Source organism: Neodiprion lecontei, chromosome 1, assembly GCF_021901455.1.
Source record: "Neodiprion lecontei isolate iyNeoLeco1 chromosome 1, iyNeoLeco1.1, whole genome shotgun sequence".
Taxonomy (NCBI): Eukaryota; Metazoa; Arthropoda; class Insecta; order Hymenoptera; family Diprionidae; genus Neodiprion; species Neodiprion lecontei.
This window is the reverse complement of record NC_060260.1, coordinates 816,567-937,005: the sequence shown is the minus strand read 5'-3', so window position 1 is coordinate 937,005 and position 120,439 is coordinate 816,567. Positions and strand designations below refer to the sequence as shown.

The 120,439-nt window shown below is 44.5% G+C and overlaps 7 protein-coding genes and 1 long non-coding RNA gene across 17 annotated transcripts; 3 read left to right on the top strand and 5 right to left on the bottom strand.

Annotated features, from left to right (window-relative positions):
* Positions 1-3,347: 3,347 nt before the first annotated feature.
* LOC124293972 lies at positions 3,348-7,208 on the top strand. The gene is made up of 3 exons (XR_006903833.1): positions 3,348-3,752; positions 4,187-4,861; positions 5,441-7,208. It is a non-coding gene; the product is annotated as an uncharacterized LOC124293972 (long non-coding RNA).
* Positions 7,209-7,566: 358 nt separating this feature from the next.
* LOC107228062 (60S ribosomal protein L15) lies at positions 7,567-9,637 on the bottom strand. Of its 2 annotated transcripts, none has more exons than XM_015669409.2 (5): positions 9,495-9,637; positions 8,720-8,900; positions 8,351-8,487; positions 8,142-8,252; positions 7,567-7,882 (listed from the first exon to the last, which is right to left on the bottom strand). In XM_015669409.2, the coding sequence occupies exons 1-5, from the start codon at positions 9,612-9,614 to the stop codon at positions 7,688-7,690; spliced, it is 744 nt and encodes a 247-aa protein (XP_015524895.2). In that variant the 5' UTR covers positions 9,615-9,637; the 3' UTR covers positions 7,567-7,687. The 2 variants fall into 2 exon arrangements, with proteins under 2 accessions (XP_015524895.2, XP_046593066.1); XM_046737110.1 differs by lacking the exon at positions 9,495-9,637 and adding an exon at positions 9,385-9,492.
* Positions 9,638-10,336: 699 nt separating this feature from the next.
* LOC107228065 (ras-related protein Rab-11A) lies at positions 10,337-14,000 on the top strand. 2 transcript variants are annotated; one of them, XM_015669414.2, is made up of 5 exons: positions 10,337-10,690; positions 11,955-12,150; positions 12,241-12,515; positions 12,609-12,765; positions 12,954-14,000. In XM_015669414.2, exons 1-4 carry the CDS (start codon positions 10,651-10,653, stop codon positions 12,743-12,745), a joined length of 648 nt encoding a protein of 215 aa, XP_015524900.1. In that variant the 5' UTR covers positions 10,337-10,650; the 3' UTR covers positions 12,746-12,765; positions 12,954-14,000. The 2 variants fall into 2 exon arrangements, with proteins under 2 accessions (XP_015524900.1, XP_015524899.1); XM_015669413.2 differs by having other exon boundaries at positions 10,338-10,690; positions 12,951-14,000.
* On the bottom strand, positions 13,083-16,688 carry LOC107228064 (vacuolar protein sorting-associated protein 72 homolog). Its single transcript, XM_015669412.2, has 6 exons — positions 16,203-16,688; positions 15,874-16,094; positions 15,590-15,772; positions 15,264-15,498; positions 14,910-15,146; positions 13,083-14,812 (listed from the first exon to the last, which is right to left on the bottom strand). Exons 1-6 carry the CDS (start codon positions 16,334-16,336, stop codon positions 14,581-14,583), a joined length of 1,242 nt encoding a protein of 413 aa, XP_015524898.2. The 5' UTR covers positions 16,337-16,688; the 3' UTR covers positions 13,083-14,580.
* Positions 16,689-16,801: 113 nt separating this feature from the next.
* LOC107228060 (exocyst complex component 3) lies at positions 16,802-19,214 on the bottom strand. The gene has a single exon (XM_015669404.2). The coding sequence runs from the start codon at positions 19,107-19,109 to the stop codon at positions 16,839-16,841; it is 2,271 nt and encodes a 756-aa protein (XP_015524890.2). The 5' UTR covers positions 19,110-19,214; the 3' UTR covers positions 16,802-16,838.
* A 123-nt stretch (positions 19,215-19,337) lies between these two features.
* On the top strand, positions 19,338-23,742 carry LOC107228067 (DDB1- and CUL4-associated factor 13). The gene is made up of 7 exons (XM_015669417.2): positions 19,338-19,535; positions 19,681-20,078; positions 22,437-22,605; positions 22,690-22,837; positions 22,922-23,222; positions 23,299-23,462; positions 23,593-23,742. Exons 1-7 carry the CDS (start codon positions 19,466-19,468, stop codon positions 23,678-23,680), a joined length of 1,338 nt encoding a protein of 445 aa, XP_015524903.1. The 5' UTR covers positions 19,338-19,465; the 3' UTR covers positions 23,681-23,742.
* On the bottom strand, positions 20,128-21,915 carry LOC107228068 (deoxyribose-phosphate aldolase). The gene is made up of 5 exons (XM_015669418.2): positions 21,373-21,915; positions 21,095-21,282; positions 20,895-21,036; positions 20,443-20,819; positions 20,128-20,380 (listed from the first exon to the last, which is right to left on the bottom strand). Exons 1-5 carry the CDS (start codon positions 21,629-21,631, stop codon positions 20,147-20,149), a joined length of 1,200 nt encoding a protein of 399 aa, XP_015524904.2. The 5' UTR covers positions 21,632-21,915; the 3' UTR covers positions 20,128-20,146.
* Positions 23,743-23,992: 250 nt separating the features above from the next.
* LOC107228058 (tensin-3) lies at positions 23,993-115,968 on the bottom strand. Of its 8 annotated transcripts, none has more exons than XM_046737018.1 (10): positions 115,903-115,968; positions 109,004-109,084; positions 64,321-64,395; positions 47,404-47,550; positions 28,562-28,708; positions 28,059-28,229; positions 27,478-27,920; positions 26,618-26,854; positions 25,771-25,942; positions 23,993-25,616 (listed from the first exon to the last, which is right to left on the bottom strand). In XM_046737018.1, exons 1-10 carry the CDS (start codon positions 115,939-115,941, stop codon positions 25,407-25,409), a joined length of 1,722 nt encoding a protein of 573 aa, XP_046592974.1. In that variant the 5' UTR covers positions 115,942-115,968; the 3' UTR covers positions 23,993-25,406. The 8 variants fall into 8 exon arrangements, with proteins under 8 accessions (XP_046592974.1, XP_046592970.1, XP_046592981.1 ...); XM_046737014.1 differs by lacking the exon at positions 115,903-115,968 and adding an exon at positions 113,106-113,681; XM_046737025.1 differs by lacking the exon at positions 115,903-115,968 and adding an exon at positions 113,601-113,673.
* Positions 115,969-120,439: the final 4,471 nt, after the last annotated feature.

Genomic DNA, 120,439 nt, shown 5'->3' with positions numbered 1-120,439 from the left:
CCATCTCGTGCCCGGACTGTGTATTTCCTTTCTTAAATTCGTCTATGATATAAAATCTGCGGCGAATCTGAAAAACTACCATGTATTGAATAAAAATATATAAAATATTACAACATGCATACTTATATACGTTACCTGGCGTCCAAATTTTACCGCCACGGTTTTTACAATTACATATTTGTCAGTAAAATAACATCGACGAAATTTTATAACGTAGTTACCGAAGCTTCATCCTCTGTTTTATGACTAAGCAATAACGTTATCTGTACCACGCGTAAAACCCACCTGTTTTTACTTGCGATATTTTAAGTCTCGGTACAGAATTTACATAATCTGCAGAACGTGACGGTTATACAGCTAATATGATACACGGCAGAGCTGAATATGATTTCGAACAACAAATTACCGCGTTTCAATTGCGAGAAAAAAAAAAAAAAAAAACGCCGCCAGCACGTACAAAATGAGTTATTCACATGTAAGAAAGCAATTTCATGGTCCAGACAATAGCCTGATAATTAATGACGTGACGCTTGCAAATCATCAGAATCCTGTCTCATTTGGATTAATGAATATGTAGTTATTGTTACAAAAACAGGCAAATCTGACGTTAATTCTTTGCACGAACATGAATGTCAGGTGCCTCTGCAACAATTATCCGGCTTGCGGTTATATGCAGGCAACATTTTCTAGCTGTGAAAATACACGCAGAGCTGACACGAAACAACGGTCATGGAAATATTTCAATCTTCTCTGTAAAGAGTCACTTTTTTGTTTGAATTGAAGGCTCTTCGGAAAAGTTCTCTCACGATTTTAGGACAAATCTACTCTGTCGAAACTTATTTAAGGACCAAATTAACTTTTTTTTCTTCTCAAAACACCCGAACCCACGTGTCGTAGTAACGAGAATTCTTTTGCCTTCTTGATCCTTTCGCAATTATCGTCGCCCACTCACAGGAATACATTTGTGAAATAACGTTTTGCGCTCGTGTAACTAGAACTGCGATCACGCGTACGATTGTCACGATTATTGACACCACCGAGGCGATAATTGTTTCCACTTCGACTCCGGAGTTGAAAATGTGCCAATATTATACAAACAAGTAACGAGAGGCGTTGTAACATTGATTGAGTTATTTCCCTATTTTTCTACCTACTCATTCCACCGGTAAAAATTTGTTTTCATCCAATCCGCCCGGAGAAGAGCTTCATCATCGTCATCATCGTTATAATTACACAGGCACCTGTACTCATTGCGAAAAGGATCGGTGCTAGCGATGTTTAACTTTTATTTATCACTTGGGCGTATGTTTGTCTTCTTCCAACTTCGCACTACTTGGAATCCCGGCTAATGGTTAAATTCTACACACACTTGAAACGGTGGTAAAAAAATTTCTGCGCAGTTGGTCCGGCATCTTTGGGCGAAGCTTCGAATTGATTGACACGGCGGAGAGGAAGAGAAGAAGAAAAATATCAAATATCAACCGTCATCTATCGTGTGGATTTTGTGATGTAATATCTTGTTTCATATCTCGTCAGGGAACATTTTTAACCGATCATTGGTTTTAAACGCGTTCGGTGAATATGTCAAAAATTATACAACCATACGCGACATCAACCGATGATTATTTTACCTATAGCAATTTCAGGATCGAAGATATCGAGTTTCGATCGGCATTTCGGTTCTTATGTAACGGTGATTCGCGACACGCACTGCAGCTGACGTAAAGGTTCAGGACGATTAATAAGGAAGATACCTTTTTATAAACAAAAATACAACGATGACAAAACGAGGAAAGCTTCCGCGTCCCCGACTAGCCGAACATTTCTTACCAACAAGTAATTCGCACTACCCGAAGAGTCAAAATAGTCGCGTTATCGCTCATGGCGAATCAGATACAAAACAAATATATGAATCAACCATCAACCTTTACCAACGACTTACAAGGTTCGAGCAATTTCACTCGATTACTCAACATCCGATTAGTGAATCGCTCTTCTCGCGTACACATACACTGCACGTTGTACAACTATAGAAATAGACATATGTGTGTGTGTGTGTGTGTGTGTGTGTGTGTATACCCAATACGCGGGAGTTCATGTAGACCATGTAGAAAACCTCCCATATTTACGGCAATCGTTACAGCATCGCGAATCTCATTATTATAAAACGGGCGATATATATTCATAGTTAATTACAAGTGTCGCCGCGAATAATGTCATGTTTTACTATTATTTGCACTTTGTCGATAAGCAGTATGCGAGAAAATCGAATTCTCTACATAACTCGTTAAAATCCACGCTCCCACAAATTACGTATAGAACATGATTGAAAGTTATTTATTTTGTAATTTTTTTTCACAGGTTTTTCGCTCTTGTTTTCTCACTCTTATGCAATTCAATCGTGCCATTCACCGACACAACTTTGGAATATATACACTATACCTATACTGGAATGGCACGGTGACTGTGATTGATTTTATTTCGCATTACCGCGTAAGGTTTGAAAAAAAAAAAAAATATCTCCGCAGCCTTCGCGGCTCAGGTACCTCTTATTTTATGCATAAGCCTGGAAGTTAGTTTACGATATTGTTAATCTATGCTTCAACATTTTTTATGGTTTTACTGTCGATTAGTAGATGCGTTAAAAAACAGAAAAATTAACCGTCTAAATGGGGAGAAAGAAAAAAAGAAATAAAAATACTATTAAAGCGCAAAACGCATTTACTCACCAGACATTAAACGTGAATAATTGAATCTGTGGTTACCTATATCGAATAGAACTAGATAATCTGCCGGCAAGTTCTAGGAACCGTAAAAGTTATACGACACAGGTCGTTAAGCGTACGCGAAAGTGATCGCGCCATGTCATAGGTATCATATTATACAGTTTATACTGGTCGAAGCGTGACCAAATTTAAATCACAATGTCTTGCTTCTTGCTTGGGTCAACGCGTTTGTATACGTGCAGTGTTTGCTTCGTCGTAACATGTGTGTACATACCTATATTTAAGTATAACTCCACGCTTACTTCCTTGTTGTTAAAATCAGCCGTGGAAAGTTGTGAAAATTTTCCTTAACACTTTCCCCGTAGGCTATGGAGTGGCGACGATTTTCGTTAAATAATATTCTCTGACTTTTCCCCGTAAAAATATTCCAAATTCCCTGAACTTTCATCACGAAACTTAGGAATGTTGGGCAGCTTCTATGACCAAAAGGTCCAGAAGTTGGGCGCCATGGATATATGAATTTGGATCTAAATGCACAAAGTATTGTTTCGCTTCAGACAAATAATTAGAAATTGAACAGTATACCATTTCCGAAAGTTAGCTTACAACTGAACTTACCAAGCATGGCTGAAGTTTGAAAACGATTTGTGAAAAAAGTACGTTCTTATCTACGGTCCATTGTAATTTCCTGACTTTTTCTGAATCTTCCCGGTCTGTCGCCACCCTGTAACACTTTTTTCGGATATTCATTTAAACGTACTCGCAATCGAAACGAAACTCTCAAAGATAACGAATACAAAAATCGGTATAAACCTGCACCGAAAGTACAGCTTTAAGAATTTTTGGAGAGCAATTAACGTTTCAGGGTTGCTCAAATACGCCGATAGCCAGGTTTATTATCGCTTTGACATTGGTAAGCATGATTTTTCTATCACGTAATTCACGTGCGTAGTCGACCGGTTGATCGCGAGCAATTTCAAGCAGAGAGAATTTGGTATTCGGATCGTACCGGGTACAGGAGCAACGGTAAGCGTCATTCTGCTATAATAATTTAATAGTCTCGGAAACAACTTCTGAGTACCGGTTCGTTTTTTCTATATCGTTCACCGCGTAGCATTATTCTTCGCAAGCACGATGATACTTATACACTATCCGTAGCACACGTGTAATGGTAGAATCGAGTTGGAACTGCGTAGATCCGCCTGTATATGCTTTGATCGTAATATAATTACAGGGTTCGTACAAAGTCATGGTATTAAATGTGATTTGGCACGCAAGATGAAAAAAAAAAAATGTGCGCGAATACCTATACCACAGTAATATATCACAAGTCCGAAACCCCGGATTATAATTCCCATTGAACGAATCGTCGGACGTTGACTTGGCTCGGATTTTGGCTGTTATTATTATTATTGTTGTTGTTGTTGTTGGCGTTATTGTTGCTGTTTTTATGTTTATAGTTCCGTATGCAAAAGTAATCGAGGGTTGAGTGATTATTTGTTGATAATTCGTCCGCTACTACTGACTTCAGGCCACCGTACGTACAGTGATTATGAACATCCTATTTTGATTTGCCCTAAAAAATAGCAATATGTTTAGGCGCAGAAGGCGGGACGGTAATGAATACGAATTTGATACATCGTTGAATTGGTATTTACAAATTGTTTACAACTTGGCTGACAAAGGTTTAATTTACGTAATCGTGATGATTGACAGGAGAATTTTAACTAATATTCATAGAATACGCGCAATTAACGAATGTAGAAAACAACTTCGAGTAATGTAATTGTAATTCCTTCCGACCGATGTTAGTGGAGGACCAAGACTTCGTAGTCCGTAAATGAAAGCTCTTCGCCGTCGAAGGGGATGTAGAGACAGCCGTGGCTCGCTTGGACCTGGAAAAACAACGCGTCGAATCGGCGAAAGAATGCGAAAAACAGAATCCAGAACCTTGCGAGCAAATACGGACCTTGCCGATGGTCTGAGATCCATTGTGAAGGACGCGTCCGACGTAGAGAGGCTCGCCGTCGGCAGTTTGTCCCGCGACGACACCGTCCGGAGGAATAGATCCGGCACTGCAGAATTCCCAAGCAAACTCGCCTTGGCACAGTACCTGAAGGAAAATACGTTAAGAGGTTGTAACTAGATTCTTTTAAATCTCATTTTCGCGCCGTACGTACATTCAAGTATATACACAGAAAATTTCACGTCGATCCGACAAATATTCTCCAAGTTACGCGCACATTTGCAAAAACGTCCCGGAGCGTTTGAGATTGCTTTTGAAATTTTTAACGAGTTTTCCTCAAAATTGTGTTTTCAAAGTCGGTGAGCGAGATTTCTCGGAAACGGCTGAACCGATCGGTCTCAAATTTTTACACAACCTTTATGAATATATTTAACATATCACATTTTGTAAACAAATCAAGGCGAAAACTTTTATGAAAAATCGAATTTTTCATTTCAGAAGCCGCCGTTTCGTTAAGAATTAATATTTTGCTTATTCCTTCGACTAAAGACAAGATAAATTTTCATATTAACTAAATCTTTTTTGTTTTTTCATTTTCGATGACTCAGTCCGGGGATATCTCGCTCGCCGCAAAACGGCGAAATTTAAAAATCATTACTCGTGCAACTAAAAAATATCGGAATGAGGTTCGACGTTACTCCAATATGGATATAAATTTTTATACTAATAAATTTAAACCTCTCTTCAGGAAAAATCTGGGTATAAGCCCTTAACGTGGTCTATTGTTCGTCGCTTACGCCGAACATCAAGTTGCCGATAGTAAAGGATCAGCGATAAAATGCACCTCGTAGTCGTCCTTAGGATGCTCCTGGCCGTTCCAACAGACAAAGGCTATCCCTTTGTCGGGTATTACTTTTGCAGGAATCATGTCACCCTCGTGAAAAGCCCGCCCTACGTAAATCTCGCTTCCATCTTTATCTCTTCCTCCCCGGATAGCGTTTTCGGGCAAAGGACGTCCTCCAGAACGGCTGACCCATCTGTAGGCTGATGAGTAATGGGTTTCATTCTGATCGTTACTGATATGTGCAGAACAAATAATCGTTCGAGTTCGTTGAAGGGTGATTCATACCATGGTTGTTTATCAGATGCAATCGCGTCGCTTGCACTTTCAATGATATTGGTGAGAGATAAGCACGCACTTACCGATGACTAGCAATCAGAATAAATCGACAGCGCAGAATTTCTTTTCTTGTCTTTGAGATTTATTCGTGATAATAATAATAGTAGTAACATTTATCATCATTTCTCAAAGGATTAGAAGTATTTACAACATACGTTATCTGGGCTGCTCGTGCAGTTTTATCAGTTTATATTCAATGGAACAAAGATCCCTATTAAATATGATGTCGTTTATACATAACATACTAATTAGGGTATAATTGCAGAATAACTCACACATCTAGGGTGTGTACATATACAAGAGTCATATGCCTCGTGAAAATACTGTACCACGATATATCTCGATGTCTTACTAATTCATCATTAGTTTGCGAAAACAGATTACGAATTACAGTCGCAAGCACGTGCATCAATAGTATACTTTAGTGGTACAGATCCACGCGTGAGGATCGTTTCATTTTTACGATTATACCATTGAAGAACGTAAAACGTAGAAACTATTTTTAGGAATATTATGTACTACTACATTTGGCGATAAGAAAAGATTTAGTATTATTTTAACAGTTATTTTTCTAGCATGCACATTTTATCTGGTGAACTTTTTCATTACCTGGCATTGTGACAAATTTCTCTCTTGCTCAATAAAACGCACTTCCGTAATGCTCAATCACACCAGGCAGACTAATTTTTTATCAGAATGAGACACTCGACTCGCCCGCATCTACAGGGAAAACCCTTATCTTATCTTTAGAATCCGTCACACGTTTGAATTTACGTGTATGTATGCATACTTATGTAATATATATACATACACATCTGGGTGCAGTTGATTCTGACCCTCCTAGTTTTAGCTCCTTGGAAATCAAGTTGGCAGCTAATTTGACGCACTGCTGGAAGTGGTCGGAGTTGATTACTGCCAACGTTGTTTCTGATCCACAGAAACTAGGGCGATTAAAATCAACGATACCTGGATATATGTATGCACGTACTTTCTAATCCAGGGTAAAAAGAGCACATTTTCTTCACCACGTGAGGGAAGAGACGAAGATCACGTACTTAAAGAAGAAATACACATGTTCGCCATTGACTGCTATTTTAACGAGCTAAAATGATCTTCAGAAATAAAATATACCGAGAGAGAGTTCAACTTTAGAAATTTTAGGACACAGGTACGTAATATTTTTTCACGCTTCTGGTTTAAAATGTAAGAAGAAAATCTCTTGATTTACCTTCACGTCCATCCATGTAAATTATCGTGTCTTGTGGCTGGTATGGAAGGTGTTCGTTGGAATCATCGCTAGTACAACAATTTTGTCCCATTTTGCCTCGGCTTGATATCTTCCGAAGAAAAATTTCAATTTTGCGACCGAGAGTTTCTAGGCACTATACAATAATAGTTTAACATGGGTGAAGTGTGTATTATCATATTACATAACCAGTAAGATTGCATTTCGATAAGATAACCACGATGTAATGTCGGCTCGTTCTCGTTAAACGCAAAACCCAGCAAGTAAGCGAATCATCGAAATTGATACCACGAACGGGGTTGTATCGAAATTCGATCATTAAGACTCGTATTTAGATCCAGACAGGTTTGAATCCACGTCGATGACATCTAGAATAATCTTAACTTTTCGCTCATACCGAAAATAATCTATCAAGTAGAGGGTAAAAGAGGAAAAATATCGCTGCGACTTTATTGTAAAATGGTGTTTATTCTCGTGACGGCTACCAACACATGCTGAATAACGTGTGTACGATAACGGACCACGACTCGCTCGAAAAAACACCGAAAAATATAACGCCGAGCACGTGCTTAACGCTTTCGGCGCAACGAGAGTGAGTTTCTTCTTAACCAGGCGGCGCGACGCGATCCACCGATCGTCTGCGAATAACGATGACCCTTTCCTAATCCACGTGAACTCCTGCCTACTGAGGTCTTTCCGCGCAGCTCGCGATGCTTTTGTACCGAGTTACAAATCCAGTTTACCTTTGGATCATTGCGGATTGCCTGTGGAGAATAATATGCCGTTAAAAATTAGGAACGCAAAGATATAAATCAAAATATTAACAATGTAATATAAGATAGGCCACCCAGTAATCAGACATCCAAGGAAGCAAAAACATCATCAGTTTCAATGCTAAAATAATGATATCATCATGTCACTGGGGGCAATCATGATATTTTTTTTTTTTGTAGCAAAAAGAAAAAATATCTCTTTTTTGTCTATATCTGAAAACTCTACAATTACCACAATACAAATTTTTACCTTGTGTGCAGGGTCAACGAGAATGATTTCATAGTATTTGTAGGACGAATCTTGAGCTACCCAGTAGCTGTTCAGCACACGCAGTCCACCACAGCGGCGACCAACACGTTCCTGTAAGAAACATGGTGAGTGAGGTCATTATTGCAAGATTGAATTAATTTTTTCTCTCATATTATTGCAGATTTATAAGTTGATATTGTGACTCTTACTTCAGCAATGGACTGCAGTTTACGTGTGGGCTTCAATTGGTTCACCCCGTGACTTTTTGGCTTACCAAAGGTAGCACCTTTGGGTACAGGGCGTTTACGACCTCCACGACGCACACGGATTCTGAAGATGACAAAGCCTGTAAGAATTTGTAAAACGATATTTTACTAATATTCAATATATTTAAAGATTAAACGAGAGTAGATCAAATACCCAGACCAAACAATGTTATTTAAAACTTTTCATCAGACAGTACATATCCCCACGGTTCAGTAAGAGTGGTGCATGTACAGTTCATCACAGAAAATATAAATTTTAAAGACAGAAATATGAATTTTGTTACATTCAAAAATATAAATTTGCGCAAATACCTTGCTTAGCTTTGTAACCCAAGCGGCGGGCTTTGTCGGGACGAGATGGCCTGGGTGCACGATGCATTTTGGTGAGTTGACGATACTGCCAGCATCTAACTCTAAGCAAGAAACGGAGCACATCGCTCTGCTTCTTACGGTACAGCTCTTGCATATACTTGTATGCACCCATCTTGATTCCCTGGTGTAAGAAAAAAACGTTCTCTTGATAACAGTTCAATTGAACATACGAAAATGATGTCAAATAAGCGGATATTTTTCAGAAAAAACAAGGGTAATTTTTCTCAATTCACTCAGGGTCAGAGTGGTGCATGCCCAATCATCATAAAAATATCGGAAACTACAAAGTTGTACTATTTCCGTACCCAGTCGAACGAAACAACCGTGCACGCGTACGACATGCGTTTCACTGTCAACTTTAGACATACTTAATGATTAATTAAATAAAAATAGACTAGCTAGTGATCAGATCAGATCAGCTTTGACGAAGGTAGTAAAAATATTTTATATCAAGCAAAGAGAAACAATTGCTGTTCGCTGCTTGGTACAGAATATATTTGCCGCTAGCTTTGTACGATTAATTGATACACTTGTGCGCTGGATAACCTAAAAGCACAAACGGAGTAAGACTTTTTGGTATTGCCTTGAGAATTGCAAACTATTACCGAGAGATTGAGGGTAAACGTATAATGGTGCAAAATCGAACGATAGAAGTTCACTGGAAGCTGTGATGTCCTGGATAAATTACGATTATTCAACAATATGTCCGACTCACCCCTTGCAATCCGAAACAGAAAAGGAAAGGACTTGAACTCCATCGTGTAGCGAGGTGCGGACGTTGGACGAGACGGCGCCACTTATCGCCGGCGTACTTTGCGCGCGTTCCAAAAACCATCCAAAATAGCCAGGAATATTTCAATTCTCTAGTCAATTAAGCGGTGTATAAATAATTATATTTGACGCGTTATTTAAATTGACATTTAATGAAGATTTTATCAAAGCTTTATATAATCCAAAAGCTCGTTAAATCTACTTTGTACATTATATATTATACGCAGAATAAATTCGTCGATGCAGCTGTGGGTTGAAAATGAAATCACGGTCGGGGGAAAAACGGGAATTCGGGTTTTGAAATCGTACGGACAAAGGAAATCATTTTCAATCTTTTGCCCAAACAGCAAATTGATGGTTCGTTTTAACGGAGCTATAGAATTCTATCGTACAACATTTTATACAGACACGCCTTGGGTTGGAATGTCTCGATAGTTATCAATCCGGAACAGAGCATTTATTATCTGAAGTGTCATCGCTGGACATGTGCCGCGTGATTATTGGACACTGATTACCAAGTATAATAATTCGAAAAAAAAAGTCTATTTGATAGCTAAATTACAGGGAACTTTATGGCGTTTCAATTCCGTTCTCGGATTTCTCTGAATTCAGTTGAGACTGCGGAATAATGTCGATGTAAGCGAGTTGTACAAAAGCAAAAAGCATGCAATATATGCGCGATCTGTCATTTTGACGTTGCTCATCATCGTGTCATCGCAATAACGCAGCGCATGCGTGTTACGGAGTTGTTTCGAGGTCCCGCGCAAGCGCGGGATATCGGTTTGGAGGGGCGTAGAAAGGAGGCCATATTGTACAGTTAAATTGAAAGGGAGAAAATAATTAATTGTATTATTTTAGACTGGGAACCGTCCAGTCACAGTAATTTTTCAAGTAAACACCCGTGCAGCCTGTCTAAATAATATACCGATCGGTAATCGGTGGTCATCGATAAATCGCTCCTAAAACGACGAGGCTTTTGTAAAATAAATACAGACAGCGACGTCGGAATATTTCTTGCGTATCCGTGATCGGAGGTAGAGGAACAAACGTCGTCGTCGTCCGCAACGAAACCAAGGGAGGAGTTCGTTGCTACCGCGGAGATGGGGACTCGAGACGACGAGTACGATTATTTATTCAAAGGTAATTGTACCCGTTTGAATAATCATAAACTCATAATCGCAACTCGATAATCAAGCGACGGAGCCATAACGCGACTATCCTCTGTCGGTTTGCCAACCTCCGACGAACGCGGCTCGGAACTCCATAGGACTCTTCTCATATAGTCATGTTTCACGCGTTGTTGTATTGTTGCTTGATTTAAGTGACATTGGCACATACGTACGTCACTTGCGTTCTTTCCGTCACGAGGAAACTAACCGTTATCGCTTTTCCGACCGCGAACAGATTATTGTTTGCAGGAACCGCGTTAACGGAATATGTTTGCCACCTTATGAAATTATTTATAGTTTACGCTATTCAAAACGCGGAGATACTCTGCGATCTTTCGACAATATCATTGATGGCATTTATTTGTTCCATTCGCACGAAATATCGAACGTTCCCGAATTACTTTGATTATAAGTTCCCGTTTTGCGTACAACGTACAATAAATAATCATGACGTCAGCAAATATCATTTCTTTTTTACTATTCTTTGTAGTCCTCATTTACGTATAACTCGTAATCAAGTAATGTGACTGTGTCACAACATGACTGAGCCTCCCTCTAGTCTGACTAATGCTTGTGCTCGGCTCTATATGAGTTGCTTTGTTAACAATGACCTTTGTCAAACTTTAGAAAATTATTTTTATGATAATTTTTTCACAGAGATGAAAGTTCAGTTTGAAAAATTTTCTGCACATTTATTTTCCAACACGCTGGTACTGAGAATTTTTGTGACGGAACAGGTTATTGTGCATCTTTTTATCTTTGTTTTGTCCATGTCCAACAGTAGTACTATCGCTATCACACTTGATTTGTTCGTCTGCTCGTAACATGTTTACAGGCTTGTCCTGCCTCCTGCTATACAACGAGCGCGACCTGACACCGAAATAATTTTAATAAATGAGTAAAGAATTCTCGTCGTCGACAATCGCCTACTTACATATATTCGATGTAGAACCCATTGAATCTGTTACCGCACATGCACATATCAACTTTAATTTGCATATATTACTCTATTCATGGCACCGTTTGATTGCAACTGAAATCAATTCTTCTTAGATTCTAGAGTCTAAGAGCACATCTGTAATTGATCGAGATCTCAAGAACTTGAGGTCAATTAATTTCCTTTCATAAGTCAGTACCGAAGAATTAGAACAATTCTGATAGGTAACAGAATGCCATTCGAGTACACGGGGGAAATTAATCAAGGTAATTCCAGTGACAATTGTGTTTGATTACAGTTGTCCTAATCGGAGACTCAGGAGTAGGAAAGAGTAACTTGCTCTCACGCTTCACACGTAATGAGTTCAACCTGGAGTCAAAATCGACCATAGGTGTTGAGTTTGCTACGCGCAGTATAGAAGTAGACAGCAAGACTATCAAAGCTCAAATATGGGACACTGCTGGACAAGAACGTTACCGAGCTATTACCTCAGCGTGCGTATATGATTATGGAATATTTGACTATTGTTCCTTGTGATTGGTCTGTTTGTAATTAATTTGTATTACATGTTGGATGTACGACAGGTACTACCGCGGAGCAGTTGGAGCATTATTGGTCTATGACATAGCAAAACATTTGACGTATGAAAATGTGGAGAGATGGTTGCGAGAACTTCGGGATCACGCAGATCAGAACATAGTGATTATGCTGGTGGGCAACAAATCCGACTTGAGGCACTTACGAGCAGTTCCTACCGACGAGGCTAAGGCATTTGCGGAGAAGAATGGCCTCTCTTTTATCGAAACATCCGCTCTGGATTCGACCAATGTTGAACTCGCTTTCCAGAATATCTTAACAGGTAACATGACAAGAATTCAGTTTCAATTTAATACGAAATTTTGAAAACTTATAATCGTCTTACGTTTCCTTATACATTCTTTCAACTCTTCAGAAATCTACAGAATCGTTTCTCAGAAACAAATTAGAGATCCTCCCGAAGGTGACACTATCCGGCCGCAAAACGTAGAGCCAATCGACGTTAAACCGACGATGAATGCTGACGGAATGCGCAAGCAGTGTTGCCAGTGACTCGCCTTACTGCTTTCTATGTGAGTGGCGCTGTGAAATTGATTCTATTATGGTCATTCGTTATTTAATTATTCTTTATCTGATTAATTTCCAACCATTACCTGACACAAACTATTCAAAAGCTTACATTTTACTAATTTAAGGACGTTTTTCTCCTGTTTCCTCTTACTTTCTGGAGCGTTCTGATATCATTCCAATTTTTCAGAAGCGGTTACATGGTGGGCTGGAGGGAGAGAGTGGTGACTGGTGGTAGGTACAGCGGATGCGTGGTAGGACGCGGACTAAGACTATATTTTCGATCTTGTATAGGTGTAGAAGATCTTTTTTTGGTCTGTTGGTTTAAATGGCAGAAAAAGATTCAATTCTCCCGAAAAAGCGACGTACAAGATAAAGAATTCACCGTGGCCGGCACACCATTCTGCCCTCTATTCAAATTTGTCTTATTTACTACTATACATATACATATATATACACATATATATCTACACTATTATACATATATGTATGTATATATATATATATATTACGTTATGATAATTAAATGTTGTATTACCGCTTCTTTGTAATACATATATAATTATTCTTCTCTACGCATAGTGTGATGATCACGAGTACATATACTATAAACAATTTATAAATAATAACACAATTACAATGATAATTGTGCAGAGCAGACGTCGTAATGAAAATACTAAATATCAATAAAGACGAAACGACGAAGATGGGAATGACTCCATGTTGATCACTACTTGCTCTCGCGCGCACGTAGTAGAATTAAAATAAAATGATACGCGCAAGCACTAAACTGTATGCTTTTCGACTTTATTTTTTACAAACAGCTTCGTGTCCAGAAAAACGTGTGAAATATTAATTTAAAAAATGAAAAAACAAAGGTAAAAAAATAATAAACAATTTCACGTAGACATTTAAATTTAATTTAAGATTGCGACCAGGAAGACATTTTGAGCATGTACAGATAAATGATTGATTGGTTTGATACGCGTGTAGACGCGTTGCAGATTGCGAGAACCATCTTTGTCGTAAAATAGAATGACTTGGAACTGAATGAAATAAATCGAAGCAAAGGCAACAGCGAACAACACGTTGTGGAACTTGAAATGTCTAGGCTTCGCGCACTACACGAGAGATTAACAACTCCTAATTACTATACAAAACATGCTTTAGAAGAAATGAAGGAAAAAAATCTTGAGAAAGAAAAAATTAAAAAATTAAACACACTGTTATGAAAACCTTATGATATGCGTAATTTACTAACCTTATTATTAATTACAATTACATACCTAATTTTTTTTTTCTACACATTTAATTTTATTCATATTGAAATAAAGACGTCTCTTTCGTTGTATCAAATAGAAAACGTCTTAGTGCTGATTGTGGTTTCCTGATTAAATCCATGTAGGTAAATGATAAATTTGCATTTTAGCAATAAAGAATATGAAAACAAAAAAACTTTAACTTATTCTACTAGTTAATGTGAAGTGGCAAAGCTTTATTAAAAAAAAAGAAAAAAAAAAAAAACAATAAAAACCATTGAAACTCGTTCCGTTCGTTTAAAAAATAGATATTTTTTAATCCAATCCCAATTCTTAAAATCCCTCGAAGGAAGTCATCTACCCAACAGAGTAGAAGCAATTTCCATATTTTCGAAAGGGAAAGTGGTGTAAATTGCTTCGATTTTTTCGATTTTCATTCTCATTTTCGTATGAAAATACTGAAGCAGGCATTTGATAAAATAATTATCCAGTGTCATGTCAAATGATGTGACAAAAGACTGTTCAATGCTACAAGGAATAGCGATTGACCAGAAGGATCAGCTAAGATGCCTGCGACACTGAAGCGGGTTCCAGACGAATCGTATTTCTGTTATTATTGCGACGATTTTTCTGACGCCATTCAAGCCACCGTACCAATTCAAGGTTTTGAGTAGCATCGTTTGTCTCTGCACGAGATTCCAGCTGTTGATAATACGCCTCTCTTAATATTCTAAACATTTGTATATTTCTGTACGGTAGCTGTGTCACTGGATCCATATACCGTGCAGGAAGTCTAAAATCATTCAGAAAATATAGTGTATTAGTACCTGATTATTTCAAAGTAATCACCTTCAGGAGTAATACATCAATGTCGAAAGGCCGTAACTTACCTTGTAATTGCACAAAGAGATTTTAGTGAGGGGCGAGGAGCAGGTGTACGTTTGAAAGCTTCCGTAAAAAGTCGTTCGTTTTCAAATGTGATGAAAGTTCTTTCGTATTTAGAACCTGTATCTTCATGAATGATTTGACTTTCAGCTTCATTAGGAGCTGAGCTCGATTCTCCCTTCTGTTTAATAGGTGTATCTTTGTTACCGCCGTCAATAGTTTTTTGTTGATCCATTATTTCTCTGAAAAATAATTTTGAAAGTAGTTAGAACTACGGCAGTTATGGACGTTTTTGTTTTTTATTGCGGTCTGCATATTGCAAAAGGCTTTACACAAATAACGACCAATTTAAGTCTCACTGTTTTTCAGACAAGGGAGGTGATAATCCAGGTTCTAGAATATCACTGGTTGTATTAGTGGTATTTTTTTCATCGTCAGCTTCGACGTTAATTTTTTCCTCATCTTTGTCAGCTTGTGTTTCAGACAGCATCAAAACAGGCATAGACAAAGATTGGTAACGTATAATGGGGCCAACATTTGTCTTTCGCACTGTCCTCGTGTTTTTCTTCTCGTTCTCTAACTTTTGGTATTTTTCTGTCAAAACATGTTAAAAGTATGAGTTGAATAACCATCCATCGGCACAGACAATCATGTCTTTTTACTTGCCAGCAGTATTATTCATTACCTAATGATTTTAAATTTACTTCCTCCGTGATGAGGGCTTCCTCCAACAGTTCTTCCTGCGTTGGCTTCCAAACGTCGTACTTTACAGTCTTAACTTTTCTCTTCAGATCCTCATTTCTCTCTTTGAGTCGTCTTTGGGTCGCTGCCGACTTTGCAGCAGTAGAACGACGAATGGATTTTCTCTCTTTAAAACGAAACGGGGATAGTAGTTTGGCATGAGGCTATAAATACTGCTGATCGAATGGCTATGATCACGTTTATCGCCATTGATATTTCCTGATATACCTGAATTGTCAATAGAAGTTCGACGTTGCCTGGGTGTCTTAGTCTTTTTCTCTTTAGGAGTAGAATGTGAGTGTGCTGAGGTAGGTTTAGGCTCTTTGTATGCCTTTGTAACAAGGCGTCGTTTTTTTTTGGGTCCTTCTTGTTCGGGATCGGAAACAGGCTCGTCATTTTCGTCTATACTAAAATCTGAGTCCACTTCATCCTCGCCTTCGTCCTCTTCCCTGAGTATTCAACAACATTACAATGAAGTATTATTCTGTGAGTGAAATACTAATTTTATGGAAATATTAAACAGAATGTTTGTCAATTGAAATTCTCATCTAACTAACATGTAATCGTTATCCTGCTCGACTTCTTCGAACCCTCCGTATGTAGTTTTATAGAAATCATCCTCTTCTTCTTCGTTGAGTAATCTTGCCATTTTATTCCCAGCATTGGAACGTCTCTCTCTCGTCGATGCCATCGTAGAGAAATGTTTTTTGACAGCACGATTGATTCAATAGTTCACTTTCTTATTAATTATTGTTCATTCGAGGAGAAGATCTTTGATTCAGTGATGCCTGTGAGGCTCAAGCCACTATTGACGTGGGTTTTTGAGGTTAGATCACACTTTCGTGTTCTCGCCAAACGCGTGGCTGTGCGCAACTGTCAGACGACTGTTTTTTTTTCAAACTGAAAAACAACGAACCTTCTATATTCGAGTGTAATTTTTTTTTCAGAATAGAATTAAGACGTTTCGAATTGTGACGTCAGCTACAAATGATAACACGTTTGATTGAAGAAAATTTTGCCGACATTGCTGAATGTATACTTATTGGCTGAACATGCAGAGCACAATTTCTGACAGAAATGCCCGTACAGCTAGCTCTGTGGAGTGGGATATAGAAGTGAACCGAAAAACCTTTCCCATTTTTAATAACTAGACAAATTTCTATACAAGACGAAAAATTATTTATTTACAGTACTCAGGGTTTCCAATTTAAGAAACTATCCTGGATGACAATTTGCTTAAATATACTATTAGGCATGGGCTGTGGAGCTGTTCGATTACGTTGAGCTTCGTATATGTACGCTACTTTTTCCCTAGCTGTAGCTCTCGGTATGTCTCCTCGGAGACTCAACAATCGTACGAGATGATCTTCGGTCATGTCAGGGTATTTTTCAACGAGTGAATGTAGATCCAAAGATAAAATTTCAGAATCCTCGCAACGCAGTACTTCGGCCAGTCTTTTTATTACTTCGAAAGGCGAATCAAAGTTGCCCACTTTGGGTGCAATTCTGACGAAAAAATTCTTTATCTTATCAGCCTCTGTCATAATTTTTGATGTGCAAGTGAGACATTCGTCGTACGTCTTTAGCGATATCTTTCGCTGCAGCATAGCTGCTATATATCGTTTAGCTATCAGATTTTGAGCCTCTGTAATGACATATTCAAAATTCTTTACTCTAAGGTGATTATAGTCCTGAAAATAGTCCTCCAAGGTTACGCAGATCGTTTCTACGGGTATCGGCGAGGAGAGCCATTTTGGGGTGAGGAGATCTTGGAAGTGGAGTTCCAAGTCTAGGAACGACTCCTCCAATAAAATGGTCGCCGCCTCATCTCTCAGCTGTTGGTAATTGGCCAGGAGAGCCTCAAACCTGACAGCAGCATCACCGCTGGCATTGGAAACCCAGTAAAGTTGTTTCATTTGCTGAGCGAGTTCAATAAACTGAAGGCAATTGTTTACAATGGTGATCATGTGGTGAGTGAAGTAAGGAACTCTGCTCCGATCCTCGAAATGTTTGCTTTTGAACTCAAGTATGGCCTGACGATACGCCGCACAGTATCTCACAACTTGGTCTATACAAAGGACAAGCGCTCTGGCAGTTAGTTGATTGCTGATCGTTTTCGTTACTTGGAGATTCTGATCCACCATTTGAAATATGATTACCGGTGCTGCCGTGTGGTAATAGGTTTCTTGCGTACTACCTTCTGGCAGTACTCCGCTCCACCAGTCAACCTTTTCAGTTTCCAATGTCTTCTTCATCCATTCTTCATAGTTCTGTTGCATGTTCTTCAAGTATTGATCCTGCAGTTCCTCCAGGACCTCGTTGCTCAGCAAAGGTCCTATATCACTGGTGTCGATGTTCAGCTCCGGGTGTTGCATTAGTTCTACACCTGTATAAGTGTTCATTATCCAGGCAAGCAGAGATACGTATTCGTTACCCTCTAGGCCATTTGCTATTATGTCTTTCAAGTGTTGAGATAGACTGTTATGGTACATCTCTACAAACTTCCTGACTATGTTGTAAGAGGGTGGGAAGCAAGGTCCGCACAGTGTTTTTACCACCCTTAGGTCCTCGAGGATGAGGAGACGTGCCAATTCCAGATACCTTGCCAGCCACATTTTATTGTCTGCTCGTTCATCTACATGAGTTCCCTCGACTCTGTTGGCCACAGATTTCTCCAATACTTCAATTGCCATCTTTTTCCAATTCTTCGGTCTTCCCGGAGGCATGAATCCGCTCTGCTTATGCCTTTGAATTGCAAACTGATCCGCCTTCTCTTCCCGTTCAATTATCCTCAGCGCCGTAACAATGATGGTTGGTTCTTTTCTGACAGTGTTTAAAGTGCGACCAACAACCAATTTAATTTGCTTTTCCATTAACTGCGACAAAGTTTCTACATCTTCAAAGTACGCTTTCAGCATGACTTTATCGGCGAGTGATTGATTGGGCAGCTTGTGCAGTTCGTACAGCAAGTCGTCCCTCGAATTCTCCAAATCCATCAAACTCTGATGGGCGTGTAAAAGTTTTCCTTCGTTTATCCATTGCTTCGTCTTCTCAACGCTTTCTGGAACAGTGAATATGTGTTTCAGGTTCTCTTTAGCGGTGACGTACTGCGAGTGTCGCATGTTCTCATCTTGAACAGCCTGCAGAGTGTTGTTCAGCTCAGGAGCGGAGCCAAATGACTCGCCGATCAGGTCCAGTTCTTGTTTAATCAAGGAGATACTTTCCAGCGACTCTTGAAGCTGATTGAAACCGACTCTCACCCCGTCCAATTGACTTTGCATCGCAGTTTTCAACTTCGTTTCAATCGAAGCTTTTTTCCGACTGATCCTACGCTTGTAATGTTCTACTTTTTCCAGCTGACCAGGACGCTGGAGCATATTTATTATGTGTTTCGTCGCTGTTGCCTTAGCTTCCTCTTCAGATTTTCGAAGGTCCAGCATTTTTTCTCCGCTCTCGTTCGTCATTATTATTTTTAAACCTCAATCACTCTGTTTGTTGATAGTAAGCGTTTGACAGCCGTCAGTTTTTGAGGTTATAACACAGCTGACGCCCCCATGAGCCCCCATCTACACACCAGAGCCATGTTGCATTTAATTTTCTTGATCGGCGAAGTTTTTAGCTAATAAAGCGATATCATTAGTGTGTTCCGTTAGATCCGACCAATCCTAGGTTACTTCATTTTCAAACATAGTTCATACAGATTCATACACATGGCACAGTAGCCCTTAGATTTCATAGTGCGTTTTTCTCACATGTTTTGTAATTATCAATCGACTTACATATTGGATAATTTACGACAGAGGGCTGGTCCTGTACCAAAATGAAAGTCAAGGTGCTCTGCAGAAATCCCGATGAATATCTGAGAGAAACCAAACGAGATATTCATAAAGGTATTGCACGTATTTCTACCTAGTTTTTCTAACCTATAAACCGTATTGTGTACACTGGATTTGCAGCGAAACCGACAAAAAAGAAAATTAATCTTTTTTCTTTCATTTTTTATACATATTTACTAAAATACTTGATTTCTTCTAGTTCCCAGAAACTACGATCCATCCCTGCATCCGTTTGAGGCTGCGAGAGAGTATACAAGGGCTTTAAATGCAGTCAAGCTAGAGAGAGTATTCGCCAAGCCATTCATAGGGAGTTTGGATGGCCACAAAGACAGTGTGTCTTGTCTTTCCAAGCACCCTCTAAAGTTATCGATGCTTTTGAGCGGAGCATTTGATGGAGAGATTAAAGTGTGGAATTTATCGCAACGCGTATGCGAGCGCTCGTTTCTGGCTCACGACGGTATAGTTCGAGGTATTGCATTTTCATCGGATGGGGAAAGCTTTCTGAGTATCGGCGATGACAAAACTATAAAGACCTGGAAGGCAGAAAGTTCAATAACGGGAGAACAGGAGGATCCTATTAACACCATTGTTAGTAAGGTGAGTTCGTATCTGTAAAATCCTCTTAAATTATTAAACAAAATTAACGCAAGTTTTTGAAGATACTTTTATTTGTCTGAATCATCAAAGTTCTCATGCTCGTATAAAGTAGGTACTTTAGCCTCTTTAACTTCATCCAAAGACCTATTAATCTCGCTAGTGATGTCACCTAGCACACTCGAAGCGCCGATTCTGAACAGGCTATTATGGAGCCATACATCGCTCAGTTCTTCCTTGATCAATACCAGCCACTGCAGCGCTTCTCCCCAAGTTTTTATACCTCCAGCTGGTTTAAATCCGACCTGAAAATACGCAAGTGTTACCAAAAGTATTTCGAACGAAATTACTAACTTATTGCCCGTACCTTGTAACCAGTCAAGTTATGGTAGTCCCGAATAGCTCTGCACATGACAATCCCAACAGGTAAGGTAGCATTTACCGTTTCTTTTCCGGTAGAAGTTTTTATAAAATCTGATCCAGCCATCGCTGCGATTATTGATGCTCTATACACATCTTTGAGGTCAAAAAGTTCACCAGTTGCTAAAATAGTCTTCATTTTTGCTTTTCCACAGGCTTGCTTCATTAATTTAATCTCATTGTATAGTTTTTCCCACTGATGAGTTAACGCTAGCGTTCGATTTATGACAATATCTATTTCTGTAGCTCCGTTCGAAACTGCGAGCGAAATTTCATCCATCCGGGTTTGCAACGGATATTGACCGCTTGGGAATCCGGTAGCAACTATGCACATCATTGGACATTTGTAAACTCATCGTTGTTGTTTTTATGTGAAATTTTGAGTCAGACATTTCTTACCGCTAGCCACGTTGACTTTTCCCGTGGCATTAAGGTTTTTCAATGTTTGCACAACATCGGCGACACGCGCAGGATATACACAAACTGCTGCAGTAGACAGAGAGCCTTCCCATTCAAATGGTAATACGATAGGCTTAACAGCCTGAAAATATTGAAATTGTTAGATCACATCCATCCAAACAGTCTGCATTTAATGTCACCTTCTTAGTGAGTCTTTCAACACTTGCAAAAGTGTCATCACCACCCAGTGTCGTCAGATCTATGCATGTTACTGCTTTGATCAGCCATGCTACACGGTTGCATTCGGTAATACTATTCGCCTTTTCAATGATATATCTAACTCTGGTATTTATGGCTGGTACATTTAAATTGATGCGCTTGATCAAGGCTGGAATAGTAAAAAGTTATTAGCTTACTTCAATTTTTACTACTTTGAACAAGTTTCACACCCAGAAAGGAATACAGTTGAATCTCTTACAAGCATCAAATGGTCTGCCAAGGTTCTTTTCTACCATCTTGATGGAGTTGAGTAATTTTAAGATAGAAGAGTAACGGTGCTTGGTAAAGAACTTGGAAAACTGTCTTATCAAAATTAGTGAACTAGAACCACTGTCTTCTACACAGATGCGGGCACTTCTATCAACTCCGATCTTTTTGCCATAGAGCGCGGCGTAACCGTGTTGATAACGCTGCAATTTCGGTAGCCGGAGTGTGCAGGGTGTGCAACAAAGAGGCATATATAAAAGCCAGCCTCCCCCTCACCGGCGCCACCTGGCACATTTTTAGGTCACGGTTTTAGCATCGACATAAAGAATGGACTGCGAGAGCGGGCCAAAAACGTGTCCGCCGAATGGAAAGAGACGGACAGCAGTACGGGCCTATTCGTGTTCTTGTTTCAGCTACGCGGTGGGATATTCAATCAATAGCGGTCTTGGAAAGAGACAGCGATTAACACTGCAATGCTTTATCTCGCTTGCACAGCGGCGGACATATTCTGTGCATTGCTCAGGCAGGGAACGCGCGGTCCATTCTGTATGCCGATGAGTTTTAGAGACTGAGTGCTCAGAATTTTGTAGAAGACCGTGACCTGAACGGACCTGCTATTTATGGAAGGTTATCTGTCAATAGGGGTCTTCACTGGGACCCTCGCGTAGTTGAGGCCACAGTTACTTGTTTTACAGAGGCTGAAAAATTGAGTTATAAAACTTTACTTTTCATAATTAAATAACACTTACTTTAATGAATTTATTTGTCAAGTAGCTCATTTCTCTTCGTAATAGACAGTTTTAAGCATGGGTCAATTGTGGAAAACAAATATATTTTGATTATTGCACAGATATACTGTCGCGAAAATTATTTGACAGTTTTGGCACAAATATATTATTTGATTTTACGCTCGCAAAAAAAATACTAGAACATTGGCGCTATCTACACCGAGTTTGACGAGTATGGAGTTTAGGCGGGATATTCAAACGCAAGTTATGGTGTTGGTAAATAAAAAGAGCTGCTAAATCAACTTGGTGTTTTACTGTCAAATTGCAGACTGTCCTAACGGGCTTGAGTCATCATCGAAAAGACCCTGTGTTTGCAACCTGTGGCGAGGTATGTCAAATCTGGGAAGAGACCAGAAATGAACCTGTGCGGACTTTGAAGTGGGGTGTGGACAGTTTACACGATGTTAAATTCAATCCTATCCAAACGAACTTGTTAGGTAAATGACGTATGATTGTATCCTATTTTTATACTAAGATCTGGGCATATTTATAGTATAATCTCATTATATTTATTATTGCAGTTGCCTGTGCCAGCGACAGAAGCACAATTTTATATGATACGAGGGAATCTGGTCCACTGCGAAAAGTAGTCATGAAGCTAAGAAACAATAAGATATCGTGGAATCCGATGGAGGCTTTTGTTTTTACCTGCGCCAGCGAGGATTATAAGTAAAACTCATTTTTTACATAAAATTTCGAGGCTATAAATCGGGGCATCCCAGTTTTTACAATTTAATTTTTTTTCTCGCTCAGCCTCTACACGTTTGATACGCGAAAATTGAAGTCTCCTGTGAACGTGCACATGGATCACGTTGGTGCAGTTGTAGATGTAGATTACGCCCCGACGGGTAAGGAATTTGTCTCTGGAGGATATGATAAATCGATCCGAATTTTCGATGTGGCTAAAGGTCATTCGCGAGACGTTTATCACACTAAACGTATGCAAAGGCTTACTTGTGTCGGGTGGTCACTAGACGACAAGTACATTTTGTGTGGTAGTGACGAGATGAACATCAGAATTTGGAAGTCTAGGGCTTCCGAAAAGCTTGGAGTGGTTAGTCTTTTTTCTACGTTTTCCTCTCTAGCGTTACTTGCGCTGATTGTTTAATTTTGCACTTTGCGTTCACCAGTTGAAACCAAGAGAGAAAGCAGCCCTCAATTACAGCGCAGCTTTGAAAGACAAGTTTGCCAGTCATCCGCAAGTTCGGAAAATCGCTCGTAAAAGACACGTACCCAAGCACATATATAACGCTCAGGCTGAGCTTCGTACAGTGCGAGAGAAAGTTAAGCGGAAGTAAGTATTTGGCAGTAGTTATTTGTTTTTCAAAAAATGAGATTATAGAGAAAATCGTCAGTTTTTGATATCGCGGATATTATTGCCTCGTTTTGAACGTAAATTAAAGATTTTTGATTTATTTTTCCAGGGAAAGCAACAGACGGGCTCACTCTAAACCGGGCGCAGTGCCATTCGTGTCTGAAAGATCAAGACATGTTGTTCGTGAAGATGAATAAATATGAAAACTATAGTTAATAAAGATTATTTTCTCTCCAATAAATCTACGAAAATTTATCAATACGAAGCGTTTTCACCCGATCGTTTTGCAGCGATACGAGTTTTACTGTGGAATCGTGTGAAAGGATTTTAAAGTCATCTAGATGGACATGTTTCCTCGTTTCTTGCTTGAAATCTTTTGCCGCAGTTTATTCATTTATTTGTAATAAATAATTTTATTGTTCCATCATACAACGAATTTATATAATTATTATTATCCTTACAGTATGACGAACCCCAAGCAATGGTTAACTTTGTTCGTTCAGCTCTTATCTCACAGCAGTTTATTTTTGCTTCTTTTTTTTTTTAACGTTTATTTTAGCACTTTTACTGCGTGTGTTTACTAAAATTTGTATGTACTATTGTATCTATTCTTCTTATAGTCGAGTGCACGTGAATTGATAATAAACTGCCGTAGAACTGGATTGAATAACGTTTCAAAACGTCAAATTCAATCGCCGGGGTTTTAGGATCGAACGCGAATCCGCCTTGTAAACCCGATTGTTCGAAAGTAGGCATTATATATCTTGATATATATATAATAATATATATTATATAGTAGCTCCGTTTTATTTATCTACGCGATTAAAGCGGTATTTACTTTTCGTTTTCATCTTATATTCATATATATAATATATATATGTATATATTTTAAACTTATTTTTAGTGTCTGCCCCCATTTTCTTTCTATACAAGACTAGGTTGCTCTCGCAGCTGCGCGATTAATAATTTTTTTTATCTTCCTTTTTCTCCTTCGTGTGGTGATTTGATATTATCATTACTATTATTATTATTATTATCATTATTATTATTATTATTATTATTATAATTATTATTATTATTATTAAATATGAATCTTGGCATTAGTTTAACAATAATTATTCATATTTTATATATACATATAAACACATTTACATCAACTTGACAACATGCTACCAAGGAGGAGTAGGTTGAGGAGGAGCAGGAGGAGGAGGAGCTGGTGTCTGCAGTATAGTTAATAAAGTGGCCTGGTATAAATCGTATAAATTTTCAACTCTCTCTTAAATCTTCTATCGTTTCGGTAAAGGTAGCCGAATTCGTAAGTACCGAAAATTTAACAGGCGAGCCGTATCTTGAGATTATTATAATATCAAATTCGAGATAGAATCGATAGAATCTTTGTTAGGGATGAAAAATATTTCAAGTAGTGATCATTCTTCAGCAAGGATGCGAATACTTTTGTGGATGAACGTTCTTCCACATCATTTGATAACTTGTAACAGCGTTCTGATTCACCTTTACAAAATTCGGTTGATCTGCATAATAATCATCGGGCCTGCAAGTACGGGTATCAAATATTTCGTGAGTCGAGAAATTTTATCGAAGATTCAGTTCGGGTTTCAAACACTCGGCTCAACACAATAGCCAACTTCTACGATTATCCTCAATTTGAATTCAGAGTATTTGTGGATATAACAAGAGTCGTTGGCGCGTTAATCAATTAACGAACTCTCACGGCATCACTGGGTTTTTATTTTCCAACGTCTTTTCGTACCACTAATTATTGGTCAGCGAACTCGGAGACCAATTAATTTGCGACTTGTAAAAATTTCGCCTTTACTTTTTGGTAGCAAAGGACGATCCGCACATCTGTCACGCATCTGGAATCTGGATCAAGAGAATCGTTACAGTCTCGCGCCTCTCAAATTAGACGTTCAAGTCTGCCATCATCTTCCGGAAGTCTGCCAAAGTGTTGTAATCCGGGTCAGAATCAATGTCCGCGAAATCCTTGTTCGAATCGCTCTTGACGAAGCTCGGATTGTATCGGCTAAGGGACAAGGGGCAGGGCAGAAGTTCGGGCATCACCGAATGATGCGTTATCAATGCCGTTAGCGTCGTGAATTCTTTTGTAAAGCCCTGCGAAAAGGAAACAAGTAATAAAAAACGGTCGTACACACACACACACACACACACACACACACACACACACACACACACACACACAATATAACGACAAAGCGACCTAGTATGCAGGTGTAACGTAGTACATCATCGATCGTTGAACAAGTACCTTGATTTTGTAGCCTTTGTTCGTTCGCATGATTAGGTAATGAGCGATACCGCTCGGTTGAAACTCTCGCGGTACTCTCAGGGACAATGCATAACATCCTGGTTTGCTCGTGCTCTCGCGTACCATGAAAGCGCCTTCCGGTTCTTGGCTGAGAACTTCCAGGGTTATTTCTCTGCAAAGAAAAACTCCGGACTCAAACTTCATTTACGATTCGTGCACATCAGGGGGTTATAGGGGGTTAACATTTCTCAAAATATAATTTCATTTTTGTAATGTACACATATTAAAATGTATACACAGAAAATTTCATGTCGATCCGACAAATATTCTCCATGTTACGCGCACATTTGCAAAAACGCCCCGGAGCGTTTGAAGGTGCTTTTAAAACTTTGAACGCGTTTTTCTTAAAACTGGTTTCAAAGACGGTGAGCAAGATTTCTCAGAAACAACTGAACCGATCAGTCTCAATTCTGGTCATACCAGCTTTAAAAATCATTATTTTTCTTATCTTTTTATTATTTTCACGACTAAAAATGATCAGAATGAAGTATACCCCAATGTGTGTATAAATTAATTTTATATAAATAAATTGAAACGTCTCTCCACGAAAAATCCTTGAAAAATCGCTTTCCCGCGGCCTCCTGACTGCGTATAACTCCTTAATTCTTTCGTACTCTCCACTTGAATAACCAGGAGCGTATCCGGGTCACGTTTCTCTCTTACAAATAATAAAGCAGGTCTTTTTCACAGAGGTTCGGCAGCGCCGGCGAATATCGGGAGAACCCGGTTCCCGTTATGAAACGGCGGAAGTCCACGGACCTCGATAATAATTTACAACTAATCGTACCTCGGAATGCCGGCTTGAAACCACGGAGCCTTCCTGAGCTCGCTCTCCTCTGTACGATTATTCAAGCTGTCCGTCCGTTCAGGCAGCGGCGGAGGCGTCGGGGTCGGCGTCTGGGTGGGCGTCGATCCGTGGGTGCTGCCGTCGGGTGGGACGGAGCTCCCGGAGGTGCTGATCTGCGATCTCCGTTTCGACTTGAACTCCGTTTCGGACACGGAATTCGGCGAGTTGTGACTTATCCTGGAAAAATCGTAATCCGAAATAGGAACCAGGGTTCATTTTCAAATTTCTCTGAGAAAAATTGCCACAATTACACTGCTTGAAAAAAATAAGAAGAAGAAAACAATGTACTTTTGCGCCTGGGTTCAGTTGAGTATTTTTTTATTTGTCACGCATTAAAACAATGAAAAAATATATACACCCCCCTTAAAGTTTACTTTTTTAGGTCTTGGGAGAAGTACCTTGGATTTGTGTACATAATAATGATCATATGATGAGTAATATTAAACAGATGAAAATTACTATTTTTCGAAAAAGTTTGATTTTGCAGAGTGCGTTATCTCAAACTTGAAGAAAATCTATGATTTCAATTATTCATCTGACAAACAACTGAAAAAATATTATTATTGAATAAAAGTGATTTAAATGCGAAACTGAAGTTTGTTTAATCGTGAGTAACAACAAATGATTAAGAAACCAGGTCATTTTTCTTAAATTCCGAAATATCTTTCCGGTTTCTACAAATGCAAACTTTATCTAAGTAAAACTATTTTTTTTTTTTACTAGTTGCGTGGTAGAAAGAAAAATTTGACATCCAAAACCCTGTATAGACCGATGTTATTAACAATTAAATAATACCTAACCTGTTGTTCTCGGCGTTGAAGTTCTTCGCGGTTATCGACGAGTTGATCGTGTTGTCGAGGTTCTCGGCGGCGCAGGTGATCTTGTTGTAGCTTGTCCTGGTTCCCTCCGAGTCGATGATCGCCTCGTTGACGTAGCCTCCGGACCGGGGTCTGTTGCTGGGACTGGTGGGCGTGCTGCCGGCACTTACCAGGGGGCAGCTGTCGTCCTCGCCGTTGGTACCGAGGACGTCGCGTCCCCCGGCGAGGCCCATTGTAAGTCGTTTTATCAGGGGCGGTTTGTCCGTTAATCTCTTGTAGGAGTTGAGCTCGGTTGGCGAGTTGCTCTCGTCGCTGCTCGGCGTGCTCTGCTGCGAGATACTCTTCGGTCCATCCTCGTTCGTTATCGGTCCCAGGACGTTGTTGAAGTTGTGCGACGGTCTCAGTCCGGGGATTGAATTCGGCGTCTGGGGGTGAGGGATGAAATGCAAGGTTTTGGGATTTCGGCATCTGCACTCGAATACTTTTTTTTTTATAGGTATTTCAAAACGTCGCGGGTAACTCGAAAGAAAACCCGCAGACGACACCAAGCAATATAGTCTCACCTTGACGGTAGACAAGCGCAACGTGGGAGAACCGGCGCTACCGAGCTGGACGTTCATCTCCGCTGTCGAGGGTGGAGCACCACCGCCACGTGGCGTCGGTGCCAATACACTCTGGGGCCAGAAAATCGTGCTTTTCTCGTTCGAGTCGCCGCCCCGCGTCGACTGTTTGGTCTAGAAGAGTGAGAGAGAGAGAGAGAGAGAGAGAGAGAGAGGGAGAGAGAAGAGGAGGCGATATTAGCTCTGTAATTGGAGTGACGCGAGTATATAAGAGTTAGGCGTGCAGTCACGTGAAATGGGTCACTTTTTCGCCGCATGTGGTCATCGTATTTTATCAAGCTCAAGCCTTGTCTCGTTAAAATGACGAGAAAACGTTCGAGAGTGACGGCGAACTGCCTGAGTTATGACTTTCAAAACATTCTTCGACTTCGTTGAGCGACAAATCGATTGGATTGAAAATAAAAGGGAGTCAGGGAATGTTGTTATAAGATGTTTATCATCCTCACCAAGTTTATCGTTCGTTCCGGTCGATCCTTGCGACGGGCAGGAGTTGGCTGGGGCGAGATCACCTCCTGGAGGACCGGTTGTCTCTGTAGTTGCGCCGCGTACGCCATACGAAATGCATTTCCGACAATAGTATTCAGTTCCTCGGCCTGAAAACAGCAAAGTTTATTCTGTTATTAGACTAACAAGTTTTAAACGGGACGAAGCGAATTTTATCGACAAACGTCTTTCTCAGTATGCGTGGAGGGACCAATGAAGTACAACTCGAATCAAAGGAAGGCCTTAACGTTGCACCTGCGGACCCTGCAGGGTCTTCTGCAGCGAAAAGCGTACCTACGCTTGCCTGAAAAATCTCTAATTTTAGACACCTGCCTCAACCTTGGCCGGGAAATTTTTGGGCATCGAAAATCAGTGGGAATGCGCGTTACGCCTGAATATATTCCTGAAAAAGAATTTTACACAGCAACAAATGACAACTTTGTCCCGCGTGCAAGCAACGCGAATGAAGTGTCTTAAGAAAAAAAAAACAGCTCAATATATCGCGCGGAAACTATCGAGTAAATATTTATGTGGAAAGATGAGGGAGCCTAATTAGCCTTATTAGCTGCGCCTGCAGGCAAGTCTTACAAGTATAGCAAGCAAACTTCGTACGCAGCTGCAATTTCGAGCTTCTCTTTGGCGAACGTTTCGACGTGAGTCTGAGACGTTCACGTTAACTTTGGGAGCCTTTGCTTCTGCAACGTGTAATTTTATCCGATTGATAACTGCACCAGTTTCCGAATGAATGTAAAAATTAGTTGAAATTATTTTAAGTATATTTTTCTTTCGAATTAGAAAATCAAAAATAAATCTTCTAGTTGTGTAACTTTTTCAAGTGCGATATAATGTGCTAAAATTTCATTCGCATTATACTTTTAGCCACGTTACATCGTTACGTCGTCATCGAGTATTATATAGCAGTGTTTAAACGTAAATTTCTTCGAAAGCTTAAATTACCATAATTTCCTTTCATATTGCATATAAAATTAGTTTCCCCTGTGACTAAGAATACATTTCCATTCGTAATTTAAGAAATGTTAATTTGCGGCCAGTATACGTGCAGCAAAAACGACGACGACGCCGAAGCCTCGTTCGGGATTTGCCACAGGGACTTATCAAAACTTTGCTAGTTTCGTACCAGTGTGCAGAAACTATGAAAAAAAAAAACAGTACATTTCAAACAAACTTCACCTTACGATTAAGGCTGTTCGTCGTTCACGCGAACGCAATGTGTTTAGAAATTCAATCCAAGCCAAGGGCACACGGTGCGAAAGTGTCGGAAATGAAAAAATCTATTATGTACCTCTTTACAGAGATTCTTTCTAATTCAGGATCGAATACCAATTATAGTGGAATACCGTCTGTACTAAATCACGGACTTACAAGGAAGTTATTCTAGGTCGATCTCACCGAATAGATTTCTTTTGTAATACGTTACAGTAGACTAAAAACTAAGCGACATGTACTTGTTTTTATCTGGCGTTAAACGCTTTAAGGGGGTGAAATCATTCCCCAAAGTAAAGCATGTCAAGGGGCAATTTGGCAGTTTCACCCACAAGAATATAATATTTTTTATTTGTCTTTAATATTTGTCTCATAACGTGAAATCAAAAACGTAATTTCCTCAACTGAAAAAAAAAACGCATGCTGCTCAGTTTTTAGTATACTATAAAATATTTAAAAAAAAAAATATCAAATCGTAGAGATCGACTTCCGGAATAGCTTCCTACGTCAGCCACGAGATCCGGTGCCGCACCTCGTGGCTGTTTTGCTGATTACATATCTGTATGTAGGTACGCAGGTTCGCAGGGTACACCTGGCATCCGCAGGTCCATATCACTTCCGTTGTTCCTCCTTGTTACCGCGAGTGGTTTTAAGCTCTTGAAGGGTTGCCGGAAGGAGGAGGCTTGGGTGTTGGCGGTGGGGGAGGGGGTCGGAGGCAAGTATGAATCCACGAGTATGTTTACTCTAGGATGAAGGAAGGGCTTTTCTAAATGCAGACCCGCGAGTGCCTATTACACATTCAGGACGCACATCTACCCACGCGTGCCTTCTCGTACGTTATATCATGTAGGTTTGCGGCATGCGGTAGCTGAAGAAGAAGTTCGCCCCCCCCCACTCCCGATGGTTGAAAAAGACAAACCGACAAAAAGGTCCCCACGTATTACTCTTCCTGCAGCACTGCGTTTCGCGTCTAGACGGCGGTGGCTTTGTATCATGTCGTATGTATGTACAGAACATTCGAGTAAGGCCTGTGACGAGTAAAGAAGAAGGGCGATGGGGAAAAGATGACGTGAATAACATTCGCTGGCAACGAATGAGCCGCGATCCATCGGACTCGGATCGTTTGAACTTAGGTAATCGGGCGTTGCCTGCAATTGCTGATTAATCAATGGGCCCTTCGTGGGTGGCGTTACGCAGGTACGCTCGGAATATAATGGCACTTCCGAAATGGTCGGTGCACAGCGATCGGTATGGGGCGGAGAACATATTAACGTTCCTGACGCGCGCTGAGCTCGAGTCCTGGAATTGCTCGGTCGGATAATTTTACAGCTCGGGAGGTTGAGGTCAACTCAGACACGCGGAGGGATTCAGATATTTCAATTACGACCACGTGCAACGAATCCCGACCCCCCCGTACGCGCCTCTTGTACATCATACCTGCGCGGATAATCGTATAACTATACAGCGCTTCGTTGAGCGTGAGGAAAGCAGGGAAAGATCAGCGGTGTAAAGAGGAAGAGAGGAGGATAAGCAGTTGCAAAATTTTGCGACTAACGACACGGGTCTGCAGCCACAGAACTGTACAGGTTTTCTATACTATTTCTTGTTGATTTTTACTTACCGAAACCGAGCGATTTTTTCTTCAACTCGTCTTTGTAGTTTCATTTAGAGTGAAATTCCCGTTTAATGCGAAATATGGTATCCTATACGTGATTCTAAAAATCTTATGCAAAAGTGATTTCTTACTTCCGTTTAATGTGTGTTAGAGTAAGACTCGAGAATAAATACAAACAGGTAAAGAGAAAGTGGAAAGCGGAAGCGTGTTCGAAGTTGTATCAAAGAGAAGAAGAAAGGGTTTTATAGGCGAAAAGATTGAAAACGGAATGTTAAATACATATTTCATAAAGAAATTGTTTGTTTAATTTTGTAAGAAATATTGTTTGGCTCATTGTAATAAAATCCTTTTTTTTTATGCAAACAGCTTCTATTCTGCAAGAATACTGTACGCGATGGAGAGAAATGGAAGTCATTTTTGAATTCAGCAGACTCGAAAACAAAAGATTCCCCAAAAACATCCCATCCGCTGGATAAAAAAAAAAAAAAATGTTGCCAGCAGACGTGTGCAATTACACACCGACGAGTTCTCAGTACTTGAAATCCCAAGGTGGATTTTCCGTGTATTTCCGCCAACTCCGGTGTTTCCTTACCTCGATTCCGAGGTGTTATTGTTGAATGCACGGGGGATAATTCGCTGTCGAAGTTGATGGGTATACACAATAGGCTTGCACATACGCCAGTGTACTCTGTATACTATCGCGTTAACCTGCTTATACGACCCTCGAGGGTTGAACATGCAGGGCAATATCACCCCTCCCTTGCCTCCGCTGAGCGCTAATTCAACCCGTAACAATATACGTGCGGCTGCGTTGCGCCGTTGCCGATAAACTCTCTAAATATTGTTACGCGGCTAAAGAGCAGGGCACGCGTGTCACGGGGGAGTTGACGATGGGTGGAGGGCATCGGGAAGAGATTTCTACCCCCGGAGGGTCGGAGGCGTCGAAGACTGGTTCGAGCTTCCGCGAACTTTGAGCAGCGTCTGCAGCGGAGCAGACTTTCTCCGGTATATCCGGAGAAAGACATCGACCTGAAGTCGGTCCCAGACGCCGAGGCGGCCGCGTCACGACGACGGCGGGTCGTTTGTCTGTGAAATCTTATACAGCTGAAGATATCAAAGCAATTTTCACCGTCCGCGTTATAACGAGGTAAGGAAAAATTCAACGAGCTTCTACCACCGGCACCCTGCACTCCCACCTCCACATCCGTGATGCAGAGACAGAGAAACCGGGTCAAGTCCCCACATTGTGACCGTACGTCGCGATACGGCGCGTCGTCGTCGTCTCAATTGTACGGGCATCGTCTTGCCGTGTTCCCAAAGAAACGGAGGACGGAATCTAGGGGATGACGTATGCTTTGTAGGGGTGCGACTCACCGGCTCACCCGGTATTTCATCGTTCAATAGAAAATATTCTCTTCGCGTACGCGGTCGAACGCTGTTGTTCAATGTCGCGTAGAAAAGGGCTTCGTCGGATCATTTCAGCTTTTACGGTGATACCAGTCCTTACACTGTGGTTAAAGTGATCATTATATCTTCAAAAGCTTTTCCACCGATTACTGCCAGCTGCGATGGTCATGATGCCTAGATACGAGAGTTCGAAACAAACAGCCGCAATCGTCCAGAGTCTCACTGTATAAAGATAAACTGGTTTGCGATAATTTGAGTCGTCGATATTGGAAATTTTCAATACTGCCAGAAATTAGTTACACATTCGCGCAAATTCTAATCGTCAAAACTGATGTGTTTTGTACGCACTCCTTTCTCATCACCTTCAAATTACTAATTCAATTAGACAAAAGTTGCATCAATTGCAACAAACTTTTGCAGGTATACACGAAAAGTTACGCCGTGCACTCTTCGGACATCGTGCATTAAAACCGACCCTTCCGATACCTGCATCTACACAGAAAACAGGTAAACTCGATGGGGCTGCAGGTGTTGACGTCCCCTGATTGATTTCTCCCATGCATGTCCTCACATGAGACTTTCCCAGCTGCCTTGAAAAGGCTGAGCTGCAGGGTCTGGTAATCAGACCTCTCCTCCCCATCTCTTTTTCCTCCATGCAGGATTGATCCCCGTGTTTTTGGAAGGTGCGACCACGGGAGATTTGAGGATAGCCTCGGAGCACCTGTCCGTCCGCGTAGACTCTCGCTGCACTCGGGTATCCCATTATCTCCGTTTGGGGAGGTTCGGCACCGCGACCAGGTGTTTTTGGCATTGTTCCTGGGCGTCGGGCTGCCGGGGATGGGAGATAAAGAGAGGAGAGGAGATGAGAAGGGAGGAGAGGAGAGGAGGAGAGGAGGACTCGCCGGCCGGCTAGCAGGGTTGGGTTAGGCACGGACCGGCTAAGGTCCTGGAGAGCACGGACGGCGGCCCGGCGGATGCTGAGCTCTGGCGTGACGGGCCACATTCCTCGCATACCACGCGGTCACGGCCATATCTCCCGTTCCTGGGACCCGGCGTCGCGGAGAGGGGAGGAGAGGAGAGGAGAGGAAAGGAGAGGAGGATGAGAGAGGAGAGAGGAGCCTCCGCTGAAAGCGACAGCGTCGTCGAACCCAGAGAGGGGGGGGGGGGGATGTCGTGTACAGGCGCACACCTACAACGTACATCCAATATCTGACCATTACTACAGAGATATGGATGCGTCCGCGTAGCGAGCGGATGTTGGAGAGGAACGAGACGATACGAGTAGAAAGAGGGAGACGGTGATACTGTTTATTACGTCCCGCAGGATGCAATCTCGTGAGGGTAAGCGCGACTTATGTCTGGATCTTATGTCGTAGGCCCGTAGAGAAATTTTTCATTTAACAAGGATTGGTGAGGAACGGCAACGAACGGGCGATGCTGAATCCTATAGTTACTGGACCGATATTAAATGAGGAAAAAAAAACAAAACGAAACGTCAAATTTGTAACAGCGATCGCTGCTGCTGTTGGGTTCAGTGACACACTTTGCAGACTCGCAGAAATTTCACCATCTGAAAGAGAATTGCTATCGTTTTTATTATTACTCGATTTCAGACGAAGATATGCAAATTTGGAACATTTTACTAACTAGACTATTGGGCTTTGCTTATACCCACTACGATGCTCTGGAGAATTATTGTAAAACTAACGAATCAGTAGACAACTGTAGATCACTTTTCAGTTACTAATAATAAAAAATGATTGCACGCAGCTTTTCGTTGTTGGCTGTATAATGGGAGAATTATAATCGACGAAGCTGTGAAACAAGTCGTTAATTCATCAATCGTGATACCGGAATAACTCTTACGTAATGCGAATACGGAGGAATTCCGCCGGCGGTGACAGCGCGCGGAGGAAGATTCGCAGGAGCAGGGAGTGGAGGGGAAGGGAAGCATGAAGCGAAGGAGTGGAAAATCGTTTGAGAGAATATCAGAGCTTTGTAGGTGGTACGTAGCGTCGAGCCGTGCGATATTAGAATTTACGTGCGGTAAATGAGCCGGGGCCTATGGTGCAGTGATCGAAGTGACGCTGTGCTCACGAGTACCGAGCCTGCAGAGTATCGAGCAAAGTCTTCCAGGGGCCCTTTGATCAGTAATTATAGCCGGCGAGTGGCCGGGAGCGGCGCCGTTCACGCCTTTGGGAAATTACGCGACCAACGGAAAACAGGGACGGTTCCCGTGTCCTCGACGACTCCTGGGATTCCGCTTCTTTTTCTTTTTTTTTTTTTGTTCGTCTTTCCGTCTTTCGTACATCACGTTTCCGGAATGACTCCGCAAGATAATTTCCAATCTTCTGTTTCCCTCCGGCTGCGCAACGCGATGCTGCTTACTGCAAATAAAATTCGCTTAATCCAATTTAATTCGTCCTATTTTTACCATGCGCTCGGGGGTTGCGGTGGCTGATTTCTTCCTTATTCCCTTCGTTCGTTTACTTCCTCGCCGAAAGTACACACGCGCTCTCGAAAGTGTTTCGAGGAAAAAAAGAGGAAGAAAAATCCGTTTCTGAATAGACTTATCGGTTTTCTATTTAAATCGCGCACGATAAGACACACCTTTTTCAGGCGTTCTAGACGACTTTGAGATGGAAAAAAACGTCACCCAGACATTTTACCAAAGGTATTGGCAAGTTTGAGATTGCTACTGTAAAATATACCTGCAGCAAAATCGTTTTGAAAGGTTTTATTCGAAAAGTTGAATATATTTTTTCAGCAAACAATTAATTATTCGACGAATTTGAAAATATGAGTTTTTAAGCAGAGATTCTATACTTGTACGATGAGGCACGACATATTATCAGAAACTTGTCTGTCATATCAACGGTGTAGAAATTAATCAATTAAGTATAACTTTTGACAAAAAGTTCTAAAATACGATTTTGTGATCTGGCAAATCTGACCTTTGCATTACAGTTCAAGTTTCAAGTTTCGTTTTCGTCACTTATACTCAAAATGCCCTGATAGAAACAAATTTGCATTCTAGGTCAATAAATTTATGTGGCTATTATTATGTATCAATCGAAAAAACGGTCTTTCCCTCGTTCGTTCAAGCGAAACTCCGTATCGTCAGGCCTTGCCTCCCGAATAAGTAAGTATATTGACAAAACTTGAAGTGAAATATTTTCTCGAAGCGGGGGAATAAAAGCTTTGAGCTTTGACGAGGCGCATGCGGCAAAGCCCGTTGGCAAGGAGTAGAGCCTTCCCTAAAGGCTCGAGGGAAGTTAAATTCCCGGATTCCCCCATTTCTTGCCTATATCGACGCGGGTGGACGAAAATACGTTATTCCCAGCCGAATATAACACATCTTGAGAATGCGTTTCGTGGAAATAAAAGTTTCCTTAACAAGGTCGAAAGTGGAAAGAAGCGTCTGACCGAAAACCTGCAACCGCGCGAGTTTTCGCACCTCGTTATTATTTCCAAGAGGTTGTATTCTCAACGCGGCGGATCCTGATACCGCAGTCCTGACTCCCCCGTGAGAACCGAGTACAGGGATCGCTTGGTATGTATAAGTGTAGCCGAGGAGGAGAGGGAACGAGAGACGAGGGCAACAGTGGCAACCACGTGTGAGTATGTCCATGGCACGACGGTACGAATACGAAGCTCCGAAAACAATGAAAACCCGGCACAGCGTAACCAGCCAAGGCTACAGTTTCATTAGTGAAATTCTGACTGATGAAATTAAACCTGCAACTTGGCCGGAGGTCGACCCGTTATTCTAGCTCGCATGCAGGTCACCCTGAAACAGTTTGCCATGCAGTTAATTAAGGGGGTGCCCTGGTCGACTTCGACGTTCGCGTATATATCTCCAAGTATCAAAGTCCACGTATCTCAATAGTAAAGAAGTACTTAACAGCCCCATTCTATACACAATTTTGAACATAAAGACTCCAACGCATTTTTATTTGGCAGGAATTGTACGAATTTACTACTGCGATTTCCTCAAGTCGCGAGGTGCATCAATTACTTCCCCAGTAGAATTATAACGACCGCACAGCTGACGGACGGTGTTCAAGGCACGACGATCAGCTCGAGACGTGGTGAATACTTTCCACCCCGATCCGAAGGACTGGTTGAAAAATCATGGATATTTTGACAATCGGTGAAGCTCGACAGCGCTTTGGCATTCGAAACCGCTGGATAGTGTCAATTATATCCTCGTACATGCCATAGAATTGGAAGGGTCTTTCGGTAGCAGTAGGGAGTCGGTAAAAAGGACCCTTACTGTAACTCGAGAGCTCGGAGTCACCCATTGTGCGTATGCGCGAGGCACGCACATGTATGCAGGCATAAGGACGACGATGCCCAGGTAGATGCGACCAGTCACATAGAGGATCTCGCAAATTCTTTGGAAGTATATAATTCTCGTTTCGGTACTCGAGAGGCTGCGCGGCTATATATCGCTGTTATATTGAGTCCCGCAAGGGTCCATAATGGCACGTTGAAGGACTCGAGCCCGTGATCCTGCAGGACCAGGTGTAACTTTTGGCTTCGTTTCGGAGTTCATGTTATGCCCTGGGTCCCAGCTCCATTATAGTCGTCAAGTGCCCTGGCAATAATGCGCTTTTGTGCACGAGTGAGAGAGAGATATGTCACATTATCATCGCACACAATGGTACACAACTATGTCGAATATAAATCCCTCCGGTCTCTTTTAACATGTTGTTAGCCAGACATTCTCTCCTCGTTTCGTTTCGATTCGTTTCGTTTCGTTTTAAGAATTCGACCGAGCATCAACCGTGCGGGACCTGTGAACTCACCACAGCGAATCCACGCTGACAAGATTCGATAGAACTGAAAGCTCAACGAACTTTAAAAGGCGATCAATCCATTCTATACTCTCGGCATTCTTTACAGCCCAAGCGAAGTGAGTAGACTCATGGATTAAAGGCTCGGGACTCTTATTATACGTCGGCGTGATAAATTATTAACGTCGCAATTACCTCTAATTGCCGAGATGGCAAACGCTGAACAGAACCAGGTCCCAACTTCCAGCTTGACAAGTTCACGGTTCAACTGCGATAACAATTATCAACCGCGTGCGCGGTTTGTTGTTTCTCAACGCGGTTGGACCGACACACTTATTATCTTTTTATCTCCGGAGCCAACGAGGCGCTTCCAACTGTGGGAACACACTGTCACTCTTCACTCGTCTAATCCAAAACTCCAATTACAAGTCTGAGATAATCATTTGAATCCTGTTGTACAGCACGACATGTGTACACGTATAAATTTCATCAACGATCTTCTCCCCATCGTAGCAATAACGTATGCGTTAAATATATTTTCAAGAGATGCCATGGCACGGTCGTCAGCGGGAAAATGACACCTGGAGTTTCACCAGCACATTTTTGCAAGAAAAATTATTAAACAGTTAGCAAGACAGCGTGGGCCTGATGCTGACTATCCTCAATACGAGCCACATATTGACGATGTTATAGGCACGCCTACGTGACTCCGAGGTACAGTTTTTAACCGAACTTTGTATTCCGATCGGCTAAACCCGTTCAAGTCACACAAGCAGGACTTGCCAGTTGTGTACGTGCGTGCGCAGAGATATACATATGCACAAATACACGAGGTTGCAAACTTCTGGAGAGGAGGAATCTCGGCGGGCATCTACCTCGACCCTCGTTTCTCCCCTCAGCATCTCTTGGGAGTCGTCATTTGCGGAGCTGGTTCGCATCGTTCCGCGTGGTCCGCATAATTGTGCCGTGTACTTGTCCCGAGCAAATTACCTTCGCCTCCTCGCAACGACGTCCGTACGCAAGGAGGTACGGAATACCCCAGTCAGCTAGAAAAACCCTGTATTCCCATCGGCCGTGAGAATTCAACTTGTACAGAATTTACAGTGTTGCGAAAAAACGAACAATTCGCACGAGTCACCGGGAAAACTGAAACGCTGAAAGCATGATGAGCCCTTGGAGATCAAGTGGGTCGGACGATGGCATGTTACTCGACACGTGCTACGCTGTACCGGTTATATTACCTCTACGAAACGCCACGTCACTATTCTGTTAGTGGTACAGCGAATGCCAGACGGTGCACGATTGGATCGAGATTATATTAGAATACCTTCGGTCGTATCAGGACGCGTATTTGCACGAGTGTCGAAATTCTCTGGGGACACTGACGCCCACTTCTCGCCCACTTTTCAGCCGACCGTACCACCATGTGTGCGCTGGTGTACGGCATGATCGCGGACGGATTGCAGAGTATAATTACTCGGCTTTTCAGCTGTGTACAAGAAAACGTTGGGCGCCGCGTGGGCGGGCAACGAGCAGCCCGCTTCGACACGGTGCCAACCAACCAACCAGTGGACCCACGAGCATTGGTCCAGAGTTCTGTGCGAATGGATAACGCAGCAGGGTTTCGTACTTGGCGCGCGAGATATTATGCTAACGTCAGGAGTCGAAAAACGCGTTGAGATTCCATGGTCTGAACCCGTTACGGCGCTTTATGATTGGGACGTTGAAGATGGTAAAACTTACTCTAAGCTTCTGAGTGTGCCCACACTGACGGCAGCAGTATGACATGTAGTCGGGCAAAGCGGGCATAAACTCGAGCTGATCTTGTTGCTGGGCAAACTCATCGACGAGCTTTTGATAATGGACCCTAAATATGGGCCTGGTAGTCGTGGCCGCTTGCGAGTTCCTCCCAAGCCGTCCCATAATCGCTGAAAGTGCGAGACTGTCGAGGGACTTCCTCATGCCACGTTCTCGTCCTGAACTTTGTAACGACCACCAGGGTTCGGAGGGGTCTCGGCAACAAACGACGTGTCCGTCCGGAATCACAACTGCAGACACAGCACCTCACCACACGAGAACCCGAACCACTTTCTAATTATCCTCGAAACGCAAACCTAATTCACTTAGCTACTTGCCCCGGTTGAGATACCAGCGCGATCAGGACTCGGATCGCCGGGCCGTCATCACTGCCGTTTTCACATTTCCGGGACCAAAACTTGGCGCGCGGTTTCCTTCGGGAAGAGGTCTTCGCGGCTCGCGACGACGTCGTTACGATCGCACGGGACGGGGACGTCAACTGTGTGTTGAGGCCGGAGTGTGGAATGTCGGGAGGGGGTACCGAGGGGGCCGGGGATGGGAGGGTGGGGGCCTAGATACGAGGCGGTACACTCGCTCGCCGGCACAGTTGCATCTTCGCCGTCCGGAGGCACCGAGGGGGACTGAAGGTCCGACGGGCTCGGCTCGAAAGGAAGCCCCACCGCCACAGTCGACTACCACTACCATTACCACTACCATTGGCAGTGCCACTACCACTGCCACCTCCTCAGCCTCCTGCATGCCCTGTCTCTCGCTTCTCGTCCCCCCGCCGGCACACCGTGAGGTGCCTACGCCGTTGCTGCAGCCTGCCTTCTTGCTTCAAACGGCGCTTTTGAACACATTCACCGACAGCTGGCATCGCGTACCCTGCTGCACACTGGATACCTGGATGCCCGCATCGCATCGGTTCAATGCCAAGAACTCCCAGGGACGTTTCGCCGTTTCCCCGTGCTTTGACCTCGGTCGCCCATCGAGAAACGCCGCGCATCGCATCTTGATCCTCCAAGGGATACCGCTGATTATCTTTCCAGGAGACGCGAATTTGGCCACCGAACCCTAGCGTCCATTACCAGGCTGATCCGATCGTGATACGTTTCCTCTTTCACTGCAACTGTCAGCTATTTTTCTGTTCAAACAACTGATAGTTTCTGGTAAAAAATTGTCAACCTAATGCTCAAGACAATATGTCGGTTTGTTGATCCTTCTTGCAAACTTACAGTATTGCAGTCTCGCAGAAGAACCTGAGAAGTCGTGGAGTCTTCCGGTCACGCCAATTCGTCAACAACGTCCTCGTTGCAGGTAAATGAAGATGGGCTTCAAAGCTATACAACTTTGGAAAGGCTCCTTAATTGCCTGTTAGCAGACGCCCCGTGGCTTCCAAGACGACGTGGCTCAATCAAATGAAAGTAGCATTCAAGGAATCCATTGCAGTGCTGCAGTTTGCATTGGGGGGATTTGATCCGTCCGAGGTTGTAGAGCTCGGAGATTTTTCCACTTGAAAAAGTTTGAAAATGTTAATGCAAGTGCAGGGAACCAAAAAGTATCAAGTCCGGGCTTCTGGTCAATGATGTTGAGTTCAAGCGTGTAGGATAAATGCACTGTTCAGTGTCCGCAAGCCTGGCGGCTGGTTACTCGCTCCGGCCCGGCTTTGGGAAGATTTGATAATTTTAGAGGCAAGCACACCGTGCGTGGTTTACTTTTTGCATTAGAAAAATGGAGAAGATTCCCTGGACTATCCTGGAGGACGCCGTGTCTATTTACTCTTTACTTACCTCGCGCCCATCATTCTTTGCTCGTATACCCGCCGCTTACCTTCGACAAACAAGTCTTCGAGCAGCTTTAAAATGACTTTTCGACGCTACCGTCTTACGTGCATACACCTCTTCACTCTTCTTACCTTATATATACCTGCATCCTACGCTCTTAGCCCGGGGTTCGCTTGAACAGCAATTTAAAAACCGACGTGTGGTTCGCGCAGCCAGGTTCACGTCTCTGTCGCAATAGGTGTCTGCTATTCCTTTTTTAGCTGTCTACTCCTCCTCCCTTTCACCAATTTCTAGGGGCCCATTTGTCACTGAATCGAGTCAGGCCGAGCGCTTCGCAAAGTTCTTTCAACACCGTCAACATCATCAGAGATGAAAGGTCACCGTGTTACTTATTTTTTTTCATTAGCACAAAAAGATGAGTTTCCATTGGAGGATGTGCGCTTCCAACTTTGTGAAAAGAAATTAAAAACGAGACAATCAGTCTCGTCGGAGGTGGCTGTAATATTTGGTATCATCGCCAGTTGGATATTTGGCACCGATCTGGCGGATTGAATCGTGAAATTAATATCGCGGGTAGGAATATTAAATTTGTTTACTTCTCGCTGTTATTGTTTCGAAGTCGGTGAATGTGGCTAACTTCCAGAGCTGAAACTGCGTAGCCCCGGCTGGTTCGGTTCTGACGAATTATTCGTTCACCGAGAACGATCTAATTCAAGACCGGCGGCAAGATTAATACCGGCTGGAGTTTCAACTAATTACCTGTTTTGTAGGCCGGATTATTTATGGGAATAGTTGAGGATACCAGAAGAAGAATAGTGTAGAAATTGTGAGAGCAGGAGAGAAAGGGGGAGAGAGGTGAGAGGAAGAGGGGCAGGAAAAAAGAGGCTAATTGTATCTCGTTAGTCACCGACGATTCAATTCAAAGTTCCTTCTTCTTCTTCCACCTATTTCTCGGCTAACTACCATAAACTGATTCTGGAAACTGATTCCCCGGCGCAAGATCGTTTGATAGTACCCTAATCAACGTCAAGAAATTCATCAGTTAAATTGCTGATCCAACCCGTATACACCGCCTGCCTGCATCAAAGTTCTCCTAGCATCCCGAAAACATCTGTCGAACAAGCGAAGACGGAACATTACCCTGGAACCCAAGTGAGGAAAAGTGAAAATAATTAACCCAGCCCGTACCTTGAGCATGAATTATGCACGTTTTGGGTCTTGATGTTCCGAATTACCCGACGAGGTGAGGGAAACTCGATAATGCTCCACGTCTTCAGTCGAGGGTTATATAACGCGAGACGTTATACGTGCTGAGCTTTTGACGTGCGGCCGTGAGCCGTAGGAAGGGATCCTCTTCTACCTGACACTCGGTATGTGTGTTTCTCCTCGGTATACGTGAGGTAATCAGATCCTCCGAGAGTGTAGACAGAAAACTCCTAGCCGACCATCGCGTCGCCATGTGGTAACCAAATGCACCCGAGGAGAGTCGACCACTTCCTATCCGGATTCATGTAAGAGATCCCAGACCAGAAGCGTGGATTACTTCTTAAAGGGTAATCGACGGGTTTTGTCTCGCTCGTGTCGTTCCCAGAGTTTGCTACGTGGTCGCTGATCCGGGGATATTTATACAAGCACAGGCGTCTCGTTGGAACCGTGTATAACTTGTTGTCAGCGAAAGAAGAAAAGAAGAGGAGAAAGAGGAAGATGCACGCGTCGTGCCGGCGTGTTCTAATTCCGTCCTATCCGTCCTGCGCCACCTTTTGCCCTCGTGTATTTCGAACCAACTTCAGCTCCAGCTGCACCCGCCGGAGATGTATGCACTTGCACATGGTCGTGTCATGGTCCGATGCCTACCGTCGGGACCACCAGAGAGGCCTTGTCGAGGGATGGTCCGAGCCACGCCTAAGTAGCAGGAAAACCGCGTGGGCGCAATCCTCGTTCGTGACTACTGTATGTTTTCGAATACTGTTATCGTGGAATGACGCCGGTACCTACACAGTTGGAAATCTCTCGAGGATAAATAGCCGGCTGGCAGGGCGTATCGGGGCGTTTCCATCAGCCAACGGACTCGACGAGCGACAACGGGCCACTTGGCCCCGGACCCGAGTATGTAAAAGGTTTACGGGACGTCGTCGTCGTCAGCCAGGGCTGTCGTTTTCAAGACGCGAACGAAATGACTTGAATTCCACACCGTGGCACGAGGACCTTGCGTCGTCGCTTTTAACTTCGGTTACCGCAGGCTGCACTTCCTCCCGACGACGCGCCTCTCGTGCCTGACTCCAAGTGCGACTAGAGCTGATGGCTGCATTGTTTTCCGTCGAGGCCCATCGACCTCGACTGCGACTTGCAAACCGAATAGTCTCCACATTTTTTAGCTGAATCACGAACAGACCTATCGTACCTACCGTATTTTCCGCCGTCGAGCTTGCTTTTATTTCTCACGATTAAAGCTCCGGAGCTCGGTGTCCCCCGAGGAATTCATTAAAACGATCACTCGAATTATTTTTGAACGAATGGAAACGAGGAGATGGCTGAAGTAAACGACGGAATATCTTTCATTCCGATGTGCAAGAAGGTTCATTGACAGAATTCTGTACAATTAGTCTTAGCGAGCAAAGTGACTAATATACCTACATCTAGATAAGACCTTGGAATTCCCCGTGGAATCTCAAGCAAATGGAATGTAGGTAGGGATGGGGTGCCATGGTGCTATTTTTACCAGATTTTCGAGATCTTCGTGACTTTCTTAGAGGCTGCAGGATTCCTTACGATGGAAATTCTTCAAACGAGTCGCTGATATTGCGAGCTTCATTCGCTGCATGAGTCTATATTTTAAACCCGTCGGGTTATTTTCACTTGAATTTTCCTCCGGGTTTAAGAAAATGCTCTTAGGCAACGATTAGAGAACGAACGTCAGCTGCCTTGCACGAGGTTAAAGGATTTACCGATAACGTACACCGTCGGACAGAGGCGAACGCCTGAGAGTGCGGGGGCGGATTGGCAAAACGTAAAGTCCAAAGTTCAGAGTGCAAAGTCTGTTCTTCTCAGCTCGTCTGGTTCCTCGGCGCAGAGCTCCGGGCCTTCTTAAGGTAGGTACCGGGAGCAGAGGGAGCTAGTTTTCAGAAAACAGGAGCATGCTTTTAGATCAGCGGATGCGGCGGGGTACGGAGACCGGGGAAAGACTCGAGAGAAAATCCACCGGTCTCCAGACGCCCGGGGCCGGAAGGGTGTCTTCTTTCGCTTAGACTTCGGAGTTTCGATCAAGACTTAATAGACATCCCAGTTGTCGTTTCTACCTCCATCACCTCCTCCCTCTCCTCCTCCTCTTCCTCCTCTTCCCCCCTCGTTCACACGTCAACCGTATGAATCACGAAAGTAGGAAGCTCGGGAAGAGAGCACGAAGTCCTTTTTCGAGTACGATAATCTTGAACAAGTATCTGGTAAATCTTGCGGCTTCAGTCTCTATACCCGGTATAAATCGGATCAGATGCAGATTTCCGAGGGACTCGAAACCGAAGTAGAAATATCGGAGACGTGACCAGCGCATACTCTCGCATTCGCTACCCTCTTTTTTGGCCCTGATCCTCCACGAGAAGTAGATGGCAACGTCTTGAGCCAAGAGGCGGTCCGTTAGCGTTTCGCGTTTCAACGTAAACTTGTAAGCCGCGAATAACTATGAATTATTCAAAAACACGCCCACCTGAATAATTGATACAGAGAATACAGGTATATAGTTCGATGGGCAAAGTGAACCCGGCTCGATAGCATGCCCTCGAATTTTCCAGATGAAGGAGAAGAAGACGCGTATCGATGCAGCCCCCCTTTTTTCCCTACCTTATTCCAAAACACCCGACATCCTCACGCAGTGATTACCGCGAGCCAGGATAATTCATCCCCTTGACCTGACCTCTTTCACCTTTTATCGAATAAATTTTCCTCCCAACGATTCGGCGGATCTTGGAACACCCCTTCGGGTTTCCGTAATCTAGTACAACGCCTACACCGACCGCTTGGTACAATAGTTCGAGGGAACTCGGGCCCGAGGGACGACCGCCACCACCTATTAAACGCTCAATTACCCAAAGTACTCAAAGTACCCGGCAGGATATGCGTCCCGCCTTCGGCGGAACCCGGCATAAAGCCTCTTCCCGATACGTCTACCTTCACCTTTACGCATCCCGACGTACACGAATACACAGCCACAGATACAACGGCCGTCCAGTGACCCGTGGCTGGTTCAGTACAGCGTCGGGCTATTTTAGCCCATCGCCAACCATGCACACGTTTCGCGACCGTTTTCTAAGCCGGGCTTACGTTGCAGATGTTCACCATTATGCGTAGAAAACTTCGCCGCTAATTAATTATTACTTCAAGTCACGAGGAAAGAAGAAGATTGATGACAAACCCAAGGAATCAGATTCTCAGGGATGAAAAATGGGGTCAAAGGAACCCGTGGAATCCGTATGGAAATTAACTTCCGGTCGAATTGGCTGGGAGTTCGGTATGTTATGGTACGTATCCTTGCGATCAAAAGTTCTCATGCACGCAAGTCCACAATAATCAGCAGTTTCCGAGATACAAGCTTCGGAAGAAAGGTGTCCAGATCGTTTGATATTTATGGAATTCGTGACATTCATGAATTATAAAGCTTCAAGGGGAATTGAAATCAAACAAATCAGTCAAAAAACTGCACGGTTGATTCTCAAAGATAGGCAGGAAGCTGTGATTGATTCGATCCATGAACTCACTGGTTTACCGGAAGGAGCTGCAACGCCAGATTTCGGGTGAAGACCGAGACCCTCCGATTCTTGCAATAATCGACTTGTCCTGTTTTTCACGCGTCTGCGGAGTCTCTGCTAGTCGGCTGTGCAGTTCTTGAGTGATATATTTGATATCAAGTCCCCCTTGGAGCTTTATAATTCGTGAAAGTCGCGTAATCCGTAGATATAAAAAAATGCATACACCCTCTTTCCGAAGCCGGTATCTCGGAAACTAAAGATTTTTAGGACTTGTCTCCACGAGAGCTTTTCATCGGCAGTATATGTAATATAACATAATGAAAATCTAACCAATTCGACCGGAAGCCAGTTTCCATAAGGAGTCTGGGGTCTCCTTTCATTCTAGAAACGAGTGAAACACTTTCGACAAAGCCTATCTCGCAGACACGGCACTGCAGAGTCAATGAATACACTAGTTCGACATGCATCTGGCTGTCTATAGCTGGAGCCTATATCCAGCTAGCTAGAAGCGATGCGATGAACACGGAGAGATAGGTGCCTCCGCCAATACCGAGGCTTTGTACAAGTCGATATTGTCTGGCGTTGCCTCCGGGCTTGAGATGCACCGGCGGCGTGGCGACAGCTGAGGACCGAGAGGAGGATACCGAAGGTAGCGGAATCCGCGGAATGACGTCGAGTCGCGGAGCTCGTTCGAAATACCGTAGCAATCCTGTACACCACGAGGTGGTTGCAGGATCTCGTTTCCAACTGAATCGAATAATGACGACGCCTCGCGTCGCCTCGCGTCGCCTCTCGCGCCAGGAGTCTATTTGCCCCGACTTTGAACCGAGTTCTCTCGAGCCTGACGACGTCTTTCCGGACGAACCAATCCACATCACTGCCACAGCCTACATCGATTCACCTGAATTCAACTCCGCTCCTTGCTCCTGTCCCTTCTTTGATCTGCACTTCGACCCGCTTCGCAGCTCATCTGTCACTGCGTATTTATTTATGAACGATATAATCAAACTGCACGGTGAAAAGCCGCTCGATTTACAGAGGGCTGCTAATTTCAACTGCTGCAGTCATGTTGACTCTCGTATCTACAGCAGATCACCGAGCAGCTTGGCTTCGCTCTCGCCTGCATGAGGCACCATGGCGCGTCGGGCATTTAGCCAGAAATTTTACTACGCGGACGTCGTGTTTCACGGCTAATTTCCGGTTCCGTAAAATCACCGTTTACAAGGCAAGACGGTAGGTTAAAAGTGCTTTATCATCACCGCGTTCAATCCGACGTCCGCAGTGCTATTTAGAGACATTTGTTCTCGCCAGAATGTTCGCCTTCATTTCAAGCGGCGATTAACGCGAAAAGAAATTGCGAGGAGGCGTAAAAATCATGCTCGTGACAGAATCGTCGAGACAAGACTTAAAATGCGCAATATCTAACATTGAAATATTCACCTGTTCAGGAGTTTCGCTGATGAAAGAATGGCAATATTGAAGACTGAAGTGCGCCCCGGGTTCTCGGGCCAGGAAACTGAACTGGGCGTGTCGAGGCTCACAAGTAGCGTACGAGATGCGTCTCAACGCATGTGCCATCTGCACGATCTGAAAGACAAAATCAATCGATTAAAATTCGTTGAAACGTCAACTCGATAAATCAGATCGAAACGTGACATGGAATTAATTTACGGCAACGAATTTCATCTTTTCCTGAAAAAATATCTGAAACCTCAGTACACATCAATATAGTAATACAACGCCGGTTCTGGATACAGATTGATACTACCGAGACACTTACCGACATCTTACCGAGACTCAAACCCTTTTCCGCGACGACGTCATCGCGTTCAACCCCTGCTGTACCGATCCGAAGGTAAAAATCTCGGAGAAGGGCTTAAGTCCGGGTGAGGTGTCGGTAAGTGTGCCAGTATTAGGAATCTGCATCCAAAGCCGGCCTTGTATTACTACTCACATTGGAAATAGAATAAAATAACAAAACAAAAGTTTACGCGTGATTCGAGGCGGATGACCTGCATGCGCGACGTAAATACGAACGAAGAGGCGTACTCATTAAGGATCTAGCCGGGTAATAAATATCACTTGAAGCGGGTTTGCCTGTCGCGAATATTACGACTGGTTAGTGTCGTAATAAATCTTTTTTGTAAATCTTTCCACCTATTCATAATATGTACCGGGATTATACCATCCACGCATTCGAACACAGTGGAAGGCTGTCCGCGATCGCGAAGCAGGATGCAACCTCTTCCACTAAACCATCACGTAACGCAGATGCGCACAGTTGAGGCTTTCATCCTCTGTAGCGTATCAAAATTCCCCAGTAGAGCTTCACATGCGTCTTGATTAATCGTGGTATTAAAGTGCACAGGGGAATCGCAGGGTATTCATTCTCATGCTCGGATCTACAAATTCCGAATTTTCCGCCATCGATGTCTATTATGGTGTTTCAGAAGAAAATAAATTGCCATATTCCATCGTGGCATGGCCTAAAAAGTTTGTTTAGGTTGACCGGTTCGCTTTAAAATGAAAATATTAACTCGAAATGTCTTTATTTATGAAAAGAAAATCTTTTCGGACGATTTTGAGATGTTCTGGATGTGTTTCAGAAATTGAGTTTTTTTTTATTCAAAATTTGCATTTTTCTCGCAATGTGAGAATAATTCTATAAAATAGAAAATAACAGCGGCAATCGATCTTTCAGATTAGTCCGCCCCTATTTGATATACTTGACAATTATTTGATATGCAGTATTCTTGGGTTAAATATAAATTTCAGGAAAAATAATAATCGAAATGCAACAACGTGTTTCGTCATAAATTCAGACAAATGTGAAAAGAAAGTGAAAAATCAAAGGAGCGCGTTCCTCCACATAACATACAAGGCTTATCTTTTGACATAATTTTTCTTCATATGTAAAAAAAAACTTTTCAGCGGGTGCCACCGTGAAAAATCGTAAATTATTTATTACTGAAACACCCTAATATGCACTTGATGACTGATGAAACAGTTGAAAAGAAAAGCAAACGTTTCGCTTGAGGTTAATCGGGATTCCAGGTGGAACATCGGACTTGCGGCACGCGGGGATGATGGGTGAATATTAATTCGGACCCGAAGGTGTTGAGAACTGATCCGCCATGGCAGAGACGACGTCAGGCGTGCAAGAGTTATATAAACGATGTAGCAACATGGTGATCATCAATAACTCTGCGGGTGCCCAGGGCACTTCAACCCTCTTTATTTTCCCCCGGTTCGTCCGTGGCCTCGGTTGCACCCTTCAACGCGCGTGCTTTTCTTCACACTATCCTGTCTCTTTACTCTCTTTCACCCCCTTTTCTCTGGCCGAAACGTCGGCGCGCGATGAGAAGACCTTATCGCATCCGGCACACGCGCTTCCGGAGTTAATTGAAAAAAAAAAAAAAAAAAAAACCGCCTCCAGATCGACGATCGATTATTCTTCTCGTTAGCTAGGCGCTCGCCGACAGTAACAAGAGAAAGAAGAAAAAGAAGAAGAAGACGACGAAAAAGAAGAAGAAGAAGAAGAAGAAGAAGAAGAAGAAGAAGGATCAGGAAAGGCAATGCCAGCAAAGAAAGGCCCCGCGGTATCGCGATCAGCTGTGAATTTGCTCTATATTACCCGGAAGCCGTTGCAAAAACACGCTTCCTCGCCGAGATAACAAGCTCGAAACGGAAGCTACCCAACGATGATTATTATTACTTCAATAATTATCGTTCTACATAATACAGTATATCTGCATGAGCTGAATGTACATATATTCAGGTATATACACAAAAAATTTCATGTCGATCCGACAAATATTCTCAAAATTACACGCACATTTGCAAAGACGCCCCGGAGCCTTTGAAAGTGCTTTTGAAACTTTGAAAGCTTTTTTCTCAAAACTATGTTCTCAATGTCGGCGAGCAAGAATTCTCGGAAACGGCTGAACCGATCAGTCTCAAATTTTTACACGAGCTTTATGAACATATTCTTCAGTCCTTGATCGAAGATTTTTTCTCGCCGATAAATATTTTCCATTTTATAAACAAACTGACGCGAAATTTTTTATAGAAAATCATATTTCGCGGTATTTCAAACTCCTAACTTGTAGAAAATAATACGAGGAACAAAGTGCGAATCACCGAAAACTCTGCGGGAGCAAAAATTAACGCATTCGCAGCTTCTCAGTATGAAATTTTTAAATTACTTCACCAATTTTTCCACTCCTTTTATCTATCTATCTCTTTTGCTCCTCGCAAATAAGCGTTCGCGAAGAACGCGACCGTATGAATATGTGCGAAACCAGGGCATTCAGTATGCTGCCGGACACCCTTGGAGAGGACGATGGAAATGATGCTCTTGAGAGGAGAGAGGAGAGAGAAGGAGAGGTTTCAACGAGCGTGGAAATTCACAACCATTAGGATCGCGTCTCTCGGACTTTCCCGCCGTCAAAGCCGTTTCGCGGTCCCAGCATCCGTCCTCGACCCCCGTCCTACCGTCGGGAAACTTTCCTTCCCCGTTAACGACGACATGAAAATAGGAAAAATATCTCTCCTTCAGCAGGTGGGCCGGAACACAGAAGTTTCTGCGCGTTGGCTACACCGTCATGCACGGTCTTTACGTTTGATTTCCCTTTTCCCATTGTTCGAGAATTTTCACTCGCCTCCCCTGCGCAGATCAAATCAAACATAGCCACCGGTTACGATCCTGCAGAGAGGGTGGATTTTGTCCGGGAATGTATTGAACCCAATTTTTTATTCGCTCGTGTAGTTCGTTAAGGGGTTACACCCAGTCAGTAGGCGGAGAAGAGCGATTTTTCAAGGATTTTTCACGAAGAGATTTCAATTGATTAATATAAAAATTTATTTACATATTGCGGTAACATTGAACTTCATCCTGATATTTTTTATTTGTAAAAGTAACGATTCAACCGATGATCGGTTCGGCCGTTTCCCAGAAAACTTGCTCATGGACTTTGAAAACATAGTTTTGAAAAAAACGCGTTCAAAGTTTCAAAATCACTTTCAAACGCTTCGGGCCGTCCTTGCAAATGTGCACGTAACTTGAGAATATTTGCGGATCGACGTGAAATTTTCTGTTTATATACTGGAATATATGTACATTACGAAAATTAGAAAAACATTGTTGTTTGGTAAATCCTGACTGGGTATAACACCTTGAGATAAATTCGGAAGTATGTACAGACCCACCTTTGGATTCTCAACAGTGTTTGGCTCTTTTGCAGCTCCAAAATCCGTGCACAGACGCACCTTCACACATACGTATCCGTGACCTATGCACACACACGCGATGCGTATATTGCGTGCACGCGCACTTATTTACGGGTATATGTAACGACGTTCCTGGCCGAATATCGTCCGAGAAAACTAAAGTGCTGTTTCGTGTCCGCACCGGCAAATCCGCCGACAGACGTAACGTACCAGGGACATCCCTCGCACATAAAGTGCTGCGCAACGCCATTCGAGGATTGACGTTTGCTACCCGCAATTGCCGGAGTCGAAGAAGGGATTTCACTTTCTTAGGGTGAAAATTTTCCCTAGTTCGTAATTCATGCTCCAATTATACGCATACCTCAGGCAAGAAGGGAAATTTTTTACAAATTCCCAACGTACCGATTACACAGGTCTGCAGCCAAAAAAATGCACGGGTTTTTTATACGGTTTTTTTATAGACTTTTACGTACTGAAGTCGGGAGAAATACTCTAAAAGTTCCATCACGTCAGGTTTTTTCTTCAACTCGTGTTCGGTTAGAGTGAAACTCCCGTTTAATTGGAAATCTGGTATCCTATTCTTGATTCTAAAAATCTTATGCAAAAGTGATTTCTTACTTCCGTTTAATACGTGTTAGAGTGAGACTCGAGAATAAATACAAACAGGGAAAGAGAAAATGGAAAGCGAAAGCGTGCAGCTGACGAAAAAAAATTTCTTTTGCACAGTGTTATCGGCAACAAAAATAACGTATCGTCAAATTCCGTTCGCTCCTCCGTTTCGACACCACACGGGATCAGTTTCGGGGCGTGGGGGCGAAGCCGCACGTGAAAGACGCGATCAGCTGGGTTTATACGCCTGCAGGGATAGGCAGAGCGACCGTGGCCGAGTATCTGGAAGCTCGTATAAATTTTCTTGAAGCCAACACCTACTTTGACTTTAAGGTTTCCCGGCTGTCTGTCCGATCTTTCTTGCCTAGCTGGCAGAAAATATAATTCCTCAGCAGGTGCTTTACGTATACGGCCTACGTACACCCCCCACGATGCTTTCTCGAGACGTTGATGGAGGTGGTTCACCGCCGTAGGTATAGCGTCAAAATAATTATGGAAAACTTTACAGCACTTTTTTTTACAACTGCAACGATGCGTGTTTAAGAAAAATCAGCGTTATAAACCATTATAAAGAAAATGTAATTTAATTTTGAAAAGCCAATTTCTCGAAAGTAAGTTTTAAATTGTCCAATAATGTTGATTTTTCAGCCTGAGGCTTCGTTACGTTAACGTTACTATAACTTCAGCCTGATGGGACAACTTTTTTTGTGTAGGTACATGCGATACGCGTGCATAGGACGGTTTTGCATAAGGTAGAGACCGCATAATCGTATTACACATGTATGTATACCATGTAACGTGGGGATCATTGCGGTTTGAAAACTGCGTCAGAAATGCGAGATCGCTGCAGTTTTGCAAGGCAATGAATGCGAACACGCTAGAAAGCAACAAGTCTTCGCTGTTTCTTATGCTCCGGTTTACACACGCGTCGTTTTTGCTCCCGGTATCTTCTTTATATCAGCTGAATCGCATCAGGCACCTTGTAACCACCATAATATTACGCAAACACCTCGTTATTCTCCCTGCATCGATCGACGAGAAAACTAATTTGCAAACCGCGCGCGCGTGTGTGTGTGTGTGTGTGTACGAATATACCGTTGATTGGAACAGGGAGCAAAAAGGTTGAATAGAAAAAAAAAAAAAGAAAAGAACAATAATAATAATACGAGAATAAAAATAAAATAAAGGGTAAAAATACGAGAGTAGAGAACGAGTCTGTCTGGGTATCGCTAAATGCAGGCGTGTTTTGCGATCGTGTGTGCATGTCGAGCACGACAAATCTAAACTGAGCAGGTATACGTATATCCATATACCTGGAAACGAGATACACAAAATTGCCTGCACGGCGACATAATTTCAGGGCAATTTTATACCGTTCTGTATAGTATATAAATCACAATAATCCTCTCGTAATTACTATCAATCATCCACCTCCACCACGTCAATTTGGCGCTGCGAAAGCGTAAACACGCATGCCACGTGTTCGCCCACCTAGCCACCCATATTAACTACTTCCCGGCCTCCCTGCGAACGCCCAGTCAACTATAATAATCAACCGGTACGATGGGACTGTTTTTTTCTTCGAGCTCGCGCTGGAAATTCAACGCGTTGGAAAAATTGAGACGACGAACTAACCGAGATATTGGACAATGATTTTTAACCAATGACACCGGTCGACGCGAATCTCAAGTCTGGATTCCAGATGTCAAATTTTGATTTCTTCCACGTGATTAATAAAAGAAAAAATAGTTTTGGTAGATAAAGTTTACTTTTGTAGAAAACAGAACGATATTTCGGATTTGAAGAAAAATTACCTGGTTTCTCAAACATTTATTGCAAATAACAACTAAATAAACTTCAGTTTTGCATCGAAATCACTTTTAATAATAAATGATAATTAATGATTAATAATAAACTACTAATGTAAAAGAATTGATGAACAAAATTTAAAAATGAACTAGCTGTAAAATAATAGAGAAAATATATTATCAATGTCGATTAAAAGTCGAACTGAAAGTCGAAATTCACCCGGTATAAGAACTGAAGCGTGTGCTCGAAATTCGCGGAGCGCAATTTTCATACGTCCTCTCTACTGCGCGCTTATCGCGGGACTGAGGAATTCTGCTCACTGACTATCGGCGTCGAATAATGTAGGAGAAAAAAAAAAAAACTTTCGAAATTTGGATTTCGAACTTTGATACCGTGTACGTATCACGATGAACACTGTGTACGATGCATGATGATATGTTTCGTACTTTCTCGTATCAAAGCCCAAACGCAATCTCCCATCGTGCTCTCATTATACTACCTATGATAACGTTAATAACGAAAAAGTCCATCACATCTTGGTGAAAACGTTTCCCTTTTTCATCCGAACAGGCACCCATATCAGCTATCAATGAAAAACTTCAAGACTCATTCATCAACGTAAAAAAGACAAAACCAAACTTTACTAGTAATAAGTAAAGGTTTTGGATATTATTCGATATATAGAATCGAAATTTATCTATCTCAATAAAAACTGAAAAAGAAATTTCTTTTTTTTATCGACATATTCGATCAGTCACTTATTCAACTTTCCAGTTACACTTGTTGGCGGGGATGAAAATATTGACGAATTGATGGCTTTTGCTTTTTTCCTCAATGTTGGAAAAAAGAAGCCAAAATTTCTGCTCGTCCGGAGCGGAAGCAGCTAGAGGATGAAAATTAGTAAAACTATGCGGTTTTGTGAAAGCTGTACGGCCGTTCTGGTGACAGGAGCAAGGCGAGCAGATAACAGCGATGAGGATGAGAAGATAATTACACGATTCCATCTGGGTAACGCCTCGCACCTCGTATTACGTCCGTTCGGGTCGCATGCGGGTTGGTAAAATCGAAAAGCAAGCACCGCAACGGTGAAACGGGAATTCATTTTACGGGATTCGTTTGTATCGAGCAGTGTTTACCTTTCGGTGACGAAAAAGGGAAAAAAAAAACGGCGATGAAACAGCGCGCGAGTTTATCAAGTTCCTATTGTTTCATTCACTGTTTGCCTTTTGGCCGAGCTTATAAGCTGTCACTCGCTATAGCAAACGGCTGAAAATTTATATCTGACGGCGACAGCTGGATATGTCGCCTCGATTAACGGATACCTTATACAGAGAGAAATTGAATTAACGTATACGACATGCATTATTTTTTCACTGCACGACAGGCTTAGCGATGGCCACTAATTGTAAGCTGAAAATAACCGGTGCATCGACTAAACGCGTCCAAAAACATAATCGAACACGACTCGATCGAATCGGTAAAAATTAATCGATTGATCGTTCGTTTCGTACTTTTTTGAAACTGTGCATATGAAATTAAAATTTTGTGCATTACATTACATGGACGTAATAGCGGAAAAGTTTTTTCATAATTTGTAGATTCATTCAAAATATTTTTCAATTTCAGATGAAAATATTCATTCATCTTTCACTTGTTGTATCAAGTAGGTGTTTAGTAAGGAGGACAATGATAATAATTGATACTGTAATCATTGCGCTGTTTATGGGTGTAAAAAACAAAAACGGATTGTGAGAAAAAATAATGGATTACACTCGATTAATCGGGAAAAAATAATGGATTTGATCGAAAATGGATTATTTTTCGTCATTCTTAGGAACTACGCAATCTATTTCGACGCACCGAAAAATATTATTGACACTCTTGCCGATGTTACAGCGATACATAACCGAGAATATCCGCGAAAATTTGTCAGCTGCAGTTGAGCATCGTAAAGGCGAACGAGGAGCCCTGTAAAGTGCTAGATTATAGGTTCCGCGACGCGAAATCCGGGTTCAGAGATTCCTCGCCGCTTCACGTCTAGACCCACAGCTGCTCTGTGAGATGGCCAAGCATCGTTAAAGCTACACCAGTGGCTGCGTTATGGGCGATCATGAAATCGACATGCCTACATTTCGATGCTACGGCACGCGGGAGATTGTTAACGTGACGCGTAAAAAATTCCGTGCGTGTATCAGAGGAGAGTAGAATTTTAATATCGAAAGTAAAGAAATCGGCCAACTGATCGAAAGCCAAAAAAAGATACGAGGAAAGATCATTTATTTGGCGTGAAAATTGGCCAGCGTCGTACGGCAATAAAAAATATCAGAAACGTTATTTGTGATTATTATGGATTTTTTCAGAGCTTGCGGGAAAGCCGCCCCAAAGATTGCGTGTTAAGGAAAGACGGTAATGGCGGTGATTTTTTCAGGTAGAAAATTAAAATCATCGGCTTATACACCGAGGGCTTTTGAAATAAAACACTAATTTGGCAGGTCGTCGCATTCACCCGAGTAGGTATCGGATAAGCGGAGGGTAGCGAAGATCTGAAATTATCGGCGTTGCGGAGGGTGATTCGCAAGGATTATTATACTGCCGCTGTACCGGGCATACTAGCCGGTATATCATACCGAAGGGAAAGAACGACGAGATAACTAATTCCTGAGATTTAAGTTGAAGGGAAAGAAAAAGAGAGGGAAACAACGAGGTTGAAATTAGTAACTTTATCATAACGAAACATTGGGGAACAAGCGACTATTTCATCAATTTTACAATGATTTTTAACGGTTTCTTCTCAGCATGAATCGTTACGACAACGTTACCAACTTCAATACGATGGGGGGAAAAGTAAGAAAAAGGGCGGGGGATGAAAAATCTGGCGAACCGTCGGGGCGTGCTCGATCAAATTTCGGGTTAAAAATTTGTCGCGTGATACGTGACCCCTGGGCGTGGTTGCCAGGAGGTATCTACCGGGACTTTAGACACCATAAAACAGAGTGATATACGTCGGCGACGCTATTGACAAAGATACGGCTCCCAGGGGAGGAGGAGGAGACCAGCCTCGGAAACCAAGGAGCCGAAACGAGTGCTCAGCCCCGGGCCTCTTCCGAGGTCTGAACCTCCTCTTCCTCCCCCCTCTTTTCCATTCATCCCTCTTCCTGCCGCCGCTAATGTCCTGCCGCGAGCGAATTAGACGCGAGACGAGCGAGTCCCAGAAGTGATATTCTCTAGGAAAATAATTACAGCGTCACGTCATTTGTCAAAGCCAACTCGCGAACCGCATGAATAATTCGAACCAGGAGAAGAGCAGGCGTTACGAGTCCAGATACCTACTCGCGTGTTGCGACTGAGCCTGCAAATGGGACTCGAGCTACTCGTTCGCTGGGTGTCTAATATGTGCCGGCTTATAACGCTGCCAAGGGGGTGTTTCCACCACCGGGAGGTTGCCGGGGGGTGGGAGAATAGATATCTGCAGGCTTTGATCACTCAAGAGTCGAGAAGTTTCGCAATTCGAACCGCTCCTCGGCGTTGACATCCTCGAGAATTTCAGGGTGGATCCGACGCTTATTCTCCTCTCGCCTTTGATGGCCTTTTTACTACTTAACCAACTGAACACTACTCCTTCCTCGCCTTCGTCCCGCACTCGGTTTCATCCAATATCCAGTTCAGAGTGTACGCGGGGATCGTCACTGCTTCGAGAAAGCACTGAGAATCTCTACAATCGGATTCTCAACCCCCATTCTCCCGCCCCGTTATCGCTAATAAGAAACGACTTTCACGGCTGAGAAGTGCGTAGAAACTTCGACGCGACGAACCTGACCATTTGTCGGCTAAAACATAAATAATGACAAACAGAGTTCAGGATTGCACTCTAGGGAGATGATTTATGCTTCAATCTGTTCGTAGAATCGAGGATAATTGAGTGGACGATTCGGTAAAAATAACGAGACACCACGTACATTTCATTGCGGTGAAAAAAAATTTGAAAACTCTTCACTGTTAATTGATCGTTGACGGAATTAACGTTGTCAAGCGAATGCTTTTAACAGATTATCAAGAACAATGCGGTGTTTGAATTTGGCGGACGTGGTGCTGAAATTTACAGCGATGCTCCATTTTACTTGAGCTTGGTAAAAAAGTGAAAAATTATACGGCGAAAGCCTAGTCGAATCGTGTGATTTGCGATATCATCAATTTTGCGAAACGAATTTCATTCATTTGTCAACGACAATCACGGCCGCGTCTGCATGGCGCGTGTAGATAAATAGAAAAAAGATTGGGCCAACACAACTAATAGAATTAATAAAAAAAAAAAAGAAAATAATAATGAAAGTAAAAAATTTTCATTCGCGTTTTCCAACCCGACGAACTGACGAAAAATGATAGGTGCCCATCGATTCCCGGTTCGCGAGTCACGCGAAACGGCAACAAAGCTCGTTTTTCCCGCACTTCGTTTTTTCAACCTTCCCAACTTTTGATCCGAAATAATTTCATCGAAAATTTCCAATAATTTATACCAAAGAGTTTTTCCATCTCGGCGAATGACTTTCTAACGAAATCAATCGGCTGGACGATAGTTTGGTGTTTAAAACTCAAAATCGCATTATATCCTTGAAACGAACTACAAGGTTTAGTAATCAAATTTATGTATTTATTCGTATTACACAAAATCTCCGTATTTTACTATTGATAACTCTCGACTCTCACTTTAGGAGCTACAATGCGTTGAGAATTATGAAATCTGTTTCGAGAAGATGGAAAAATAAATACGTGACTTCGGTATTTTGTGATTTCTTAAGCCACGGAGCAATTTCTGATTGTGTAAAGAATTGCGGAGATACGGAGGGTGAAATTTGGCCAAGGCAACGGTAAAATGGGCAAAGTCGAAAATCAGATGCACCCCACCGTCCATAACACAGATCACCGCCACGTATCGAGGAATGAGCTATCTTGAGCCTCGGTTGTTTGTCCGCCATTCCCCCCGCGCATCAAGGACCCTCTTCAATAACGAATATTGATAAAACTTGGAGCGCGATATACATGGCATCTATCCCTGCAACCAAGTATATATATATATATGTATACGTACATATAGGTATACAGCAGAAGAGCCTGTAGCACCAATTACGAGGAATATCGATCTCGAAGTAACCGAAACCGGGAGTCGTCTTTGCCCAAGGACGGTTCCGTCATCCTTTAGGCTTACTTATTGCTGGGGGGGGGGGGGGGGGGGGGTAAATATTGGAAGTGTGCGAGAAAACACAATTTTCATCGAATCGCTTACCACGATTGCACCGATGATGGCGTAAAAGAGACGAGAAATGGGTGGCGCGAGGCGCGTTAAAATGAGCGTCTGAAAAACTGGCGGTTTGAAAAAGGGGCGGGTATTGATAAAGAGCAGGGAACTGGGTAGCGTAGTCGCGAGGGGTACGAAAGACGCAAAGAGAGTCTGACAGTCGCAGTCCTCAGTAAGTGAAGCCAAATTTTCCGCGTTCTTGAACCTCGAGTTCGCAATCCAGGCGGCGACACTTTGTGCAATTCGCCTCTTCGTCCCCAGCCGCATGCGTCGGCGCGAAAGCGACGGGAGCCTTTTGATGTGTCGAGGGCCGGTTCGACGTCATTTCGCATCGGCGACGTTGTGACTCCGGTGTCTTCTTACCTACCCGAGCGGCATCCGGTCCCAAAATACCCGCTTGGATGTCGCCCGTTCTTCTTATAAATTACACGTAAATCCCCTCTTTCTATTACCCGAACCTTCATCCCTGTCCTGAAGGATCTCCCTTGTGTCTTCCCTCCGATTATTATTCCAATCGCAAGCAACGCGTGATCTCCCTCACAATATACTTTATCTTTCTTTCTCTTTATGTCTCTCTCTCTCTCTTTCTACTTTTTGATGCTGCAGGAAGAAAATCACCCGTTACAACCGTGTTATTCCCCCTCTTTCGATACTCCAGTTTCTCAGATTTTTGACTCCAGCACTTTTCAGCGTCGTAAGTTTCGTTCGTACTGTGGACTTTGCGAAAGTATTCGTTCGCCAAAATTCCATCTCGAAGCGGATTATGAATGAAGGGTGAGACGAGACAGACGTGGAGACAGATAGGGAGTGCCGGGTAGCTTGATAATCGCATAATCTGACCCTGTTCGGGGGGAACAGTGGCGCTAAGCAGGTAAACATATTACTGGAATACGCGGGCAGTTTAACCCCCTGGTAATCCCGTTCTAGGATTAAAACCCTTCGCCAGATTCGCTCCGCCATACGTATATGCATACCCTGTGTATATACACGCCGCGTTTGCTTAGCCGGTATTGTTTGAAGCTTGCCCTGCGATTGCCACATCTCTCCGTCGGCTCTTCACCTCGTCCACCTCGGCCCATTTTCCCTCGTCGAGTCAGCTCTCGCCTAACGGGGCGTTCTTTTGTTTAGAATCGGTGACACCAGCCGGGCTCGTAACATGGATTTGGTGACAGCGGTGGGATTCCAGTTCGATCCCGCTGAATGCACTGACCTGGTTACCATCGCGAAGAATCACCTCGTTGGGATCGATGGTTTAACGAATAATGCAATGACGTTTCATCGTTGCTGTTTAACGGGTTTAAGGTGTTCGTTGAAATAGTGTGAATCATATACAATGCCGAGTCTAACTTGCATACGCAAGTCACGAGAGTCAGAAAACAGTGAATAAAAATTGTTTGATGATCTCACGTTGATTAATGGCGAGCGCTTGACGCCTCCGTCCTTCGACCTCCTGACCTTAATTCGCTTCGAATCCCTTCGAGTACCTTTCCCTTCCCTCCGCGTCCCTGGAATCCAGCCAACCTGCTTCTCACGTCTCGCACAGCAGACGTCGTTGTTTGCTCGGCATGGCGTTGCATCCCTCGAATTTGCGGCGGCTTTTTATTTCCAACAGCCCCTGCAGCGTGTACGATAAAACCATTAATGTATCCCTTTACGGTTGGCAGTTAAGCCGGTTATTCAAGTCTTAAGACAATCACGGGAGCGATGATGATAACGACGAGGGTAATAATCCTGTTTGCAACAGAGGCTGGCGTGGGGCGGCTGCTGCAGTTATCGGGCTTCCGGGTGGCGGGAGAGGAGTCAAAACACCAGACAACACGAGACCCGGTGAATGCGCACCGAGTCAGCTTAAGTCCGCCGCTGCAGTTTCGTGTCTCACTTACCTCGTTTTATCCTTCAAAGGTGAAAAACGACAGCTTTGTCGTTATTTCCGTCTTTTTCCTTTTACCATCACGATGAGTCTCTGTATAATCAGCTCCTCACTCCACTCGTCGCCAAATCCATTATCGTGAAAAACACTGATCTATTCCGCACTTCGTTTCTCCTCCCGCCAACTTTTACCTGAATAGGAAAGAAACAAGAACCGCCGTATTTTTCTCTCCTCCCCCAATAATTTTCTTCTTCTACCGATCGAACAATTACATCCAATAATAAAGTTACCGTCTCGTTTTTCCACTATTTTGATTCCTCCTCTCCTTTTCTCGACAGTCGATCGAGTACATAGCCGGTGACACTGCTCTGGGTCTTTCGAGATGAGATGCGAAACTTTTTCAATATTTTCTTGACAGAATGAGATGAATTCTCCCTACATCTTTGTGTTTTATTTTCTTCATCACTGCATACCCCGACGGCAGGCTGTACAGTCGTTTCTGTATTTTTCATTTCTTCTCTTGTATTGCGATACGATTTCTGAGGGTGGTTGGCACCCACCCTAAAAACCCCAGTTTTCGGAGGGAATCGAGGGGCGTGTGACGTTAACGGGCTTCTCCGATGTCCAGAGTCCTTTCCTTGTACTTTCCTTAATGGATGCAACTTTCTTCTTCTTCTTCTTCTTCTCCTTTTTACCCATAATATAGTTGCCCTGCACACCGACGTCAGACTCTCCTCCGCCTCTGGGTGAACTCGTCGCGACACCCGATCCGGGTTCCGCCTCCGGACCTGGGATCCAAGCCCTAGGATATCTTCTGAATTTGAAAACTTTTTAAAAGATTGTCTCCTCTTCGTGAACTTTTGGACTCGGTGTACGAGCTGAGAAAAGATGCAGAGAACAACTCGGATGGATGGAAAAAAAAAAAAACATTGAATAAATACCGCAACGATTTTCACCGAATATAATCTTCGAGGCTGATCTTCACCTAAGCCAAGCAAATTATCCCGCGGTGCGTTCCGTTCGCTAAACGCGTGCCGCTATCGGCTCGCCTCGACGGTCAGGACAAACTTTCTTCATCAAGTTGGAGTCGTAATTCGCGAGACACGACGGGGGGCCGGGGGTCTCGCTGGGAGATTCTGACTTAGTTGTAACGAGAGGCTTATCCTACACGCCCCTACCGCCCATGCCCGGGAAAACCCTACAGGTTGTTGCTGAGGAACGAAATTTGATCCTACGCTTCAGCAGAGATCCCTCGAACACCCTGACGAAAAAATTTTTGCAATTTCGTCCAACCAAATAGCGGTCTCTTTATTTTATTCTTCATCTTCATATTCACTTTCTTCTTCTTCTTTTTCTTCCTTTCATCCCGCCCTGAGCTATACTTTTCGTCGCGATAAAGAATAACCGAGAATACAATTTACTAAGAAATTTGAATCGTAAGGATCCAAAGCAACGGTTAATAAAGCACTGCGGGGCTTTAGATCGAAGAATTCACGTCGCGGCAATCAATGGGAAGGGTGGAGGGAGGGTTTCAAAGTTTCGAAGACGTGCTTCGCGGCGCCTCGGGGTCTGATTTAGGCGGAAGGCGACGGAGCCGAAATCGGGGCAGTTGAGGTTTAATTCAAAGGGTTCTCGGGGGGTGAATCCGGGTTCTTTGTATTGTCGCATCCCTGCAGGACCCGGAAGAATCGGGCTTCTCACTCTCGCTGGCAGAGGAAGAAGACCGGTGAGAAAATTGTGTCTCGGGTTAAGAGACCCCATCAATCAGAGAACGACAACGATACAGAGGATAAGAGCTACCGCCGGCATTAGTTCCCGTTGCTTGGATTCATTCGCGCTGTCAATCACGCCGCGAAACTCACCCCGCGGGTCCTCCGGGATTTCTACGGGCAAAGCAACGCGAGGGTGAAAATGAGAGAAAGCGTAAAGGAAGAAGAGGAGGAAGAGGAGGAAGAGGAGAAGGAGGAAAGCGAGACCGACGCTCCCACGTGGATCCCGCGCCATGTTCACCTTCCTCTAACAGAGTCCCAGGCATCCCGCCGCGCACTCACTCCCCATTAAACTCGAGATAAGTGGCATAGACGTACTCGCTGCAGAGTCGTCTATGGTTGCCAGGGCGGATGTCTCCCACGTCATTTGATCAAATCATACCCGCCGATCGTCGAGAAGAAAGAGACCCGGTTCGTCGGCGTATGACGTAGACCTCTTTCGCGACATTCAAAGGCTCGGCTCTACACTTGCGAGTAACAAGAAAAAATATGGCCCACTCAACGACATCCGTAAGTTGAGCCGTGCCGCTTTCTGGTACTTTGACCGTTGTTCGGGATGATCTCGAGGAGGGACGCAAGGCGGGAAATCCTGCGTGACGCGGCGCGCTCGGACATTGACTTGACTCGATTTGACTCGACTTGACTTGACTCGAGTTGACTTTCGCATTTGGGGAGTGACGGAAACGACAGGAAGGGAGGGCGCGCGTAGTTCCCGCAGCCGATTTCCGACCGTATCAACTTCCGCGTTTCCACCCTCGGGGTGCCCGCCCCTCCATCGTCACGGCAAACTCGCAATGCCGGGTTTAATGACCAACGACTGCAAGGCCGAAGTTACGGTTTATGGTCCGTGAGTAATTTCATGGTTATATCGCGAGACAAGGCGAGGATGTGTCATCCGTTTTCAACCTTTTGTCGCCAAGGGCGTGTATCCCCTCCTCAGCCCCGAACGGCTTCCTCTGGATATACGTCTCGTCCGATGCTCTCGTAGCGTTGCTTTGAGGGGTTTTCTCGAAGGAGGACTCGGCAGTTTTTCATCGCGCGATTGTATAAAATGCGACACTCCGAGTACTTTCGACGATTAAGGAATTATATAACGTGAGGGTTGAACGCGGTCAAAGAAGAGCTTATCTATCCATCCGTCTCTCGGTAAGTCGGTCAATCCAACCACTCGCGGTGGACAAGCAACAGGGCTTCGAACAAAAGTCGGTTACCGAGAGAACGAGGACTAGAGAATGAGCGGTGGAGAAAAGTTAAATGAAAAATGTCTGGCAGCTGTTGAAAAGCGGGACTAGTGGGATATTGTGTGGGGCGGGCTGCATGTTCGTTCGTTCGTTCGTTCGTTCGTCTCGCATTTCTCACCCCCGCATCTCCACTATTATTCCCGTTCTCTCGCTCTTCGGTTTGGCCGAGTTTCTTTGTAGAGCCCGAGGTGATTGCGGCCTGCGATGGGTTCCAGAGAAAGGTGGGGTAGTAGCCGGGGGTAAAAAAGAGAGGAACGAAACCAGTAAGTTGAAAAAAAAAAAAAAAACAACGAACAAGCACGCTAAAAGTCGTGCAGAAACCGCGGGGTGACACCGCACCCTCTTCTTCTTCGTCGTCGCCGACGTAAATGCCGGGTGCAGCTGGTTGTACCGAGAAGGGAGAACATCCCGCTGACAAGTCGCAAGTCGGCGCATAACGGTAATGAAAGAAGAGAGAGAAAGAAAGAAGTAAAAAACAACAAGAAAAGGAAAAAGTGAAAATAAAATAAGGGAAGAGAAAGGTAGCGAAAAACTCACTTTTCCATCTGGACTGCATACTTTGATCCCAGCTAGCGAGATGATTAGAAGTACCGGTGTCGAGCGGTGGCTGTGCTGCAACAGAAATATGGAAGGGGTTTTAAAAACGGACTTGCAGTGAAGCTTGTATATAGGTATATACATATGAATACATATAAGTCATAGGCTGCGCTTCTCCCGTACAACAACGTCCCTTTTTCAAAATTTCTCCCACTCATCTCGCGGGGCTTTGTTAATACTCCTCGACATCTGCACCCCGGGGCGTAAAAGGAAGTAGGAGATGCAAATTTAAAGCTTGGCGAAGCCCCGCAACATTCCCCGGAGGGACGTGATATTGCCACACAAGAGTTGTTTTCAACGCCGCGGCGTTATAACACTGGCCTACATCACGTGTTGCAGAATTCCGCAACAGTTTTGCACTTTTCATCGAGTATAAAATTTCAACCACACCGTACGGTATCTTTATCGAGTTTAGAGAAACATCTCGCGGAATTCTGTACAACGGAGTGAATATGTACAAGCATTTCAAACGTCGAGTCTCCTTTAATGAATTCCGGAACTGCACGTGCGGTTGACTGCAAACCTCGATCGTGCTTCGAGTTCCTGTTGATTAAAATTAATTCACCGTACGGTAATTTCATTTCGTTGCTTGAAAACATACCGCGATATCGGCTCGAGGGTGAATTTCGTTGCCCGCATCCGAACTGCCGATGTAATGAGGTTTTATTACGTTTAACTGCTTCGTTATAGTACAATACAGCCATTGATTATTATTCAGCTCGCTAGATTCTTCGTGAATTATGGCAGAGATATTATCAAATCAAGATAAGCTAAACTCGTTTTAAACCTCCAATAAATACGATGCAGAATATTGCGTAATAAATGTTTGAACCGCACCGCAAATTTTCCCGCTAGCCAACACATTATTTTAACAATAGAAACTTTAACATATCAATAGAAAATATTAACGATTGCCGAAGCAATAAATACCGCGATAAAACATTTTGATAGGATGGTACAAATGTTGCAGTTCAAAAAAAAAAAAAAATGTTCAACGATTTCAGCTATTCCACACGTATTAAAGAGAGGAGGATAAAATGAAGGGCAGAAATTTCTGATCGCAGGAGTCGAGAAAATTGAGAGAGAACTTTGTTCGTTCTTATACTTCCCTGAGCAGGCACTCGCGTTTCCCGGCTCTACAATTACCCGAGTACCACTTTGCCTCGCTCCGGTTTGTATTTTTTTCTTCTTTTCTCATTTATTTTTTCCTTTTCCTGAAATTATTATTACAAGTATTAAGAAACATACCGTCCGTTGTTTTCTCTACCGTTCTAGAAATATAACGATCACGTCTGCAAAGTTTCTTCTTTTTACCACAATAGTTGAATTATCGAGTCCTTGGAGTATCGAGTCTCCAACCCCCGATCTTTTCCGTAGGTAATAATTCTTGCTTGTGAAACCAGCGGAAACGGGTTTTATTATTCAATCAGCGGAATCGAGAAGTTAACTTTGGCGAATACGACAACGACGATCTACCGCGTGCAGAAATAATTCACACACAGATCGCAGCCGCGCTTCCTCATTGTCTTAAAAGTTTGGTGCACACCTGCAGTCGGCCCGGAAGCTGTAGAAACGAAAGTCGACAAGGAGAAAGGGAGTCGAGGGGGATGTACAGCGATGCATGACGGGTAGGCAGGTAATTACTCCGGCAAGCCCGGAGCGCTGGGTTCGAGGAACGGCGAGGGACGCTAGTTTTAATATGCGAGGGGCTGACTTATAGGCTTTTTGAAAAATGAGCGTCGCATCCTCGCACATGCGGACGGAAAAGTCGAGGAACGAGGAAGAAGAATGACCGAAACAAGAAGAAGCGGCAGCCGCGACATCGCGGTAGACGAGTCGCGACCCCCATTTTCTCACCCCTTTCACTTTGCCCGGTATCAATCACGATACGCTCGCATGTTGGTTCTTGTGGGAGAATATAGAAAAATCGCTTGTCGGTTCGTAAGGCTATCGAATCGGTATTTAAAAAACGATCCCTCTAAAAGGGGCCGGGTTGAAGTTCCGAAAGCGGCTAGTTCAAAATTATTTTGTGGCGAAACCTGACTTCGAATTCGGAATTTCGACCCCGTCTCGTCTAAAAATCTCGCACCGAGATCGAGTTTGTCCGCGGTAGCAAAATGGGGAGAAAGAATGCAAGGAAAATAAGGTGAAAAGTACGAAAAGAGGCGACGGCGAGAAGGTATACAAGGATATTACCCATCTCTCGTAAAAAAACGAGGAGAAACAATGTACATTTTAGCACTATCGTGGTACCCACTTCTGGTTCCAAACCGCCCGACCCACGCGAAGGGTTGTAAATTTCCATACATCCTTGTTTGTTCTTCGCTATAGGCAGGGCCTACATTGACCGTCGTATACCCGTCCTCTCTTTCCATTACACGTGGTTACAACGCGGAGTCCAGGATAACCGAGTGCCATATACGCGGGGTTCATCGATCCCGAGGGACGTCCTCGTCAACCCTTAAAACGGAGCTTTCCCGAGAAGATGATAATGGAGTCAAAATGTCTCCGGGTAATTTTCGGCAAAAGTTCCTAATTTCTTGTTAGTGGTATAAAGACGTGCTCACAAGAGGAAACCTGACAGTTTTTCTTTCCAACTTTCCACAACCTCGTAGCATTCCCACATTTCACGGGGGAATTGGGGGTGGGCAAAAAAAAACTAGCGGTTGCAAGCTCATCGATTATTCATACTTGACCGTGCAGCCTCTCCGAATTTGTTTACGCATAAACGTCGATGTCTGCGATTTAAGATATTTGCCGCAGAAAAAGCGGATGTTAGAAGACTCACAGAATTTCCCAACCCCCGAAATAACGCCGTTAAACATTAACAGCCATTTGCTTAACACCACGTCTGTTTAACTTATTACTCGAAACGGTGAATTGCGAATGGACAGGGAACGTTGCGAGTGTTTCCACCGCTTGGCGGCGGTAGTTAACCTTGGCGCCTCTTAATTATAACGGCGACAGGTCGGCTCTGCCACCCCCGCCCCCCGTCCCTGCATCTCGGCGGAATTCAGGTACAGCCCAGTTTTACAGAAGGGGAGGGAATAAGGACTTGCTGCCACTTGATGCAGACTCGGCGAGTCCTCTTATCGTCCCCCTTCGGCCCCTTCTTCCCTCTGCCCCGATGGTAAACTTTTCAAGTAATTACTCTCGTGCCACGCCTCGTCCGTATAAACAGCGACACTATTGCAGCTTCGAATCGAGTGTCGCACCTGCGGATTTTTCCCTCGCGTTGCCCAATTCGTGACGAATGCCTAGTCTTCTTCTGCTTCTTCTTCTTCTTCTTCTTCATCCAGTGGAAAAAATCACCGGTCAAAGAATTAAATTTTAATTCCGTATATACAGAGGCGAAGCGCGGTCTAGCCGTAAACTTTGCGTGGAGGGTGGAGGGTGGAGGGTATGATCGGAAGGGAATCCGATATGTTTGATCGAATGAAATATGCAGCGGCGAATAGGGAGAAGAGCGGCAAGCCTGCTGTAAGGGTGGTAAGTTTTCCGAAAGGAAAACCCGGGGAACGAGCAGAGAGCAAGAAGTTTGTGGGCGGCGCGACGAGGGACTGACACGAGCGAGGATCGGGCCGAAGCTCGCCCTGGGGCTTATTATAAATTTAGAATCTGATACCACGTTTACCGTCGGCAGGGGGGCGGGGGATCCGGCCCGCGTCAAACCCACCCTTCGAAAGAACAATTTTTACCTCACGAGTCAGAGTTATAGCCCGAAACTGGAAATTATTCGAGATATTATTACAGGTACATATGTATAGTATGCGTTACACCCTTCACGATTTTCTAGCCCTTCGAGTTTTTTTTTTTTTTTTTTCCTCAACTCATCGTCAGCCTTTGTTTTTCTCTCTGTCAAAAACACTCTTTTTTCTTTCTGTCATATTTTTTTTTTCTTTCCCAGACACACGCCTGTTCTTTCGAACTGTGTATCACAAGGTGTAGCGCCCTTCAGTTCGCTTTCAAATTATAAGTAGGTACCTTTTGTAACAGAATTGTGGACGTTGACTTGGTTTTTTTTTTTCTCACGCACTGTTTCTTATTCTCGATTTTTTTTTTCTTTCTTCTCCGACGTGTAACGGTGAATAATTGAGCGGATGGATGGATGGATAAAGTAGCATGGGGTGACCCCAAGTAAAACTTTGAGACAGAGCTTAAGAATATTAAAACGCGACGTACAAATAATTCTCGACAAGTTAGATCCTTCGCGACCAAAAATTACCTCGTGACATTGTTCCTTCCTTCCATTTTCTTTCAGTTTATTTTTTTTTTTTGTCACATTCACGCACCATGAACATCGAAACGAGTGAGGTTTAGAGGGTGAGCTAAATGGTGAACGAGTAGGTCGAGTTCCGGGGGATTTTCCGGTTCTCGATCCCGGCACAGCGCGGTTCGCGTGCGTTTCGATCATACACGGATAATGAAGAATGGCCTATACCTCCGGAGATTATCGTGCGCACCTAGCAGAGAGAGGAAGGGAGAGAGAGGGAGGCACCACCCTTGCAAATCGACCCAGATTTTCAGAGAATTGAGTTTTATAACGGGGTCGTGTGCCGCGGGCACCGTGGGAATACACCTGCGGGTATAACCCCCATAATGGAGACAGATTTCGCGGGATTATCGCGACCTGAGGGAGTCTGTGCCGCGCTTTTGACAGATCAATGCGAAAAGTTTTACCTTACGTTTCCTTTTCCCCCCACCGAGTCCGTGAAGATTTTTGAAGGAAATCGAAAACGAACGTAGGTACGACTCGTGTTATTTCCGCATCCGGCATCGCGTTTGATTAATAATACCTACGGCATAGTTTCAGACGGCAAGAAGCAATCGCGGCGGGAATTACACGTACACCTGTGACTAGGATCTAATCTGTTACATTGAACATGTTCATTAATCACTTCACCCAACAAGTAGATCCGGCACCTCGACGATGCTTCGCAGCCGCCTGTCGTCCGTCACGCGGCGGTCTTTCCGGTCGGAATGACGGAGACGGAACCGTGAATGACCAAGTTTCGGGGACAAAGGAACATCGCGCGCGTATCGCGCGTACACGCGATTTCACTTCTTCTCGCCCAACCTTATCGCCAAGGGATGCGACGCCGCAGGGGTACGAAACGCGGCGGCCCCGAGCTTTCGCGTTAAAGCTCGTATCGCGGCGGCCTGGACACCGGAGCCCATTATTCCGGCATATTAGACAAGAATTTAATAACCTTCCAATAAATTTACCCGACCTGCTCCCATTACAGCCAGGCTACAATAAATCAGTTGCGGCGATGTCCCTGCATATGTATATGTACAAGGTATACATATATATATATATATATATATATATATATATATATATATATATATATATATATAACATCGTATAGACATAGCACAGCTATCCGAGGCAAAATTCTAATACCGAAGGCAGGTACGGAACCATCTTCGAGCGATTTATTCCTCTTTTATGAAACCACTTGATCATCTGTTTCCGAAGATTGAAATCGAAGAATGTATCCGAAATTTATCTTGGAATATATTTCCCGGCTTATAATCTCTGCGAATTTTCAGACGGGAGTCGGGGCGTTTTTCCCGTAGGTTGAATTGGGGGTAAGCCGTCGGGCTCCGGCTCTTCTCACGTTCATCATCGCCACCCGCGAGAGCTAGGCTGTGCAGAGAGCGTGGATCTCTGCATGCAATCCGAGGCAGCTGCGGATCTACGGCCTGCTTCGGATTAATCCTGGAGAGCTGCAGCCGCGTCTCAACGTCAAACGTTGATTACCGCCCTTCCGAAGGCTGTCCAAACGATACGCCGTGTTTTGATCATACCCAGACACGAGTGTCTGCTTTTCATGCCGCGGAGATGATGAAGAAGATGGATGAATCGATTCGTCGTATCCCACGCGAAGCGGATGTCGAGTGATTTGCAGCCGCGGCTTCGTGTTAATTACTTTTATTCCCGACTCAACGATAATGTTAACTTTTTTTACCTGAAAAGCGGGACAAAAGTGGCATATTATTATCTCTCAACTTTTCTCCCTCATCTGCGGAAAATATGAAATATTCCACCCGATGGATTAATCTTAGACTTTATTCCCTTGTTACGTAGTGTAATATTAATCGATAATGTTACACCGTTTACTCGATATAAAGATTAACGCGTGCCCGTTATCATTTCTTTTTTCACTCATTCGCCTCGAAAGTCTCGCATACTTTTTCTTCTCCGTTCCCGTTCCCATTCCCTTTCGCCTCACTAATCCTGCGACTCAATAGTGTCTTAATTAATGGCGTGAGAAAGGCTTCGAATCGATTTCACTTGTAATTATTGGATTGGCTCTAGTGCTTTGCGAAAAGATAGCACAGACAAACGGGTGGGGATATGAACAAAGGGGAATATTGAATCCGTAAATTATTGACCGTTGACGCTGAAATTTCATTCAATTCGTGACGCTGCAATCGTCGCAAAGAATGCCGCATTGTTTTCGATCGACATTATCGGGTCGGATAACCGCTGCTGCACACGTAGCAGCATACATGTGTACATGGATTTGTATACGACGGGATCGAATGCGAACCGATTTAATTATCCAAAAGCCGCGCGGTTGAGCCGGGCTGACAAAAACAAACGAACGAATGAATGAAGTGAAAACGTTTATCGAGCCGGCGGAGAGTGGCAAAAATTTAAAAAGTATCCATTTCTCAAGCATCGAATTACGTAGGGAAAAAGATCGGAATGTTTAATTTTCTTCGTCCGCTCCTAACAATTTTCCACTTATTAGTCCTTTGCCGATTGTCAATTACCGTCTTACTGCTTTCCTTTCGCGTCCTATGCCTGCCTTCGTTATTTCCGCACTCTTGATTTCCCTCTCGGATCTGATTCAATTATTTTCTTCTCGCAGAAAAAAGAAACCAGCATTCCTTACCTTCCCTCGCGTTAAGCTCTTCGTTTTCACTTATAAATTCTTACGTAACCCTGCAACGCTCCGAGCGAATATCTGCCTGGGAATATTTTAACCCCCGACATGACGCGGACCGAATAGAGTATACAAGCGGCGAAGATGTTTTGGTACGTTATTCCATTTTCAACGTACTTATATTTATTCAAACACGCCGTTCATTCGTTCCAGTTTCACTGCAGTGAACTTGGAAGAACCCACCCCACCGTCTTTGGAATTAATAATACAAGGCCGATTTTCGATACAGATTCCTGTACCGGCATTTTACCGATTGTTTATCGACCGTTGGTAAATTGGGACCAATATTGGAAGTGTCGGTAAAATGTCGGTAGTAGGAATCTGTATCCAGAACCTGCCTTGTATCGCTACTCCCGAAACGATATAAAATTGCCCATCGATCTGTACGAGGAGGGCGAGGCGTGGAAAGGTAGTCGAATTGTTAAATTTAGTTGAAAATTAGTCGAACCGGGGTACTGATTTAGCCTACTCCAGGGTATCTCGGCCGTCTCACTTCAACGAGCGTAATCCTGATCGTAGTCTGTCCCCTTTTCATCCCTCTGATTTCCTTCCCTTCCCTTCGTTTTCGCCCCGAAACCTCGGAGTTCCGGCGTCGTTTGCGCGTTTACGGGATTGAATTCTCGGCAGAACGGGCTGACCCCTTTCCTCGTTCGCCGGTCAGGTTCGTTTTACAGACGTGAATGTAAATGTGAATGTAAATGTAAATGTTCAGTGGGTAATCTATACGCAAAACGACTCTGCAGAAGCAGCAGCACCAGCAATTGCCGAAGGATAAGCTTAGAGCCCAGCTGTAGCGATTAGGGGCGCTATTCTTTTCGCAAAATCTATTTCGTTGCGCGAAGTAAGAGAAAAAAAACTTCGGTCGCTACGTTTTTCTTCTTTTTTTTTTTTTGTAGGTAAATCCAACTTATCGGTGAAAATTTTTATCACTTACCGCCCTTAAATTGCCTGCCAACGTCTTCGGTCGCTGGTTTCTCACAGCGAGAGGTAAAGGGATGGTTGGATGCTCTCGTGGAAGACGGAAGACATCAGATGGGTTAAGGGGTGCCAGCAAAGTATTGCAGCACAGTCGGTTTGCATATTCAGTAGTAAGACAGATGTATACGTATATACGTATATAAGGTATGTACAGGTACGCGCCTTGGACCGCTTGCTTATGCCTCGGTTTTAATTATTGCAATTAATTAAGCCACCTCCCGAGGCTGTCGAGTTGTAGAAAATATATATAGTCGGCCACCCCGCGCAAAGTCTGCGGCAATTTGATCAGTGTTGTAAATTTTACAATGCTACGGTAGAAATTCATTTGAAAGATTTTTCAGCGCGCTTTGTTCAATCGAAATCTGTACGGAGAAAGTTCTGAACTTGTAACTTCGTTTGGCAGTTTGCTGATAAACTGTCGGTCGTGAACTTTTTAGAGTTTCGGAAGTGGAGAATTCAAAAAAATGATGTCACTCGAGGAATGATTTGAGAAAATAAATCTTGATCGATTGTTCTTACTTCAGGGGGTTGAGATGTTCTTATTCGCTGACCCGTGGTCCCTGGCAATCCTGTCCGAGTGATTTGAAAATTGAATTTCACACAATTGAAACCGGCGTCTAACATATGCATTGGATTGCGAATTGGCGCGTCGCATCGGGTACCCAATATTTTCAATTTATCGCACGCGAATCGAATGCAATTTGTCTGTGTAAGAATTATGTGTTACAGATTTACATCTAATAAGTATAATAGGCATAGATATATAATAACAAGTGGACCCGACTGTGTCGTTTTTTTAATATCGTCCGCTTGTTTGCAAAAACATTATAAGCCCCCCGTGAAAAGAACCCCTCGGTGTCTAAATTTCGCGTTAGGGCGAAAATTTTACCTTATTTTCATAATCATCAGAGCCGTGAGGCGTTATTGCGCATTAACGAAGGGTCGAGTCGTTCCGCGGCGCCTGGATGAAAATTAAGGCAGAATTTAAACCCGTTTGCATGCTTTATACACTACAGGAATAAACAACCTCTGCGAGGAAAAAAATTTGCGTAATAATTATTCACGGGTGATATTATTTCACTTCCGCTTCGGTGGCGTAAAATCTTTCACAGACAGAAATCCGCAACTTCTCTCTAATTTGCAGAATTATAATTTCTACCCCGTGAAAATAATCTTCCGGGACGAAAATGCGCCCCGTCAACGGAAAAAAAGGCGGGGCTGTTTGCCAGCCTATATCATCAAAGAGGTTGCGAATTGTTAGCGGTATTTAACGGCGGCGAGTTGTACCCGAAATTAGCGGCGAAATAAAGCCGCGGAGTTTCTCGACTTCGCTCTGCTTCGCTTCGGTTCTCTGACAAACGTGCAGGCACAGCTCCGAAGCTCCGGCGGCAGAGCTTTTCGCCCCTCGTCCCTCATCCTGCAGACCGACCGACCGACCCTAAGCCGCCGCTAAGAAACTCGTTAAAGACCACTTCACGCGCCCGGTCTATTCAACTGTTTCGCAAACCCTAATTATGCTCGTTATAAGTTATCCCCGTACCCGGTCACGGTTCTGGAATACGAAGAAATTAGGGCCGTTTTCTCCTCCGATTCACCGCCCCTCCCTCCACCTCTCTGGAGAGATCCTTAAATGGCAGTATTAGCTCAACTAATTTCCCAGCGTGTATAGGCCGAAAGTTTGGCATAAAAAAACTTTCTTCTTTCTTCCAGAGGGAAATTTACAGCAATGGGATTTTCACGCGGTGGTTGTTTTTCTTTTCTACTTTTTCTAACGTTCAGCATCGCCGTGAATTCGCGCGGAGTGAACACCCCCCCTCCCCCCTTCACCCTCCCACCGTTTATCTGCGAATATATCCAAATTCTCAACCCGCGGGAACGTAAATTTCGGCAATTAAAGTTTTCAGGAGAGGAGAGTAGAGGAGAGGAAATTAGCCGAAGGGGTCGTGAGAGGTGCTCGAGTGTCGTTCTCGACGGGTTTGACGACGAAATCTAGTCTTCGTTGCCCGGATACGAGGGCTCGGCGAAAGTCTTCCGTCATTCCTCTCGGCTGTTTCTCTTTACGGTTGTAATATATGTATTTTCGAACAATTGTTTTCTTGGGGCTGGTTTTCGTTCGCAAAAGTGCGGGAATGTGGTAGGGTTGCGAAAGAAAAGCGGCAGGCACTTCAATTACAATTAAGCCGCGATTTGGCCCCGCGTGTGCGTGTCCGGAACCCTTGCAGCTCCCTGCGAGTCCTTTGGGTCCTTCGAGCCCTTTGACTCGTCAACGAGCCGCCTTGAGGACTCGAAACAAACTCTGCAAGTCGGAGAGAGAGAGAGAGAGAGAGAAAAAGGAAGGGAAGATTTTTGATCTCTCGCCGCAAATTAGCCCTCCCTCCTCCTTCTCCTGGCAATAAAGAAGATTGTATAAAATTTTTTTCACCCTCACTCGGTGCCGCGGCGAGGGTTCGGTATGGCTCTAATTTTCGTTTTTTTTCTCCACTCCCTGATCGAATTATTTCACCCGTATAATTAATTTCGAGTATTTCACCGAGGGAAGAGAGAAGAACGGAGAAAGAAAAGAAGATAAAAAAAAAAAAAAAAAGTACACGGGAATCGTTTAACGAGACCTGTCTTCGCGATTAAGACGGGAATGGAAAAGTTTGAGCAAACAGACCGGCGACGTCGGTGTGATATTCCAAAAGTTTGACCGGGGGATCGGTTTATTGTAAAATTTGATATCCGAGGGATTAAGTTAATAATTGGCAAGCTATCCGTACCCTCGCCTCGTATTTCCCAGCTTTCTTCTCAGAGCTTTCGGCCGCGGTGTCGGCGAAAATACATATCCACCCCCACTGCCTCTGCCGCCGGGGTGGAGAAAATGGGAATCATCCGGGAGATTCGATCCCGAAAACCTCTGACCTAAGCGCGATTTCAACTTTTAATTAAAACAAACCCTGTTCTGCAGAGAAGCCGCAAGCCAAATTATTATTATATCTGGCAAAGAGGAGAGAAGACGGAATGAGACGAGACGGGTAAGAGAGAGAGAGAGAGAGAGAGAGAGAGAGAGAGAGAGAGAGAGAGAGAGAGAGAGAAAGAGAGAAAGAGAGGAGCCTAATATCTACCCGGGCCACAAATTGACTCCCCGTAAATTAAACGATCTCATTGTCTGTCAGCAGTCAGACAGCGACAGGGTAGAAAGGCGGCCGAGAAACGTCGATTCCCCGACAATGAGCCGCGGCCTTTTCAACGTCCATCCTTTCGATCTGATCGACGCCCCTTTTCATCGTTATATCTCACTCATTATTCACTCTGTTCTTCGTCTATGAATAAGTTGATTTTTCTTCTTCTAGATCGTTAGGCAAAAGTAGGTCGCGAGAGGAATGAAATAAAAGTTTCTTCTTCTATATATTTCTATCGCGAAAATTCGAGGAGAACGACAAACATATTATCACATCAAGTCGTCCGCTACATATTTTCGTAAAATGAAATGCAGAATTGAAAAGCGACATATTTTTATCTACTCAAACAGAGAATCAAGTTCATAATAATAGGAAATTCCATCAGGGCGATGAGTTTTTTCCTCCTTCCCGGGGCGAGCGTCAAGGCCACCGGAAGTCCTCTGTCGAAGTGAAATAAGGAGAGGATGGAAGAGCGGCAGCAGCGCAGCAGCCGGGTTTCGAGTTTAATGACCGTTGAAGAGGAGGCGGCGGTCCTTGGCGTTCCGCGTCTCAGGATCGAGGAAAAATTAAGTTTCCCCCATCCGAACGCATTAGACGGCGGTGATCGTTAGTGTCTCGTTACGGGAGTTACACCTCATCTCGATTAACCGGGTATCCGGGTCAACGGCTACGCAAAACTCAGTAATTCCGGGTTCGCCGAATCCGAGAATAGCGGGGAGTGCTTCCTGCTTCCCGATTCAAGGAACCGCCGTGCGTCGAACGTAATTGCGTCATTAGCCTGCCGGATATCGACTGTATTATTATCTCGCATTACGGCCTCGTGGCGCCCGTCGGTGACAAATTGGCAATGACATTTTCTCAGCCACGTGTCTCCTGCTCCCTAAATTCACCCCAAAGTTGGCTAATTTTATGACGCATAATTTCAGTAAAAATGGTGCGAAGTACACATTTTGGGTCTAGCCGTTTGCAACAGAAATTTCGGGGAATTCTATAGACTGTTTCCGAACCTGAATGAGTTGTTGTTAGTTTATTTTTTTTCTATCGTGGTTCAATTAATTATTGTTCATAAAAATCAGTATTGAAAACGAAACAGTTACGTTAAAATGACGCGATACTCCCCTTCCGGTAATAAAAATTGTTATCCAAATTTTTTCGAGACGATTAATCTTTCGGATAAAATACGAGAACAGCCAACTGCGGAATTGTTTGGCGCAGTTTGCTGTTGATTGGTGAACTATTAATTGGACCACGATACGGAAAATATAAACTAATATAAACGCACAAGTCCGTAAGGTGTATACATGAAAATAAATAAAAAATATTACAACAATTGTTAGCGACCTCTAAATATTTTCCAACCTCCTCCAGGTCTCACGACAATTTTTGTTCCAGTATCTGTCGCGAATTACGGCACGTTAAAAAGAAAATTCGAATCAATGAACCATGCACCCCAATGCACAATGAGTTATTATAATAACGGGCGATCGAGGGATGTATCACTGCAGCACGTCTTTAATTGGCCGTTATAGTCGAGGGTAATAATTATGATGCGGGTATACATGCGGCGGTGTTCGCGGCCGTCCAATTACCGTCATGTTATTACGGGAAGCGACTCTTCAGAGCTTTCCTTTATACCCTGCACCCAGGGGCCAGCCCGTAGGATTCCATCCCCTTCGCCTCCGCTTCTTCTTCTCATCCTCATCGTCGTACCGACCGGATGGTTCTTCTCCTCGTCGCTTTACCGAGTCGTTCCGGATCCCTCAGCAGCATGGTTATTACATGCAAACTTGTCGATCGCGTTTTGTTTTCCCGACGATGAGGAAAAAGCTCCCGGGGACGGGGGGGTGGAGGATGAAATGGGGCGGCCACTGGGGGCTCGGTCGGTATGATTACCTAGAGTGAAGAAGAAAGAAGAGAGGAAGGAGGGAGAATATTAAAAGAAGAAAGAACGTGGCCGACTCAGAGGACGGGAACGACGACAATGAGAAAGAGGGGGGAGCAATATCGGGGTGAGGAGGAAACAGAAAGATATTGATACGCTCGCAGGCCCCTGTATAAATACGCAATTTGTCTCGATTCCAGGTTTCCGGAAAGTTTTGGCACAGCAATCTATTAAAAACCGCACCTCGCTAATTGAAGATCACTAATCGATGTAGTTACCCGAGCTTTTTCAGATGTTTAAAAATCTGAGCGTCGGATCGGATAGGAGGATAGAAATTAATTTGTCCACCGTTCGATTGTCGGATAGATTGACAAAATGACTTCGATCAGTCACTCGAGACACCGTTGAACGACGATTATGAGAGAAGCGCGACGCTTGGTCGAAAATAATTTCAAGTCGCAAAACGTACACTTGGCGAAAAAGGAAGTAATCAGTTATTCAAACCACAAAGAGCAAGCTTGTGTCCACGATGAACAGCGGGAGTCTGTTGTCGAGCACTTAATTGCTCCTGCACCGTTAATTAATTAGGAGAAGACCGCCGGAGGGCGAGGTTTAGGCGCTTCTCACCGGTTTTCCCGGTGCTTCCAATCACTTTGATGTCGCGTCGCGTATCGAGGCTGACCGCGGTACTAAGAGCTGCAAGCAGACTGTGCAAAATCACGTTCGCGTGTTTCATCGAGATGCATAAAAGCTTAGCAAAATACTCTTGAGACATGCGAAATACCAAAGTTGGAGCTGAAGAAAAGACTGGTAAAATTTACGAGGTTGAAGTTGTTAACGTCACGTTAACGATACATCTTTAGCAAAAACATGACAAAGAAAACACGTTCATATTTTGCAAAGTCAACTACCCGAAAGTTGTTGTCTAAAATTGTCTTAAACTAACTTCAACGCGTTGACTAGCTATCTTCCAACCGTTATTAAACCTCAAGATGACGAACCGCGGAACCCATCAGTCTCGAGTAACGTGAAGTAGGATCGGATTCGAGGTTCGGAAGCAAATTCCAAGCCTAGGGTGTCCCGATCCCAGCTGAGGCGTGACTTGATCAAGTGGGGCAGGAGTCGAGTTACCACCGGCAAGGTTGAGGTCGCCGGCAAATCTTGACTTTGGACTCTACCGCCGTGGGACTTGATCGAGCGAGTTAGACCCCAGGGCCAATTCAAGTCTGTATACGGGCTCCTCGCCGAGTTCCTCATCGATTACTTAGCACTCGGAATATTTGCTCACCCGATTACCGCGAAACGGCTGCTGTCCTTACATTCCCCATCGCGTAATCTCTCGACCAAACGCGGACCGGCTGCCCAGATGCGAACGCGCAATCTTGAGCTTTATATATGTATTTGCAATAAAGACCGCGGACAAAAGCTTCGCCTACGCTCGAGTCCTCGGGGGCCGCGGATTACGTGGAACTGGATGCGGCGTGCGCCCATCGAGATGGCCGAGGGGAGGGAGGGAGAGAGAGAGAGAGAAAGACAAGAATTAGGGGGGGGGGGGGGGGGAAGGGGGAGGCAGCAGACTCTGGTATTGGCACTGACAGCCTTCCGCCGTCTGGTAGCCGGGGGCTGTTTTGGGGGGCGGTCACCCGACGGCGCTTAATTGTGCCGGTGAAATGCTCAGACAGTCGGATTCCTTCGATGTCGCGTTCCGTTCCGAGTCTTCGAGTGTAGGCACGTTGAAATTCAGCCTTAATTCGGTGTATCGTTGGCTTGCACCGGTTGCTAATTATTCATAGCGTGAACCTGTCCGTGTTATACGGAGATGAATAGTCGAGGAATCATTTATATCTGGCTTAACTCGCCGGCACTCAAAATAAAAGAATCGACAGAACACCGAACGGCAATAATTCATGACAATGCAAACCTTTTGTTTCTGTATCTGAACACCGATGTGCACTAGGGTGGTTCATTCATTATCTTTTTTTTTCACGCGTCACTCGCAAAGTTCGTGACAAATACTGAAGAAATGATTGTCGTAAAACCTGGAGGAGGTAGGAAATTTATTTTTATGTCCACATCTATGTGTATATAAATTAGCTTAAAAAAAAACCACCCTAGTGTGCATTGATTCTAACCGATAATTTACTCACAACGTAATTTCTGCTCGTTTTGGGCATAGGTGAATCGACACGAATGTAAAACCGTCGTACCCGAAGTCCTTTACCCTGACTCCTTTTTGAAAAGGTCGGGCTATCTTCCGAGTCGCGTCACTGCTGCAGAAGAGTTAAACGGCTGAACCGTTGTTCGTGGGTGAGAAAAAATCCGGACGGATATGTTAGGGGGGATAAATTTACCATACGGTTCCTGGGGATTCGACATCGTTGAACCGACCGGAAGTTTCGGGCGACAACGCGACGGTGCCGTACCAATCCTTCCCTCTTTACCGTCTTTTTCTCTTTCTCGGCGTAAATAAAGTTGAGGAAAGTTACGCAGAGCGCGAGGTTGAGCGAGGCGAGATGAGATGAGATGAGATGAGAGGAGAGGAGAGGAGAGGAGAGGAGACGAGAGGAGAGGAGAGGAGGAGCTGCACGGGGGCACGGCTAATGGCGATGGGTGAGAAATGGACCGATTATATTCGCATTATATTCCTGTCGATATATTATTTACGACGTCGTTAAGTTAGACGTAAAACTGGCTGATATAAATATTAATCCGGAGACCCATTTATCTCTGCGCATTGTGCAGAGCTCGCTCATAAATATGGATTAATGAAACAAAAATTTCACTGATCCCCCGCGTCTTTGAGGTTTGATCCTTGCACGCGATGAACAATTACACCGCGTTTTCTCCCTCGATTCCTTTGGTTAATTGACTTTCTTCTCGGAAATTGATACGCCGAACTCAACGCCTGCACGTTATCCTCGCACTCGATGCAAATTAATCGAGTTTAGGGAGAATCACATCGCGTCGCGTCGGTTCGAGAATTCATTTATATTCCCGCGAAAGGTGAAATAAATTATAATTTTCCACGCTCTCGCCGCAACGTCGATTACGTCAAGATGAAGAGCGGGAAGCGAAGGGAAAAAAGAAAAACAACGAATTAGAAAACGAGGAAAACAACTCACACAAAATTAAATACAATTAAAAAATCTCGCCGCGTTCGGTTCTTTCTCTCCACCGTTCTCTCGCCTCTTCAAGTTTCCATGTTGTGTATGTGTGTGTGTGTGTGTGTGTGCGTGACGTCGATCCCCGAGCTCGTGCCCATATTCGACCTCCAGCCAGGTAGATAGAAAACCATTATAAAGTTATAATACAGTACTCGAGACACGGAACTTTTCAAATAATTCTTGACTTGAATAATATTGTTCGCACGACGGATGATGCAGCCCTCCGATATACGTCTATAGCAGACCGTTACAGGTAGGTATATAACTATACACCATACGATATTATGTGGAACCGCGAAAATACTCGGGGAACAAAGGTCCGGGGATCCCCTCGAATCCGAGGCTGGGATGAAAATCGGGACACAGGTTCTCGATTGGAAAAATCCCCTCGCCCACTCGCATCCCCTTATAAATAAGCGCGAACCATGCCCGATCCTCGAGGGAAAGTAATTGCAGAAAAATCGTACAACCAGCTAAATATTTGTACGCATGTAATAACGCTTGATAAATTTAGAATTAGATAATAATTATAGCTGTAAGAGAGCGGGAAGAAAATATGGAAAATATTTCAATTACACCCCTCAGAGGGGTGAGGAGATTTTAATATACCTGGGTTAAGTCTCCGCGAACTAGCAGTCAGGGTGGAAGGAACCCTTAAGAAGCTGCAGCGGAGGGAGAGGGAGGGGAGGGGAATGGGGGATCGTTTCTAGGAGCCGTTTGCCATTTGCCCGTTCCTACAGCAGTGGCGTATTATTTTGTAGAAATAAAACTAAGCGTTTCCAGTCAATTACCGGAAGGAAGAATCGAGGCAGCGGGCTGCAGTTTAATGCGAAACGTCAACGGGGCGGGAAATCTCTTCCCCCCCCCCTCTTATCATCTCGAGGGCCTTTACCCAATCCGAGAAGATTCTAAATAACGTAAACGGTCCTCGAGACGGCGACGATTGAAGAATACTGGAAAAGCGCAAACGAATGTTCGCGTCTCTGGGCGAAAAAAAACAAATCCGGTACAACGAAATTCGAGTCCTTTTAGTCGCCCCCGCATCACGCAGGAATCGATAGTTCCAGCCGAGCGGGAAATCTAATTGGTGGTCCGATTCAATAATTAATTATAAATGTTGCCAGACGGCAGAAGATACGGCTATTTTTCCGCGGTATTCGTACGAATTTCATTTTTCATCGGACAAAGGGCACGAGCTCCCTTTTATGAACGGATCGACGTCCCGTCTATATCACGGGGGCCTCCTCTGTGTTTGTTTGGGTGAAATTGGAGGAAAACATTGTGGTAAACCCTCCGGTTGGTAGTCGACAAACGGGAATCGCTCTCTCCTTCTCTTTTTCGCGATAAAGAGCGACGCCGACTAGAGTACCGTTCCATTTCGTTCCATTCGGTTCCGTTCCGTTCCGTTCCGTTCTATGGCGTCGAACCCGCGCCCCCGTCCCTTCATCGTCCGATCCGGCACCCGTAACAAAGCTACATCGCAAGCTCTGAATAGAAGAGCCAAAACTCGAATCCAGATTCAGAGGCCAACATCACCTGCAGCGGTCTGAATAGTCGGGTCCATTTCTATCCCCTCATCTTCCCCCTTTTTCACCTTCCCGTCAAATAAAATATCCCCCCTCCCCCTCCGAAAGCTAGGACCACCGATCTCGTCCTGCGACCGCTCGACCTCTCGGCCGGAGGAACGAGGATAAAACGTGCAGGATAGAGGCGAAGAACTGACGATCAGTTTTAAGAAAAGAAACGGCGAATGGTAGCGTAAAAAGAGGAGACCACTGCAATCTATAATACTTCGTTCGTGTAAGGAAGTCCTTGGTATGATTCGAACTTAGCCGATTGTTTGTTTGATTGTTAAACGAGAAATTGATAACGAAAGGAGATTAATTTTCAGGTTAGAGTGTGATTTAAACGTGGAGACAAGCTTTTATAATAAAAGTTCATTATCAAAGAAACGTTTTTCGTCTTACTTCGTATTATTTTCACAATTTTTACAAGCAGAATATGAAGTATTTGGGACAATCACATTCGCAAAATATATGTCAATAAATATGCGAATATTCGTTACATCACTCGTGTATACGTAGAGAACAGAATCGAACGAAACGTTATAAAATTTCGACACAAGTTAAAATGTTGCGTCGCAAAATCCTCGCTAGGTTTTAAAAGATGATTTATAACCACACGTCTGGTTCCCAAATGTCTTCTTCTAACTTTCACTATGCTCTTCAGGTTTCCTATCCTTACCGCTATGTTCAACCTTTCAACTATCTAGTTACATTTTTTCCTACCACGTCCGGAACCTGCAAATTTATGATCCTCGTTCTGTCTTTTCTCTTTGCATCTCCCAAGCTTCGCTTCGATTTCAAATAAATTTACTTGTCCACGCACCGTTCAACACAGCAGACGTGTTCATTTTGCGAGTTGTTCTCAACCATTTCCAACAATCCACTTGCGTAACAATGTAGCATTCCAAACTTCATGCTAACAATCCATCTGTTATATAATTCTTAATGACTATCAAGAATATGCAAACCCAAACACCTGTAATTCTTTATGTAGTACACTACAAGAGTTCACGTGACATCCGATCCGAAAAAACTGGCGTCATCGTGTTCCAAATCTTTAGCAGAGCGGATCTATGACGGTATTGGATTCTCCGGTGTAAAGCGTAACGCGTGTCGGCTTTAATTTTCAATTTATCATCCGGAAGAACCCGGGCAGAGTAATCATGAAGATTCTGTTAGCGCTTCGTCTTACCGGTAAACTTGGGGACGACGACTCGACGCACAGTGGAACTTGGCAAAAGCGTGTATGGGTGACTGGGACACGGTCTCCTTCTAAAACGCGCGCGTCGCCTCGGGGATGCGGAGTTGGGAAACAGGAAGTTTGAAATGATATCTCTAAGGTTGAGGGGCCCGAGCCGCACTAGGCTAAGATTTAATTAACACCCTCGAACGGGGTAAATGATCTCTTAGTCCAAGATTTACCGGGTAGGGTGGAACAGGGTTCACCCCCTATCTTCCAAGTAACGCGCTTCCATCAATCGGAACTGTCGTTAACCTTGTTCGTTAGTTACCGGGCAACGTAAAAATACAACGTTGCATTTTCACTCTTACGTTACAAGTCCGTACCGAACATTTCCAACATTCACGCCCCAAGCTCGTAAGAAACCCGCGAACTTTGTTCCCAGATATGTGACGCTTCGTATTCGAATTGATTTCAACTATTCGATATATTCAATATATCTACAGAGTCTCAGCAATCTCATTACATCATTATTTCGACGAATTATTGCAACTATAACGAAAATTGTCTGCGCCAAAATAAAAAAGCGTTCCAAACGACGTAGAACACGTTGGTCGTAGTCGTTTTCCAGGTCATTTGGAACACTTTCGTAGTTTGGCGTAGAAAATTTATGCCACCGGTATATTCGACTTCCGACGAATGACGGATTTTTTGTTCCGGGTGCCAAAAGTGGTCCCGCATCTCACGCGCGGGTGTGGACAGCGAAGAAGACGAAGCCGAATTGATTTACCATAAATGTTAATAGTCCTTGTTAACGAATACTCAAATCCCATTTCTCTGTCTCCTTCGGCTTAAAGTAATCGCGGGACCCTTTCTCTACCCTTTTGTACCCTCCACGCATGAACTCTATACGTATATTACGTGCATAAACTTTGTTGACGCGACGTTGGGGCCCTGTATAAATCTACACGTGTATATGTTTATCTTGAGGTTATAGGTGGTAATTATAAGTTGGATGCAGGGTGGAAACTCCGCGGTAAGTAATCATATACCTAATTATTTGTTTGCCAACTTTTAGCGGTTAAGTACAGACACGGGACGTCTGTGATGTGCCACTGGTCGATGATTAGGTTTGGAAAGTTTCTCACTCGACCGTTTACTGTGCCACCTTGATCGCGTATACGTAATATACAAGTTATACGTACCTACTGTATATGGTTTTCGCATTTCAACGAGGTTTTCGGATACTTTGAAAGACACAAATTTCACCCTTAGATTCATTCCGACGTTGCGAAACTTAGGTAGGTAGGTAGGCACCTGCATACGTACGCGCAACGCTAGGCAAAGAGAAATTATTCCCGCAACATCCGCGTGCAGCCCTCGTTAAATTTGTAATATAAACATCCCCATTCGTTGCGGTGAAATTAGAGAGAGTCTCGGTTTGTCAGCTTTTGTCTCTGCTACTTTTCATTCCCTTAATATCATTATTGTTATTATTTTTATTTTATCATCCTTTCCAATACGGGCAAGCTTTCTCCTCGGCTCGCGACGGCAAGAAAATATTGGTTCTGATATTTTCAACGTCGTATTTTTCTCTCGTCAATATCGTATCAAATCTATCGCATCTTGTATTATATGTATACTTTTACATCGTCGTTTTTATTCAGCCTTACAGTGTGTGTAGAGAGCGACCTGGAAATTGGGTCAGCGATTCTTGAGAGAGGACGACGTATATGTACACATTTTATATATATATATATATATACATATATATATATAATACACCCACTCCACAAACTCGAAGCATTTCCTGCTATCGATTATATATAATATGTGCCTATATTTCGTATACGTTCGACTACGTCTGGAGTATTTTCTTTTTCACTTTTTCACATTTTCTCCACGTCCTGTGTTCGTGTTTTCCTCTTTTACAATCAAAGGACGCAGGGAGTGAGAATAAAAGAGAAGAAAAATAATGAAAAACGTGAAACACCTCAGCGCGTAGCGCCTCCGGCTCTAATTAATTTGTCAACGAATATAAAAGTCGTATCGATCACTCATCGTGACGTTGAATGAGAGAGGAGCGAGATTCTATCGTAACAAATTATACGGGCACGCGCATCACTCGATCGCTTAATTGTCGTTTGAACGACGAGCTGATAGGATATTAAATTCTTTAAAGATTATAACAACAACAACAACGACATCATCATTTATTTATTCATTTCTATTTATCATTTTTGTCTTCTCCTCAAATTTGGAGCGACCCACGCTTCTTGAGAACACAAATAAATAAAAAAAAAAAAAAAAAATGAAAGAAGGGAGAAAAGACACGCTCGTGTCTGTAACACGCATCGCTCGTGTTTGTAACGCTGTTTTATCACCCTCCAGCCGAGCTTAGGTAGTATACATATAGTATATATCGGAATACCGTGAAAGGAGCGGCGTCCTCGGACAATAAAAGCGTCATACTCTCGTGTTTTTATAGATTCCTCGACAAATGTTAACGTTTCATGGTATCCGAATTAAAATCCCCTCCGCCTTTCTCCGTTTCCTCTTCCTTTTCCTTTTATTTCGTGGTATATAAAAGGCGGGGAGCGGCACCGTTATACACGCAATAAAAGTGGGCGGGGGATTGGCTGGTTTATCAAGAGCTCTTTTTTCCTCCATTCCCGCGGGAATTCTTTAATAACGCCCGTTTATCACGACACTCGACGTGATCGTTGACGGACGCACACGTGCGTTAACATGCCTTACATCCGTGATCTGCTCGCCCCTTGAACGGTATAATTATAAGAGAAAATACGCGATCACGCAAAGTTGGAATAACGTTAATCTGCTTCGGATACGTAACGAACTAAACTTGCGCAACTTGTAGCCTCGAAATTTTCACCTCTTCACCCAGAAGAGTAAAGAAAAAAAGGAAAAAAAAAAAAAAAAAAAAAAAAAATTGAACCGCAATCTGCGCTTGACACGCGCCTGTAACTTCTTTCTAAGAGCGCCGAGACTGCCGAGAGCAAAAAATCTAGTTCACCGTTTTGCACCACGGGGGTAGTTTGGGTCTCTAAGAATCGGGCAAAGTTCGGAAACCGCCGGTTGGCGAGCCGAATTCTCGAGTGTTTCTTGCGCTCGGTCGATCATCGGGGTCGTCGGAGGGGGGGGGGGTCAACGAAGCGAAGACAAACGATCCTCCGAGCTGCAAGTGTCTAGATTTATGATGCCAAATGAAAAATAACGCCCTCCGGATATATATATAGCAGCGTTGATCGTTGTTACCAGTCAGCGTTTCGCGTGCTAAGAATCGCGGGTATGAGCTTTTTTTCACGCAACCCTCAAGACGTTCAAGGGTATCGGAATATGTCCTCGTGACGTCAGAGCCTGGTTGTCGGGGCCATTTTACGACCGTATAACCTAAGTTTTTAATTTTAATGGAGTCAAGTCGTAATCCTAGCGGTTTCAAATTACTCGTGTCACATAAATTAATGAAACGTAATCAATAATATACCTGTTCTATCGTCCATATGCGAAAAAAAAAAAAAAAAATAACGGTCAACGATCAGCTGTCAGTCTGGTTGCATCAGTTTGATTATTTTCCACCAGATGACGCACTGCAAAGTAACAATCCCAATACGATGTGTACGAATAAAAAATGCAATACGAGGCAGCGCTCCGAACTATTTATAGCGCGATTCTATTATTATGCGAGAAAGATCATTTAGGGAGCTTGCGGTTGATCGTAAAGTTCAGACGCGTGAAAATCGAACCAAACAATTTTAAGCTAAATCTCCGGTAAATGAACACCACAAGGATCGAGTAAGAGTAATTCGTCTGAAATTGGTTTGCAGCGGTGAGTCTTCCTCCCTCGACGACGATCTCCGTCTCCGAACAATCACCGACGTCCTCCGTCGGCGTCCGTCTCGGGTATTCCTATCCTCGGCATCTTTTTCCAGCCCGTTGAACGTTTCTCCTAAAAATTCCCGACATCTCGATACTGGAAAAATGTTCATTTACCGGAGCTTCGACCGTGCAAGTCTAACAACGCGCGTAAAAGCTCAACGGTACCATTGAAATATTTTCCGAGACTGTGCGGATGACCGCAAAAGCTGATTGGCGAAGGGCACGGCACATCAGGTTTCGTTGGGGTGACGACGAGTAACCGTCTCCGTCCTCGTCATCGACTCGCCCGAAGACCGCGGCGTTAATCAAGTTCGGGACTTTTTACGACGGGACTTTCTGGTGGCGGGATAGGAACCAGGCGAAGGGGATGATCGAGAATCCGGGAGCCTTTCCCCCCATCTGTGTGGATGAGATGCCGCCTTCGGTCCGAGGATTAGATTGCTCTTCCTTCCTTCCTTCCTTCCTTCCTTCCTTGGATGCAGGATCGTCGTAAATAAATACCCTATCCCTACCCACGTGCTTGGGTGTATGTACGTATACGTGTACAGTCAGCCATCTTAATTTCATTTCGTCGATAGGATTTGCTCGGTATCAACGCTGCCTCGTATTATTGGATATAGGGTAAACGTGCGGGAGGCTCGTATTTTCTTGAGTTATATATAACGCGACGTAGATCATCTCAGGACGATAGCTTCGTATCCCGGTCGAAATCCCAGGTGGTGTATTGATTAATCGAACGTCGCATAATTCGGCGGATATATGCGAGCAGCGGTGAACGGAAGTCGCGTTTTATACACTAGGCGAAACAGCACGCGGAAGAAAATCGAAAACCGATGGATGATTCGAAAAAGAGGGTCAGCTTTGATAACTGGATTTCGCAGTAGCTATGGCCACTGAACTAAAAATAATCCAACAGAACTCGATTGAATCGGAGAAAATTAATCGATTGCTCGATTATTTCGAATTATTTCCTGAAACGACGAATTTGAAACCAAAACATCATAAATTTCAGTATGTAGTCAATAGCGAAATAGTATTTTGATCATTTATAGTTTCATTAAAAACATTTTTCGATTTCAGGTGTAAATATTCATTTATAAGACAATGATTATAACTGATACTTTAATCACACAAATTGATATTGCATTGCGTCGTTCATGGGAGTAAAGAAACAAAAACGGATTACAAGGAAAAAATAATCGAGTTTGAAATGAGGAATTCTTACTTTGCAGAGCGTACGCAGATACCATTCGTTAGTTTTTTATTTTATTCGAGATCATGTACACTTGATGGATAGGTGAGATAACGCCGTGAATACACGCGAGTAGCTCGGAGGAGATTTCAGCGAATTCCACGTTATGAGGAACATCAAGTTTATAAATCACAGACGACGGTTAACGACGTCGACGAACCGAGATGACGCGTATTACTCTCGATTAATACCGGCGAAAGCTTTGCGCTCTCGTCGCTTCTGCGCTAATTACACGCCTTGCATTCGCACTCGCGCTGGCTAATATAAAATCCCCCTCCCTCTAGCATACATCATCCAAAATTTCTTCATCGTTGTTTTGCATTGGCTATTTTAATTTTTATTTCCATTTTCATTTTAATTATAATTATATTTTTCCCTCTAATTTTCGATCGACCGCTTCGCTTCCAATTTCGAATTCGCGGAACTAAATGAAAGAGGAAAAGAGAGGGAAGAGCGAGGACACGGTATCATGGTAAAAGCATTTGATGTCGGCTGATCGTATAACCAATTCCCACCCGACGTAGGCACTCCTCCATGTAAATAGTAGCATTGCCATAATGAGAGTCGGCCGGATTTGTCGGCGCACAAAAAGCGAGTTGATATTTAAAATTCGATTTCCTTTTTTTATCCATCCAATTCCATTTACCTTTTTCCTTTTCGCTTTGTACTGTTTTGATTTCCCAAAAGCGCTCTCCGTGTTTTATACACCTATACGTCCGTGAATTTTTCACCAGGTTGACATTTTTTTGTTTTTTTTTGTTTTCATTTCACTTTATTTCCAATGTCACCTCTCTTCATTCGTTTCATTCAGATATGACGCTTTTCACGACTCTGCGTACATACGCATATACGTGTGTAATACCCGTAACGAAAATAAATAAACTAATAACAACGATAACAAGAAAAATAATAACAATACTAAATACAATTTGGAAAATTCACAGGTTGGTTATAGGTAAACAGCGTATCAGACGTGGACAATCTTGGCGAGAGATGGATGGGATGCGTCAAACGGACGGGCTGGTAACGAAATGAATTTAGAAGCGAGATAATAAAACCTGATCTCGTGGCGGGTTAATTGATCGATGGGTCTTATAGCCACCCCCGTCTCTCTGTACATATATACATGTATATAGGTGGTATACGTCGACGTCGACGTCGTCCAAAGGAACGAGAATCTATTCGCCTTCGTATGTTCGCGAAAAGGGGAAAAGAAAGAGGTGAAGCAAAAACACGCAAAAAAAAAAAAGAAAAGAAAAAGAAGAAAAAGAAATTGAGCCAAAAAGGCTACATGAATCCGGTAAAAACTCGCTTCATTCAACCCCAAATTGCGGAGAGAAAATAATTATAAAAGTACGACGGGGGTCCTCGTAATGCGGAGGAGGCTTTTAGCCAATTTTTTTTCAACCCGTTACGTCGCAACGTTATTTCTAGACTTCAAATTGCAAGTCGAGTATACACGTATGATTTAACATACCTACGCGGATATGATACGTCCGTCAAACAGTACAGAACACATGTAATACAATCTACATGCAAATGTATACTTTGCATAGTTTACCGATCGATCCTTCATTTCCAATTACAGTAGTATCAATAACAATAATTCGAGGAAATTTCCAGCGATGCCAAATTTATTAATTATAGTAGTACAGCTCAACCAAGTACCCTGGCAACTGTTTTACTGAAGAGAAGAGGGGGTTCAGCTTTGACGCTCTAAAATCCTACCTACTGTAGAGATTTTTTTTTTATTTATACATTTAGAGCAACTCGAATTTGAGGGCTTTGTTATTTATAGTTTCAAGAACATTGTAGAATTTTTTAAATAAATCGTCACGCAACGCACCGCAATATTGTCCCATATTTTGTGTTTTGTTCGCTTCGCTTTGATCTAGCGTTGGTGAAGAAAGCTTCAAGGTGAGAGGGGTGTAAAAATGGATTCACTCGTCATCCATCACCGGCTTCTCCCCCGTCTTCGGATGACTAAAGCAAATAAGGCGGAAGTGCAGATCGCCCAGTTTATACCAGCTCGGTAATCTTGCGGCGTTGATGCCGCCGCACGTTTTATACACGATTTATATTTTTTGCTCCTCGCATTCTTTACGTATGGCGGTGTCTACGAGTTTCTGTATGTATTACATGCATACGTATTGATTAGCCAGGTCTGATTTTCGACGTAATGTAATAATATTCTGATAAATTTCAGCGCGGTGATTGATTGGCAAGGTAATTTTAATACAAGGAAGACGAGAGGAAGGAAGAAAGAAAAAAATATAGGTAGAGAGACAGAGAGCGAAAGAAACACCACGAATATTCACTGAAAAAAATAAACTGTGAAATTTCCCCCTCGTGGATTAATTTTCAATACATCACACAATATATATATATACATACAATATATATATATACAATATACATACACGGTAAAGGGAATTAAAATTTGATTTAGTTTTTGATAAGCATTACGAATTTGCCCGATATTAAAATTCTGGGGAACAAATCGATTCTCCCGGAGGAGATTAATTAATAAACAATATCGTACATGCGTACTTCGAAATTTCCATACGGTGGTATTAACTCCGTGGTATGTTAATTCATTCGTTGGTGCGTGAAACGTCGTTTTAATCTCTTAAATCGATTCGGTTAACGATATAACACCGAAAATAGAATTTCGCGTAGTCGTTGAAGGCTCTGCCTGTCATAAATATTTTGTCTACGAAGTCGTAAAAGGGTTTAAGACTCGAGGGGTAGGACAGTCAGGCACGAATAGCGGGGAGCCGGTAAATATGTATATTGAATTAAACGGCACGAGCTTGAATCCGCAGCTGCGTAATTGGCGGCAGTTTAATTATTCAATAGAAACGCGTAAATCAACCAAAATATCAGATTTAATTTCGACTTGTGTACACGCATACCGGGCTAACAATAAGTGAGTTTACGAATATATTATAGCCTGCTTTCGTTACGAAATTAAATAATTAATACATCCGACGATAAACGAGTTAGAGATTTCGCTCTAGCTGCGCACCTCAAGGAAATTACTGCATAACATTTTTTCAACGTGCACGAATTAATAAAGTTGCCAGATGACGATATTCAAAACACAGATTCGAAGGAGTGAATTTTTTTTTTTTTAAATACATATACAACTACGTGCAATTGTTCATAAAATTAAAACAAGTTCGCATTAAAATCTGCCAACGTCCAAAAAAGTATAATAAAACTTACCTGTGCCTTTTTCTTGCAGTTGAGGAGCTTTCAGGCAGGGTAGAAAAAGAAGTAACAGGGATGAAAAACTGTAGTTCAAACTCGTCGCCTTATTTAAAATGTCTCAACACTGTTATCGATACCGTTTTAAACTTTGATAATTATTTTTGCTTATCTTTAAAACCACATTGTTCGTAACATCCCGACGATTACCTCCGTCGTTAACCAGCGATTATTAAGTAATTCATCATCGTTTCTCAAACTTGAAACTCGCCGGCAAAACACGCTGCGAAGGATCGCCGTCGGATCGGCGTATCGCGCGAGGCTCGCCAGGCGCGACTGGCGTCGCGACGCCCGGACCACGTGGGTCGCATAGCCCGCGGCTGACATGCGCGGGTTTCCGTCACTGCCGAGTGGCTAGCGTCCCGTCCCGTCCGTCCGTCGCGACGCCAAACTCGACAAATAATTACGCAGGTATTATTATTACGTCCTCGAGAGCTTTTTCCCCGTCCTTTTTATTTCTCAACCTGTGGCGTTGAGCTTCTTTCAAACTTCAACCGACGCGTTTGCCCGAGCTACAACTCGAGCATTTGTTTGTTTACACGTTAGGACGAGAGAAGCTCGATTGTACGTGTGAAAATAAGCAACGAACAAGCGGGCCGAAAGTTGTATTGTGCGCCGTTTAGAAATTTTCTCATAAATTACCACACTACGATAAATCATTGAGCCGCATCACGAACGATATTCCGACTTATAACCCGCCGACACGAATTTCGTGCTCCGACCAATTACGACTCGATGTCGACCTGTATTCCTCGGCATGTCGATTCTGAGTCACTTTTACCACGCACCCACCCTTCGTCTCTTATTCCCCCTCTTTCCCCCCGACCCAAACAACCCAAACATCGAGCGTTCTGATCGAAATTATAATTAACGGAGACACAAATCACGGACAATGAATTTTTAAATCTATAATTGTATGCAATACGAGTGTTTATCAATACCCGATTCGATTGGCTTGTTTACTTTTTCAACGAGCTTGAAACTTTTTATTCACCACTTTCGAGTAATTCACTGAATGTTTACAACACTTTCCACACACTTTCTTCTCCTTATTATTATTATTATTATTATTATTATTATTATTGTACGAAAAAAGTTTACTTCAATACTTGCGCAAACTTGTCGCGTTATTTTATTTGCTAGTTCTAGTTTAAGAACAGGGCATAAAAGGAGCGATAACGGTCCATACACGTACCGAAGAAGACTGTTTTTATTTACATACCGCCATAAGTGTACATCGTTTCAGGGGTTGTATAACGCATTAAAACGGCGAACGACATCGAAGACCCCCGGAAGAAAGTCCCGAGGGATTATTTTCACATCGCGCACTTTTATTACATCGGAGGCGGTGCAATTGCGTGGTCCTAGAAAATGCGTACAACATTACAGCGATAACATGCAAATGAGAACACGGTGATACGCGATTGAAGAAGTTCACTTCAGACTTTACCGCAACGCATGTGTGAAACACGTCCCCGAAAGACGTTAAATAACGAGGCGACGCGACGCCGCTCCGAGTCAGGTGCGTCTGACCGGCACGAGGGTCTCGCTACTTGTGAGAAATCCAGGCTTGTTTACGCGGCTAGGCGAGGCGCTCGACTGCAGAATGAGAGCGATGTAAACAAGCCGGAGAGCCGAGCTAATCCTCCCTATGAAAACAAGGCTAATTTCCCTGTTACGAAGGTAGCGGCAACGATTGTAGGAAAAAAAAAAAAAAACGGACAAGTGCGAGAAGAATTCGCACCTTGAGGGTTCGTTGCGAACTTGGTTATTTGTTATTTTATCTGATATATGACTGAAAATGAACTATTTTTGAACTTCGTTACTTTACTTGTGCTGTGAGATCTTGCTTCCCTCGAAATTTCATGATTCTAGGTCAACGGGCAGTACCCTACGGGTTTTGATTTGTGAGTTTGCGAGTATAAAAGTATGTCACGTATATGGTTGTATCCGTTGGTTGCGTTCACTTGGAAGCTTGAATTTTTTGCACCTTTAAGTGATCGTAGATCTTGGTATTTGGTATCGATTTCAATTCGATGTCTCTACCCGTTCCTCAGAAAAAGGGTCCCGTCATTCCCTTCGAGGCGGGGAACCCTAAAAACGCGCAAAATTTCGAGGGAGAGTCAAAGCGAGGTCGGTCCCGCATCTTCCCTCGACTTCCCGATTCACCTGCGGAGCGCGTCTGTCTGCGTATACGCGAGGCTTGTTTCGGGATAAAAAAGCGGCGAATTTGACCGGAAGCGAACGGCTCGGTGCAGACGGCGAAAGGTTGAGGAGCAGGAGAACCGAGAGTCGTAGGGGAGGAAAGTGGAGATGAAACGGGGCGAGGATTCCGGTGGAAGCTGCTAATTACGAAGGCTTGTCTGAATCGCTGTACCGCGAGTATATGGACAGACATCCGTGTAACCATCCTCGGCGGCATAGAAACGGTGCCTTTCACCCTGGATTTCACCCAACCCGTGCATACCGCGCACCCATACACAATTTATTCGAAAGGACCGAATCGTCTCGAGCGTTGTTAATTGGACGAGCTTTAGTGTACCTGTAAGAAGAAGGTAGCGCGAGGCGGATTCAATTTCCAACTTCAGTTTCCGATACGAACGCATCGATGATCGCGAATTAAGGTCATGTTGTCCTCCTACCCTTACCGAACGAGCATACGCACCCTTTTTTTTCCTGTATTAAATAAACAAACGAACGGAAGCGGAACAGGTTAAAATTTTGAACTTTTGAAATTTGTAGCCCTTCCGTTCGTTTGTTTATTCAATATATAATAAGGTCACGCGATACTCCTACTCTTACCGACCGAGGAAACTCACCCCTTTTCTTCCCACATTCAATAAACAAACCGATAAATTTAGAAATTTTGAAATTCGAAACCTTTCCGTTCGTTTGTTTCTTCAATTTAGAAAGAAAAAGGGTCAGTTAGCTCGGTCGGTAAAAGTATGACCGCTACACGACCCTAAGTCACCTCGATGTTTCACCCCGTAGTTTATCTCGACTCTTCGACGCGCATCGGCCGGGATGAAAGGGTCGGACCGATTTTCATTCCTCCCGGAACATATTCGCGTTACGATTGCACAGAGTAGTCGGCATTATATGCGTACGTAGAGGTAATACGTGTGGCCTCGAGAGCGGATCGTCGGACCTTCGGAGCGCGAGCTTTCGCTCTCCGAATCGCGCGCATCATCGACACTCGCTTGGCGAGGCTGCGGAGCATGGTTAAATATCTACGAGCGGCGGGCAGCTTGCGATGATAATGTAACGCGAGTGTGTGGGAGGGCAGACGCGCCTCTGCCAACTTAACTCTGCCCATTCGCTCTCACCCTTCCATCCTTCCTTCCTTCCTTCTCCAGGCCGCCCGACCAGCCCCCCGGTATTTCCGCGACTGACTGCTATGTTTACATTTCAATTATCTGACGCTTCGCCCTGCCATTATTAGTATTTGCATGATTTAGTAGCTGAAGAAGCGCGGAGCTGCCGTCCCGTCTCGACTCGACTCGTCTGGCGTTCAACAGCCCTGAATTCAAAATTATCGCGCCGCCGAGGGGAGGCGAGGGCTCGTTTTTCCTGGAAGGGAAACACCGGAGACGTTGAGTTTTCCGTGAAAACACAGCCCTTCGAAACGTTAATTGCGGCCATTCTTACATACCCTGCAGTTGAAAGTATGCCCGAATCCCGCGTAATGTGACAGATTCAAGCCAAATTTCGCGCTCGACGTGAAATTTCAATGCGGTTATACTTCCACAAAAATAATCATGCCTTAATCGAGGATAAAATATACTCATTTTGCAAGAAAAAAATTTCATGGCATTTTCAGGTTTTCCAGGATCTAAAACTCAGTTCTCCCCGACATTTTCCCAGTTATAGTAAATTGCTAAAACCTGAATCGTTCAGCTTATGTGATTTGTATGAACTTTTCCACCATTGAGTCTGGATATTGTTAGAAAGATAATGTATAATTTGTGCCTGATAAGCGAACAACTCGGGTAGAGTCTTGTTTGAAGGATTATCAAACTTGGAACGAAAATAAAATCAGAGCTAAATCCGACACGAACCCAGATTTCAGGTATGACATTTTTTCTGGACTTGATCTACGAGTATATAGACGAATTTCCGTTTCCGAAACTTGGCCGAATATTGAAGGTCGAAAACGCTCCGAGATTTCCTATCGAAATATAATCGTTTAGGTGAATTATGCACGTGGAAAGAACATGATCCCGATATCGTGCGAAGAGCGTCATTTGGCCTCTTATTTTTTTCACTTTGAAAAGCACATACGTATCCGGGAACACGCGAGAAACGTGCCGTATAACAGCTGCGCGGCATAAGAAGGCGCGTGTTCGATTCTTCGTTCGTTCCTGCGGTAATTCTCGCGGTCTCGCGGGCGTCGACGGAGCTTTTCACCGTTTCCGTAGTTAAAAGGTAGTATATCGCGCCCCGACACACCCTCAGCGCTACCAAGCCAGCCTCTGCTAAGAGCCTTTCCCATTCTGCCGACACGTTCCGCAATTTAAAAGCTTTAAAATATATAGAGCAGCAGCCGACGCCGATGCCGCCCCAACGGGGTTAAAATTCATCTTCATTTTTCACCCCCAACGTCATTCTTATTACACCGGGTTGTGTAATTGAATCGCGTCATCGGCAGGCGCTCGGATATGGATGATAATTGTTACTCCCCTATCGATATAGGAACGTATAAGTAAAACGTACAAGCCCAGAGTGCAAAGATCAGCTGGTTCTTGGCCGCGTATCGCGTATCGCTGATCGACGACGACGTCGGGACGTCGGGACGGAGGGTTAGGGTTGGGGGAGGGGGGTAGAGGGCATCGCTTATCTATCCCTGGACTCCGCTCAACTGCAGTTACGCGGTTGTTGAATGGCTCGAGATCGTACAACACGGCAGAGGCATCGTTACAGCTGCGATCTGATATTTACAAACTTCCCAAATAAAGGGGATAACTCGGGATGGAACCCTCGGGAGCTACGGCTCGACGCTTTCGCGGGTAGGTGTTACGGGATTTGGTGACAGATTAGCTCCCTGGATCTTTTTCGCTAAGCGTCGAATCGCGGATGCCGCCGCCGACTTCGCTCCCTCAAGGGGTTCGACCCAGCGCCAACGGTTTAACCCATTACTCCTCCGTTGATCGATGTGAAAAATTCCACGCCGCGAAGGTGTGCTGGTATCTTTTTTTCCTTTTTTATTTCATTTTACTCAGATGTCCCTGGTCTCTAATTTTCCACGTCAGGATCGTAGATTTTTATCTTTTCACACGAGAGAAGAAAATACGCAAGGAGGAAAATAATACAAGAGAGCGATGAATATTATCTTGTAAGATAGTTCGCCGGGTATGCATACGTATATGTACATCTATGCACGCGGGCACATATATTATCTGAGATAAGCCGGCGCGAGCATTGATCGTCATTATTACGAGAATTGATGGGGAGGAGGACGGGGTTTGTTCGCAGTTTTGTTTCCCACTCCATATCGCGTGCTGATATCTGTATACATATATACAGAGGGAAAGTCCCGCGACAGTATACATATATTTGTTTGCGCGCCTGCGCGTGTGTATGTGAGGTAGACGCGGAGGCCTGGGGTTCGGAACCCCGTCGATTCCCATAAAGAAGCCCTGACTCGCCGAATTTCCGGTTTGCACGGCACGCGGCCATCTTACCAGAATTTATTTATCCGCGTCGCGGAGCATTGTGTACATATATATTCGTGCATCCCTACGGGGTGTAAACTCGTTTGCCCGTATCGCCTCTCGCGATTTTTCCCTAGCTCCGTTTCGCCCTCCCCTCTGAAAAACTCTGCAAGCTCAAGGCTCGATAATTTTCACCGACTTCGTCGCAGAGTTCGGTCTTATCCTATACCTATATTATAGTTTATAGACATACGTGTATGAGGGAAAAATTAAACCCTCCGAGGGGGTTGAGGTCCGAGGCTCGCCGAACGGCGGCGGTGTTCAGCCCCGGGAGGCCTTACGTATGCCGAATCCCCATCCTCGAGGATTTATGGACGAACCTCGAGTTCTGGGCCGCAGGGGGCGTTTCGATGGTGGTGGTGGTGGTGGTGGTGCTGCACGAATATTAGTTTCACCTCGTAAGGTCGCGCGAGCAAGCTGCTCGGCTCTTGAACACGCGCCAAATGCGATGCGGTTACTTGAAATTTTTTCATCCATCCCCCTTCAACCCTGCCCCCATCATCATTCCCATGTTTTTCGCGTATAAATGGTGGTAAAAATCAAGGCTCAGCTTGCGGATGTGCGCCTCGTACGCGTGGTGTTCTTTCCTCGGCCACTGCGGCTGCAGACCAAATAAATTGCATCCCGGTTGTATGCACCCCAGACGGATCCGCAAGCCCGCAAGCCCGCAAGCCCGCAAGCTTTACTGCCTTTTTATTTATCTTCATTTTAAATACCCTTTTCCGCTATTTTTATTCCACATATTTCAGCTCGAGGAAACTGATATTCGAACAACGCGGGTTCGGGTTGGAAAAAAGCTTCGGTGACTTGGCATAGAGGATTCTAGAAGTTCATTATTACGTACAAAATTTCGAGGAATCGTGATTCCGCCAGCAAACGGATAATGGGAAACTCGTCGGGATTTATCTAACGGGGCATTTTCTTCTTACGATTAAAAATTATACCAACCTTGTCGTTGGCCCGATTTCAACTCCCTCCGGAATGATTTTTTTTCTATGATCACAACTTATCTTACAAGCCAATGCATGATCAAAAATACGAATTTCATTTTTTTTTTTAAATCCTTCGTTCAATCGCGAGCTATACTCACCTACTGATATAAAATATTTGGTCTTTTGATTTCAGACAAAGCTATCGTGAGTTATCCTGGCCACCGCAAGGATACTAGTTTCTCCACAAACAGTTTTCTAAGGCAGAATTCTCCAAATTATTGGATAGTAATTTCACAATATATTGTTCAAATGTTGCTCTTTTATATGCCTAGGCTTTGAATAAAACAATTCTTCTATTAAATATAAAAAAGAAGAATCAGAGAAAATATGTTGTTTTTTTTTGCCCTTCCAAACCCATGTATAACCCCTGAAAATAAACGCTCTAGGACCTTATCGCCTCTCGAGAACAGGGATGATAAGAAACAGCAGGTGGGTCGCATTAGCGAGCCGGTCATGGGGATTATAAATCTCGCTATAAATTCAGAATCAAAATACGGAACTAGCCGGTTACAGGCGGTCGGCAGCGCCGCTATCTTTAGCCGTACAATCCGGGCTGCAGTCACGTGGCCCGAAATACGCCTAGTCGCTGGATGATATAACGCGGTGCGCGTGTGTAATATAATTAAGCGTACCCAGGGATGCCGGGAAACGCGGGCCGCGCAACCTTTCCGTTGAAATTTACGCGCTCGAGCGCGCGGATAACGCCTCTTAAATAACGGGAGAGCAGCTCGCGAGCTGATTAGCATTGCAAATACGGTGCATTCCGATTTTCCGTGAAAGTTCCCTGCATAGCTAGGCTTCGGGACGTCGCCGAAGCTGTTACGAGATTTCGCGCAAGCTCGGCAAAAATTCTTTACACCGAAAGCTGAAAACTCGAACGCAGTGCTCAAAGACGAGGTTTTGGCGGTAAAGCTCGCGGTATCGGGTAAGGAATTAAACCCGTGTTTGCACGTCGGTCAAAAGCAAAGCTCGACTCTCATAGGAGCTTGCGGCGGTTCTGACCGCGTCACAACGTCCGGTATTGAGATCGGCTATCCTGATGTCTGCTGGCCGTCTCTGCATCCCTCGGTGATTCGGATAGGTACCTTTTGCCAAGCCCCGCCGCACTTCAGCGATCGCCATTCATCGGCTCGTGAAGCTGCGGTTGCGTCCGATTCGTATTTGGGTTTTGTCCCTCACGGGACGAGTGCTCGCGTGTTCGTTGCGCAGAATAATTGGAGTGATCGAAAAAATGTCACTTCGACTGTGGTTCCGAAGGTGAAAAGCTCGAAATCAGGTACAGCTTACAGGCGTGTATCACTGGGAGTAGAATATTGCAGAATGTAGGTACCGTGGCATCCGCACCGCGGTTGGAGTGAGAATATTTACACCTGGGTAATATGGGGCTGGCTTATCCCGCACTGAATGGAGAGCCGCGGAGATTTACAACTTTGAAAAGGACTCCCTACCGCGATTTCTGCCACGGAGATTACGTATCTCTCACACCGTGAGGAGGAAGAGGACACCCCGCATTCGCGCACATCCACGGATCCAACTTCACAGACGCCGCGAGCTCTGCACACCTATCCAGACTCCAGCATCCAGTGTCCCGATACGGCGCCTCGATGTTAAAGTAACGGGCCGGAAGCTCGTCTGATATTCCCACCGTCTATAACCCTGACACCCGATACAACGGTCTTCCGGGATCCCACTCTTTGACGAGTCTAATCGAATTACAATCAAAGTTATCAATCGAAACGTTACTTGGCGGACATTCAAGTATTAGTCAAGGCTGAAACAGGGGCAGGCTATTCAGAGAAACGTTATCAAATGTTATCTTGTAGCAGAAGGCATTCCGGGCAAGCGTTAGCTGACATGGAAAATTTATAAAAATTTGCAAAAAATGCGTCGATTAACGCTTGAATGGTCCTTTATTGGTCGTCGGATTCTCGCGGGAGATTTCGGCTCACAATTAGGACTGTGCATTATTATTCACCCCTGGAGGCTCAGTTCCCGGGCTTCTTTCGATCTGCCAATATACATCACGACCCGATCATCACCGCTGACGTTTTATTTGTCGAAGCGATAAGAGGAGCAATAAAGATATGATAACGAGGAGAGTTCCGATCTCCGTTCGTCCCGCTATCTCCGGGGGATTTAATGAAACGAAATTTAGGAGAATCGGGAGTCAGTTTGTCCGGGTCATCGAGGCCGAGCTGTAATTAGAAAGTTGGGCCATCGAGATTCGGCGGCCAATCGTCGGCCGGGGTGCGTTTCACCCCCGCGTCGCTCCGGCGTCGACGGAGCCGCGCGTTTCACGAGGCCAATGACAGGATATTAAAGTCTGGGTAGACCGGAGACTCAGACTGTAAATATCCTTCGGTAAATACGCCCGTCCCCCGCTCCTTGCTCTAAGCCGCTTGGTGCACTTCCGTCCACTCGAGCGTGGGTGGCTGGAACAACCTGCAGAATGGCGCAGACGATGCGTAAGGGAGCGTCTTGCGGCAACCAAGGCAACGCGTCTCTGTTGGAAATAAATTTCTGCAAGTGTTGTTAAAGGCGAGGGAAAAAGCTCGGGAGGAAATAACGAGAGGGAAACCGATTACCGGGCTAATTACCTTCCCGGAGAGTTTGAGCGCCAGATGCTGGCTAGATAATTATGGTGGCGAATTTCCCGAGTTCACTTGACATTTAGAATAATCTTTTAACCCTGATCCTCGAGTCTGATCTCCTGGCTTTACCGCGACTATTGTTCACCGGGAATGATAATTGCGACGAACGAACGCCCCGAAGATGGATGCTGCGACTTATTTATCGCAGCGAAGATCTTGTCCGGTGGACGGAAAAAAGTTTCACCGAGTCTGCACGGGGTGAAAAGAGACCGCGTTAAGATTTCGCCCGAATCATACACAGAGTTCGATTCTCTTCACATATTTCTTATCGCCGCTGACGTTTGCAGCACGAGCTTTTTCCAACACCTCGGGCAATCTTTCTTCTATTCCTTTTTTACTGCTCAATTTTTCGTAAGGGTTGCAGCGGATTCGAAACGACCTTTACGAGCCCCTAAATTGGTCGCTTTATAGAAAATACAGGAACGTAAGTTTCTGGCTCGGTCGAATTCCGAAAGGGTAACAATCGCGTTCAAGTGAATATATGAATGCCAATGATAAGGAGAGCGGTATTGCCGCTATACTTCAGTGCTGGAGTTAATAAAGACCGACCACCCGGTGAAGCCTGGGAGGAGAAGAGAGTGGGAGAAAGACAGAGAGAGAGAGAGAGAGAGAGAGAGAGAGAGAGAGAGAGAGAGAGAGAGAGAGAGAGAGAGAGAGAGAGAGAGAGAGAGAGAGAGAGAGAGAGAGAGAGAGAGAGAGAGGGAGGGAGGGAGACAGGGAATGGAGAAGGGCACGCAAGGCCGAGGTTTACTTACGAGGTCGGGGGTCAGGAGGCCTCGGGTAACGAGGGTGGAGCACGGAATACACGAACTTGATACTTTTAACTTATGAGGATCGTTTGGTCGCCGGTTACCCGTCGTCCATCTTAATTTCCGATCTCATTTATTCCCCGCTTTTTTGCGAGCTCTGTTTCGCAACGTTTTCTGAATTCTGTCGAACAACAACTGCACGTATATCAGGGTGGTTGATTTGTTAACTTTTCTTTTTCCTTTTAAGGTACCACTCGAAAAATTTGTGACAAATGTTGAAAAAAAATTGTCGTAAGATCTGGAGGAGGTAGGAATATATTTAGAGGTTGTATTTTTTATTTATTTTTACGTGTACGCCTCACGGACTCATCATTAGTTTGTTTTTTTCGTATCTTGGTCCAATTAATCATTGTTCATAAAAATCAGTATTGAAAACGAAACAGGGACATTAAGGTGATGCGATACTTCTATTTCGGTAGCAAAAACTGTTATCCAATGTTGATTGGTAAACGATTGATTGGACTGCGATACGAAAAAAATAAACTAATATATACATGCAAGTCCGTGAGGTGTACACGTGAAAATGAATCAAAAATACTTCAACAATTTGTAGCGACCTCTAAATATTTTTCTACCTCCTCCAGTTTGAAAAAAATTGAAAGCAAAAAAATGAGCCACCCTAATGTGTATATGTATGTAATAATAGGCGTATACGACGTGAGACAATTTTGCAGGACCAGTGCGCACGGGGAATTCTCGAATGGCATGCAGATTCGATTGATAATAATTCCAAGTCCAGGTTCAGGCTGCGGGAAGAGTTTTTAGGAACGCCGGGAATGCCGAGGGGCATTTATCGACTATCACCGTCGCATTTCATCCTCTCCGCTGCGCCACCCGGAATTCGCCCTTGGCTGTTATTGAAGGAACGATTTGAATTTCACGATTTGTACGCGAGACTGGGGCGAACAAAGTAAACCCGAAAAATTCCAACGGAGTTGCAGCGTCAGAAGCAGGTGCGCACCGGCGTCCGAGCACAATTTGCAGAATATACGTCTCGCATGAATATAATATCGGAGATTCAGAGTCGAGCACGTCATCAAAAAATCGAGACCCCCAAACTTTTTACCCCTGGCTCTGCGGTTTGGACACGCGGCGTAACCCCGGGAGCAGATCGCAGGGACATAAAGAATACAATATACATGATTGTGAGTTCAGTCTCACGGATTACGGGTATTCAAAGAACAGCGCTATGGGAGGAGGAACGTGGAAGATGCGGAATAAACCCGGGCGAGGAGAAAGCAGATTTTCGGAATACGAAAGTGAAATATATATCCCCGCTCGGATAGGCAAATGTCTGTCTGTTTTTTTCTTTCCTCCCTACCATTTTTCCTCGTCCTTTTCCTCCCTTTCCCCTTTTTCCCATACCCCCGCAAACACACACACACACACACACATGTATTCTCCGTACTCTCGGCCAGGGGATTAACTCGACCGAAATCGAATAGCTCCTAGCCTTCTGCGGGTTCCTATCCCTTCGGTACACGCCAGGATCACTTTCGCTCTCGTCAAAACGGGGAGAAGCACAACTATCGCAAATTACCGTCTCTCCGTTCGAAATGGTCCATCTGCTCGATGCCGGGGCCGTTTTTCCTATCCGTCATCATTCGCGGCTCATTTGGCGAAGAAATTCTTTTCAGGGTCGACGAGAACCGGGGAGAGAGGAGGTTTAAAGTGCATGCAGCCGGGTGCAGCGAGCGTGCAAAAACGGCAATCCAGCCTCGCTGACGGAAGTCTTGAACGAGATCCCGTCTGCGGCTCCGCAACGGTTTTCAGATCACGGTCCGACGATCTGATCGGTTGACCTGAATGTCGGAAATACGTCTGGACGAAATGCGTCTGAGACGGAATTCTCGAGGATCACTCGCAGTTAGGCTCTGTGGAAGAAGAGGAAAACGGAAAGCAGGAAGAGGAAGGGTGAAAGCGGGGGTGAAAAGTTTGCGCAGAATTGAATTTCACCGGTTGGTTTGTTTTGAAAGAGGGATATAAATTATTATGACGCGAAACGGCGCGGCGTATGAAATTATTACGGTGTAAAATCGATGTGGGTGCTTTTCAAGGAAATTGTTTGAGGATCCCTCCGTTCTCTTCTTTGGCACCCGTAGCGAATAAATGGGGTTGCTTTTTCTGTCAATTTACGATAACCTCGCTCTCTCCCCCCCTCGAACCTCCGCGATTAATGCGATTATGAAAAATTATTACGTATCTCGGGCGAAAATACAATCGCCCTTGCAGCAGAGAGTCGATTCTTCGAAAATTTATTGACGGGGAACGTAGAGATTGAATTTTGAAAAAACGAGTCCTATTTCACAATACGTCTCGAATCTCTCAAAAGCACTCGGAGAATCGACCAAGTGCCATGGCTATAATCCTACTTTGATCTGAAAAAAGTGGAAAATGTCGAGGTACCTCGAGGCTTCCTAAATTTGGGCACTGCGATTGTTTCCGTTGGAATAGAGAATCTTGCGGGGCGATTAAGGGTAGTCAAACCCGCTTACGCGACGATTCCCGAGCGGGAATCTTTTTTCCGTCGTCAGTGACGAAGGATTTTTCCCACACCGATGCTGCGGATCTCGAAACAATTAAACCCTGGAATCCCGTTGCGGTAAAAAGTAAACTGCTGAGTGTGCAACGCCGGCGCGGCGACTGCAGCAGCCCGAAGGGCGATGCGTAATTGCATTAGCCGCTTTTGCATCGTCGATGTCGCGTCACTCCGCGGCTTTGGAACTCCCGATGCGGTGGTCTTCTGGCGCAGGCGGTTCTTCGGAGACTTTGGAGTAACGAGGGGCGAGATGGGAGAGGAAAAAGGATAAAATCGAGCCGGCCAAAGTGCTGAAAAGGTTCCGCAGTCGAGGCGAGGAGGCTGAGAAAAGCCGAGGGAACGGGAGGAGGACTGCAGGCGAAAACTGTGTCGACGACGGATCAGCACCGCGATTGGGTTACATTGTTCGCTCCGGATTCGACAAAGGCCTCGGTGTCGCGCTCCGAGACGGAAAATACAGAGGCCGTCTTTTCCCAGCTTGCCGCATCCATTTCCGCCCTTAATTCGCGCCAATTCGTTTCAACCCCGGACGCTGATTGGTCCTCCGATCGAGATGTCCTCGCGGGGGGCGCGATTACCGTGGGATTTCCGGTCTTTCCGAGAAGCGAGGATCATGCAAACTGTTTTTAAAGAAGAGGGAAGAGGGGAGACCAACAAAGTTGGGCGTGTACGTTTCGTGTCTGGTTCGATTTTTCCCCAGTACGAACGGCGACGCGAAAGTTGGACGGAAACGTCAGGATCCATCCTTGGCGAGGATCCAGTCCGCAAACCGCCCCGCATCTTCCAGCCTTCCGTGTCCCGTGCGTGCCGAGACCGTCCCGATATCCGAGGAGTACTTTTATCGGGATTTATGGAATCCGGGAAACTCGATCCCCGACCAGAACCGCGCACACGTTAAACTCGGGTCCATTTTCTTCTCCCCCGAAATGCTTGCGAGCTGAATATATTCGGACTAGATTAGTTATCTGGCATCCGACGGAAATGATCGGTCCTATGCTGTTTTGAATATCTTTAACCGGGAGGAAAGACGGCACAGCAGGTTCTCGAGTGGTGAATTATTACCAATATACGTATGTCTGTATACACGTTGGATCGTCGAGTTGCCAATCGATCGACTTATTCATTCAGGATATCTAATATATTTCGAGTACCCGATACCTGGTTGGGTTCGAAGTAGGTGTAGCCCTTCGAGATATATAAGGAGAGGCGCTGAAAGGTAACTGCGAACAGATCGCCAGGCCATCAAGCAGCGTCGCAGCACGAGCCGTTGTTAATTGAATGGAAATTCTCCGGGGCGAACGAGGGGAGAACGGGAAATTCATAATTACTTGAGAAGCCGGTTGATCGTTCTATAGGAAAGCTCGGCGGAAGTACGAGTATCGGGAGTTTTGGAGAGGCACGAAGACTCGGAGCACCAAATTTCATGGATTGCGCCGCTCGTTTATAGGTCGTAAACCTATCCGTGAGGGTAAAATAGTTTTTTGGGGAATCGGAACGCGGAGAAGATGGATCCCTCCTCCCTCCTCTTCCTCTTGGTCCTCGGTTCCCCTGTTATACGATCTTGTCCACCGACTGCGAACGACTGGGCAGACTCGATTACCCGACCCGAGCCGCAAGTCCCCCGCTTTGTCATTGATAGCGACGTCCTCGACCGAGTTAATTGAAAAGCACCGGACGTAAGAACTCGAGGAGGTCCACTTGTCTCGCGGTGGAGCATTATTTTTATTTCTACGGTGGTTGAAAATTGAAGGAAGGTAAGGGGCGAGGGAGGGGGGCCAGCTCAATTCGATGCTGGTCGTAAGAGTGACGCAATATTTCATCTATATCTCGGCTCGCTTCCCTCCCCCTCATCCCCTTCCGTCGCTCGTTGTCGGTATACGCGAATTTCGGGTTTTCCCTTTTACCCGAAGCAAAGGTCGGCGTCGAGTCCGCGATATCCGCGGGCTGGACTCGAGGGTGCGGGGCGGGTACAAAGTTGTGAATATTTTTCTTATTTACTTTCATTGTTGTGCAAAGTATAAACAGGAAACTCCGGCACTCGAGAGCGTCGCGCTTCCCGGCCGCGGCGTCAGCGGAGCGTAATTTTCGCCTCATTAAGCCCGGTGTGTATTCATGCAGCTATTATGTAAACATAGCTTAAAAATCTGATCCCTTAAACACGCCAGCGTTACCTACCCACATCTCTCTCTCTCTCTCTCTCTCTCTCTCTCTCTCTCTCTCTCTCTCTCTCTCTCTCTCTCTCTCTCTCTCTCTCTCTCTCTCTCTCTCTCTCTCTCTCTCTCTCTCTCTCTCTCTCTCTTTACGTACATATTATACACGGGCGCTAAAGAAAAAAGAACAAATTTTACATTAATTATGCATGAAATACACCGCGAACTCTATTTCTCTCTCCCTCTCTCTTTTTCTTTCTCTCCCTCGCTCTTCCAGCGTCGCGACGTGCCGATGCCACTGTAGCTACGGTGGCACGAAAGAAGGTTGAAAAAAAGGGATGCTGGACTACGTGAATCCCTGCAGAAACGTTGCCACGTTCCGCGGTGATAAACGATGGAAATAAAGTTCGTATTTTTCATTTTCGTCCCCCCGAACCACCCTTTCAAACTTATTAAGCAAGGATTTAGAATACTCGCGTGTTTTATTCAACTCTTTAAAGCTCTGCGTACAGGGCATTCCGGGCTATATTTCCCTCCGGCTTTCCGAATAGCTGTTCCAAGGTCGAAATAAGTGGGAATCATGGACGAAGGTGGAAAGTTTCCGGTGACGGAACGTCGAATTTTGCGCTCGGTAGTAAATTCACGATCCGCATAAAGTGTAAATTTGTGTGCGCTGTATTATCCGCAGGTACAAGGCGAAACTGTACGCCGCGCGTGTGTACGTACTTTACATGCGGTCATTTTAGTTCGATGAAATTTAACGCCCGATTCGATGGAGGGACGCGGGGCGAAGAGGCGGAGGAAACACGGGCCGGCGTCGATCGTTAAAACTGCAACTGTACCGAATTTTGCCCATCAATATATATTTTTAACGATACGGAATCCCCCGTCCCTTGTTCCCACTTTATATGGGGAAATTTAAACCGCGTTGAAACATTTGCGAGAAAATTCAACTCGGTAGAGCGAAATAAATGGTCACGAAGCAAAGCTCCGGGGCACCGAAGAGGATTTCCTAAATTTTCGTCGCTGAACTGTACACGAGTGCTTATTCTTGACTCCTCAAAAGGGTCGAATCCTCGCCGTAAAAGGAATGATCTACATCTCTTGGCTAGTTGTCATTTCATTCTACTTCCGCCCAGGTCACATCTCTCTTTGAAAATTGCACTGGTTTGCCAAGAAGTGACAGCAGCAGCAGCAGCAGCCAGACCTGCTGATCGGATCGGATGAACGTGCGGGCTGAAGGATAGAGTTACGACTGCGGTGAAAAAATAAAAGTTCGAAAACTCCGGACTCAAGATCAGACCCGTGGGAGTGCCCAATTGATTGTTATCAAATTTCTCCAGCCCGCAATTAATTCGATAGTTGGCGAAAAGTGAGTATTTGGAAAAATTAATCAGCGTATCAAGTGAATTTTTATCGAGGTGTTTGGTAGGATTTTCTACAAGACGGGAGCTAATGGAGGCACAAGACCGATATCTGAAACCGAGATGGACCTTAAGTAGGTACGTGAATGAGCCGTGCGGCAGCTACATGCGGACAGGTCTAATTACGAGCCGGGCTGGGTATCAAAACCTTGAAACTGCTGGTTTTCTATAACCAGCAACACTGACTCTTTGATCTCTGAACGAGCTATGCTAATGGATCTATTTCAGGGCGCCATGCCTGCGGACCGTCTGCTGTCAAGGCGCCGAAATGGCGTTCGTTGCAGGTAATTACTCTTCCAACTGTGCAGACTTTCGGGAGCCGAGAAATAGAGGGTCTACCTTCGATTCGCAGTAGCGGGATCCCGAGCTCGCACGTCTGATACGAATGTTCGGAACGTCCCGATCCGGACTTCCGAAAACTGGTCCTGCAGCGATTATCCGCGACCACTGGCGTACTTTACGTACCCGATAAAGCGATCAGCAAGCACGGAGCGTAGCGGGCATATCGGCAAAGATTATTATTGACCAGCTTGCGAGGACAAACGGGGCGCGTGCTTTGAATTCGCATCAGGCAAACGAGGGAGAGAGTGCCAGGGTTTGGTTGTTTCGGTAATTGACGGAGGATGATCGTCTCGACATGGCCGGCGGCTCGGGCTTGCGATTTGACATGCAAAAACGCGGAACAAACAGTTCGAGAGCCGGGGTGCGAGTGGCATAGATATCGGGCCATTAATGCTGATGGTATATCTTATTGATTCTTATTATGCGACGAGGCGTACCCGGAATAATTTGTCTGTCTTAGGGTTGGTTAACGGCGCCGGGCAAGGACGAGGGTGGAAGGTATACTCGGCGAGAGGAGAAAACAAATTCGGAGAGCAGAGGGGACGATAATTTGTATGTACGACTGTCGTTAATACACGTCGAGTTCAGACGTTGAATCCGCCCGATTTAATCGCGAATAAAAGTTTCACCCCGGGATAGGCGGCTTCCTGGTTCGACGATAAAGCAGAAACGAGATGGGATAGAGCGATCTACTCACCCTGAGAGCATCCAGTCGGGATCGCACGTACTCCGCTCTGCCATCGACTTCAGGACTTCCAACAGCGAAGGAGCCCATGTACTGGAACAGAGAGCAAAAAGGAACGGTCAGTTTTTCTGTGGACAAGCCTCTGCGCCCTCTGAAGTGGAATTGAACTCGGCGAGCACCTTGACTTTCGACCGGCATGCAGCGACAGACGCAGGCAGATTGAAAGACGATCCTGCCACTTGATACAGATGCGTTATATTACGGGAGGAAACCAATAACCCGAAATTGTTCAGCCGAGGCTCGGGGCCAGGTTGCCTCGGGATCGCAGGACACACAGAAACTGTTTGCAGTCCGACAAGCCGGGAGTCTGTGGACCACGCGGCCTCGGACACGTAATACACAGATCGATTTCCACCTCGGGGGTTCGACTGACCAGTGCAAACAATATTCCTTGCAATATCAACCCCTCCGGCTGACCGCTAAAGATCTCCGAACCATGTTACGTAGATTGGATTCTGACAATCTGAGATCGAATCAGGTTCTCTCCCGTGTTTGTCCACCCTCCACCCTGCATCGACGTATCGAGCACACGCGAACACTCACACACGCGTTCTCTTCTTATCCCGATCTTATATCCCAATCTGCGTGTATCGTTCAGACAAATTTTTGTACTTTGATATGGAAAGGATGTTACTTTTACGCAAGACAGACGTATCGAGTCAACGTGTTCAAGAACGCGAGTCAGTCAGTGAAAATGTATGAAATTCACCTCAGGCTGAAAAAAAAAACAGTCACAGTTTCAAGGTGATTCGGCGATACGTGGGCGATACTCTGAATTTGATCCTTTGACTTAACGTCGGCTGGCTAATTACCACAAGCGACACATCCTTCAGATAGCTCGACTATTTCAAAGCGACACGGTCAAACCGCGAATTACGGAGCTCTTGAGGTACCTGGAATTTACGTCTGGATGAGGTAAATTGGGTACTTAGGATAACCGAAGATCGCTAATCAGAGTCGTTGGGTGGAGGCCGCGTTCCCTGGCACCTGACGCTTTGGGCTTTGAGCTGGAATTCAAACACGAAGGTTGATTAGTTGGTGGTTTGAGAAGCCCGAAGCTGTGCGCCGGTTTCATAGCCAGAAATAAGCTTTTATCGAGAACTGGATAACTGCAGAGAGCCAGCCTCGCGGGGAAAGGACGAAACTGTTTGAGCAGGGAATGGCAAACTTTCTTCTTGCCACGTCGTGTTTCAGTGCGGTAGCTATACGGTATAGGCATACGAAGCCGCCGAAGGTTCATGTTTCGGGAAAACAGCTTTTTCCTTTCATGTGGGGCTCTCGTGTCAAGCCTAAAGGGAGGCACAACCCCTGCCGCCGTGGGTGGGCGCTATTGTCGTTTGTTCGATCTCTCTCGATTTCGTGAACAAAGTTACAGGTATATAGATAAACGTTATACCCGCAAATGTGCGGAGTACCGTTGGTGAAATCGAGCCGTTTTAATCCAGCTTCCCACAGACTCTCGGAGAGCACGATAACCGGATAAAAACTGGTCTAGGACCTGGAGTATGGAGGTGGAACGCGATGTTCCCGGAGGATGGTCCTTCGGGCTTTTGCAGCTCGGGAAGAAACCCATTGAGGGAAACCAGGGCAGAGGACGACCAATATGGAGAACGTTGCGAGGAAGTCAAGCGCGCATCCCCAAGTACGACAAGAATTTCATTTCCTTTTGTCCCATCAAAGGGCTCCCGGTGTTCTCTCGGCGACTAGACGGACGAACTCTTTCGTCTTTACCTATCAACCTCGGAGGCTCCACGGGATATACACACACACATACACTTTGCCTTGCACGTGGGGGAACCCAGGTTCGCTGGAATCGATGCATCTTAAACTCGATCTTCTGTTATATTTCGAGAATCCTTCATCATCGAATAGCCGGAGGTACGCGAGACTTGCCGGCCCAAAATTCCGGTGATCTAGCGTTCAAATTCAACCCTTCGTCCATCGAATTGGGTCACGTTCGATCGACCTTTACCGGTTATAACGCCACGCGTCAAGCGCACGGATTATTTAATTTCACTGCATTCGTAATCTGGCTGGTGAAACGATTCATGTCACAGTTCTGCACCAGCGAAAATGAAAGTTTGAGGATCGAGCATTAAAGCAACCTGCAAACCGCCGCGACCCAGATCCACGACTTAACTCCCGTTGGGCATTAGCACTCGGTTTGCCTCGAGTGCAGTCTTGTTTCCAAAAGTTATCACTGCGAACGAATGGGATGCATTGCAGCGACGTCGCGTCGAAGCCACAGAATCACCAGGGGGCAGAAAAGTTGACCTCATACGCAAACCGAAATATAAAGGCTTAACTCTGCAGGTCGGCCTTCTCGAGCGTCAAGGAATTACGCGGATTAGGAAGAGGTTCAAACTTCCAAATTCGTTGGGATTAACTCAGCGAAATTGCTTTCGGTTCAAAATCGTGGCGGCTCAGGTACGCCGGTTTTCGATTCTTCGACTTTTAGCGTACTCGCGGCGTGCGTTGACGATTCATCACTCGCGTCTGACGGCAGAAATGAAAAAGAATTCTCCTTGTCGAGTAGCCGGAAGTCGAGTCCCACAGACGCTCGCGTTTCCTCGTTATGATGTTTGAGAAGCCCGGCTAGGAAGGATCGGTAAATCCGAGCACCGGCTTTCACAGTTCAACCGAAGATTACGGCAGAGTCGTTCCCGACTTCTGGCTCTAATAGGATTCGAGTTATTGCCGGGTTGATGAGTCGAGCTTATCATATATTATCTCTCCAAGTTAATTGCCTGTTAACTGCACTCCATCCTGATGGCATTACTTAATTCTCAAAGAGCTTCTCTTCGATCACGATTATCTAACACAGTGAAAAAGGAACCAGCAAGGAGAGAGAAGGAAAACGTAGGTATGCACCTTGTACAATCCCGCGACACAGAAGGTCGATGGAACGAGGCGAAGGCGTATCGTCGCGATATCGCATGGGAGTCATAACAACGCGCCGGAGAACTTATACCTCTATTGCGTGGGCGGAGCGGGTTGTCCTGATCGTACGTAATGGGCTTTTGATGATTTTCAGGCAACGAATTTTTCGACTGCCCACAATATACAAGCCGTATTTTAAATGCATTACGCGTACCTGCGGGCCGATTTTCGACGGTTCGCTGTTCCGCGTGCTGAAAAATACAAGACTCCGATAAAGATGCTAAACCTTGGCTCGCTCTTAGCCTGCAGCTCGGGGTGCGCGCTCGTTTCTTACACACCGTGGTGAAGATACACGTATGCGCCGACGCGTTGATGTTGTACAACTTTGGAACACGTATTTCTCCGAACACATCGTGGATCTTAAAGTGCTTCTCCACGGGCTTCCTTTCACTCCGAGCTTATCGCAGTCTCATTTAAAATCTTTCCATACCGTAAGTGAGTTTCGAGAGGCAGGCATGCAGCGATGCGGCAGCGTTCATTTTTCTCCTGAAAGGGCTGATACAATTTCTGACAAACTGTCAAACGGGCAGAATATCAAGATCTCACGACCGCTTCGAGCCAAAATATTCCCAGCTCAAGATACGGAGGACGGATGTAAAACAGTAAAACATTTTTGCGACAGTTTCTGATCACATTTCAAGGCTAACCGGCGGCATAGGGCAGGCAGGCAGGCACGACTTGTCTGGAGGTTTGGGTTAGGAGTTATAGTGTTATGCAGTCCGTATTCGGAGAACCGCTTTTTCCAGGAGGATGACTACAGCTCTGAACTATGTGAATAAGTAATTCAATCCATCCATCCACTCGGAGAGAAGCCGTCTTCCCTCTCGTCTGGGGCCAGTTGCCGGAGTTATGGAGCTGAAACCGTTCCGGCGATCGTTGCTGTTTGCCGCGATATCACGTCCCGCATCAGTGCTACTCAAACTCCGTTCAACGTCACCATTATCAAATTTACCTTAGGATACTCCCGGGGTCTCGCGTTGGTACGCTCGTCTCACCGAATGCAATATCACCACGAGACGCGAAGTTGCCACGAGTACGACGATGCACAGGTATGCGCTTCGTACACAACGTCATAACACGCGTTACACTTGACTTTGATTAATGAGAGACCAACCTGCACAAAGTCGAATATCCTGATGGTCGAGTCGGTCATTTGGCCGCCGTACAAGTGGCTGTATCTGTTTTCCACCTCAGTTTCCCCGATCCCCACCATTGTCAGCGAAGTACTTTCATTGCAATCTTTTTGTTCCCGGTATGCGTTCACCAGCTCGCGGCTTGGTCCGTAGCCTCATTTCCCTGGCTCACTTAGCCCGTTCGCACTCGGCGCAAGAAAAGGATCGAGTACCTGTCCTTCACGGCAGAAACCTCAAACGGAACGTGGGAAAGCATTTTCACGTTAGTCCGCCGTCTGGTTTATCCGCTATCCTCTGAAACGAAACGCTGCCCGGTTATGCGACTGCAACGAGCGCCGAGTCCCTCCAGGTGTAAATTTTCTCCAAGCGCGATGCGGAGTTCGGGAAACGAGTCGAAAACCCTACGACTAGGCGTGGCGAACATAACAGAGTCACCAGTGGCACTGCAATCCTGACAGATTTTTAATCACGCTCACCCGACGATCGATCACTCGCGCATTAACGAGCACCTGGCACTCGGCTTGATAGTTGGCTGAGAATGTCGGCCGAATCCGTGAATCGCGTAGAGTCGACTGCCGGGGAGTCTTGGGGTCCAGGAGCTCGGTCAACGCAACGAACACAAGGTCGAGTCCCCCGCCACGTGCGCCCACGTTGCACCAGTCGGCGGACTCGGCGATCGAGACGACGGCATGCTCGGTACCGGGCGTATTTTTATTCCTCGAGTCAATCACTCGCCCGGACATTGATGCCGGCCATAAAGCGGACTGGCCAGTCGCCACGGTCTGCAGAGCGACACGTGAGTACGAGAGTCCCGCTTGATCGCTTATCGAGAAAACTACTTTAGGCTCTCGGACTTGCTGCGAGTAATTTCTTTCATGCAGAGCGGATGAGGATGCAAAAGTTCACACCGTCTTACAAGGGGAGTGTCAAACTTGGGAATCACAGATTTCCATCACTTTTATATATATTGTAGGGCAGGGTCCCCTCAATAAATATATAAAGCGGCAAGACGCCATTCGTTTTTGTTATTGAGAAATTTCAACTCAAAGTTCTATATGTAAATTAAGTAGAAGGAACCTTTTTACCGGTTGCAGCAATAGTTCCGTGGCGTAGCGGTAACGCTCTTGCTTACTGAGCGACTTTATTTTTGATAATATTGATTACTTTGTTATTATAATTATTACAAATCCTATTTTTATCATTTTTTGTATTTTTTCCTAACTTAAAAATAAAAAAATAATTTATAGAAATATTAATTATTAATTATTTATTTTTGTATTAAATAATTTATAAAAAAAAAAAAAAAAGTAACTCTAACGGAACTTGAACAGCCGTTCGGTCCCTCAGTAAGCAAGAGCGTTACCGCTACGCCACGGAACTATTGCTGCAACCGGTAAAAAGGTTCTTTCTACTTAAGTTACATATAGAACTTTGAGTTGAAATTTCTCAATAACAAAAACGAATGGCGTCTTGCCGCTTTATATATTTATTGAGGGGACCCTGCCCTACAATATATATAAAAGTGATGGAAATCTGTGATTCCCAAGTTTGACACTCCCCTTGTTAGACCCGAGAAGCCTACTCGGTCCACGTTGGGATGGCATATGTAGTATCGACCGGTGAGATGCGCGAGAGGTTTTCAGCCGCGGCCTTTTCCTCGTCTGCTTCACGTGCCCGTTTAATGGAGCCGTGATGAAATTTGTCGATTAGAGCGAAAGATAAGAGTGGATACTTTTCGAGCAAAGTACCACTCAGCGTGCACCGCTGCTGTATCGGGCCACTTGATACGCCATTATACTAATGATTGACATCCATTAGAGGCCTTAGAGACAGTAAGCGAACTCCACCGGGTCCGCAGGCTCCGGGAAACCGATTTGCATACGCAAATATTTCAGGAGGCCGTGACACGGACCCGCCACTTTCGCAAATTTTAGTTTTTAAACCGCTATCGAAGTCGAGAGTATCAGTTGGCTCGACTCGCCGACAAACGATCATGTTTCCCCGGCTGTTGTTGGACGGAAATTGTTTCGAGAAAGCCGTTCATTAAGTGTATAACACTGCTCCTCGTTGATAGATCTTTGACTGTTTCCTGGAAGGGTTTAGTAATTATTCTATAACGCCTGCCAAGGTGCCGGTCTATTTTTTGCCCCGTGATATTGCCCGGTACTTGACAACATGCAGGCGAACATCAAACACGTTTGCTCATCAACGAGGTCCAGTTACCGCGTGAATAATCACCGTGAGTCTTGCGTGCCTCGGTGATTTTCCCCGATGGTGATTAAATTTACCAATCTGCTGCTTCGTGCCTCGAATATTTCGTATGTATATGTATACCGTTTTAATTGAAAGCACAGTTATTAACATCGAGTGACGCGCTATTCCACTGGCGGGTTTGTAATAGTCACCGTCCCTGGCACAGGCAACGGAGTGAAAATTCTTTGACCTTTTGTGCAGACTGTCTGACGAGTTGCATCGTGTGGAAAATGTCATCGCACGCCTATATACCTCACCGCAATTAAAATCGTGTGAGGTTTGAAAAATTGATAAAGGTTTATTCCCCCGGCCAAACGATTCCTCGACCCGCAGTTTCCTGCGTTCACTTCCTACGCACTTCATTCTGCACGTCGTATCGCATCGCGAGCTGCAGTGAGATAAATTGGAACTTACGGATATCCAATAAATCCTGCCAACCGAGGAGTGACGTGGGCGTAGGCATGCCCAATTACATCTTTTAAACATACATACAGCACGGTGTACTACTCTATCACGGAGATTTACCTTTGCTGTTGTGAATCTCTTTGAGAAAACTTCTGCCATAATAGGTAGACATTACTTCCAGATAGCCGGTCGTTCCCCGAGCACACGGCCGAGTCCAGATCACCTCGTCCCTCTCGGTATCCCGTGAAAAAGCTCAATTCAAGCCTGGGCACTTGGATCACCGGCCACTTTGATTAGCACCACTGAGCATCATGCCACTGCAACAATGCCGATCACTGAAAAGCCACCCTCTGCACTGATTCGTCGCCCCAACTCGACCGGACGGAGGAGAAACAGGGGTGCACTGTGAAAATGGGAAAGTTGTGCTTCTCTCCCGTCTCTGTTGTTCCGAGAAAGGGCCGGACACGTGGACTGCGACTCGTCCGAAGCGAGTGACAGTCGAACGCACCCCGAACCGAATCAAGCTTGCAATCGAGGCCGCGTGCCACCCGGTTGGATCGCGGTGGTCCGGTGTCTCTTAAGCGAATAACCGAAAGTCACTCCAACGCTACGACAAAAGCCCTGGACAGTTGGTGCGGTGAACTGCGGGCCGGTAAGACGGCGACGGTCGGCCGATACATGGCGACTCTGCGCCTGCAGCTGCGAACCGGTTATGTACTCTCGTCTCTTTGCTGCAGAGCTCAATCCCTAAAAGAGAATTGAAAGCACGGAGTAGGTATATAGATAGGTGTCGTGGCAGCAAGGAGGACGGAGGTCCTTTGGTCCCGGTGAGCTTCGGCGACGCACGTCCGGTTCGCTTACGAGTATCCTCAGCAACGGAAAACGAATATATTGGTAGAAATCATGGAGACTTTAGATTTAAATCGAACAAGCGGTTCCAAAGTTGTGTCCACAGGAGTTTTAAGCTCTGAAAGCTGTCCCAACTCGTCACTATTTTCTCTTCGTCGAATGGACTAACGGAAGGTTCAAAGCAAAAATCGAGTCTTCAAATTTGCGAAAACGAAAAGGGTTCGATCGGCGTGGGTCTCTTCAAACCTATGCAGCGAACTAACGAGTTTGATCACAAGAGTTTTCATCTACTGATGAGGGTACGAACCTTCACTCCTGCAAAAAGTCGCTTGGAAACATCGTCAAGATTTGAATATCGTATAAGGCAGAAGTAGCTGGTGATCTCTGAGAGTTCGAAGCCAGCTTCTTAATTCCTAATTCACGTTTTCAAACTAACCGCTGGTATTTTACCGGCAGCAGTGAAGTCCCTTTTGCCGACGGTATGGAACCGGAGTCTAGCCTGGGTATCGCCTTGCCTACGGTAACTTGCAACTTACAAAGCACGACTACAGAGTCACGCGCGCCTTTTTAACTACAATGGATCCAAATTCTTCGTCCGAATTATGTTGCAGAAGTCGTTGACCAGGTGATGCCACTGAGTAATCAAGCTGGTGCTGCCACCTTATAAATGTATCAACGACTACTTTTGCCGCAAGCGAGTGTCGGAACTCGATTTAAACTCCGCCGCTGTATGGATATACTGACATGATATCATGACACACAATAAACAACGTTAACTCGCTAAAATGGATCAACTTTTTTCGAAAAACTATCTATTGCTGAAGCTGTTGAGTTGTTCTTCTCATAGTGCGTATCAACCAAGTTTGAAATTCTATGGTGAGACAATTTTCACTTAGTTATACCGTTCTTTCCAACTACTGTTGCAAATCCGCAGGAGAGACTCAAAACCCATAACATCTGACACCGCCAATTGTCACTGCAGATTCCTCCGACAGTTTTCCTTGCAATGACGATAAGTTCAGTACCGTAGCTTGATGTATGAACCTTGACGAAAGCATTTCAGAGAAAAAGAAAAAACGAGGTGTCCAGCGATGATCTCTAATTGTAAGTTCCAGCGCGTCTGACAGGTATTTCGGTCTTTGGCCCGAGGGGTTCATGGTTCGGTTTACACGGTGTGTATGCGGTGAGATGGCCGGAATTGAAGTTGAACAACTGGACTTGAACGAGGAATGAGGGGGAGGGACGAAGAGAGGAACGGTCAATGCCGCGGGCCCGGACAACGCGAGCATGGTACGAGGAAACAGGGAAACGGGGAAACTACGGAGTTCTATGGTGACTATACTTTCAGTTGACGTCGAGAGCTCACCCGGGGCACCTGCATCGCGCGATGCTTCCGCGCCGTGTGAAAAGCTCACCGATCGAATCGCACCGCGCTCTCAATGCAGTTTCACTGCCTGTCAAGCTTTCCAAGCTTTACCAGGACTCGTCGGCGGAGTGACGGATATAACGTGGTTATACCAGTACGTGTAGTTTCTTCGAACACAGTAGAATATATTCAACGAAATTTTACACTCGGCATTATAACTCAATTATATCGTCGCCGCGGTGAACTGAAAGGAGAGGAAAAGGCATAACAATAACGAAAACGAACGGAGTATTCTATTGTTGCGACACCTGTTCCCGCGCTTCGCCTTCAGTGAAAGTGTACGAGTTTACTTTACAGTATTATGTCAAGAACCACTTACGTGGTGGAATTATTGTATCGACGAAAAACTTTGTGAGATTGTACGGGTAAGAGGCGCTTTTTTATCCTTTTACAATCATTGGAATAAAGCTTTATACTCGGCCCTATTGTACCAAGCAACGCGAAATACGCTCTTCAAGCCAGTTTGAAACTGTGCCGCCGCGATGCAGACGTTTAATCAATGTCCAACGTCGGCAGGTGTTGCAAGAAATTTTGGTTCACATTTTCACTGAACTTCCTGACGTGCAATTTATATTGCAATCCAAGCTGTTCGGCATAAAATTACATGCGAGCGTCAAGTTTTGACTACGCGATTATGAACTCGCGCTATTATAAATAAATAATCTAGAAATTGTTGTTTACAGTCACCACTCTCGAATTCAACGTCCATCACGGATTTTTGCCGTCTCAGACGAAAGATGTCAAATTTCTGCAGGATACGCGATTTTTGTTGGTGCTAGTAATATGGAAACTTTATTAATGGCAACACATTACCTGAAACTTTTCTGCGAGTATTCGCTAAGATCCCGTGAAAATATACATGCAGCAAGCAAGTATACAAACCGTCACGTTGTAAGATTGTGCCGAGAAAGTACAAATGCACGACGAAATGATCAGCGTTTAACATGGATCGAAAACGAGGGACTATCATGACTGCACTCCTTCTTGCGTGACGCTTAGGACGTTCAATGAAGCGCGCTGATCATCGCTGATCAGCACCGAGAGAACCTTAGACGGCCGCTCTCTCTTCGAGCATCTTTTCCACCCGATAGTTTAACGCGTCGATAAAGTATATAACGACGAGCGTGGAAACCTTGTCATTATCCTTGAAGCCGAACAGAGAGTGGATCCAATCCTGTCAATTCACCCCGCTGAGTACATCGAGAAAATTATGTATGTCGGCGAAATGACCGAAGTGTGCCAAGCTCAAGATTCTGGGTTTCGATATCCGCCGAAAACCGGTTCGGTACTAAAACAGTATCGTGGCGTTCATTGATCGGTGTATCTTCCTGCCTCGTGTTTTATTTTCGTTCAAAGCGTATAAGACGGATCGGCAACGATTCGTCCAAGTTCCCTCTAATCAAAAGCATACTTTCCCCCCTAAGTGTTCCAAACTCGGGGGTACCGGCGGCCATGAAAATTGTATGCGGCTGATTGTTTGAGGAATGATGGCAGACAGTGCGGGTGGGTGACGGGTGACGGGGTGCACCACACCGTGAGGGCTCGTCCTTCGGAAACACGCATGACAGGTGGAGGAAGTGACGTCACTTTATGGCCAACTCGAGAGCGGCATGTGTGCACACCATCCACTTACCGAATAAGAGCGAATCTTTTCACCTGATGTAAATAACCTGCCTCCATGTGCCTGCGACATCGAATCAATTGTTTGAATGATTTACTCAACTTTGGTATCGAATGAATAATAAATACAACCGAGAGGTACTTCTTCGAGTACATTTCACGGTTCGAATTAAAGTGGGTGGACTGTTTTTGAAAAGGATTACAGCTATTGGAAACATGAATTTCGAACTTGTGCGCTTTCTCAATGTTATTTCTCTGCGAATCGTCGCCACTCATCAGATCCGGTGAAAACGAGCTTCACCGCTCATTGTCCATAGAAAAAGATAGAAAAATGAAAAAAATGTAATGGGTGTCCTTCATGTTTGTCCCAGCAGTTTCACTGTCAAACTTATCTAGTTTCAAGCCGATTGATTTTATAATCCAATTACATCTTCGAGCATACGGCGTGCACGATATGGCTTCGCGTCGACGATGCTTTCTCTTTAATTGCAAGCGTAATAAGTTACGAGTACTCGCGAGTCAAGGCAATTCGAGAAAATCGACAATGGGACACGTACCCTGAATTCAATGAAAAACGTCATTCAGCGTATTTGACGGTATTCGACTCGTCGGGAGGTGTAAGCCGTACAAAGAAAAGGACGCTTCGATGCTTGAGGTCTCCTTGAAAGTATCCGAACACACGGAGGCTTCCTGGTCGTGAATTTCGGCAGGTGGCACTTCATTATCAAGCTATTTGAATAGTACACAATTGTGCTGCAGACA

What these genes read in the sequence shown, in the direction of transcription:
- LOC107228062 (XM_015669409.2), bottom strand. Translation starts at nt 9,614, where the DNA reads ATGGTTTTTGGAACGCGCGCAAAGTACGCCGGCGATAAGTGGCGCCGT. An exon ending in TCTGTTTCGGATTGCAAGGG is followed by an intron (nt 8,901 to 9,494) that starts GTGAGTCGGACA and finishes TTCTTACACCAG; the next exon opens with GGAATCAAGATGGGTGCATA. An exon ending in AACTGCAGTCCATTGCTGAA is followed by an intron (nt 8,253 to 8,350) that starts GTAAGAGTCACA and finishes TGTTTCTTACAG; the next exon opens with GAACGTGTTGGTCGCCGCTG.
- LOC107228065 (XM_015669414.2), top strand. Translation starts at nt 10,651, where the DNA reads ATGGGGACTCGAGACGACGAGTACGATTATTTATTCAAAG. An exon ending in GTACGATTATTTATTCAAAG is followed by an intron (nt 10,691 to 11,954) that starts GTAATTGTACCC and finishes GTTTGATTACAG; the next exon opens with TTGTCCTAATCGGAGACTCA. An exon ending in TTTCCAGAATATCTTAACAG is followed by an intron (nt 12,516 to 12,608) that starts GTAACATGACAA and finishes TCAACTCTTCAG; the next exon opens with AAATCTACAGAATCGTTTCT.
- LOC107228064 (XM_015669412.2), bottom strand. Translation starts at nt 16,336, where the DNA reads ATGGCATCGACGAGAGAGAGACGTTCCAATGCTGGGAATAAAATGGCA. An exon ending in GAGCAGGATAACGATTACAT is followed by an intron (nt 16,095 to 16,202) that starts GTTAGTTAGATG and finishes TTGAATACTCAG; the next exon opens with GGAAGAGGACGAAGGCGAGG. An exon ending in CCTCCCTTGTCTGAAAAACA is followed by an intron (nt 15,147 to 15,263) that starts GTGAGACTTAAA and finishes ATTATTTTTCAG; the next exon opens with AGAAATAATGGATCAACAAA.
- LOC107228060 (XM_015669404.2), bottom strand. Translation starts at nt 19,109, where the DNA reads ATGACGAACGAGAGCGGAGAAAAAATGCTGGACCTTCGAAAATCTGAA.
- LOC107228067 (XM_015669417.2), top strand. Translation starts at nt 19,466, where the DNA reads ATGAAAGTCAAGGTGCTCTGCAGAAATCCCGATGAATATCTGAGAGAA. An exon ending in CAAACGAGATATTCATAAAG is followed by an intron (nt 19,536 to 19,680) that starts GTATTGCACGTA and finishes GATTTCTTCTAG; the next exon opens with TTCCCAGAAACTACGATCCA. An exon ending in CGAGAGAAAGTTAAGCGGAA is followed by an intron (nt 23,463 to 23,592) that starts GTAAGTATTTGG and finishes TTATTTTTCCAG; the next exon opens with GGAAAGCAACAGACGGGCTC.
- LOC107228068 (XM_015669418.2), bottom strand. Translation starts at nt 21,631, where the DNA reads ATGCCTCTTTGTTGCACACCCTGCACACTCCGGCTACCGAAATTGCAG. An exon ending in TGGCAGACCATTTGATGCTT is followed by an intron (nt 21,283 to 21,372) that starts GTAAGAGATTCA and finishes TTACTATTCCAG; the next exon opens with CCTTGATCAAGCGCATCAAT. An exon ending in AAAAGTCAACGTGGCTAGCG is followed by an intron (nt 20,820 to 20,894) that starts GTAAGAAATGTC and finishes TGATGTGCATAG; the next exon opens with TTGCTACCGGATTCCCAAGC.
- LOC107228058 (XM_046737008.1), bottom strand. Translation starts at nt 113,065, where the DNA reads ATGACGTTGTGTACGAAGCGCATACCTGTGCATCGTCGTACTCGTGGC. An exon ending in CGGAACGAACGATAAACTTG is followed by an intron (nt 28,230 to 28,561) that starts GTGAGGATGATA and finishes TCACTCTTCTAG; the next exon opens with ACCAAACAGTCGACGCGGGG. An exon ending in TGCGCTTGTCTACCGTCAAG is followed by an intron (nt 27,921 to 28,058) that starts GTGAGACTATAT and finishes CCTCACCCCCAG; the next exon opens with ACGCCGAATTCAATCCCCGG.